The 129,829-nt window shown below is 42.6% G+C and overlaps 1 protein-coding gene across 2 annotated transcripts; it reads left to right on the forward strand.

Moving 5' to 3' along the window:
* The first annotated feature begins 377 nt into the window (after positions 1-377).
* UBR2 (ubiquitin protein ligase E3 component n-recognin 2) lies at positions 378-111,863 on the forward strand. 2 transcript variants are annotated; one of them, XM_061625343.1, is made up of 47 exons: positions 378-637; positions 7,660-7,919; positions 10,634-10,712; positions 20,304-20,417; positions 21,070-21,200; positions 22,187-22,325; positions 24,035-24,097; positions 25,280-25,400; positions 26,192-26,299; positions 27,173-27,261; positions 28,172-28,270; positions 30,102-30,265; positions 38,963-39,062; positions 39,364-39,492; positions 41,268-41,451; positions 44,398-44,459; positions 52,074-52,184; positions 58,026-58,091; positions 59,016-59,138; positions 62,296-62,359; positions 66,741-66,865; positions 67,505-67,557; positions 68,549-68,651; positions 68,989-69,037; positions 70,426-70,580; positions 70,677-70,779; positions 72,279-72,388; positions 72,483-72,563; positions 74,008-74,189; positions 75,173-75,372; positions 76,269-76,362; positions 78,034-78,195; positions 90,519-90,613; positions 90,847-90,925; positions 92,091-92,239; positions 92,344-92,399; positions 92,789-92,885; positions 95,545-95,612; positions 96,279-96,414; positions 97,007-97,094; positions 98,715-98,845; positions 99,456-99,564; positions 100,322-100,378; positions 102,088-102,165; positions 103,170-103,340; positions 103,549-103,650; positions 109,322-111,863. In XM_061625343.1, the coding sequence occupies exons 1-47, from the start codon at positions 560-562 to the stop codon at positions 109,461-109,463; spliced, it is 5,259 nt and encodes a 1,752-aa protein (XP_061481327.1). In that variant the 5' UTR covers positions 378-559; the 3' UTR covers positions 109,464-111,863. The 2 variants fall into 2 exon arrangements, with proteins under 2 accessions (XP_061481327.1, XP_061481326.1); XM_061625342.1 differs by lacking the exon at positions 28,172-28,270 and adding an exon at positions 28,339-28,437.
* Positions 111,864-129,829: the final 17,966 nt, after the last annotated feature.

Genomic DNA, 129,829 nt, shown 5'->3' on the forward strand with positions numbered 1-129,829 from the left:
AAGGCTCTCATTCTAAACTCAGCAGCAAATGGAGTGGTGGTGGCTGTGACTAATACGAAGGGACCCTGTACTTCTGAATTTGCCACTACATTACTCGGGAAGGCTGTTTCAAATTATACTCCTGTGACTGAATGAATGATACTTAGGTTGAGGCACTAAGCCTTTGAAGCAGCTCTGTGGTAAGCGCTGGGTTGGCTAAGCCAATGTTGGCGTCCGTAATTACAAGCCAGCTGGGCATCTGGACTGCTTTGCACACTAATGCAGGAGAGTTCAAAGCAGGGTACACGTCACCTCGCCGAAGGGCTCAGAATCCTTCGCCTCCGCGGAAGAACTACAACTCCCAGCGTGCCTCGCGGAATCCTAAAATGGAGTCCCTTCCGCCGGGGAGGGGAAGGCAGAACGACGGCCATTACCCAGGCCTGGGCCGTCCGAGTAAAGGCGGGGTTGTGGGTGAGGGCAGCTGAACGGAAGCGGGTTTTGGTGGAGGCAGGCCGGCTCGGCCCGGTTCCGGGTGTCACTTAGTTGGCAACCGAGAAGGGGGGGGGGCTGAGGAGAGAAGATGGCGTCCGACTTGGAGACTGAGGTCCAGGCTATTGACAGGAGCTTGTTGGAATGTTCCGCTGAGGAGACTGCCCTGGTGAGTGAGGCCCGCCGCTCTCTTACAAGAGGCTCTGGTGGTGGGAAGAGAGAGAGAGAGAAGACGGAGGATAAAGGCGGGCGGGGTGTCAGAGTGGGGTTAAAGCGAAGTGGGGAGGTGTACTAGGCCTGGTGGTAGGGGCTGTGTCAGGCTTTTACGTTAGGGCAGATAAAGGAAGGAGGTGGAGAGAAAGAGCTGGGGGGGTTGCTGGGGGTTAGAAGGGGTGAGCGACCCGGAGTTGCAAGTGAGTTTTCTTTTTTTGGGGGGGGGAGAAGTGTTGCGACGCACGCCACAGTGACGAGGGAGAGAAACAGATGGGAGCGGGGAATGAGTAGACAAGAGGGCTATATTTCAAGCGAATGGGCTTTGTAATAAAGGGCGATAAGGGATACGGGTCTTTCTGCCATATGAAAGAGAGAGCTCAGGAGACAAAGCTTGCTGAGTAAAAGTGTAGGCGTAGTTTAGGGACAAGATAGACAGTGTTTGGTATAGTGGAAGGCAGTTAGGGTCTTCGCTGCTTGGCTCGGGAGAAGCTGAAAGCAAAGAGTTACCTACACAAATAAATGTATAAAGTAGGCTGTTGCCCACAAGAAATTACACCCCCGTAAATGAATTGAGTATCGACAGCACTGTGTTTTGTCTTGCGCTTGTGCTGCGGCAGACTAAAGCAGACGTTCTTCTAGGTTAGGGAATGGGTCGAGAAAACTGAAGTAGATCTGACAGGTTGTCGCATTACAAATGGTAAGGAGGGCAAGACCCTTTTGATGTAACACATTTGCAGTAGTATCGATTGCATACTGTACCCAACAAAGCAATTCGTTTCTGGTACCGACTGGCTAACCAGTGAAGACTTCATTTGAAGGAGCGCAAGTTAACTGTATTATCCAAAGTGATGTGAAGTGCGCTCCTTTTCACTACTTTTTCTGCTCCCAAGTCTATAGGGAATGGATTCCCAAAATAAATTTTGTGATTTATTTCTTTGACTTACATTTGCTTCAATTTATAAACTGTCCAATCAGCAGAGTTTCTGGTAACAAACATAAATGACCTATTGTGGTGTGCATTAAAATATTAAATATTCACTGGTTTCACACTCTTCCTGTTTCTAATGTTAAAGTCATCTTGGGAAATGTCAGGTGTTCTGCCATCTAAATCTCTTCCGTGCAGGCATCTAGGCCTTTAAGTCAACACTGCTGCCAGTGTAATGGCAGATTGCTTATGTCCCTTTTGGGAATCTTCTTTCTATTTATTTCTTAAACAGAATGCTTATCTTTTTATAGCTCTGAAACTTGTCATCTGACCCATCTTTTAACTCATCTAAGCAGCTCTAGGAAGCTGGTCTGGATTAGATCTTTTTGTCATTTAGCTGTTTGCCTAGGGTTGAAAAACAATTCCTTCCAGTCAAATAGGTTGCCAGATCCACCACTCAAAAGACTCCTGTAACACATGAGCAGTCTGGTAACATTTTGCAGTCCTTTGCAAGGCTGGAGTGTATAGTTTGATGGAGTGTCACAATGTGACTTTGTTGAGATTTATGTAGTGTTATGTGTTGATATCAGATTGTGTTTTTTAAAATATAAGATAAATTAGATGTCATAAGCATGATGACTGTTCGATCTGAAATGTTCTTACAGTCTCTTCCTTTTAGTACAGAGTATGACCAGAATTCTTGAGCTGAGCAGAATAGTGCCCTGGGTACCTGCTAATCTGTATATTGATATATTGATTCTAGTGCATGCAGATTTGTTTCTCTGTTTTCTTCCCCGCTCCCAACCATTTGGAGTGTTGACACATAGAGAAGACGAGGAAAAATGGGGGGAAATCTAGAGGTTTTTTTTCCATTTTTGAAAAAAAAAAAGGCTTCAGGGGAACAAAAACCCCTCCACAAAAAAACTTTTTTTTCCATGCCTTCACACATCTATTGACACCTAGCAATTTGAAATATTGTATAGCTCTCATAGTAATTCACTAGCATGTTAAAGAAAACTTTTAAACATGTAATAAATAGGTATGTAAAATTCAGTCTCACTTGTGAAATACAACACTATCCTTTTTCACCTATGTAGAGTTGAACTCCTACTACGTAGAATAGGGAAATTGTTGTATTTCTATCTATTTATTTATTTTTGCTGTGAACAAAAAATGTGTTCTTTTTATCTTGCACTCTTTCAGGCAGCACTCTGAACAAATAAAATTGTACAGTCAAAGGCAAGCTTGTAATTGAGACATTTGTATATAGTCACCAAAGAGGCCTAATATTAATTTAACTTTTCTAATTTTATCACATATATTTTCTTACTGAATTTTTAAAATCAAATGTTTCATACCTGTTTTAAAGCATATCCTATATGATTGGCTTATTATGATGAAATGTTCAGGGAGTATACTGTGCATTCAATTGAAACCTAGAAAGATTATTATTACAACATGGATTTAATTTTTCTTTGAGATTATACATCATTTGTACTCAAAAATACCAGTTTTTAGCTTTTTGTGAAACTAGGATCTTTCAATATGTAAGCATGGTTGCTCCAATCTAATATATGACTTTGGTAAGTCTTAACATTAACATATCATAGATGAACATCATTATTGACTGCACCAGAGGTTTTCATGCATTGCTGAAATAAGGCTTACTATAAGTAACAAAATTTAAAAGAGGTTTGACTAAAATATGTTCCTTTAGACACACAGAGAATCTCACAATAACTTAACAAGATAGAAAACAAACAGATAAAATCAATGAAAAAACAGAACAGTTTAAATGATGTACTATACAACATTCCTAAAATGCTTATCCAGCGACACAATAAAAAGGACAAGTCCTATCCCACCCAGCTAAAAGATGAGCAGCACAGAAGAAGGCAGCTTAACTAACAAAGACACAATAAATAAAAATGTTTTAGCCTGGCACCTAAAATTTGGTGTCAGGCATGTTTCCCTGCGGAGAACATTCTACAAATGAGGGGCCACCACTGAAAAAGGTACATCTTTGTGTGGTCATCCTCTGCACCTGCCTCGGGTAAAGCACACACAGAAGGGCCTCTGCTGAAAACCGCAGGATCCATCTGGTTTATTTGAAGAGATGTGGTCCTGGGGGTCTTGGGTTTCTGAGCCACATAAAGCTTTCAGAACCAGCACTTTGAATGTAGTCCAGACACTAATCGGTAGCCATTGCAGTCAGGGCATGTGTTCATATCATAAATTGAATTATATGGTGAGTTTTTTAACTAGTGCACTATGAAGCTTGCTAATTCCTTCTCATGTGGGTCAGGTACAAATTACCTTGCCAGTCAGAGGGCAAGGAGATGACGACAACTGTGCCCTGGTTTTCTATGCTGTGCCGTGTTATTACACAAAGCAGTCTTATCTGCTCCCTGCAGCCATTTCTAACCTGCAGATAGACATGGGATTTTTTTCTTGCCTTAATCTGAGAATTCTATCCTGCTGGCCTGGTTAACAATGTGAGTCTTTTCTTTACATGTTCAGGACAATGCAAGGATAGTGCAATAATGGCTAGAGTGAGGATAGGAGAAAGGAAAAAGTTTGTGTAAATCCAACAGCTGTTAGGTGACTAACACTGAATTATTTGGAAGGCTGTACTGTGGTACAGCAGTATTTTTTATTATTACTACTATTATTATTGCCTATATAATGTTTAAAATTTCCACTGCAACATCCCAAGCTGTTAGGTTAAATTTTGGAAATTACATAGTTGTCTGCGTATAATGTTTGGTAGTTTCAGAGAAGGATCAAAATAATAGGAATTGGCCACCATCTTTGTGTTCTGGGCTTGTGAAGTTCCATGTGAGTCTGGGTGGTTACTGTTTTTTTAAAAAAATGCTAGGCTAGCTGGAGCTTGTCTTGGTTCATCAGGGGAATTTTATGCTCTCTTTGTTATGGTTCTGTGATTGGGTTTACCAATTTCTTTTATTCCCTTAGCTCAAAAAATACCTGAGCATATCTGGAGCAGACTTCAGAAAACATTTTCATACCATTCTATCTTCTGGTATGAATTCTTATTGCATTAGTTTGTTAGGGAGTACTCTTCTTGAACCTCTTTCCCCATTTCTAGTTGAACACAGTTGTACAGTGCCATTTAACCTTTTTATTTTCTTGTTGTGCAGGCACACCATAAATGTCAAACATGCCAAGGGGGGTTATTTGGAGCCAAGCATATTGAAGTTGATTCGCTTTGTGTTCCTGGCATACTTTGAATATCCACTTACTTATTCTTTATTTTTAAATGACTGTAGTTTTAAGTGATTTGTCAGGCTTTGAAGCCTTGCCTTCAGATGAACGTTTTTTTACAAAAATGTTTCAAAGACCTCCACCCTATTTCCCCCTCATAATAAATGTAACATTGTCAGCAGAATTCCACTGAAGAAAACTTTAAAAGTAGTAAAACTTCATTGACTTTTTGTGGCTGTTGCCAAAATGCAAGTTTATTCAGGACAGCACTCTTTATACCCAGAATGAGGTGGTTTACAAAGGATTATGGGCTTATTTGTGTGTTCTAGTAGCTGCACCTTCATTTGAAAGTGTACTGAAACTCTGTGAATTTTGGAGGTAGCATTCACATTTAAAAGATTCATGTAACTAGTGCATACCCAGTTTAGCTTTGGACTTGCATTTCTTGAGCAGCATCTCAATAGGGACGTTGCCACATGATAAACTACTTTGAAAGTTATGGTGTGCAGCAGCTTGAGGAAAGCAGAGATGCTGTTAAAAAAAGTAAAATATCATTGGTTATACTTGAGTCCTCTCTGGATTGTAAACATTAAAATCAACGGAATTTTGTATTTCATAGAATCATAGAATAGTAAAGTTGAAAGGGGCCTAAAAGGCCATCAAGTCCAACCTTCTGCTCAATGCAGGAATCCTGCTTAAAGCATACCCGACAGGTGGCTATCCAGCTGCCTCTTGCATGTCTCCAGTGTAGGAGAACCCACCACCTCCCTAGGTAATTTGTTCTATTGTCTTGGCACTTTAACAGTTAGGAGGTTTTTCCTGCTGTTCAGTTGAAATCTGGTTTCCAGTAACTTGAGCCCATTATTATGTATCCTGCACTCTGGGATGACCGAGAAGAGATCCTGGCCCTCCTCTGTGTGACAACCTTTCAAGTACTTGAATAATGCTATCATATCTCCCCATAGTCTTCTCTTCTGAAGGCTAGACATAACAGTTCTTTCACTCTCCTTAGGGTTTTGTTTCCTGATCATCCTTGTTGCCCTCCTCTGAACCTGTTCCAATTTGTCTAGATACCTGCATGTTACCTAGAACTGCCAAATAGTACTTCATGCAGTTTGGAAACTGTACTTCTGTTAATACAGTCTAAAATAGCATTTGCCTTTTTTACAGGCACATCACATTGTTGGCTCATATTCAGCTTGTGATCAACAATAATTCCAAGATCCTTCTCGCATGTAGTATTGCTGAGCCAAGCATTCCCCATTTTATAACTGTGCATTTGGTTCCTTTTTTTCTAGGTGTAGAACTTTGCACTTTTTCTTAAATTTCATTCTGTTTTCAGCCCAATGCTCCAACCTATTCATATCACTTTGAATTTTGTTTTTCTGTTCTCTCTGGTATTAGCTGCCTCTCCCAATTTTGTATCATCTGCAGATTTGATAAGCATTCCCTGCACCTCCTCATCCAAGTCATTAATAAAAATGAAGAAGAGCACTGGGCCCAGGGCTGAGCCCTGCACTCCCCCCAGTTTGAGAAGGAACCATTGATAAGCACTCTTTGAGTGTGATTCTCTAGACAACTGTGGATCCACCTGATAGTTGTTCCATTCAGCTCACATTTAGGTAGCTTGCTAATCAGAATATCATGAGGCACTTTGTCAAAAGCTTTGCTGAAGTCAAGATGTATTATGTCCGTAGCATTCTCATAATCTACCAAGGATGTTACCCAATCAAAAAATGAGATGAGATTAATTTGGCACGATTTGTTCTTGACAGATCTATGTTGGCTTTTAGTAATCACTGTTTTCAAGTACTTACAGATTGACAGCTTTATATTCTGTTCCAGAATTTTCCCAGGGATTGATGTCAGACTAACTGGTCTGTAGTTCCCAGGTTCTTCCTTGTTGCCCTTTTTGAAAATAGGGGCACTGTTAGCCCTTCTCCAGTCATCCGGCAATTCACCCATCCTCCATGATTTTGTAAAGATGATAGTGGTTCTGAGAGTTCTTCAGCCAGTTCCTTCATTATTCTAGGATGCTGTTAATCAGGCCCTGGAGATTTGAACTCATTCAAAGTAATTAGATATTCCTTGACCATTTGTATATTAATCTCAAGCTGCAGTTTTGCCTTTTCAACTTGTACTTCGCTTTTGCCAGGAGGATCGTAGACCCTCTTTTGGGAGAAGACTGACCCAAAGTAGGAACTGAGCACTTCTGCCTTTTCTTTGTCATTTGTTATTTTGGTATCCTTATTGAGTAGCTGATCCACCATTTCTTTTTTCTTGTCTTTTTCTTATGGATGTACCTGAAGAAACATCCCTCATTAACCTCACTTCATTTTCGGCTTTAGCCTTTCTGATGCCATCATACAATTCTGTGCTGCCTGTCTGTACTTTTCCTTTGTGACCTGGCCTTCCTTCCACTTCCTATATGTGTCCTTTTTTTTGTATTCAGGTCATCTGTAAGCTTTTTGTAGTTACAGAAATGTTATACTTCATAGGAAAACACACCCATCACTGCAATGCAGGGGTTCCCAAATTGTGATCTCCAGACCTTGGTGGTCTGTGAGCTTCATTCCGGTGGTCCATGGCGTGCCCGTAAAAATGCAATTTGAAAATCATACAGCATCTAGCAGAGTGCATTACAGTTGCTACAACAGGGAGAAAAGTCACTAAGTGGTCCACCAAGGAAGGCCCTAAGCAATTTCCAAGTGGTCTTTGGGGAGGAAAAGCTTGGGAACCACTTATGTGGTATATTCTTAAAGAAAGTTGTTGGATAGCTATAAAATATTTTTTTATTTTGAACTAATGTGTATGAACTTTTTTTCTTAAAGAAATGGCTGCAAACGTCTGATCTTCCTAAAGAAATATACAAGCACCTTGCCTATTATGTACCCAAAATTTACTGCAGGGGTCCTAATCCAGCCCCACAAAGAGAAGATATGCTTACACAACATGTTTTGTTGGGCCCAATGGAATGGTATCTGTGTGGTGAAGACCCTGCATTTGGTTTTCAGAAACTTGAGCAATCAAACAAACCTTCACATCTTTGTGGCCGGGTTTTTAAAGTTGGAGAGCCTACGTACTCTTGCAGGTAACTGTGCTAGTCATTTCTTTCAAATTGTCAAGTTTTTTAACATCAGAATGATTGGAGCTCTATTTTATTTATTTATTTCAAACATTGTTACAGAACCCTTCCATTAAAAATTCCAGGCAGATTCCAACATATAACAATGAAAACAATCCATTAAAATACAATAAAAGCAGTAATGGTCACAACAGCTGAACAATTCTTAATGACATTGGTATCAATGACCAGCAAAGGCCTCAGTGAATTCAGAGTTGGTGTCTGCCATATTTCAGGGGGAGATGATTCCGCAAGGTCTGTGCCACAACAGACAAGGCCCTCCTCCTGGTTGCTGCCAGATGGACTGGTACAACCAGGAGGATCCGATCATGAGATCTCAACAACTGGGTGGGTAACCAGATCCTAAGTTGTTTAGGGCTTTAACTGTCTGCAGCAAAACCTTAAACTTGGTCTGGTGGCAGATTGACAGTCAGTGCTGCTCCTTGAGTAATGGTGTCACATGTTCACTGTAGGCTGCTCCAGTTCACAACCAAAGCACTGGATTTTTCACAAGATGCAGCTTCCAGACCAGTCTTAAGGTTAGCACCACATAGAGCACATTGCAGTAATACAATCTTGAGGTTATTGATGCATGGCTTTCCATGGCCAGGCTATCCCTGCCCAGGAATGGTCATAGGTGTGCTAGTGGAAGCTGAAAGGAGACAGTTACATGCTCTAGCAGGGTTGATTTGATTTAAATTGCTTCTGTGAAGGACTCAGTTTTAATTATTTAAATCACAGTTGAAATGTCTAGTGAGGAAGAATCGATTTAATCACATTTTTTAGTAGAAGTGCATTATTGTTTAATATAATCTTAATACATATTAAAGATGTAGATTTCATTAGTAGGTACACACTAAGCAATTATTCTGAATTGTTTCATCAAAAAATGAAATAATTAATCTGGTCATTTTAGTATTAAAGCAGAATTGAAGCAGAGCTTGTGAAGTCATTCAGGAGTTGAACCAGCTCCAACTGTTGAGTTAATTGTGATTTTTTTTTTGTCACAATGTGCCAGAATCTCCGCCACCAAACAGGCTTTTAAATTGTACTGCTAAGATGGTTTATTCTCTCATCAGTTTTCTTCAACAAACACCAACATTAGCAAAACATGCACATGGATTTTTGAATGGTTAACTATTTCAGTTTTTAGATAAATGCAAAGTTCTTTAAAAAATAACTTTTAAGCAATTTCAACCAAGTCAACATGAGAAACTTAAAATATTTGGTGGTATAGTAAACTCAGTCTTCTTCACCTTTGTCTTCCTTTTTCATTGTCTGGAAAAGAAATACAAGCTTTCCTGCTTTTTCAGTTCCTAAATTATTTCTCAGTTTTTATTAATTAGTTCAAAGGAAGAAAAAAATTCTCTCTACACCTGTAGAAGAGGCTACTGCTGTTAAGAGCTGGATTACCACTTATGTGTTCTCCAGATCTACTCCATCTCCCCAAATTCTTTATTAATTGACCTTCTCTATCTTTACGCTTAGAGAGAGGCAAAGCCTTTAGAGAGAGGGGGGGCATGGACTTCACCTGCAGACTGAACAAGTTATCTCCTATCTCCATAAACTGCTGTTAACATATTCATAGAACATAATTAAACGTATAATTAGTATTCATGATGATATCTTTGACCTAGGCTTTTTTACTAATTGTTTTAAGAAAATTTTGAAATCCGATTTAAATTTAAAAATCCAATTTAAATTTTAAAAAATATTTTTTAATTTTTTAAAATATAATTGGTTTTTATCAACCCTGTGCTCCAGACGGTTGGGGGACCCTTCAGGACAGCTTGGAAGATGGTGTGCTGCAACTGGAAGGGGAATTGGCAAAAATGGTCTCCCTTCCTTTACTGTTAGTGGTGGTGTCTGCTAGATCAAAGATGCTTTGCGAACAGAAAGACTCCTTCAATTTACTGAAGAGCACAGTTTGCTACTATTCTTATATTTCATCTCAAGTTCCAAAGAAAAGCAAAAACCAAGCCTGTTTGGATTATTTGTGCCTGTCCTTTTGTACTTTTTACTTTAATCCATTGCTTTCAAATGGGAAATGGTTTTGAGTGGGTTTTTCTCATAGTGTTCTCAGAGTTTCAGATGTCCTGAATGTTTGGAACTACAGCAACTCATTCTCAGAATGAAGTGTCAGGATTACAGGAATTGGGGATATCGGGTGTATGGATGTATATATGTATATCTTCTAACACTCTCTCTCTCTCACACACACACACACTCACACACACACTCACACACAAATATGTAGACTTGCATCCCATCATGTATATAGAATTTGCATATTTAGTAACTTGTAAACTCCCCAGAAAAATATAATGATCACAATTTTCAGTTTTACTCTAGTCCTACTATTTGCCATTTTAAAATGGTAATCAGACAGGCAGCCGCACCTTCAAAAGCTTGACTTTCTATTTACCAGCTATGGAATGGGGGTCTAAGAGGTTTGCTGTCTATAGCTATCAAATTCCATGTGTATAAAAGGTTCTGGATTGTGTCCATTATACAGTACAGTCTTTTTCTCAAGTGATTTACCATGTAATCCTATACAGACCTTCTCAGAAGTGTCCTATTAAATTAAGTGGGACTTCTTAGGTCAATAGGGTTGCACCCTATACTATGTGTGCATTTTTCTCTCTTATAACATGTTTTTCTATTCTTTTTTCCCCCATCAGAGATTGTGCAGTTGATCCAACATGCGTGTTATGCATGGAATGTTTTCTAGGAAGTGTTCACAGAGAGCATCGATACAGGGTTAGTAAGACTATATATGACTTTAGTAATGTCTTGTATATTATTCAGTATCAAATTTGTGACTTGGTCAAATCAAATGGATGTAGTGGGGAAAATGTAGAATTTACCCTCTTTAATTTTCTGTGAAAGAAATTTTGTTACAAAGAGGAAGGAAGAACGACCAGTTTAACAAAAGGGAATTCTTTAGACCAGGGGCTCCTAAACTGTGGTCCATGGACCACGACTGGTCCAAGAGCTTCATTCAGATGGTCTGTGATATGTCTGCATTCAATATTCATATTGATTTTTAATTGTAATTTATTGCTTTTATTTCTTATATATTGTATGTTATTGTATTATAACCTGAATTCTATGGAATGTAAATTGCAATACAGTGCAATATAAGAAACCAAAGAAGAAATAAAATAAAACTAGAAATCACAACATCTTGCACAGTGTACTACTATTGCTGCAACAGGCAGAAAAATAATTAAGTGGTCCACCAAACCATCAGCAATTTTCAAGTGGTCTGTGGGGACAAAACAGTTTGGGAACCACTGCCTTAGACTGAAATAAATTGTGGCATGAGTTTTTCCTTAGGTAGTCCGACATCACGTGGGATATAGCACCATCTAGCATCCGAAGGCAAGAATGGATCGAAGTCAAGACCTGGGGCATCGAGCCCCTCCCACTCCAGTTCATTCTTGCCTTCCTTCGTTCGAGGCTTTTGGATCTGCTAGCTAGCTAAGTTGGAGTGTGTGGGATTGTACTTCTTGTTTCCTCTCTCCCTCACCCTCTCTTTATATATCTGGGACGTTATTTTTTGGGGGGGAATTTTATTTTTAACTCATTTTTGCCTCCCCCTTTTAATCCCTTTGTTGGGGAATCAGTTGGCTGCCGTTTTCCCTTTTGGCTCCCGTCTCTCTGAGACGAGCCTTCCCTGAGAGCCACGGCTGCGGCTCTCTCTCTTCAGCCCGTTTTTTCCCTGTTTTTTCTCCATCGGTCTCCCTTCCACAGGCGACGACCGATTTTGTTGGGCTCACCTCTCCCTTTGGACGAGCCTTTCTGAGAGCCGCGACTGCGGCTCTCTCTTCAGCCCTTGCGTTGCCTTGCCACCACTTTCACGCGGCGGCCGTCTTTTTAATTGTTTTTTGCCTTGCAGGGAGCCGCGGCTGCGGCTCCTCTTAACAACTGCTTTCGGCGGCTGCTGCCTTTTTAATTGTTTTTTGCCTTGCCGGAAGCCGCGGCTGCGGCTCCTTTATCAACTGCTGTTCGGTGGCTGCTGCCTTTTTTATTATTTTTTGTCTCGCAGGGAGCTGCAGCTGCAGCTCCTTTAACAACCGTTTTTTCGGCAGGGGCTGCTATTGGGCTGTGGCGAAAGGCGGCTGCTTCCCTTAGCAAGTAGCGGTTGGAGCTCGCTTTCTCGGCTCCTCTGCTGGCATTTCTCTGCCTTGAGGCTCTTCAGGTGGCCGTGGGAGGACCCCCCCCCGACTCTTTTTTACCAGTTTGCAGCCTTTACTGTAAAGCACGTCACTTGCTGCGCTTGGAGCTCTCTCTTGCTCCTCCTTCCCTATCTGTCTGCCTGACTCCTGCCGCAGCCATTATAGGCCTTCTGGAGCACTAGAACCCTTGCCTACCCGCCATTGTGCCTTCTTCCTGGCTGCCATTTTGATTGAAATTCCCGCCCTTTTTCGCGGGCACCATTTTGATCTGCCCATTTTTCCCGCCCTTTCTGTTCTCCTTCACTTGTTTGTACAGTTATTTAGTCAGGCTATCCAAGTGCCTGTAGGACTTATTTTTACAAGAAGTGCCTCTGCACAGCAACTGCATATTCGGACTGCACCTTGAAATTATCTGCGCCGCAGCTGCATATTGGAACTGTACGCCACACCGCACCCCCCCACCTCTGTGCATGTGTTGGTGATAGTACTCCGCCACACCGCACCCCCCACCTCTGTGCATGTGTTGGTATTTAGAGAGAGAGAGAGAGAGAGAGAGAGAGAGAGAGCATTGCTGGGCGCTCAGAATGGCGGATCAACACTCAGATACACATTCAGCAGCGGCTGAGAGACCCTGCAAGTCCTCGCATCATAAGTCTGCAAATCAAGAACTGCCCAGGCTGCACTCCAAGGCCGTGGCTAAAACTAAACACCTGTCTCGCCTCAGTGCCACCAAAAACACACGTTACATTTCTGTGCCACATTCTCAAGCTGCTAACCAAGAGCACTTGACAGCACTCTTTCACTCTCCAGCTGGGTCATCTGAGGCTGACTTCGAGGGTTTTCCTGACCAGCCTGGGGTCTGCCACTCACAATCCAGCCTGCCACTCCAGACCAGTGAGCCCACTGTTGCTGTTCCTCCACAAACACAACCGCCTGCTGGTCCGCTATCAGGGCAACTACCTGCCTCTGCAGTTGTCTCCTGAATTCCTGATGCAGTTGAAAGATATCCTAAGCCTCTTCTCAGATCAGTCGAGAGTCCAGACAGCTCCATTGACTCAGCACAGCGAACAGCACCCTTCCTGTGCCCCAGCCCCATGTGGCTGTTCTGATGTGGTACCGCTCCCCTCACCCAACCCATTTGACGTTGCTAGAGGCAGGATTGAAGATGGCATCCCTGGGTTGGAGGACCCAGATTATTCTCTTCAAGCCAAAGGGGATGAGTGGAGTGACGAGGCAGACTTTGAGGAGGACACCTCATATCGCCTATTTGATGCGGCCGACTTTCTTCCGCTATCTCGCAGAGCTTTGGGCACATTGGGCCTTCAAACTACACAGCCCGAATCTACCACTCCCCCCATGAAAGGGGCTAAAGTCCTTAAGTCTCCAAAATCATTGGATCATTACCTTCCTGTGCCAGACCCCATTGGCAAACTGGCCAAGGAAGAGCTGGATCATCCTCTGCAGGCATGCCGCTTTTCCATTATGGCCAAAAGGCTCTATGCACTGGACCCGGACTTTATGAATCGCTTGCTTGTTCCAGACATCGACGAGCCAGTCTCCAGTTTGGTTTCACGCTCGCTCCTTCCAAAGCAAGGGGAATCACAACTAAAGGATCCCTTTGAACACTGCATGGACTACGCCTTGCGTAAAAACCACGAGGCTACTGCCTTTACTATTCAGGCGTCTGCTTCAGCTTCCATATTTTCAAGAGCGGCTATGATGTGGCTAGACAAACTCTTGGATGATCCTGAACCAGACCCTGTCAAGCTCCGCAAGGGCCTGGTAAAATTACACAAGACAGCGACCTTCGTAGCCGACGCCACACTGGATGCCACCCAGCTGGGAGCACGAGCTCTAGCCTCACAGGTGGTGGATCGGCGTACCCTTTGGCTCAGGCACTGGGATGCTGATTCTACGGCCAAGGGCAACTTGTCTAGAGCACCCTTTTCTGGGTCTTTACTCTTCGGAGACGAAGCCCTCAAGGCGGTCTTGGTAGACCCTAAAGACAGCCGAAGGCCAGTATTGGCCACTTCTAAGAGAGAGGATCGTAGGGCTTTCAGACGTTTTACCCCATATCACTCCTTTCAGCCCTTTCGAGGAGCGCGGCCTGCAGGGCGAGGCTGCGACTTTCGATCTTCTGGTTTCTGCTCCTCCAGGGGATCCTGGAACAGGCAACGTTTCCAAGCCAGAGCACAGAACAGGGGAAGTCAAGGGGCCTCAACTTCAACTTATGGCAGGGGAGCTCATCAGCGAAGACAGTACTGACGCTTTCCCTGTGGGGGGCAGATTGCTAATGTTTGCAAGTCACTGGTTATGTCTGACACAGGTCGCTTGGGTCAGAGATCTATTCCTCCATGGTTACGAACTGGAATTTTGGTTGACCCCTCCAGACAGATTCATTCCATCCACTCTACCCAGAGTTTGAACAGGTGCCGGATCATGCGGGAAGCCATAACCCATCTTCTCGACATAGCTGCAATAGAACCTGTACCACCGGAGGAGAGAGCACAAGGGGTTTACTTTCTCCTATTTGCAGTTCCCAAGTGAGATCAGTCATGGAGGGCAGTTCTAGATCTCAAATTTGTCAACCGTTTCGTGAAATACCGACGGTTCAAGATGGAGTCCCTGGTGTCAATTGTAGAGGCGCTACACGAAGGGGATTTTCTGGCTTCCATAGATCTCAAAGAAGCTTACCTTCATGTGCCCATCTGTCCAACCCACAGACGTTTCCTGCGATTTGCCTTCGGCCCCCATCACTTCCAATATCGAGCAACGCCTTTCGGTCTCTTGTCGGCCCCGCGAGTATTCACCAAAGTGCTGCTAACCCTGGTGGCTTATCTCCGCCTCCAGGGAGTCCACATTTATCCTTACTTGGACGATCTGTTGATTCGAGCGAGTTCCAGAGATTTGGCCCTCTTTCATGTTCACTCTGCTCTTATGACTCTATGCAACCATGGTTGGCTGGTCAACTATGACAAAAGTCAACTACTACCAACTCAGAGATTACAACATTTGGGTGCAATTCTAGACACCACGCAGGCCATGATCTTTTTGTCACCAGATCGTATTACGGCCATCACAGAGATGGCTCTACACCTCGCATGTCGTTCGAGAGTGGACTTAATGCTTCTGGCAAGGGCTCTGGGAATGTTTGTCTCGACCATTCACATCGTGCCATGGGCTCGGCACCACACTCGACCCTTACAGTGGGCCCTACTCCCTTTCCAACAGGACATTGCCACGTCCAACCACCGTACGGTCCACCTGCACCCATCTCTGCGGACCTCTTTCCATTGGTGGGCTACGGCCAAAAATCTTAGACTGGGAACCCCTTTCCGAGAACCAGACAGGACCATACTCACCACAGATGCCAGTCTGTCCGGATGGGGGGCCCATTGCAATTCCCAGTATGTTCAGGGAGTGTGGTCCAACACGGAAGCAAGTCACAATATCAACTGGCTGGAACTAAGAGCGGTCCATCTGGCTCTTCGGCATTTTCAACCCTTGTTCCTTCTGGACCACGTATTGATTCGCATGGACAATACTTGTGTGAAATCACATCTGAACAGACAAGGGGGCACCAGGTCACGGTGCCTCCAGGCGGAAGCGTCTCAACTCTTCCAATGGGCCGAAATACATCTACTTTCACTGAGAGCAGAACATCTCCGAGGTGTTTTAAACGTTGCGGCCGACTGGCTCAGCAGACAACAGGTGATCCCGGGAGAATGGAAGCTACACCCCATGGTGTTCAGCCTTCTCCAACGACGGTTTGGCAGCCTCTCGGTGGATCTGTTTGCATCCAGTCACAATTACCAGCTACCTCGCTACTTCTCCAGGTATCTGGGCAACGACGCAGAATCGACGGATGCACTGTTGACTCAGTGGCCAGCAGGCCTCCTATATGCTTTCCCCCCGATACCACTATTGGGCAGGACCATCAGGAAGCTGCGACACGAAAGGGCCCATCTGATCCTGATAGCACCGTACTGGCCTCGTCAGCCGTGGTTCTCCGACCTGCTCTCCCTTTCAGTGACGGAGTCTTGGAGGTTGCCACTCAGACCAGCTTCTATCTCAGGGCCCGATTTGGCATCCGGATCCCGAATGGCTCAATCTGACAGCGTGGCATTTGAACGCAGACATTTGATTCATTGGGGACTGTCTAAGGAAGTTGTGGACACAATTCTCGCGTCTCGAAAGCAGTCGACCTCTCGGGTCTACCAGAGCACCTGGTCTACCTTCGCTAGTTGGTGTGACTCTCAAAACGTTCTACCATCTCAGGCCAAGGTTCAACATCTACTGCAATTTTTACATAGAGGCCTGAAGATGGGACTAAAACCTAACACCTTACGCCGCCACCATTTCATCTATTCTCTCCGTCGCGTCTCCTAATATTCCTATGGGTTCACACCCACTGGTCAAACGTTTTTTGAAGGGGGCCGACCTACTGTCGCCAGCAGTTTGTCATCGCTTTCCTTTGTGGAGTTTATCGAAGGTCCTGCAAGCCCTGCAGCGCCCTCCTTTTGAGCCCCTTTGATCTGTGCCTTTACGTCTTTTGACCTTCAAAGTCCTGTTCCTCGTGGCGATCACCTTGGCAAGAAGAATCTCAGAGTTGGGGGCGCTGTCCTCGGCCCGCCATCTCTGTATTTTCCATAAGGACTCAGTGGTACTGCGTCTAGATCCTTCCTTCCATCCCAAGGTCATTTTGGCGTTCCACTGTAACCAAGACATTGTTTTGCCTTCGTTCTGTCCGGATCCTGTTCATCCGCTCGAGAAGGCCTGGCACTCGCTAGATGTCCGGAGGGCCCTCAAGACCTACCTGTCTCGCACCCAGGACATACGGTGAACGGATTCCTTATTTGTATCCTTTCACCCGCGTACTCTGGGGCAAAAGGTGTCTAGCTCTACGTTATCTTGTTGGTTGCGTGCCTGTATTGCATTGGCCTATGAGTCCCTTCAGCTGCCAGTGTCTCGTAACATAACGGCACATTCCACTAGGTCAGCTGCCACTACGGCTGCCTTCGCAACCAATGCTCCTCTAGCAGAGATTTGCAGAGCGGCTGTATGGTCTACCCCAAATTCTTTCATAAGACATTATAAGATAGACAGTTACGCTTCTGCTGATGCCTCATTCGGGAGGCGTGTTTTACAACAGGTTATCTCTGCTAAGTAGCCAAGAGGTGGTCCCTCCCTATTAGGGGCTGCTTTGGTACATCCCACGTGATGTCAGACTACCTAAGGAAAATGTACCATTGGTATCACCTGAAGGGTGATTTTCTTAGGTAGTCCGATATCACGGCCCTGCCTTTTTGGAGGATTGGGTTTTTTTTGCTACCTTACCACTTATTATTCTTCAGTGTTATAATATTTAAACTTTTTTACCAAGTCAAGACCAATTTGGACCTGTTTAATATGCTTGCGATCTTTGGGTTATGTTTTGGGACACTGTTTCCTTGCTGTGAGGCCCGTTGGCCTTTTCTGTCTTTTCAGATATGTCTCTCACTTCGGTCTCGTCACGAATGAACTGGAGTGGGAGGGGCTCGATGCCCCAGGTCTTGACTTCGATCCATTCTTGCCTTCGGATGCTAGATGGCGCTATATCCCACGTGATGTCTAAGAAACAAGATATCTAAGAAAATCACCCTTCAGGTGATACCAATGGTACATTTCATAGGTTAGGAGTCTACTTGTCAGATGCCATTTTTTCCAAGCAAGAATCGCTGATGAAACTACATTGGGGTTTGCTTGTTTTTTTATCAGGGGTCATGATTAAAGTGATTTTTTGCATATAAGCACCTTCATTTAGGGGTTGGAATAATTTATTTTCTCCTTCAATAGCATTGTAACAAATGATCTAATATCACAAGCAAACACCACTTTGCTCTTAATACTGACTGAAAAAATACAAAATTGGGCAAGATAGAAAGCCTATTTACATGCATTGTCGGAGCTTAGTAACACTTCCATAATCCCAAAGCGGTTTAATTTTTTTAAAAAAACTGAGTGAGGGTCTCTGTTTAAAGCAGGGGTGGTACACAAGAAATCTTCATTTAATTATAAAACACTGCCCAGCTTACAGCTGTTTGGATCCAGCCTACGCATGAGCACAATTCTGATCTTAGGAACCTCCTGCAGGCCAGGACTGTGGAGTTGGTACGCCAAACCTTCGACTCCGATTCCTCTATTTTTCTACTGTCCGACTCCGACTCCAACTCCTCTATTTTTCTACAGTCCAACTCCAACTCCACCCAAAATTGCTTCTTGTCAATCAAAATTTATTTGGAAGTTGGAGTCGGTACATTTCTACCGACTCCGACTCCTCCCAAAATTGCTCCCTACTCTGACTCCACCCAAAATTGCTCCCGACTCAGACTCCACAGCCCTGCTGCAGGCAGTAGAGGGGTGAGGCGATTTTCACTTATTCCTCTTGCAGCGTCCTGAGAAGCTGCTCTGGAAAATTGGGGGACCTTCTAGAACAGTGTGGGAAGGCTGCAGGGAGAAGTGGGGATTGGTGAAAACTGTTTTCTGTCTCCACTGAGAGACTTCTCTAAGCCTTCTGTTTGCAGAAGGACATGTCTACTTCCAACCCTTTGATTTTTAAGGTTGGAACCTTATACACACTTATCTGGGAGTAAATTCCATTGACCTTAGTGGCACTCACATTTGAGTAGACTTGCATAGGATTGCACTGCCGGACTCTCATCCTATGCCCATTTGGGAGTAAACTTAATTGCAGTCCTATTCATTCCTGGGAGTAAACTCTACTGAACTCAGTGTCACTTGCTTCTGAGTGAACATGCATAGGTCCATCTTGTAAAACACACTGAGCATTTATTTAACAAAAGCTCTTCAGACAGATGAAATCCAACTTTTAGCTTTTGATTAATGCAAGCAATGTTAGTAAGACATTTTACCATTTAAACTGCTAGTCTGATGTAGGAATCCCTTCAAGGAAAAGGAGAGAAGTAACCAGCTTCTTCTTAATTCTTTTCTGCACTCTCTCATTTCTGTTTATTTTAGGTATTTAGTCCTTGCAATTCAGGGTAGCAGTTTGAAATGTTAAAATCTGAGTGATTGCAAAAAAAGTTGCAGACTGAAAGTGAGGATAAAGCTCTATCCTCCATTCCCCAAGCCTTGTTTTTAAGCTGGAATTCCTATTTGCTCTGATTGATTAGCATGGATAAGTGATTATAACAGCTGTTAACTGAAGAAATTCCTACACAGGGCCCAATTGCTTCTGCTTCCTGTATTCTTGTACGTTTTGCATTTTAGCCAATGTCACAAAAACAGTAAAAATTTAGAAGCTTCTCTGAGCCTGTTCCTTATCGTATTATCACTTCATTCACTTGCCAGAGCAGGGAGAGACTGTCTCTGTAATTTCTCTGGCGAGTGCATTTTTGAATCCTGTAATTTGGCAGAGCTGATAATTGAATGCCAGTCAGTCAGCATTTTCCATAAACTAGCCTAAAATTGGAACTGCTATAAGTGAGCCATGAAATAAACAAGTGATTCTTGTTATTGTATTCTGTACAATAAATTCCTTTGATGTGTGATTCCTATATCATGACTTCTTAGTTGTCTATGTGACTTCATATTTCGTGCAATTGTAGATCCCATCTCCTCCTGTAGGTATTGCATCCCAAGTTGAGGCTTGAGCTGGAGCAGCATCTGTGGAATTCTTGTTCTAAAAAAAGCAAGGTGGGCAGAAGGGGAGAACAGTGCCCTACCTAGCTCTAAAAGCAAGGAGAATTCTGCTTGATATACCTCCTAACAATGATTTACCCTTTAGTTGGAAGGGGCCAATAATGACTTTCCCTTCACTCTGCCCTTTCATAATTCTTCCTTATCACCGCTGCTTTGGCATTGGGAACAGCCAGTTGTCAGAGCTATTACAGGAAGATGGGACCTTCTCCTGCTGACAGCATGTGCTGTAAGCACATTCCTGTAGTCTCTGCTTCACTGATTATAGGAATTGTTACACAAAACTTTCACAATAGCCATTTAACTAACATTCCACTTCACAAGAATTGAAACACACTGTGAATCTCTGAACTGTTTCTCATGTCTTTTTTACCATGTCCCAAATTACATTTAGGTAGAAAGTTTACCAGTGCAGGTTTTCATTTAACAAACATACTTTCCTGTTCTTATGCTTTTTAAAATAATGCTTTAGATGACAACATCTGGTGGGGGAGGTTTCTGTGACTGCGGTGATACCGAAGCTTGGAGAGAAGGTCCTTACTGCCAAAAGCATGAACATAACATTTCAGAAACAGAAGAGGAAGAGGTAATGATACAGTCTTTCAAAATTATTCTGTGTTGCTGCTGAGATAACTCTGGATTGCGGGAAAGGGGTGGCGAGTAAGATTTGACAGCACACTATGTGGCCTTACTGTGGGCCTGTCCATGCTGCCACATAACATATTTGTTTCACAGGCAGAACCTGCAGCCAAAACAATAGAGACCACATCAACTTTGTTATTTCAGTAAAATGTAAATGTACTGCCTTCAAGTCGATTCCGACTTATGGCAACCCTATGAATAGGGTTTTCATGGTAAGTGGTATTCAGATGGGGTTTACCATTACCTTCCTCTGAGGATGAGAGGCAGTGACTGGCCCAAGGTCATCCAGTGAGCTTCATGGCTGGGTGGGCATTTGAACCCTGGTCTCCCAGGTCATAGTCCAAACCTTAACCACTACGCCATAAGGTGTGCTTTATTGTGTTTTGTCTATTTAAGTCTGTTGTTCATGAGCTTTATTAGAGGGACAATGAATAAACCCTTAAAATAACTCTTGTTAAGTCTTGGTAACAGCAAGATCCCTAGCAGTGTATAAGAATTTTTGTATAAGTAACTGTGATGTGTTAGCTTCTTCTGCAGTAGGGAAAAAAGTTACAAAATATTATCTCAATGTAACACTTTCCTCTGTTTCATTTTAGGATCCTCTTGTGCATTTGTCAGAAGATATGATAGCAAAAGTTTATAATATTTTTGCAATCATGTTTCAATATGCGGTAGATATATTAACATGGGAAAAAGAAAATTATTTGCCACCAGGTTTAGAGACAGTGTAAGTAAAATAGTTGTTTTGAGTTCTCAAGACTGGTACAGTTGTTTATGGAAAAATGTTAGCTGCATCTTAATTTGTATATGACATTGTGTGCAGTCCAAAAAGAGCTGGTAATGCCTTATTCCCATTGAAATCAATGCATCATACATTTAATTGTATGCTTGCCACCCATCAGTTTCAATAGGGCTTTGGTACAATTAGTTTCCTCTGGGTTGCACTAAATGGATATATTAGGTTGCAGTCTTAAATGTGCTTACTGGAAAGTAAATCCCATTGAACTCAATCAGACATAGCTTTGACTAAACATGCTTAGAATTGCTGTTTTTGATGTTGAAAGGGAAATGGTTCTAAATCAGAGTTTTAAAAACCCTTTTGTAAGGAATGTTATGAATTATAATTGACTTTTTATTGAAAGGCCTATTCTCTCTCCCCCCTCCTCCTTTATTTACCCAGCAAATGAGCTGTTTTTGTATAATTAGTGCTGCTTTGGAAATAGTATCAGATGCAATTTGGCATTGCAGTAGTAGGCTAAATACATTAAAAATAGTGATAGGATCCAGCATGTTATGTATGTTAACATATTATAATAACTTGGATCCAGAAATGATAAAACAGAACTCCACTTGTGCAATGGGACTTTCCTTGCTCCTCCCTCCCACTACAGCCCCCTCTGCTTCCCCCAAAGCTGCTCCTGAGGGTTGACAGACCCTCTGGAATGGTCCCCAGGGGGTCAGGAGGATGGGGAAATCCGAAGAATTTAGTGGAGCTGCCATGTGTAGGCCCAAGTACTTTTTCAACTGTACAAAGCATCTTTGGATTGAAGCCAAGGGACAATTCAGTAAAACTTCATCACAAGAGTCCTCAATTTTTTATTGCCTGATTTAGTATGTTTGCTTGTGGAGATTCCAATAAATAGTAGTAATGTCATGCCAAAAATGATGCCTTCATTGGTTTACATTATGTTATTTGTAATACTGTCTTTACAGTGAGAAGAGTGATACTTACTACTGCATGCTTTTTAATGATGAAGTTCACACATATGAACAGGTTATTTACACTCTTCAAAAAGCTGTCAGCTGTACACAAAAGGAGGCCATTGGCTTCGCAACAACTGTAGACAGAGATGTAAGTAACCACTTTAGACTAATGTTTAAAATAGTGGGGAAATGAATAAGCTTGGTAAGTTTAAGTGGATTTAGCCCTTCTGTAGTTCCTTCCTTCCTTCTTGGCTGATCAAAAACTGTTTAGAGGAATAGAAGAGACTAGGCAGTTTCCAAAGTAACACCGGAGCATAGTTCATTGCTTGATTATTCTTGCTGTAATTACCAAGCACATATTTGTTAACATGCTGGTTTGCTCCACCACCCCCGCTTTGCAAATCGTTCTGTGAAAGTTGAAACACTTTCTTACTAGATCCCTTACCAGCCTGAGATTCTTTGGCGGTCCTTTAGCAAGCCATCATCACAGTTTTTCTCTGGGAAAGCAATTCTTAAAATTTAAGCACATCTCCCCAAGAAACTTGTTTCAGCTAGTCCTTGCTAATGGACTATAGCAGCAAAGCCTTAAAAAAAAAAAAAAGATTGCCCCTCCTCTCAATCTTTAAAGCACTGAATATTTGGAAAGCAATACGATAACTCTGAGGATGAACATTTGTTATTGAGAACATGTGGCTGCTGCTGCAGTTGAGGTGGGGGGATGGGAAAGCACCAGCACATGAAACAAAAAGAAGAGCAGATCTCAAAAGGTGTACATGAATCTGTTAGTTTATTGATCACCGATGTGTTTTGAATCAATAAATTCTTCCTTGGGGATTACCCAGTCATTTTCTCCAGATTAACTACTGAAACCATCTACAAACTAATAAATTAATCAGACAGCATAAGATGGCTTAATCAGATTCTTTAAGGGGGAAAAAACACCCTGGGGTTGTCCCCAATTATGTTTCCACACTCAGAGAAGGTGCTTGGCTCCAGTAAAAATAACTCCCTCCCTCTTCTGTTCATGGAATCCTCTGCTAGACTGTAATTTGGAAAACGGAAATGGACTGCCTTCAAGTCGATTCCGACTTATGGCGACCCTATGAATAGTGTTTTCATGGTAAGCGCTATTCAGAGGGGGTTTACCATTGCCTCCCTCTGAGGCTGAGAGGCAGTGACTGGCCCAAGGTCACAGTGAGCTTCATGGCTGTGTGGGGATTTGAACCCTGGTCTCCCAGGTCGTAGTCCAACACCTTAACCACTACACCATACTGGCTCTAGACTGTAATTTAGGATTACATAATTTAAGATACTTTTTTTTTAAAGTCTCAGCTCAAAACAAAATGGGCCTAAGTCTAATTCAGGGTGGGAAATGGGATTGGTCCGTCCGTACCTTTATCTCCTTATCTCAGCCTTATCCATATGGAGCAATATAATATAATATGGCATATGTCTCATGTCTCTTAGGAGATTGGAGATCTCTCAAAAGTGTTCGCTTTTTCACAGGTGAACTTTGCTACATTAATAATATATGCAATTTATGTGATAAACATATGTGTAGCCTACATATCTGATGTAACCATAAAATTCCACTGTTTAGCTGAAATGGATTTGTCAAATCTTAATTTAGGTTACATATTTAACACACATTTAGTTGTAATTAATTAATTCTGTAATATGTGCTGTTAGCAGAAGTCAATGTTATACAGTTAATTTAGAGTAGCAAAACAATTCAGGGGTTGGCAGTCATAAGTGACTAAGCCATTTTTTGCTATTCAGTGTGCAATCAAACCATAGTATTTAATGTTTTAGTTACATCTTTAATTAGCTAGTAATAGCCATACAACTGTTCAACAGGGACGCAGGTCAGTTCGATATGGAGATTTTCAGTACTGTGATCAAGCCAAATCAGTGATAGTGGTAAGTGATATTGCTTCATTTCATTGAATGATATAAATTATTACTTCATCATTATCATTTCACTGTTCTAGCATATCCGTGCATTCACATTTTAAAACTGAGTATGACATTTTAAGGATGCTAAGGAAATCTTTAATATTTTTGGGTAGGATAGCATGCCTGTAAGTCACTTGCTGGATGCTTCTTTCATTCTTCAAAAACTAACAAGTGGTACATTCCGCTTTAAAACTGTGGTAATTAGATTATTACAGTGTGTTGTACATGTGGCTACCTTTTGAAAACTGGAAACCGAAGTTTTTTCAAAGTATAGCTGCTAGGCAGCTAACTGGGAACCTGATGTTGGGATCACAACTCATCAGTGCTTAAAGAGCTGAATTGGCTCCCAGTCCGTTCCTGGGCAAAGTTCAAGGTGCTAGTGTTCTACCTTCAAAGCCATATGCTTTTTAGGAGTAAAGATGCATAGGACTGGAATGAAAAGTGTGTAGCTTTGGCTCAAGGGTTCCCTAAGATTCTGGGAGGACTTGTAAATAATCTCCAGGTCCAACATAGAAGCAAAATGCAGCACATACGTCTCCTGCTGGATCAAAAATTATGAGTACACAAGGGAGCTGCTGTATCTATCTCTGCAAATCATCACTGAACTACATCCACAGTGTCCAAAACTGGACTGGAAGCTACAATGGTGGTGAATAGATACATAGCACTTTTGGCTTTGGCTGTCAGCCACTTGCATAATGGGACTGAAGACTGAATCTCCCATTGTTGGAAGAGAAGCCTTGAATTTATGACATCTCAGATAAGTGATGTGCTCTCCATCTGCAGTTGCAGATAGTTGTGTGCAGAAGCACTCTGGTAATCCTTTTTTGTAGTCATGTCTATCAGAGCCAAAAAGATAAAGAGAAGTTGAACTAACATATCATGATGGACTAATTTCAGTTGTTCCTAAAACTGTTTGCCTTCAGTGTTCCAAACAGAATTCAAGCTTTACAATTGTTGCATGAAAATGTGTAAGCATAGAATGCCAGATTATTGGGAAAGCTTATACAAACCATGAAAATCCAGTTGCCTGGAATTGTTTTACGTTGTAACTGTACAAATGTGACATGAAAAGTGCTGTGTTTTTGGCAAAACCTTTTAATGGCTTCTCTTTCCCCTCCCCTTCTTCCTTCTCCTTTTCTTAAGAGAAGTACCAGTCGCCAGACTAAGCCACTGAAGGTTCAAGTTATGCATTCAGCTATCGTTGCCCATCAGAGCTTTGGTTTGAAGCTTCTAACTTGGCTGGGTAATATTATTGGATATTCAGGTACTGAATTTAAAACACTTGTGATGTAGTTCAAAGAGAAAAGTCAGATGATAGAAAGCAAGAAAATACCCCTTTCTGGGGACAGAATGGTAGGTTGACATGTGCAACAACATTTCACTTGTTCCACAATTATATTCAATACGATCATAGTTTTGGCACTTAGTTATAGTGTAAACATTACAAAAATATATTTAGGCTCATTATTGGTCCTGTTTAGTTAAAGCAAGAGAACCAAGCAATTTCTGATGTGGAAAATCCATGAATGACTCCCTCAAAGGACTTTACGTTCCTAAAAGCAGCCACAAGGGTACCTGATTGGAGATAGGGGGAGGGGGGGAATGAAGGATGGTATTCAATGCTAGTCTTACTTAGAGTACACCCATTGAAGTTAATAGACATGACTAACTTAGGTTCACTCATTTCAGTGAGTCTACTCGGAGTAAGACTTAGTTGGATACAACCCTAAATCTTCCTTCCATGCCAATCCCTCACTGCAAATCATCCCTGTCCCTGAGTGTTTTCAGGCCCTACTTGTCTACCCTCTAAACACAATTCTCCGCTAATAACCTCACATCACTTAAGTTATTACTGTGTTAAGAGTCGACCTATTATGCAAGATCCAACACTGTTTTCTATAGTCAATACAAAATTAAGAGAAATGCCTTCTATTTTAGGATTCTGCACATTGGTAATGTGTTTTAAGTACAGTATACTCTGGTACACAAATTGAGGAGTAAGGCAAAATTGGTTACTCCTTTTGGTTGTTTGTATTACTGTTTATTTTTAATTAGATGGCCTTCGAAGAATATTGTGTCAAGTTGGCTTACAGGAAGGACCAGAAGGAGAAAATTCTTCTCTTGTGGATAAACTGATGTTGTCTGATTCTAAACTCTGGAAAGGTGGGTTATTCCTTCTTGTTTGAAGAAAAACTACTTGGGGCACAGCTGGGAACTCATAAGGTGCCATGTAACTAGAGCAGCCTGGATGAATCACAGAGCAACAAGCAGCTGGGAAAGGTGGGTGGGAGTGGTGGGACATAGACTTCATATGCTCAGATACAGAATTCCCAAATGTTAGTCTCCTGTTTTACTGCGGTCTTGGAGGAAGGCCCCTGAGTAGGGAAGTGCTGCTCAAGATCTCGTAAAAAGCAAGACTAGGAGTGGTGTGGCATCTAATGGTGTCCAGTGCAACTCTGGCCAAAGTAGCTGAATCTCCACTTTTCTGGAGCAACAGAGCTGTTGACTGGGTGCTTCTTAATGCAATGCCACATCTTGTGCACACTTTCCATGGTCTACTATGCAATGTTTCCCTCTTTTGGACACCTTTCTGCATGGCTGGTGTAAGGTGCTGTTGTGTACCATGGACATATTGCTGTTTTGGTAAAACAAGTCTAAGGGTGCAGTCCTAAAAACACTTAATTGGGAGTATGCCCCACTGAAGATATCAGGATTTACTTCTGAATGCAAATGCATAGGATTGAACTGTAAAGTCCACTTCAGCTCATGCAACAAGTTGCACAGTTCCTTGGATTGTGGCCTATGCAAACTAGGTTTGCCTATAGTTGCATAGGTATGTGGAGCCCTTTCTTCATGTTGGCACCCAACACTGCTTAAGGGTTTCAGGAACTCTCACTGATGCCACCTCTACTGTTGTTCTTATAGCACTTCTCAGAACTTGATGCATGCTCTAGTTATTCAGATGTTGTTTTTGTGATAGACAGCCATCGTATATTAGTCCACATTAATATGTATGTTTTTTTTAAAAAACAATAGGAGCTAGAAGTGTGTATCATCAGTTATTCATGAGCAGCCTACTGATGGATTTGAAGTACAAGAAACTTTTTGCTATCCGGTTTGCAAGAGTGAGTAACTTTCAATATCTAATGAAAAATACTTTAAAATGCAAACTCTGACTTTTCAGTTGGAATATGTAGATTGTTACACTTACGCTTTTAGAAGTTCTGGGGTGCACATGGTATTCCTGCATGTGAAAGGGCTCGCTGGTGACTTGATATTGGGGCAAATCTGCATGTACAGTGGAGGTGTGTGTGTATGAAGCTGGCCCTGACCTTAAAATAAATGTAGAAGCTTGCTTCCTTAGGAGCTGTTTGTGCATACTGGAACATACCAAAGCTTTGGTTAGGAGCCTTAATGTGGAAATTTATGTTCCTATGTGATTTGGATGGCATATGTTACCACTTCTGTTGAATGTGCCGACAATCCAAATGAAAAAGCAGTTAATCAACATTAAACCAGAGTTTTCTGGTTCAGAAGTAGTGGTGAACTCTGTCTTAACTGGCAGGTGACAAGGGGAGTGCAGGGGAGGTAGTAGCCCTCTTTCCCAGCTTCATAAACCATGGTTTATGAAGTCTGGAATGATTATCTGAAAAGCGCCATTGTGTTGTGGAGTGAAAGCTGGTGTCATTTTTCCAATAACAGAGTAGTCAACTATGTAATCTGAAAAGTAAAAAATGCTTCTTATATATTGTACTGCTTTCTGAAGATGACCTCTAAATATTGATCTAGCCCAATGATGTTTCCTTATAACAACTGATACTTGTACTTCTAATTAACTTCCTCTTGCTTGACACAAGTAACTGTTGCTGTAACTGCGCTTATTCTTAGCCTGGTAAATTGTGATCTGCAAGTTTACTTTGCGCTGTTTCTATATGAATGCAGCTTTAGTACAAAATTTTCCCATTGCAAACATTAAATTTAGACAGAACATCCAGTCAGTGCAGATTAGAGGTGAATTTCCCCCTTGTTGTTTAGAATTATCGGCAGTTGCAGAGAGATTTTATGGAGGATGATCACGAGCGGCCAGTGTCGGTGACTGCTCTCTCTGTTCAACTCTTCACTGTGCCTACTCTGGTGAGTAGTGGTGTTTTTTTATACTGATAGTTGGCACCCTTTGCCTTTTTTTGCCTCCTTCTTAATAGAATTATGAGCGATTGCAGAATGATTATGTGAAAGATGACCACGACAGAGAGTACTCAGTTGCTGACCTCTCGGTACAGATATTCACAGTGCCTTCACTTGTAAGTACTTAAATGTTGAATGAAACCCTCTCTTTGCTCCAACTCCCACTCAGATCTAACATAGATCATTTGTTATTGTTCTATTTACATGGAGTCTCCAGCAATGTGCAGCTTCAGATACAGATTTCTGTCCCCAAGGAGATTACAATCCAAAATAGGCAGTGGGAGGAAACAACAAAGCGAAGGGATTCCCTAGTATCCATTCTACTATATTATTAGGTCATTAGAATCTCTTCTGTTTCATCTGTAGCTAAGTATAATAGTTTCATTGATGAATTTTTGTCCCCAGACAATCCATGCTCTAAGGAATGGCTTGGTGAAATGAGGGACAAGCCATTACATTGATGATTTAGAATCCTTTTAATTTACACAAATATTTTCAGCTGAGAACTTCACTGACAAACATTGCTACAAGAGCTTCTCATCTGAGAAATGTGCCAAGCAGCCAGAAATATTAACATAATTAAAATTATTGAATATATAATATTTCTCAGCAGGAGCTTAGTCTTGATAGGAAGCTTTGGAGGCAATTAGCAAATAGCAGGGCAGCTGATCTTACACTCTTGAGTCAAATGATAATGTCCTTTTTGCACTTCAGCTGTGTATCTCAGTCTAGTGGCACTGGTGCACATATGGGGAGGCTGAACTGAATGAGACAGCCTGAGTTGTACAAAGCTCTGTATGTACCTATAGGACTCCATTGCTATGCTTAGTAGGGTTACAGGCTCAGAGAAATAACAACTATAGGTGTAGCTATTTAAACAGTAGCAGTTGGTGGGATGGCACAGGCAACGCTCACCTGCCTTCCCAATGCCAAGCATCACTGCTGGTTCCTGGGAGGGCAAGGGGCAGGGAGCTCAGTGTGGTGTGGGCACAGTAGCAGGAGTGTCAGATTAGTGCTGCCGCTGCGCCTGTACCAGACTGAGCTCCCTGCACCATGCCTCTCTCCCTCAGGAACTAACAGCGATGCTCACCGTTGAGAAGGCAGTTGATCAGTGCCACCATGCCTGCACTGACCACTACTGTATTTAAGGTGCCTGCTTGTGCATTTCCAATGAAGATCATGAAGTGCTGAAAATACTATGAAGAAAATATATTCCTTAATGAAAAAAGTACTTAATTATTGGCTGTTAACTTATTCAAATGTGTTAGACTGAATAAATGCAGGTAATGTTTTCACAAAGCTTAAAGCTAACAGTTTCTCTTCCCTTAGTTATGCAAACTAAATTTTTTTCTTGGAAAAGATCCGAAATATATCTCAGATGAGATATAAATAGGTTGCTATACTGTCTGTATTGGATACCCTTTTACAGATATGATTAAAATAGATGATAAAAACCTGATTATAGAGATTTAGCTGGAAAATCATGCCAGTTAGTACTTTCATGACTCTCTTGTTTTCATATGACCAATAGACACAGTCCTGTCAGCTGTTAAAAGTACCATTCTTAGATATAGACATGAATTTGTAACCCTTTATCTTATCCTTCCTCCAAGGTCAGAGGATTCCCAGGTGATCTTCCATTTAGGAAATGGCTATCATCCCCAGACCAATTTTGCTGCAGAATGGTCCATAAAATAATTTGTCCGTTGCTTGATTTTCTTATTTCTGTTGACGGCAGACACTGATTGAAACAAACTTTTAAAAATCTATTTTGACCTAGGCTCGAATGTTAATCATAGAAGAGAACCTTTTGACTACTATTATCTCAACATTTATGGACCACTTGCGACATCGAGATATACAGGGCAGGTTTCAATTCGAACGGTATACTGCGCTACAAGCTTTCAAATTCAGACGAGTCCAAAGCCTGATTCTGGATTTAAAGTGAGTGTTTTATGCCTAATCAGACAAAATATTTTTCCACAGGTAGCCTGCCATCAGATTCTGCCATCTAGCGTCCGAAGCCAAGAATGCACTAGAGTTAAAACCTGGGGCTCGAGCCCCTCCCACTCCAGTCTTCATTCTTGCCTCCGTCCGAGGCAGATCTGAATTTAGACAGAGCGTAGCTAAGTCTTATTTCCATTCTGTTACTCTTCTTATCTTTTTACCTCTTGATTTCTTCGGGGCTCTTCCCTGAGGCTTCACCAGCAGCGGCTGCTGCTTTTACATTTAGCGGGGACTCCGCGGCTGCGATCCTCCCCCCCCTTTTTTCTTTGCCGTTTGTTACTCAGCTTTCAGAACTTCCTCCAGCAGCGGCTGCTGCTCTTTCCCATTTAGCGGGCGCTCCGCGGCTGCGGTCCCCCCCTCCCCCTTTTTGCTGTTTATTACTCAGCCTTCTCAGCCTCCTCCAGCAGCGGCTGCTGCTCTCTCGTGTTTGCGGGGGCTCCGCGGCTGTTAAGCTCCAACAGCAGCGGTTGCTGTTTTTTCGTTTAGCGGGGGCTCCGGCGGCTGCGGTCTCCCCCCTCCTTATTTCAGTCTATATTTTAGCCTCTACATAGGGAAGCTTGCGGCTGCGGCTCCCTCGTAGACACCCCGCCCGTTCTGAAGCCTCTTGTAGCGCTCCCGTTTTTCCCGCCAACCCCGATATCGCGGCCGCCATTGTTATTTATTTCTGTCCTTAGGGAAGCTTGCGGCTGCGGCTCACTCGGCGGCCGCCATTGCAATTTCTTCTATTTTTTTACAGAAGCCCCTCAGCCCTGCTGTTCATTCAACCCGGCTTGGGCTCAATTACGCTTACTGATATCGCCCCTCTCGCCTGTTTTTTAGCAGTGTGTTCTCCTGTTAACAAACATATACTCACCTATTCAGTATTCCCCTCAGACACAGCAAGTAGCCCTGTTGTGGGACTTGTGTAGTCTCCGGTTATCAAATTTATATTCACTTAATCAGTATTCCCTTCAGATACATCAGGTAGCCCTGTTATACCACACCTTCCTCTTCGTGTGTGTGTATATTTGTAGGTGCACCTCCAGTAGCCCTGTTATACCACACTTGCCCCATTGTGTGTGCATATATTCGTAGGTACACCTCCAGTAGCTCTGTTATACCACACCTTCCCCAGTGTGTGTGTGTGTATATTTGTAGGTGGACATCCAGTAGCCCTGTTATACCACACCTTTCCCATTGTGTGTGTGTGTATATTTGTAGGTGCACATCCAGTAGCCCTGTTATACCACACCTTCCCCATTGTGTGTGTGTATATTTGTAGGTGCACATCCAATTGACTAGTCTGTGCACCTTGGTGGTACCGCACCTTCCCCATTGAGTGCGTGTATCTAACCTTGGCCACACTGCGATTTTTAAATAAAGCTTATCTCTCTGGCAGTGTCACTAGCGGTCTCGCACCTTCCCCATTGTGTGCGTGTACTTAGCTCAAGGCCAAGTTGGCAGTGTAACTAGCGGTCTCGCACCTTCCCCATTGTGTGCGTGTACTTAGCTTGGCACCAACCTTACCCGAGTTGTTACCTTTCTCGTACTGGGCGTACTCACTCCTGTCATACTGTTTCTAGTCTGTCCTATACTATTTTTACCTTGCCTCTGTTACCGCTCCTTCCCTATTGTGGGCGTCATTCAGAGATTGTCATGGCGGATTTGAACCCTGAGGTGACAATATCCCCTGAAGCAGGCCGTCCATCCCCACGCCAGCCAGCTAAACATAAACACGCCAAGGCAAAAGCAAAGACTAAACACCTGTCTGGTCACGGAGCGCCCAAGAGAGCACACTACGTATCATCACTCCCAGAGAAACCTCGCCATGCAGCCGTTCCTGCACTTTTCCAGTCTCCTTCTGAGTCTTCAGAGGAAGAGTTTGAAGGATTCCCCTGTCAAGCTCCTCAAACTCCGCATGGGCAGCCTCAAATTCCTCTTCAGGAACAGGCACTACCTTCTTCCACTCCCCCAGGGATACAGTTGACCCCTGACTTCCTGCAACAACTACGAGAGCTGCTGGGGTGCCTATCCCATCCCCAGCCTACTCTACATTTGTCTTCTCAGCCCGGAACCTCACGACAGCCCAGCTCTGCGAGACAACCCGGTGACAATACTGATGCTCCACTACCCTCTCCTAACCCATATGAGGTGGTCAGGGGTAGATTGGACGTAGAACAATCTCAGTCTGATGACTACATGAACGTTTTTCAGACTGACCTGGATGAATGGAGTGGGGAATCTGACCAGGAGGAAGAGATCTCCTATCGCCTGTTTGACCTGGCGGATTTCTCTCATCTGTCACGTAGAGTCTTGGACACTCTTGGCATTCAACCAGAACTTATTCAACCGGTTGTCCCTCCTGTCAAGGGTGCCAGAGTTCTCAAGTCCCCCAGATCAGTGCAGCACTTCATTCCCGTGCCAGACCCCATTAAAAAACTGACCAGAGAAGAATGGGCCCGTCCCCTTCGTCCACGTCATTCCTCCTCCTTAGCCAACAAGCTCTATACCCTGGACCTGGAATCCATGTCCTTTCTGAACGTCCCGGGGGTGGACCAACCTATTTCCAATCTTGTATCCCGTTCTCTCCTTCCAAAGGAAGGCGAATCACTGTTCAAGGACCCCTATGAGAGGAGGCTTGACTTTGTCTTCCGTAAGATCCATGAGGCCTCCGCTCATTCCATCCGGGCCTCTTCTACTGCCTCTATCTTCTCACGGGCTTCCATGATGTGGTTAGAGGATATCCTTGACGAACCCAACCCGGATCCCGCCAAACTAAGGAAAGGTATCCTCAAGATACACAAGGCTGCTGCCTTTGTGGCCGACGCCACGTTAGACACTTCCCATCACGGTGCACGCGCCCTTGCAGCCGAAATTGTAGCTCGTCGTACTCTATGGCTCCAACATTGGGACGCCGACTCGACTGCCAGAACCAACTTATCCTTAGCTCCATACTCGGGAAATATGCTCTTCGGTGAGGACGCTCTCAAAGCAGTCCTTGTCGACCCCAAGGACAATCGTAAACCTGCACTAGCTACGGCCAAAAGAGACGACCACAGACCCGGACGACGGTTTACCCCTTACCGTTCCTTCCAACCCTTTCGGAGAGGACAACCCGGTGGACGAGGACGGGACACCAGGCCTACAAATTTCCGTCCCTTCAAGGCACCCTGGTCCAGACAACGATCACAATACAGGGGCCAATACCAGAGCAGGCAGGCATATGGCAGAGGAAACCGTCAACGCAGGCAGTTCTGACTCCATCCCCATTGGAGGCAGACTCTCCTTCTTCTCCAGCATCTGGCTAAACTTGACAAACATCTCCTGGGTCAGACTTCTCTTCACCCAGGGCTACAATATAGAATTTTGGCGGACACCACCGGACAAATTTTGCATCTCCCCCGTCTCCAGGGCACACAAAAAGATCATGCAGGACGCACTACGACATCTACTAGAGATAGCCGCTATAGAGCCTGTTCCCCCATCCGAATGGCTACAACGCGTGTACTCCGTCCTCTTTACGGTTCCCAAGCGAGACTCCTCATGGAGGGCGGTCTTAGACCTCAAGGGCTTCAACTGCTTCGTCAAATACCGCCACTTCAAGATGGAATCTCTGGTGTCTATTGTAGAGGCTCTACAACAAGGGGACTTTATCGCATCCATCGACCTGAAGGACGCTTACTTACACATCCCAATTTGCCCGGGTCACAGACGGTTCCTGAGATTTGCACTAGGCCACCTCCATTTTCAATACCGGGCCCTTCCATTCGGCCTCTCCTCAGCCCTCCGAGTCTTCACCAAAGTGATGGCCACCATGCTAGCGTATCTCCGCCTCCAGGGGGTCCATATTTATGCTTATCTCGACGACCTCCTCCTCCGAGCAGGCTCCCGGGACTTGGCCAACAGGCAGATCCAGTTCACCCTAGAGGCACTACACTCTCACGGCTGGCTGATCAATGCGGAAAAGAGTCATCTACAACCAACTCAGCGCCTCCAGCACTTAGGGGCAATACTGGACACATCCCTAGCCATGTCCTTTCTGTCCCCAGACCGTATTGCTTCCATCACAGCCATGGCAAACTTACTTCTACATTGCCCCACAGCAGATGTCATGTTTCTGGCCCAGTTTCTCGGGGCAATGATCTCCACCATCCACATCGTTCCGTGGGCCCGACATCATTCCAGACCTTTACAATGGGCTCTCCTACCCTTTCAAGCAGACATCTCCAAGTCCAACCATCGCGTAATTCCTCTGGGCCAATCTCTGACGCAATCATTCTGCTGGTGGGTATCCACAACTTCCCTTACCAAGGGGACACCGTTCCGGGACCCAACCAGAGTCCTAATCACCACGGATGCCAGTCTGTCCAGCTGGGGAGCCCATTGCAACTCCACCTTTGTCCAAGGCGTGTGGTCAACCCAGGAACTAAGTTACAACATCAACTGGCTGGAGCTCAGGGCTGCTCATCTTGCTCTAAGACACTTCCAGCCACTATTCGTTCTACAACACGTCCTAATTCACACGGACAATGTTTGCGTGAAATCTCACATCAACAGACAAGGAGGCACAAGGTCCAGGGCTCTACAGGAGGAAGCGACACGACTCTTCGACTGGGCCGAGTCCCACCTCCTGTCATTACGAGCAGAACACCTCAGCGGCACGCTAAATGTTACGGCCGACTGGCTCAGCAGGCAAACGATCCATCTGGGAGAATGGAAACTTCATCCAGCTGTGTTCACCCTCCTTCAGCGGCGGTTCGGCCCCCTCTCACTGGATCTCTTCACCTCCAGCCAAAACTGACAACTGCCTCGTTACTTCTCAAGGTACCTAGAGACAACGGTGGAAGCAGTGGATGCGCTGACGACACCATGGCCACACGGGCTCCTTTATGCCTTCCCGCCTATATCACTCCTAGGCAGGACATTGACAAAACTCCGACTCGAACGGACACGGATTTTACTCATAGCACCCTACTGGCCTCGCAGACCCTGGTTTTCGGACCTCCTCTCGATGTCAATGGCGGCTCCCTGGACTCTTCCAATCAGGCCGGATCTTCTCTCCCAAGGACCAGTTTGGCATCCGGACCCGAACTGGCTGAGACTGACAGCCTGGCTTTTGAGCGGACACAGTTGATCTCTGCTGGTCTGTCTCAAGGGGTCATAAACACTATTTTAGCATCTCGGCGTCCGTCAACTACTCGAATCTATCAGAGTACTTGGCGTACTTTTTCCAGCTGGTGCACTTCTTTTTTTTTTTTACAATAATTTTTATTCAAATTTTCATAAAACATAGAAAACAAAATCATAAAACATTCAAAGACAAAAAACAAAACAAAACAAAAATGATTAAACAAAAAAAATAAAATGTTGACTTTCCATTTGTCACATATCAAATCAGTTATAGGTCTACAATATATAACAATCCTGTCTCTTAAATCATATTATAAAATCACTTTCCTCCAGTAGTTATCTTAATTAATCATCAAATCTCATAAACATTACTTTATTCTTTCCACAAAAAGTCAAAGAGAGGTTTCAATTCTTTAAGAAATATATCTATCAATTTTTCTCCAAATAAACATGTCAATTAATCCATCTCGTTAATAATTATAATAATCTTATTGTCATAACCATAGTCCAAATAAACATTTCGATTAATCCATCTCATCAGAATCTGTTAGGTCCAATAATTTCAATAGCCATTATTCCATTATCCCTATTAGTTCCATCTTCCATCTTCAATAGTCCTGTTAAGTCCAGTAATTTCAGTGTCCAATCTTCCATTATCAGTATTCCATAATAATCTTGCTGTTGTAGCCATAGTCATATAATAAGAGTCTGATGGGAATTTCCTCTATCCCAAATATTTTCTTGCCATCCATTCTGAATAAGTTGCTGAAATACTGTTGTAAAGTCATATCTGTGTTCTTCTTTTTTACAAAATGCACTGGCTCATCTCTTGAGAGTTTTTCCATTGTCACATGGCTGCAGTTAATTCCATAGATTTTCTCTATATCAAACTCCATCACATCATTCCAGTCCAGAAGATTATCCAAGCCATTGATAACTTTATCTCTAATATCTTCATTAATTTCTTCAGAGATAACGTTAAATTCCAAACAGTAGATTTTATTTCTAAAATCCATAAACTCCAGATCTTTTTCCAATTCCACATTTGTTCCAATCTCCAGGGCTTGTATCTTCCCTTTATTTTTTCTTTTCTCATCTCTGATCTCATTCTCCTCTCTCACAGGATCCCCTATTTCTTTAAGCTCCTGCGTCATTTTGCTCAGTTCAATTTTCAGCTCCTTACTACCCTGTCGCAGGGTTTGTTTCGTTATCTCAATCTCATCCATTATTTTCTGAAACATAGTTACTTCCAGATTCTCAGCCACTTTCTTGATTGCCATTTTTAAAACCACGAAAACAAAGCAAAACAAAAATAAAGAAGAACCACTTCTTATTTCAGCAACAATTGGGTTAATATTCCAGGCTTGATGACATCACAGTATAAACAGAGCAACCTGCCTTATCTCTCTATGTTCAAGAATGCAAAACAAATTTAGTTCCCAGCATCAAAACAGTTAGTGGCGTCGTGAAGAAGCAGATTCGTCAAAATAAAATAGACCAAAAAGAGAATAGTCCCAGACAATATAATATTCCTCGGAATAGAAATCAGGAATAGAAATCCCTCTTCTGTTTATTATCTTTAGAATGCACTTCCAGGACAGCTTTTTGCGACAGAAACAGAGATAAGCTGTTAATTTCGTGAATAACAGAGAAGAGTTATAGCTCACCCAGAAGTTGTCCAAAGCTGATCAATCTGACAAATCTCCTTTTGCTGCAACAATTTAAACCAAGTAAAAAAAAATAATAGAAAGAAGGGTGCTTGCCTGTTAGTCCGTTCTCTCTTTAAAGAAAAGATAAACGTATCGCTTAAACAGATAGAGCTTGTTCGGAAGTCCGTCCGGCATTGTTGGCTGGACCTTATCTCATAAATTAATGAAATCCAGTCCTCCCAACAAAAGCAGGCTTTTGAGGTTGATCTCTACGTTTCTCCCTGCCCGGGAGAAATTTCATCAGTCAAAAAAAAATGTTCTGACTGATTTATATCTGAATAAGCTTCTTTTGAGGCAGGAGCCCGTCCCAAAAGCAGGCACAAGCGAAGTCACCCTTCCCGGAAGTCCCAGCTGGTGCACTTCTAAAGGTTTTTCAGCACCCCAAGCCACTGTACAGCACGTTCTACAGTTCCTACACAGAGGCATGACATTGGGACTCAGACCAAACACCCTGCGTAGACAGGCATCCACCATCTCCTCAATTCTGTCTGTTTCTTCATCGGCAGCACCCCTAGGCACTCACCCGCTCATCAAACGCTTCTTAAGAGGAGCTCCCCACCTCTCTCCAGCGGTACGTCACCACTTTCCATCCTGGAACCTCTCCAAGGTTTTGCAGGCATTACAGCGACCTCCATTTGAGCCTCTTGCCTCAGTGCCTCTAAGACTGTTGTCTTTTAAAGTCCTTTTCCTCGTGGCTATCACTTCAGCGAGGTGGATTTCGGAGTTACAGGCCCTGTCATCGGCCCGTCATCTCTGCGTATTCCATAAGGACTCTGTAGTCCTGAGGCTGGATCCATCGTTCTGTCCTAAGGTCAACTCAGTGTTCCACAGTAGCCAGGACATTGTACTTCCATCCTTTTGTCCAAAGCTGGTCCATCCCCTCGAAAAGGCCTGGCATTCGCTGGATGTTAGGAGAGCGCTCAAAGTTTACCTCTCTCGCACCCAGGATATTAGACAGACAGACGCATTATTTGTATCCTTTCATCCGAGATCTTTGGGAAAAAAGGTGTCCAAATCCACTTTGTCCTGTTGGCTTTGAGCCTGTATTTCTATTACATATCAGTCACTTAATTTGCCAGTGCCGTCTAACATCACGGCCCATTCGACCAGGTCTGCTGCCACTACGGCGGCTTTCCTAACTAATGCTCCTCTTACAGACATATGCAGAGTGGCGGTATGGGCTACCCCTAACTCCTTTGTGAAGCATTATAAGATTGATCGCTATGCTTCAGCTGACGCCTCTTTCGGGAGACGTGTCCTGCAACACGTTATTTCTGATTTGTAACTTCCTAGGAATCCCTCCCTATTAGGGGGCTACGTTGGTACATCCCAATCTGATGGCAGGCTACCTGTGGAAAATGGTCCCTTGGACCCACCTGAAGGGTGATTTTCACAGGTACGCCTGCCATCACGTCCCTCCCTTGTGGGGGATTTCTGGGGAAATTGGTTCAGTATTTCGTATATAGTTCAATCTATGTGCTTCGTGCTCTGTCTGATTTTCTTTCGTTAAAACCTGTTCTTATGTTGCAAGTTCTATGATATTTGCTATGTATATTTTCTTTGCTGCTGGGGCTTTTGCCCTTTGGTTACTTTCAGATTACCACTTCGGACTCGTCATCATGAAGACTGGAGTGGGAGGGGCTCGAGCCCCAGGTTTTAACTCTAGTGCATTCTTGCCTTCGGACACTAGATGGCACTACTAACCAATCTGATGGCAGGCGTACCTGTGAAAAATCACCCTTCAGGTGGGTCCAAGGGACCATTCTATATGGATACCCAAAAATCGGCTTACAAATTTATTTCTGCTGTACTGCAGGTATGTGTTGATAAGCAAGCCAGTTGATTGGTCAGATGATTTGAGGCAAAGATTTCTGGATGGCTTCGATGGCTTCTTGGAGTTACTGAAGTGTATGCAGGTACTTTTCTTTAGGTACTATGTAATGGAATTAGCAAATCAGATGGTGTAGGTAACTCTTCAGATTATTGTTTAAATATTGCTAGACATTGGAAATCTGTGTTTAGGTCTGTCTGTTCCAGGGAAAAGGAAAAGTCAGGACATTGGGTGGGTAGAGTTGCCCCAATTTCAATAGAGCTAAATATTTCTACAATTCTCTCTATAGGTAATCACTAGGCAAGATTTGCTGAGTTTCAGCGCTGATCCTACCTATACTTTTATGGTTCTGTTCTAAATGATTTGACTTTTATCCATTTCTGAAGGGTATGGATCCAATAACCCGCCAAGTAGGGCAGCACATTGAAATGGAACCAGAGTGGGAAGCAGCATTCACGTTGCAGATGAAACTAACACATGTCATCTCAATGATGCAAGATTGGTGCGCTTTAGATGTAAGTTGTATCTCATTCAAATGAAGTCAAATTATTGAAATAACTACATTTTCTTAAGATTTTTGCATATGCTGTGTATCAATAAAACTGAACTGTTTAAAAATCTGAGATCTCAAATGTCATGCATGTTTTTTTCAAGCAAGAACTATTGGAATAGATTAGATTTTAGACTTAGTGTTACAAACAGACCTGAGGTTTGGACTAGAACAGTATATTTCAAGGTTTAGAAGGAAGGAGTATATATACATGAGAAGAATTATCTCTTGCCATATTGGTTTAACCACCTAAAAAAATGATTCAGTCTAAAAAGGAGAATTAATAATAATATACCCATAATTTTGTAACTCTCCTGTAAATAACAAGTGGTCAAATATTTTGAATTAAATATGTATATGACTTGGCCAATTGGCCCCAATCCAGCTGTCTTCTTTTTTTTAAAGTGGGCTCCTGCTGGGAGGAAGGACCGGGATATAAATCAAATAATAAATAAATAAAACTATTTGAGAATGAAAGCTCACCTAGTTAAATCATACCAGTCGGTTATCCATTTTGCTGGACAAATATCTAAGAAGGTTTTAACTAGGTGAAGGTTAATCAACAACCTTATTTATGGCCCACAATTGTATTGTATTGTATTTTTTTAAAGGTGCACTGATTATCGATGTAAAGACAGAAGCTGAAGAAAGATTTAATTAATCTATTTTATTGAGGACTTTTTTTCTTGTTCTTCAGCCCATATGCTCTTAGTGTGACTAATAATAGTTTCAAAACTGAATAACTAAACAATAATGACAGAAATAAACAGGCCAGCTAAAGTATTTCAGTGCCAAGTTAGTCTTAAAGAGCATAAAAATCAATATGGCCTGGGCCCAATAAAGAAGTTTTCACCTGGCTGTGAAAAGACATTGGAGAATTCCAAAGTTAAAATCTTTTTAGTGGTGGTGCCCTATTTTGGTCATCACCTTTCTTACGTCCTAGAGTTGGGGAGATCTGAAGTAGGGCTTCTGAGGAGGATTTTTATATCCAGGCAGGTTTCTGTGGAAGAAGGCAGTCTTTCAATTGCCCCAGTTCTGTTTAGAAAACTTCTTGACTGATTAGTATGGAAAGGCAAATGGGTTAAAGACCTCTTTCGCTCATGGAAGAGCTGTTTCAGCCTTGGGGGAAGAGCATTGCATAAAAGTGAAATATAGAGATGTTTTTCTGTTTGCCACTGAGCGTTGGCACATTTGCTAGCTATTTTTAAAGATACAGATTCTATATTTTTTAACAGTTCATAGTTTAAATCTTTACACACGGCCAGTGTGTATGCAGTTCCTTATTACAAAATAAGTTCTGATAGCTAAATCATAGTTGCTCATTGGTGCACCTTCCTCTTTGTGCTTGGGAATGGAGAATTAAAATGCAGCCAGAATTGTACATAACTTCTACAAGCATTTCCCAATGGGAAATTGTTTGCATAGGACTTTTTATAGAATGGGGAGCTACATGCATCACATGTTTGAACATATAGTTCTACAATCCCTATGCTTACACAGTTCCAGATACCTTTTTGTACGAAGTCTTCCATTAGTGTTTGTGCATTAGTTCACATAATAATGCTGAGTTAACTCATTCAACACATACTTTTTTTGGATCCAACCCAATAAGCTGGGACCAGGTTTTATCATTGTGCTTTCTTAATGTATCTATTTTTATCATAAATAATGCTGTAACTTTATGCTGATGAGGTGCATTTTCTGAAATTGTAAATTCGTTCAATCTTTTTTTTTTTGTAGGAAAAAGTGCTCATTGAAGCATATAAGAAATGTTTGACTACACTGATGCAATGCCACAGTGGTTTTACTGATGGAGAGCAACCTATTGATCTCAACATGTGTGGGCATTCAGTTGAGACTATCAGATATTGTGTTTCTCAAGAAAAAGTGAGCATTCATCTACCTGTTTCCCGTTTACTTGCAGGTAAGAACCAAATGGTTGGTTTTGTGATGTTTTTAAAAACCAGTTTATGCAAGCACAAGCCCTCAAATATTAGATATTTTCCTGAAGTTTTCTTTATTTTCTGACTGTTGCCATCATGGTTTCTCTATTGTCAAATGAGCTGTAGTCCCCTGCATCATTTTTAATACACGCTACACAGATTGTTACATCAGCCTATTATAGCCTACATAAAACTGCTTCAGGATTGTATACATCGCCCTATTCCAATATCAGTATTTGCACAAGGTTACTTTTAATTTGGTGCATATTTTCTTTGAAAACAAACCAGATCTTGGCAAATATGTTTACTCTTATTATGCTGATGGTTGGTTAATTAATTAACTGGATTTGTATACTGCTCAATCATCTAAGCGTCTAAGCAGTTTGTACAAAATATCAAATATACATTAAAATATCAATAAAAAATAAAAAAACAATAAAAATGGACCTAAAATTTCAAAGATACAAATAAAATAATCCATTTAATTACCTGTTAAAGTACATGGCAAATTTACATATCTGGATAGGCTTACCTAAACAAAGGCTTTTAGCAAGTGTCAAAAACCATACAGCAAAAGGGCCTACCTAATATCAATTGTCAGGAAGTTCCAGAGTGTGGTGCTGTGACATTGATGGATCGATTCCCTAAACATGCGGAATGAACAATAGGTGGCACATGTAAAACTGCCGGTTCCCTAGATTGAACCAGTCGAGTGGTATATGAGGTAAGGTGTTCCTTCAAGTAAGCTAGTCCCAAGTTGTTAAGGGCATTATATACTAATAGTAACACTTTCAATTTGGCCCAGTAACAATCGGTAGCCAGTACAGATCCCTGAGGAGGGATGTAATGTGCCAACAGGGTCTCGCTCATGTCAGCAATTGTGTTACAGCGTTTTGCACCAACTGCAGTTTCCAGATCAAGCACAGAAAAACATCACATAGAGTGCATTGTAGTAATATAATATTGAAGTCATCAGTGCCCATAATACAGTGGTCAGGCTATCCCAGTCCAGAAATGGCCACAGCAGTTATACCGTTCAAATCTGGGGAAAAACATTCCTAGTCACCAAGGCCACTTGGGCCTTCAGTGACAAAGCTGGATCCAGAAGCAGCCCCCGATTATGTAGCTACTCCTTCAGGGACTCCATCCTGGGCAGGCCATTGCATAGTTTTTTCCAACATCCTGAGCATAGTGCCTCGTCTTGCTCAGATTCAGGCTCAGCTTATTTTCCCTTATCCAGCCTACCACTGCATCCAGGATCCAGTTAAAGGCCTGCACTGCCTCTCTTTATTCAGATGTTATGAAAAATTAGAGCTAAGTGCCATCAGCATACTAATAGCACTTTCCCCAAAATGTCCTAATGACCACTACCAGTAGCTTCATATAGATAAAATAGTGCACTGCGACATCCCCATCTTCCAGCATTCTCCCAATGCTTCTTCCTAGACTCAGTCTTATAGCTAAGACAGTGCCCCCATCCCACAGAGCTGGTCCATGAGGATACCTTGGTAAATGGTATTGAAAGCCACATCTTGTCAACTTCATTAGGCTGTATAAACTGAAATGGATTCCATAACACAGACAGTGGTATTGAGTGCTTTGATTGGAACTGCAACAACTACAGAGTCAAGGCCACTCTGCAGTCAATCAACTTTATCCTCAAAATATGTAGCCACTTGGTCATTTATTCTTGAATGCTCCAGGGTTCTTTCTTCCCCAGTGGGGAGTCAGCAACCTCTTGACCACCTGAAAGAGCTTCACCAGCTGGCTTCTAGAGGATGCCATGCAGGATGCTAAATACACATTCATTGTCTGCACTTCCACATGGTGGGCACAACTATGTGCAGTAACCATTGCTTGGTCAGCTTCAGAGCAAGACTTGCACTCTAGTTTTCATCCAGCTTGCTTCATAGCCCATAGTTCCCCAGAATATCAGGGAGGCATTTAGGCTCCGTAATGCTAGATAGGATACTTGGGAGCGATTGGTTCAACCAACCATCTCATCTCACTATTCCACAGTGAGACCAAGTCTTTGACAGGATCATCAGTTTTCTCTGCTGGAAAACCCCAGAGCATTTGGGAGCCCATCAGGTTCTGTGAGTCTTCAAGGGCAGGCCATCTGAACAGGGCACCTCCCTTGGAAGGAAGAACTGCCACTACCAATCCAAACTTTACTAAATAATGGACTGACTATGATAGGGGAGTGCATTACACCCTTGTACATTGAGCATTGAACTTTAGCTTAGGTATAAACAAGGATGTGAAATTGAGTCTTAAGACCATATACAACAAACCAGTTATGTGTTACCCCCTGACAGCCTTTGGCAGACTCGTGTTTTGTATTCACAGGCAAGCTGTAAAAATGTGACTTATTAAGACCAGTCAGGCTGCATATATGGCTAGTATGTTGCATATGATCCCATGGGTTGAGACATTGATGGGCCTAGAAATAAAATATTTTATACAGTAGCTAAACACAAGCTTTTAAATGCTCAAGTAAGTGCTTGGATGAAATTTAAAAACCAGGTTGTCTTCTATTCAGGCTGGTGATACCTGCTTGCTCTGAGAACAAATGAAGAGTTCATAGTAATTAGTTGAATTCAGTTCCCTTTGTCCAGAGATACAATACCTTTTGGCTGCTTATAAGAATGCTGTAACATATTTAGTAAAGCATATCTATGTTTATGTATGTGTTTAATATGATTTGGTCTTATAGAAACTTTTTATATCTGTTCTGTCTTGAGTCTGATCAGTTATTGCAGTTTCCAAATCTCAAGTCTTTATGTGGAAACATTTCCTAATAATTTCAAGGGTTTTTTTCTTTGACAACCTCCATAGGTCCCAGAGTGATAGAAATGCACAAACTCCATTATTGCAATAAACTAAAATAAAATCTTCATTTGTTGTTGCTGTTTTTGCCAATATAGGTTTGCATGTGCTTCTGAGCAAAAGTGAAGTGGCATACAAATTTCCAGAACAGCTGCCAATGGTGAGTAATATTCAAGTAAATGTGTGTCTACGGTTCGGACTTTTAAAAAAGAAATAATTTTGCAAAAAAAGTGTTTTGCTTGTAATGATAAAGAAATATAGTAATTTTTAAGAAAAGTTACTTTAGCTATTGGTTAAATACTCAGTTTCAGAACCACAACTGCCAGAATGCCTTTGGAGTAGAAGCATTTGGTCCCAGTTGGTGGGGGATTATGTGGAGAACAGAATTGGTATTTGGGGGGCTGGGCTGATCTACAGTTTAGGAGTGAGTAAGGCCTGATACTGTTAACCATTGTTTGTTGCCTTAAGTCTAGTAAAGCACTGACATATACAATGAATGTATGGTGCTGACCTTTGCCTCTGGAGCACTGTATAGGGTAGTATCAGTGAGATCTGCTTGCTACTTTGCAACCGGAGAGCTGGAAGAGATAAGGAGACTTCCTTGACTCTGACTGTGTTTGCACATAACGCTAAACCAGGGGGAGCCAACATGGGGCCCTCCAGATGTTGCTGAACTACTACTCCCATCAGCTGATCATTGGCCAAGCTGGCTGGAGGTGATGGGAGTTGTAGTCCAACAACATGTGGAGAGCCACTGGTTCCCCACTCATCTGTTAAATCTTGGTTTAGTGATATATGAGCTGGAATTAGCTTAAGCAATATTTGGGCTCTGACACTCCCCTTCTTTCCACATGGCTGGGAGGATTCTGCAGCATTTTGTTTTCCACAGGAGGACTGCCATCAAGCAGGTAACATAGCTCCACCTATCGTCCAAAGGCAAGAATGTTTTGAAGTCAAGACTAGGGGCATCAGGCCCCTCCCACTCTCCAGTTCATTCTTGCCTTTCGTCCGTGCAAGTTGGAGTATAAGATAGTGTAGATAAGTTTTGTGTATCTGTGTGACAGGGTATAGAGATTTGTGTGTGTATTCCTGGTCGTTTCCTTCCCTCTGTTATTTAATTTAGTGTGTGTGGGACTGATTGTTCTTTTTCTGTCTTTGTTTTTTATTGTCCTGGGGAATTTCTTTGGGGGGTTGCTCTTCGCCCTTGTTTCCTCAGTCCCTGCCTGAATGGCGACTTACTGGGAGACCACGGCTGTGGCTCTCCCTTCCTGAGGTGGCGGACGCAGCCTTAATCCAGGAGCTTGCGGCTGCAGCTTCCTGCTCTGCGCCTCCGCTGTCTCGTGTATTTTATAGATTGCCGCCTACTTTCGCGGTGGCTCCCTTGGTCTTTCCTCCCCAGGAGCCTGCGGCTGCGGCTCTTTTTGCCTTTCTAGTGGCCCTTTATTTAGTTGGGCTGCTCCGTCTCCCTCCCTCCCCGGCTCGTTCCGTGGCATTTTAAATCTCGCTGCGACTGACCTCAGGAGCCTGCGGCTGCGGCTCCTTCCCGTTTTGCAGCTTTCTTTGCCGATTGCCCCCCCCCCCGCTAGCTGCGACTATCTCAACGACTGTAGGGATTTCGCAGGCCGTTCTGCCTCCTTGGCAGTGATTTTCACAGCTGGCCCTTAAAGCTGCGATTGCGTCCTTCAGCCCTATGGCTGTAGAGCTTATTTTGATGCCGCTCCGCTGCAGCAGTGTTTTTGGTCAGCCCTGTTTCAGCTCACTAGTGTTCTTCAGTGACCGCCATTGCTTCTTCCTCGTCCCTACGCTTTTCTGATTGGCTTATTTTCCTGCTCTTTTAGCGGGCGCCATTTTATTCGTTCCCCCTTTTCCCGCCCTTTCTGTTTAACCTTACAACAGTAAAGGATTCTTTTCAAGGCCTTTTTTGTCAGTTTCTGTGTGTGTGCTGCAGAGTACAATAATAGAGGATTCTTTTCAAGGCCTTTTTTGTCAGTTTCTGTGTGTGTGCTGCAGAGTAGAACACAGGTCTCTCAACTCAAACTGCTGACTGAAGCTGACTACTGAAGCTGTTTGGTACTGTACATTCTGCCCCATCCGTGGCCGTGTACCAAGCCTGTTTGGAACTGTACATTCTGCCCCATCCGTGGCCGTGTACCAAGCCTGTTTGGAACTGTACATTCTGCCCCATCCGTGGCCGTGTACCAAGGCTGTTCGAAATTATACATTCTGCCCCATCCTTGGCCGTGTACTAAGGCTGTTTGGAACTGTATATTCTCCCCCATCCGCGGGCGTATACTTAGCCATCTGAGCCAGTGCATTCTGCCCCATCCGTGGCTGTGTACTGAGCCTGTTGGGTCTGTACATTCTGCCCCATCCGTGGCCGTGTACTGAACCCCTTCGAAAATATATGATGGCGGAACAGCCAGTGACAGCTCAGGCAACCAAGCCTAAACAATCTAAGGCAACCAAGCACACCAAAGCAGTTGCCAAAACCAAGCATATATCCAGCCACAGCACAACCAAGCGGGCACGCTACGTCTCTGTCCCAGTTTCTGAGGAGGCGGGCCAAGAACCATTAACAAATCTCTTTAATTCTCCAGCCGCATCCTCCGAGGAGGACTTTGCAGGGTTTCCTGACCAGCCAGCACCCAGCTATCCTCCTCCCATATTACCACCTAGGGCTCATTCATCTTCTCAGCCTGCTGAACCGCCCATATCTTTGCCTCTACAAGTGCAACCATCTCCCACACCGGGGCTGCAGCTATCTCAGGAGTTCATATTGCAACTACAAGACATGCTGTCGTTCTTCTCTCAAATGCAGTCACAGTCACAGGTCACTGCCATGCCTCAGCAGAGTGTTTGCAGACAACCCGATGATATGAGCCACTATGCACGCAATGAGGCAGATCCATCATGCTCTCCAAACCCTTTTGACATTGCCAGGGGCAGGTTTGTTGATGACGTTTCTTGTGGGGAGGATCCATCATTTGCTATGCAAGCCGAAGGAGACGAGTGGAGTGATCAGTCGGAACAAGAGGAGGATACATCTTATCTCCTGTTTGATGCCTCCGATTATCAGCCCCTTGCTCGCAGAGTATTGAACACCCTTGGTCTCCAATCTACACAACCTGCAGCTACCACTCCCGCTATTAAAGGGGCCAGGGTCCTGAAATCCCCCACACCAGCAGAGCACTACCTTCCTGTGCCAGATCCTATTGCCAAACTGGCCAAGGACGAATGGTCTCACCCATTAAAAACACGCCGTTTTAACGCCCTTGCGGACAGGCTTTACTCTTTGGCTCCGGATTTTACAAGTAGACTGGCTGTCCCCGGCATAGATGAGCCGATTTCCAGTCTAGTCTCTAGGTCCCTTTTGCCGAAGGAAGGGGACTCACATTTAAAGGACGCCACTGAGCGGAGGCTGGACTTTGCCTTACGCAAAAACCATGAGGCCACCGCTTTCTCCATGCGAGCCTTGGCATCAGCCTCCATCTTTTCCAGGGCAGCGATGATGTGGTTGGATGACCTCTTAGATGATCCTAATCCCGATCCTATCTCTCTGAGGAGGTCACTGGTGAAATTACACAAGACGGCGGCGTTTGTGGCTGATGCCACCTTGGATGCAAATCAGCTGGGAGCAAGAGCTATGGCAGCTCAGTTAGTCGCTCGGCGGACCCTCTGGCTTCGTCACTGGCAAGCGGACTCTACAGCCAGGGTTAACTTATCAAGGGCACCTTATTCAGGCTCATTACTCTTGGTGAGGAAGCCCTAAAGGCTGTGCTTGTTGACTCCAAGGATGCTCGGAAGCCTGTCTTGGCCACTGTCAGGAACGTTGATCGCAGGCCCTTCAGACGTTTCACCTCATACTGCACGACCCAGCCCTTTTGAGGAGTGCGGCCTGGGGGACGAGGCCACGATTTCTGAACCAATGATTTCCGTTCCTCCAGGGGAGCCTGAAACAGACGTTTCCCAGGCAGAGGTCAGTACCAGGGACGCAGAGGTACCTCAACGTCCTCATATCGGGGAGGGTCTCGCCAGCACAGACAGTACTGACGCGATACCGGTTGGGGGCAGACTGCTTCTGTTTGGAGACCATTGGCTGCGTCTGACTCAGGTCGCCTGGATCAGAGATCTTTTTTGTTATGACTATACACTAGAGTTTTGGGCAACTCCTCCAGACAGATTTCATCCCTCTCCTTGTCCCAAGGCACCATCCAGGCACTGCATCATGCAGACAGCCATACATCACCTCTTGGACACAGTGGCAATAGAGCCAGTCCCTACAACAGAGAGGTCGGGTGTACTCCCTCCTATTTACTGTGCCCAAACGAGATCTTTTCATGGAGGGCTGTGTTGGACCTCAAGTTCATCAACCGTTTCGTAAAGTATCGCAGATTCAAAATGGAATCCCTCCACTCCATTACAGAAAGCCTTCATGAAGGAGACTTCCTGGCTTCTATCAACCTAAAGGAAGCGTATCTCCATGTGCCGATTTGCATAGCCCACAGAAAATTCCTTCGGTTTGCCTTCGGCCCCCAGCATTTTCAATATTGAGCGATGCCGTTCGGTCTCTTGTCTGCCCCGAGAGTATTTACCAAGGTGCTACTCATCCTAGTGGCTTACCTCCGGCTTCAAGGGGTGCATATCTACCCCTACTTGGATGATCTTTTAATACGGGCGAGTTCCAGGGAGCTGGGTCATCGCCATCTAAAGCTCACGCTCCATGTCTTGCAGACCTACGGCTGGCTAGTCAATTTCGACAAAAGCCATCTCCAACCAACCCAACGCCTACAACATCTAGGGGTGATGTTAGATACCCTGCAGGCAACGGTGTTCCTGTCTCCAGACCGCATAACCGCTATCATAGACATCGCACTGTCTCTTATGCACCATGCAACCGCAGACGTCATGCTTCTAGCAAGGGCTCTCGGCATGTTGGTGTCCACCATCCATATTGTGCCATGGGCTCGAGCTCATACTCGCCAACTTCAGTGGGCTTTGTTACCATTTCAGCAGGACATTGCCAGGTCCAATCATCGAACAATCCCCTTGAACCCCGCACTGCGTCTTTCATTCCGCTGGTGGACGAGGGTCCAACATCTCACCCAGGGTGCTCCAGAGAACCCCGCAGGACTGTTATCACCACAGATGCCAGTCTCCTCGGCTAGGGAGCCCACTGCAACTCCCAGTTCGTTCAGGGGGTTTGGACCGAAGCAGAGCAGACTCAGAGCATCAATTGGCTGGAACTAAAGGCTGTCCACTTAGCTCTGCTCCATTTTCAGTCTCTGTTCCCCTTGGACCATGTTCTCATTCGAACGGACAACACGTGTGCGAAATCTCATTTAAACAGACAAGGGGGAACTAGGTCCCATTCTCTGCAGAACCTAGCTTACCTCATATTTGACTGGGCAGAACAACATCTACAATCCTTGAAAGCAGAACACCTCAGAGGAATTTGGAATGTGACAGCAGACTGGCTCAGCAGACAACAGGTTTTTCCGGGAGAATGGAAACTTCTTCCGACCATTTTCCATCTTCTCCAGCGTCGGTTCGGCATCTTCTCAGTCGATCTGTTTGCCTCCAGTCACAATTGCCAGCTTCCCAGGTACTTCTCACGATACCTGGACACAACAGCAGAAGCGGTGGATGCTCTGTCGCTACCGTGGCCGGATGGCCTATTGTACGCCTTCCCTCCAGTACCACTGTTAGCCAGAACCTTGAGGAAGGCACGATGCGAGAGGGCCAAGCTGGTTCTGATAGCACCATTTTGGCCCCGTTGACTGTGGTTCTCGAATCTCCTTGCCATGTCAGTGACGGACCCTTGGACGCTCCCAGTCAGGCCAGACCTCTTATTCCAGGGCCCAATATGGCATCAGGACCCCAATTGGCTCAACCTAACAGCGTGGCTTTTGAACGGGGACATTTGAGGTCTGGCCTCTCTGACGCTGTTATTGACATTATATTGGCCTCGAGACGACCATCTACCACTCGTATATATCAACATACTTGGATGGCATTCTCCAGGTGGTGTCAGTCCCAGAACTTCGATCCTTCCCAGGCCAGAATACAACAGGTGCTGCAGTTCCTTCATAGGGGCGTCATGATGGGGCTTAGACCCAACACCTTACGTCGACATGCATCCACTCTGTCGTCCATTCTCTCAGTGTCCTCCTCTGGTGCTACTGTTGCCTCGCATCCGTTCATCAAACGTTTTCTGAGGGGAACCGCTCTACGCTCACCGGCTGTATTCCACCGCTTTCCCTCATGGAGTTTGTCGAAGGTTCTGCAGGCTTTACAACGCCCTCCGTTCAAACCCCTTAGGACTGTGCCTTTACGTCTATTGTCATTCAAGGTCCTGTTCCTGATCGCGATCACCTCTGCGAGACGAGTTTCGGAACTGGGTGCATTGTCTTCTGCCCGCCATCTCTGTGTTTTTCACAAGGACTCTGTTGTGCTGAAGACTGATCCTTCCTTCCGTCCCAGGGTCAATTCAGTTTTCCATTGCAACCAGGACATTGTTCTTCCTTTCTTTTGTCCGAATCCTACCCATCCTCTAGAGAAGGCTTGGCATTCGTTGGATGTTCGGAGGGCTCTCAAGACCTACCTGTCTCGGACCCAGGATATACGACAAACTGAGTCTTTGTTTGTATCCTTTCATCCACGTTCTATGGGGCATAAAGTAGCTAATTCCACCTTATCCCGCTAGTTGCGCGCATGTATTACCTTAGCCTATGAGTCCCTTAACCTTCCAATTCCACCTAGCATTACCGCTCATTCCACCAGGTCAGCGGCCACTACGGCTGCTTTTGCTACCAACGCTCCTGTTGCTGATGTTTGCAGAGCTGCTGTTTGGTCTACTCCACATTCATTTATAAGGCATTACAAAATAGATCGTTATGCCTCTGCCGATGCCTCTTTTGGCAGACGAGTTTTGTAACAGGTTCTTAATGATTATTAGGATGTGGGTGGTCCCTCCCTGTTATGGGCTGCTTTGGTACATCCCGCTTGATGGCAGTCCTCCTGTGGAAAATGGACCATTGGTCTCACCTGAAGGGTGATTTTCATAGGAGGACTGCCATCACGACCCTCCCAGTTGGAGGATACCTAGATATTTTTCTGGGGGTTTTATATATTCCTGTTACGCTATTATATTTAGATTTACTAGTGAAGTCAAGACTGCTATTACTGTTATATCGCTATGCTAGAGTCATATTATTATGAATATTGCTATTGTGTTATGTTCTTGCTGGTAGGCCCGTTGGCCTTTTTTCCTGCATTTTTAGATATCTCTCTTTGGACTCACTGCAAATGAACTGGAGAGTGGGAGGGGCCTGATGCCCCTAGTCTTGACTTCAAAATATTCTTGCCTTTGGACGATAGGTGGAGCTATGTTACCCGCTTGATGGCAGTCCTCCTATGAAAATCATCCTTCAGGTGAGACCAATGGTCCATTTTCCCCTAATCTTGGCTTCTTGTGAATGCCCCTGAGATTGTGGTTTATAACAAACTTTGAATTTGGCTTGTTTTGAAACTGACTAGAATTTCTAATAATCCAGTCTCTGATTAAAATAAAATGACAAGCCAAGATTTGGGGGAAATGAAATGCTGCAAAAGTTGTCCTTCTGGCCACTAGTTTCATGCAAGCTAGTACGAAACATTTTCAATTATTTTCAAAAGATGGCATGGGATTCCTTCACATCCTTAAATATTTTTAAGGCCCTCACAAAACATACTGAATGTCTAAGGTTTTTCTGTGTGTTATGTTCAATTAATGCAGAGTGAACTTAGTCCACCTATGCTGATAGAACATCCCTTACGATGTCTAGTTCTGTGTGGCCAAGTACATGCTGGCATGTGGAGGAGAAATGGATTCTCACTTGTGAACCAAGTAAGTTTTAAGTGTAAAGATTTACTTTCCCCTTTTCTGAATGTTTATTGTTCCACCCTGTATGTCAGTGAACAAGAGAGGCAAAGTTATATGTTGCTGTAAATGGGCCAGCAAGATCTGTTGAAGGATGGTATGAAAGTATTTTATAGATATAGAACATTTTTTAAAAAATCTAAAGTATTTTTTTTTTTAAATTGACTAAGCTGCTGGTGACATCCTAAGTCCATAACGTACTGATAAATGAGTTGGTAATACAGCAAGTTATGTTATCATTCTCAGACTAGCTCTGAAGAAAAAATAGTATTATGCATTCTTGTCAACATAGTTTAGCAGATAAGAACATAAAAACATAAGAAGAGCCTGCTGTATCAGGCCAGTAGCCCATCTAGTCCAGCATCCTGTTCTCACAGTGGCCAGCCAGGTGCCTGGGGGAAGCCCGCAAGCAGGACCTGAGTGCAAGAACACTCTCCCCTTCTGAGGCTTCTGGCAACTGGTTTTCAGAAACATACTGCCTCTGACTAGGGTGGCAGAGCACAGCCATCACGGCTAGTAGCCATTGATGTAGCTGCTCCACGAGCTAGAGGGAGCCCCAGCTGACGAAGCGTCAAGGCCCCAGCTGACAAAGCGTCAAGGCGAGTTAAGCAGCAGAGCGAAAAGAGGGTAAGTAGCTCCCATTTATTCCGTTATTTAATTGAAGTAAAACGGCTCAGAGCAATAACTAATAAGGGCAGCCCAAGGTCACCCTGAGCTAGGAGCCAAATCCTGAAAGAACCTATATCTTAGGAGACAGATCCTAGGAGAAGGAAGCCCATAGAAAGCTAGTTTTCAACACCACCCTAGCAGGAAAGCTTCAGGGGACACTGTAAACAAGGCTAAATTCCAGTCGGAGAGAAGGGGGAAAGGAAACTCCACCGATACATACAGGGAGAGAGTCAGCTCAGTCCTTGCTAAAAAGGGCAGCTTCAGCCTTCCTGAAACACAACCACAAGCTCTGTTTCCCTAGGTTAAAGAAAGGTCAGGCTGTTCTAGGTGGGAAAACAACAAACACAAAAGACTTGCCTGGAAGGCGCAGCCCCTTGCTGAGATTAAAAGCAGCCAAAAGCTTAAACAGCCCCGCCCCTCGCTCAGGAAGGAAGCCTGAGAGAATACTAAAGAGTTAAGCCCCAGCTGATAGCCATCAGCCTCAAGTAACACATCATTGGCTGGCAGCAGTAGCTGGGAGGAACCAGCCACACATATAAAGTCAGAGCACCCTAGCGAGGGAGCCTGCTCCACGAGCTAGAGGGAGCCCCAGCTGACAAAGCGTCAAGGCGAGTTAAGCAGCAGAGCGAGTTTGGCAGCAGGGCGAGGAGGCCAGGGCCCCCCACTCTGCCCGTCTGTTCCCTGACCTCAACTAAACCGCAGTCTCCAACCCATTGACGTAATAAACCTTAAACAAAACTATGCAGGTAAGAAGCCAGCAGGCGTGTGGGGGCTTTCCAGTGTTTTGCACCGCCTGCAGCATGTACGACTATCTGCCTGTTGGACAGAAGTCGTGGGTATGCTCTCGGTGCAATGAGCTCCTGGCTCTCCGGGAACGACTTCATTTCCTTGAGGCCAAGGTGGCGGACCTGGAAAAGCTGAGAGAGGCAGAGAGGTGTGTGGAGGAGGCCTTCAGGGACGTTATAGCTGTGTCCCACTCCAACAATGATAGCTCTCCTGCTATCGTGGACAACGATGGTCTCAGGGAAGGAGAGCATCCAGCTGAGGAAGAGGGAAACGATCCCTTAGAAGGGACCCATTCCTTGGGGGATGAACAGCTATCCTCTCGTGCCGAGGATATATCTCCAGGGGGTGGAGGGATCCTTGTAGTGGGTGATTCGATCATTAGGAACATAGACAGTGGGGTGTGTGATGGGCGTGTAGACGGCAAGGTGTTTTGCCTGCCTGGTGCGAAGGTTGCGGATATCCCCCGTCGTTTAGATAGTTTGGTAGACAGTGCTGGGAAGGAGTCAGTGGTCGTGGTGCACGTTAGCACCAACAACATGGGGAAATGCAGCCGTGAGGTCCTGGAAGCAAAATTTAGGTTGCTAGGTAGGATGCTGAAAGCCAGGACCTCCAAGGTGGCTTTCTCTGAAATGCTACCGGTTCCACGCGCAGGACCAGCCAGACAGGCCCAGCTTCGCAGTCTCAATGCGTGGATGAGACGATGGTGTCGGGTGGAAGGGTTTGGATTTGTTAGGCACTGGGGAACATTTTGGGACAAGCCGGGCCTGTACAAAAGGGACGGGCTCCACTTGAACCAGAATGGAACCAGACTGCTGGCACTTAAAATTAAAAAGGTGGCAGAGCAGCTTTTAAACTGACTGAGGGGGGAAACCCGACAGGAGCTGAGAAAGGTCCTGTTCGGAATAAACCTCCCCCCTGGGATAAAAACCAAAGAAATGATGAAATTTTAAAAGGGGTAGGCCTAGAAGTAGGCATTGTGAGAGCAGGGGCACAGGATATAAATTCAGAAGAGCAAAATTACCACAGGCCTAACCACAAGTGCCAAAGACACTTGAAGAGAGACACTGCTTACAAGTGCCTGTACGCTAATGCTAGGAGCCTGCGAACCAAGATGGGAGAACTGGAGTGCTTGGTCTTAGAGGAGAGCATTGATATAGTGAGCATAACCGAGACCTGGTGGAATGGAGAAAACCAGTGGGATACGGTTATCCCTGGATATAAACTATATCGGAAGGACAGGGAAGGACGTATTGGTGGCAGAGTCGCTCTATACGTGAAAGAAGGCATTGAATCCAGCAAGCTCGAAACCCCAAAAGAGGCAGACTCCTCCACAGAATCGTTGTGGGTGGTGATACCATGCCCCAGGAGGGACTTAATACTGGGAACGATCTATCGTCCCCCTGATCAAAATGCTCAGGGAGACCTTGAGATGAGATATGAAATTGAGGAAGCATCCAAACTAGGAAATGTGGTAGTAATGGGTGACTTCAACTACCCGGACATAGACTGGCTGCATATGTGTTCCAGTCATGACAAAGAAGCAAAGTTTCTAGATATTCTAAATGACTATTCCCTAGACCAGTTGGTCATGGAACCGACCAGAGGGACGGCAACCCTGGACTTAATCCTCAGTGGGGACCGGGACCTGGTGCGAGATGTAAGTGTTGTTGAACCGATTGGGAGCAGTGACCACAGTGCTATTAAATTAAACATACATGTAACTGGCCAATTGCCAAGAAAATCCAACACGGTCACATTTGACTTCAAAAGAGGAAACTTCACAAAAATGAGGGGATTGGTAAAAAGAAAGCTGAAAAACAAAGTCCAGAGGGTCACATCACTCGAAAATGCTTGGAAGTTGTTTAAAAACACTATATTAGAAGCTCAACTGGAGTGCATACCGCAGATCAGAAAAGGTACCGCCAGGGCCAAGAAGATGCCAGCATGGTTAACGAGCAAAGTCAAGGAAGCTCTTAGACGCAAAAAGTCTTCCTTCAAAAAATGGAAGTCTTGTCCAAATGAAGAAAATAAAAAAGAACACAAACTCTGGCAAAAGAAATGCAAGAAGACAATAAGGGATGCTAAAAAAGAATTTGAGGAGCACATTGCTAAGAACATAAAAACCAACAACAAAAAATTCTATAAATACATTCAAAGCAGGAGACCATCTACGGAGACAATTGGACCCTTGGATGATAAGGGAGTCAAAGGTGTACTAAAGAACGATAAGGAGATTGCAGAGAAGCTAAATGAATTCTTTGCATCTGTCTTCACAGTGGAAGATATAGGGCAGATCCCTGAACCTGAACTAACATTTGCAGGAAGGGATTCTGAGGAACTGAGGCAAATAGTGGTAACGAGAGAGGAAGTTCTAAGCTTAATGGATAATATGAAAACTGACAAATCACCGGGCCCGGATGGCATCCACCCGAGAGTTCTCAAAGAACTCAAAGGTGAAATTGCTGATCTGCTAACTAAAATATGTAACTTGTCCCTCGGGTCCTCCTCCGTGCCTGAGGACTGGAAAGTGGCAAATGTAACGCCAATCTTCAAAAAGGGATCCAGAGGGGATCCCGGAAATTACAGGCCAGTTAGCTTAACTTCTGTCCCTGGAGAACTGGTAGAAAGTATGATTAAAGCTAGATTAACTAAGCACATAGAAGAACAAGCCTTGCTGAAGCAGAGCCAGCATGGCTTCTGCAAGGGAAAGTCCTGTCTCAGTAACCTATTAGAATTCTTTGAGAGTGTCAACAAGCATATAGATAGAGGTGATCCAGTGGACATAGTGTACTTAGACTTTCAAAAAGCGTTTGACAAGGTACCTCACCAAAGGCTTCTGAGGAAGCTTAGCAGTCATGGAATAAGAGGAGAGGTCCTCTTGTGGATAAGAAATTGGTTAAGAAGCAGAAAGCTCATGGGGTCTGAACTGGCGGTGACCGACCAGGAGAGAGACCTCGGGGTTGTAGCGGACAGCACGATGAAAATGTCGACCCAGTGTGCGGCAGCTGTGAAAAAGGCAAATTCCATGCTAGCGATAATTAGGAAAGGTATTGAAAATAAAACAGCCGATATCATAATGCCGTTGTATAAATCTATGGTGCGACCGCATTTGGAATACTGTGTACAGTTCTGGTCGCCTCATCTCAAAAAGGATATTATAGAGTTGGAAAAGGTTCAGAAGAGGGCAACCAGAATGATCAAGGGGATGGAGCGACTCCCTTACGAGGAAAGGTTGCAGCATTTGGGGCTTTTTAGTTTAGAGAAAAGGCGGGTCAGAGGAGACATGATAGAAGTGTATAAAATTATGCATGGCATTGAGAAAGTGGATAGAGAAAAGTTCTTCTCCCTCTCTCATAATACTAGAACTCGTGGACATTCAAAGAAGCTGAATGTTGGAAGATTCAGGACAGACAAAAGGAAGTACTTCTTTACTCAGCGCATAGTTAAACTATTGAATTTGCTCCCACAAGATGCAGTAATGGCCACCAGCTTGGATGGCTTTAAAAGAAGATTAGACAAATTCATGGAGGACAGGGCTATCAATGGCTACTAGCCATGATGGCTGTGCTCTGCCACCCTAGTCAGAGGCAGCATGCTTCTGAAAACCAGTTGCCGGAAGCCTCAGGAGGGGAGAGTGTTCTTGCACTCAGGTCCTGCTTGCGGGCTTCCCCCAGGCACCTGGTTGGCCACTGTGAGAACAGGATGCTGGACTAGATGGGCCACTGGCCTGATCCAGCAGGCTCTTCTTATGTTCTTATGTTCTTATGATATTCCTGTCCTCCATGAATTTGTCTAATCTTTTAAAGCCATCCAAGCTGGTGGCCATTACTGTGTCTTGGAGCAAATTCCATAGTTTAAGAATGCACCATTGTAACAATGCTATTGACTCGTTTGCATGTAACACCAAACCATGGTTTTGGTCTACATGATATGATGAGTCTGAGTGAAGTCTCTGGCTTGTGCACACCTCCTGGGAGGCTGGGAGAAGGACTTCTGCAGTGCTTGCTTTTAGTTTTCATGAATTGTGGCTTGCTATTACGTACAATCCAGAGATCATGGCTCAAAACAAGCCAGCTTCAAACAATGGATTATGAAAGTGGCTTGTTTTAAGTAATAAGAGTTTGCTTTAAACCATGGTCTCTGGTTTGTATGACAAGATTTGTGAAAAGTGAAAGTAAATGTAGCAGAAGTCCTAATAAATAGAGAATAGAGAAGGGGCAAGGGGAAGCATGAAAGCCTCAGGCTTTGCTCAGGCTCATTCTAGCTATAATATCCTTCTGTTATGATAAAGCTTCGGTACCTTATATTGCATATGAATTACGAATTTAACAATGAAAAACTTCTTCCTTCTAGATATACCACTATCATAATGTGAAATGCAGAAGAGAGATGTTTGACAAAGATATAGTAATGCTTCAGGTAACTTTGTTTAATGGTATTTATGGATATTTATATGTCTATGGTCTTTTCTATTAGCTCAGTATGGTTGTTTAAAGGGCCCTTTATACCCTAAGAAATGTGACTGCTTTCTTTAAAAAGGCAGTTTCTTAGACTACTTCATGTTTTCTCATATGTCTTGAGATGTTTAAAAAGTATTTTATTGTTTAGGTTCTGTTTTAAATGTCTGAAGGTTCCCCAATACGGTGATGTTCTGTGTGTATATGTGTATTCTCTCATTCAGTTGCAAACCCAGGATGCTGACACTGAAGCATAATTCTCTCTCTCTCTCTCTCTCTCTCTCTCTCTCTCTCTCTCTCTCTCTCTCTCTCTCTCTCTCTCTCTCTCACTCACTCACTCTCTCACTCTCTCACACACACTCTCTCTCTCACTCACACACACACTCACTCTCTCTCCCTCTCACTCTCTCACACACACACTCACAGGCACACACACACCCCGTATGTAAGAGGTGTGTGGGTTTTCTATAACTTGCCCTCTTGCATACATCCGCATCTAAAATCTTCGTGCACACTTTGGAAAAGACTCTTATTATATCCTTGGCTAAGGTAGCTGCCATGTTCGGGTTATGAACATGTAGTATATGAACAAATTCTAAACAGAACCAGTAATTTCAAAGATTTGAAAAGAAATATTTCAGTTTGCTGCTTAACTTAAAATGCACAAAATTAAATGTGTTGTTCTTTTAAGTCCTTTATTGCTTCCTAGGCAATTCTAAAGAGGATTTGTGCTTTTAAATTAAAACAAACTTCATACGTTGCATGGTTTATCACAGTATAGTATTCGTGTTTCCAAAACAAGCTTAAAAAGCTTATTTTTAAAACACATAATAAATGTCCTATCTTCAACTTGTCAGTATAATAAATATATTTAAAATGTCTTTAGACAGGTGCATCCATGATGGATCCAAATCACTTCCTGATGATAATGCTGAGTCGCTTTGAACTTTATCAGATATTTAGTACTCCAGATTTTGGCAAAAGATTCAGTTCTGAAAATTCCAATAAGGTATGTTATAGGCTGTTGAAAGTTACATACAATGCTTTTTTAAAATGTAGCAAAGGGATTACAAGGTACAGTATATTAGACTTAGTCTACAATAAGAAATCCATAAAATATTTGTAAAAGTAGTCATAGAATAATAGAATAGTAGAGTTGAAAGGGGCCTATAAGACCATTGAGTCCAACTCCCTGCTCAATGCAGGAATCCAACTTAAAGCACACCCAACAGGTGGCTGTCCAGTTGCGTCTTGAATGTCTCCAGTGTTGGAGAGCCCATCACTTCCCTAGGTAATTGGTTCCATTGTCATACTGCTGTAATAGGAAATTTTTCCTGGTTGTTACTAGTTTCACCTTGTTTCATGGATGCACAGGGATGAAAGTTCCACATGTTCTTTCTAGTTTTATATCTAAACAAAGTCTTATGTGCCAAACCTCATCCTCAGCTAAGTGAGTCCTGTTATCAACAGCACACGACTGGCTGGGTAAATCTAGAAAAAGAAATCCTACCCAAGTTACTCGTTGGGGTTGAGGATGTATCAAGGAATATAATAGAGTTCCACAGCAGAAAATAATTTTTTTTGTTGATGTTATGTGCCTTCGAGTCGATTATGACTTATGGCGACCCTATGAATCGGTGACCTCCAATAGCATCTGTCGTTAACCACCCTGTTCAGATCTTGTAAGTTCAGGTCTGTGGCTTCCTTTATGGAATCAATCCATCGTTTTTTTGGCCTTCCTCTTTTTTCTACTCCCTTCTGTTTCTCCCAGCATTATTGTCTTTTCTAGTGAATCATGTCTTCTCATGATGTGTCCAAAGTAGGATAACCTCAGTTTCATCGTTTTAGCTTCTAGTGATAGCTCTGGTTTAATTTATTTTAACGCCCAATTATTTGTCTTTTTTGAAGTCCATGGTATGCGCAAAACTCTCCTCCAACACCACATTTCAAATGTGTTGATTTTTCTCTTATCCATTTTTTTCACGGTCCAACTTTCACATCCATCCATAGAGATCGGGAATACCATGGTCTGAATGATCCTCACTTTAGTGTTCAGTGATATATCTCTGCATTTGAAGATCTTTTCTTGTTCTGTCATAGCTACCCTCCCCAGTCCTAGCCTCCTTCTAATTTCTTGACTATTGTCTCCATTTTGGTTAATGACTGTGCCAAGGTATTGATAGTCCTTAACAAGTTCAATGTCGTTGTTGTCAACTTTACAGTTACATAAATCTTGTGTCATTACTTTAGTCTTCTTGACGTTCAGCTGTAGTCCTGCTTTTGTGCTTTCCTCTTTAACTTTCATCAGCATTCGCTTCAAATCATTACTAGTTTCTGCTAGTACTATGGTATCGTCTGCATATCTTAAATTAATGATATTTCTCGCTTCAATTTTCATACCTCCTTCATCCTGGTCCAGTCCCGCTTTCCGTATGAAAAGTTCAGTGTATAGATTAAACAAGTAGGGTGATAAAATACACCCCTGCTTCGCACCCTTTCTGATGGGGAACCAATCGGTTTCTCCATATTCTGTCCTTACAGCAGCCTCTTGTCCAGAGTATAGGTTGCGCATCAGGACAATCAGATGCTGTGGCACCCCCATTTCTTTTAAAGCATCCCATAGTTTTTTATGATCTGCACAGTCAAAGACTTTGCTGTAGTCTATAAAGCACAGGGTGATTTCCTTCTGAAATTCCTTGGTCCATTCCATTATCCAACATATCTTTGCGATATGATCTCTGGTGCCTCTTCCCTTTCTGAATCCAGCTTGGACATCTGACATTTCTCGCTCCACATATGTTGAGAGCCTTTGTTGTAGAATCTTGAGCATTACTTTACTTGCATGGGATATTAAGGCAATAGTTCGATAATTGCTGCATTCCCTGGGATCCCCTTTCTTTGGAATTGGGATGTATATGGAACGCTTCCACTCTGTGGGCCATTGTTTAGTTTTCCATATTTCTTGACAGATTTATGTCAAAATTTGGACAGATTCAGTCTCAGTAGCTTGTAGCAACTCTATTGGTATGCCATCTGTTCCTGGTGATTTGTTTCTTCCAAGTATTTTAAGAGCAGCTTTCACCTCACATTCTAAAATTTCTGGTTCTTCATCTTACAGTTCCTCCGTGAACGAATCTGTCATCCTTGCATCTTTTTTATAGAGTTCTTCAGTCCTTTTATTTTATCTCAGTCAGTCAGTGTGTTCCCCTGTTGATTATTAAACATCCCTACTCTTGGTTTAAATTTCCCTTTAATTTCTCTGATCTTTTGGACTAGGGCTCTTGTTCTACCCTTTTTGTTGTCCTCTTCTATTTCTATACAATAACCATTGTAATAGTTTTCTTTGTCCCTATGTACTAGTCACTGTATTGTTACATTTAGGGTTCTAACCGTGTTTCTGATTTCCTGTTAAATCTCATTGATATCACTGGCTCAGACCTTGTGTTATAGCTCCTAATTGCTTTTGCTACATTACTTCTCACTATTAAAGCAACCCAGTTTCTTCTTAATTTATCATTTCCTGCATAAAATGTTTTATAGTTGCCTGACTGAAAATGTCCCATTCCCATCCATTTTAATTCAGTCACACCAAGTATTGTAATGTTGATGCATTCCATTTCTTGCTTGACAATTTCTAACTTTCCTTGGTTCATGCTTCTCACATTCCTTGTTCCTGCTGTGTACATCGTACAACTCCGGACTCTCCTTTCGCATCTGTGCACATCAGCCTTTGGGCTTCCATTTGGCTTTGACCCAGCTACATCATCAGTCACAGCACTATTCGTACTTGTCCATTGTTCTTCCCCAGTAGCTCGCTGAGTTCCATCTGACCTGGGGGCCTCATCTTCCAGCACTATCTTGTGTTCACTAAACTGTGGCTTGTTCTCCAAAACCACAAGTTGTCCCATAGACAAGCCAACCAGCCGGGACTTTGACCTCATAGCTCTGCAGCTTGGCGAGTACCTGGGATGATAGAACAAACCATGGTTAAGCAAGGTTGTTGGATTCAGACATTCTTGTCAAATCATAGTTAAAGGTAGGTATGGTATGTAAACCAGCAACAAACCATGGTTAGTCTACTGGACTCGGTTTGGATATTCAAACAAACCATGGCTTAGTGTTCTGTGTAAAGCATACCATTGAATATATTTTCCCTTTTCTTTCAGGATGTGGTTCAACAAAATAGTACGCTCATTGAAGAAATGTTGTACCTAATTATAATTATTGTTGGTAAGTTTGTATTTTATTTCAGTTAATGTACTATGGATTGGATGGGTTTGTAAACAAGGGATGTGCACCAACCGCAATATATGGTTCAGACCCTGATTCAGCACTTGATAAATTGGCACATCTTGATCTGAGACACTTTGTAGGTGCCCAGTTCAGCTCAGAGTCCACCTGAATCAGCTTTATTCCCTGCTGTTCATTATTAGGAAATTCATAAGAACATAAGAACATAAGAAGAGCCTGCTGGATCAGGCCAGTGGCCCATCTAGTCCAGCATCCTGTTCTCACAGTGGCCAACCAGGTGCCTGGGGGAAGCCCGCAAGCAGGACCTGAGTGCAAGAACACTCTCCCCTCCTGAGGCTTCCGGCAACTGGTTTTCAGAAGCATGCTGCCTCTGACTAGGGTGGCAGAGCACAGCCATCATGGCTAGTAGCCATTGATAGCCCTGTCCTCCATGAATTTGTCTAATCTTCTTTTAAAGCCATCCAAGCTGGTGGCCATTACTGCATCTTGTGGGAGCAAATTCCATAGTTTAACTATGCGCTGAGTAAAGAAGTACTTCCTTTTGTCTGTCCTGAATCTTCCAACATTCAGCTTCTTTGAATGTCCACGAGTTCTAGTATTATGAGAGAGGGAGAAGAACTTTTCTCTATCCACTTTCTCAATGCCATGCATAATTTTATACACTTCTATCATGTCTCCTCTGACCCGCCTTTTCTCTAAACTAAAAAGCCCCAAATGCTGCAACCTTTCCTCGTAAGGGAGTCGCTCCATCCCCTTGATCATTCTGGTTGCCCTCTTCTGAACCTTTTCCAACTCTATAATATCCTTTTTGAGATGAGGCGACCAGAACTGTACACAGTATTCCAAATGCGGTCGCACCATAGATTTATACAACGGCATTATGATATCGGCTGTTTTATTTTCAATACCTTTCCTAATTATCGCTAGCATGGAATTTGCCTTTTTCACAGCTGCCGCACACAGGGTCGACATTTTCATCGTGCTGTCCACCACAACCCCGAGGTCTCTCTCCTGGTCGGTCACCGCCAGTTCAGACCCCATGAGCGTATATGTGAAATTCAGATTTTTTGCTCCAATATGCATAATTTTACACTTGTTTATATTGAATTGCATTTGCCATTTTTCTGCCCATTCACTCAGTTTGGAGAGGTCTTTTTGGAGCTCTTCGCAATCCCTTTTTGTTTTAACAACCCTGAACAATTTAGTGTCATCAGCAAACTTGGCCACTTTACTGCTCACTCCTAATTCTAGGTCATTAATGAACAAGTTGAAAAGTACAGGTCCCAATACCGATCCTTGAGGGACTCCACTTTCTACAGCCCTCCATTGGGAGAACTGTCCGTTTATTCCTACTCTCTGCTTTCTGCTTCTTAACCAATTCCTTATCCACAAGAGGACCTCTCCTCTTATTCCATGACTGCTAAGCTTCCTCAGAAGCCTTTGGTGAGGTACCTTGTCAAACGCTTTTTGAAAGTCTAAGTACACTATGTCCACTGGATCACCTCTATCTATATGCTTGTTGACACTCTCAAAGAATTCTAATAGGTTACTGAGACAGGACTTTCCCTTGCAGAAGCCATGCTGGCTCTGCTTCAGCAAGGCTTGTTCTTCTGTGTGCTTAGTTAATCTAGCTTTAATCATACTTTCTACCAGTTTTCCAGGGACAGAAGTTAAGCTAACTGGCCTGTAATTTCCGGGATCCCCTCTGGATCCCTTTTTGAAGATTGGCGTTACATTTGCCACTTTCCAGTCCTCAGGCACGGAGGAGGACCCGAGGGACAAGTTACATATTTTAGTTAGCAGATCAGCAATTTCACCTTTGAGTTCTTTGAGAACTCTCGGGTGGATGCCATCCGGGCCCGGTGATTTGTCAGTTTTTATATTATCCATTAAGCTTAGAACTTCCTCTCTCGTTACCACTATTTGTCTTAGTTCCTCAGAATCCCTTCCTGCAAATGTTAGTTCAAGTTCAGGGATCTGCCCTATATCTTCCACTGTGAAGACAGATGCAAAGAATTCATTTAGCTTCTCTGCAATCTCCTTATCGTTCTTTAGTACGCCTTTGACTCCCTTATCATCCAAGGGTCCAATTGTCTCCCTAGATGGTCTCCTGCTTTGAATGTATTTATAGAATTTTTTGTTGTTGGTTTTTATGTTCTTAGCAATGTGCTCCTCAAATTCTTTTTTAGCATCCCTTATTGTCTTCTTGCATTTCTTTTGCCAGAGTTTGTGTTCTTTTTTATTTTCTTCATTTGGACAAGACTTCCATTTTCTGAAGGAAGACTTTTTGCGTCTAAGAGCTTCCTTGACTTTGCTCGTTAACCATGCTGGCATCTTCTTGGCCCTGGCGGTACCTTTTCTGATCTGCGGTATGCACTCCAGTTGAGCTTCTAATATAGTGTTTTTAAACAACTTCCAAGCATTTTCGAGTGATGTGACCCTCTGGACTTTGTTTTTCAGCTTTCTTTTTACCAATCCCCTCATTTTTGTAAAGTTTCCTCTTTTGAAGTCAGATGTGACCGTGTTGGATTTTCTTGGCAATTGGCCAGTTACATGTATGTTTAATTTAATAGCACTGTGGTCACTGCTCCCAATCGGTTCAACAACACTTACATCTCGCACCAGGTCCCGGTCCCCACTGAGGATTAAGTCCAGGGTTGCCGTCCCTCTGGTCGGTTCCATGACCAACTGATCTAGGGAATAGTCATTTAGAATATCTAGAAACTTTGCTTCTTTGTCATGACTGGAACACATATGCAGCCAGTCTATGTCCGGGTAGTTGAAGTCACCCATTACTACCACATTTCCTAGTTTGGATGCTTCCTCAATTTCATATCTCATCTCAAGGTCTCCCTGAGCATTTTGATCAGGGGGACGATAGATCGTTCCCAGTATTAAGTCCCTCCTGGGGCACGGTATCACCACCCACAACGATTCTGTGGAGGAGTCTGCCTCTTTTGGGGTTTCGAGCTTGCTGGATTCAATGCCTTCTTTCACGTATAGAGCGACTCCGCCACCAATACGTCCTTCCCTGTCCTTCCGATATAGTTTATATCCAGGGATAACTGTATCCCACTGGTTTTCTCCATTCCACCAGGTCTCGGTTATGCTCACTATATCAATGCTCTTCTCTAAGACCAAGCACTCCAGTTCTCCCATCTTGGTTTGCAGGCTCCTAGCATTAGCGTACAGGCACTTGTAAGCAGTGTCTCTCTTCAAGTGTCTTTGGCACTTGTGGTTAGGCCTGTGGTAATTTTGCTCTTCTGAATTTATATCCTGTGCCCCTGCTCTCACAATGCCTACTTCTAGGCCTACCCCTTTTAAAATTTCATCATTTCTTTGGTTTTTATCCAAAATTTTATTCAAAATGCTTTTTTTCTTTTTGACAGAAATAGATTAAAATTTACAGGCATCCTAGGCACTCCAGAGTAGATGTAGCCCGTCAGATTACAGACAAAAAGGTCCAAGAGCTTTTATGTCGGGTATTATTATTGTAGTAGTAGTAGTAAAGGAAATGCCTTAACTGTTTTTCGGTAGAAATTTGCAGGCAAGTCACCCATTTACAGAGCATGAATTGCCAAACTTCAGAAGAATATAGATGAAGTAGTATTCCTGCAAGGGCAGCCATTACAGTCTTAGACTGGGTAAAAAAAAGGAGTAACAATAGTTTATAGAGTTTTAGTTACTCTGAAAATTGAAGACACGAGGAAAGTGCCTCTAGGAAAAATAGGTTTAAGGACTTTTGTGCTAGGCACCTTTTAAAAAGTTGATTTCGGATGGGAAGAGACAAGAGTGATTTGCTTTCTGGATAAATAATTCCTTCTGATGACAAGCTTGACCTGTCAGTCATAATAGAGCTCTTCCTCAGTCTTGTCCCCCTCTCTGATGTTTGCTGTCTCTTCTTTGGGGATGTACTGTCTCTCAGTGATAGCACATCTGCCTTGCATGCAGAATGTTCCATGTTTATTCCCAGGTGGTCCCAGGTGGGGCTGGGAAAGATTATTGCCTGAAACTCTGGAGAGCCACTGCCAGTCAGAGTAGGCAACACTGAGCTAGATAGACCAATGGTTTAAGACAGCTTCCTGTGTTTCTGTATTCTCTCATTAGCCCACTCTGTCGTTATGGTAAACTTAGCGACATTGCTTTCAGTTTCAGCAGATGCTTGTCTGCATCATTTTTTTTTAATGTTTGGATTGCCAAGGCATGCCAAAGCACACTTCTTTTGCTTTCTTTTCTTCTATATGTAATGTGTGTAGTGGCTTAATGTGTCTTTATCCAGGCAGGCCATAATGCATAATACATGAATAATTAATAAAAGGAATTGATCACATTTCCCTGTAATTATGGATTTATTTTGCAGGAGAGAGATTTATCCCCGGTGTTGGTCAAGTCACTGCTACAGATGAAATCAAGAGAGAGATTATCCATCAATTGAGCATCAGGCCCATGGCTCACAGTGAATTAGTAAAAGCATTGCCTGAAGATGTGAGAATTACTAAAAAATACATTTAATACAGCCTGTATATGTGTATAGCAGAACTTTTGGGATTGTGGTTAACCCCTTGAAGACAGGAAGAGAGATTCAATTTTGATGGCAGGAATAGAGAGCACTGTTCTTATAGGACATAATATTTTGCACTGGTGTTAGACTTTCCTACTGTTATACTCCCTAGAAATCTGTCAGTATATTGTATTTTCTTAACTTCAAGGCATTTTGTTGTTGATGAGTCCAGACATAGCGGGAATGCTTACAGCAGCATGAGGGATGAGATTTGGGGGATGGGTGGTGTACTCAAGCATAGAGAGAGCCAGTAGTCAAATTATTTTGCATTGCCATGTAATAACAGGATAAATTTTATAGGGGTGTGCTATGGCTGCTGTGGAAGTTTAAATTACAGGAAAGTGGGCAACCACAGCAGGAATTATGGTGCCCCATCATCATCATTTGTCCAAGTTCAGATAGAGAGTGTGATCCTGAGAAATCACCAAGGTACCCTTTCAGACTGATAAATCATGATGATGATGTAGATACATCGGTGTTTTAGGAAAATATTTGGGAAATAGTGGCTAGTCATATGCTTATCTAGTGATGTGTTATTTTCTGTTCCTTTTTAAATTATGCAGGAGAATAAAGAGACTGGAATGGAAAGTGTGATCGAAGCAGTTGCCTGTTTCAAGTAATGTCCTTCCTGCAATCACCTTTTTAAATGTGTGAAATAATGACAAAGTGTAGCCTGCTAATTGCTGTTCATGTTGCTTTTTACTTGCCCTTTAGCATGAGGTCCCAAGGCAGGTTACAACAGTTTAAAAATACAATATTAAGAACAGTTGCAACAGATTACTTAAGACTATTCTTAACTGCATACTTAAACTTGCAAATATTGCTTAAGGCTATAATTAACTGCATTCTTAAACAGTATATGCTACCTATTATCTTTTGACAGCATACGTAGTCAAACGGACAACTCTGGCATATATGTAGGAATTTATAATTGACTATATTAGTCATTTTATCTGAAAGAATACAAAGCAAAAACTCCTGCCTTTTTTGTTGTTTATCAATCTAATCTAATCTAATCTAATCTATCTATACATACAAACATATGAAGGAAAGGGGAGATCCAACATAGTGTTACAGGGTATCTGCTCCCACCACAGGGCTTCTCCTTCTACTGGCAGGTTGGGGGACCCTTGAACATACTTTGAGGGTACATAGGGGCTGGAAGAGGAAGAAGAAAACCCTGAAGTCCCATTGCAGAAGCGGATTTCAATTATGAAAGTAGGTTGGCATCATTGAATGTTGCCTGAAAATATTACATGGGGGGAAAATCCAAAGGAATGGCCATGTTGTAGCAAAAATTAGAGTCTTGTAGCACCTTAAATGCTAACAAATGAATTACGGTTTTAAGGTTTTGTGGATTAAAATCCATGTGACTGGGTACAATATTCCTCAAAAGCTTTGTTAGACTGTTAAGATGCTACAAGACTGTTCACTGTTACTATGGCTTCTTCTAGCACACTATTTAAAAGGGTAAGATAGTGCCTGAACAGACTAGTGTGGCTTGTCCTGAGTTTTCAAAAGAGTAGCTATTTCACTTCATGGAATTTCTTTAGAAGCAATGTTCAGTTATTAATGAGTGAATTCTGAGTGTTTTGTTTGTGTTTTAGGAAACCAGGACTAACAGGCAGAGGATTATATGAGCTGAAACCAGAATGTGCTAAATATTTCAACTTATATTTTTATCATTTTTCAAGGGCAGAGCAATCTAAGGTAACTATGAAAGATAATGAGGCTGAATATTTCTGTTATCAGGATCTTGAAAATGATAAAACTGCTTGCATTGACTCTCGCTGTCTGGCGTGTATTGCAAGAACTAGTAACATTTTAAAACACAGATGTAAACTGAGGCCTGGTGCAAATTTAAACAAAACTGCTAAGAAATCAGTCTTTAATAATAATGAAACCTGAGACAAAGCTGCAGGATTGTTGTAGCACTCATATATATTTATATGTATAATAGAACAGGAGAATAAATGACCGTGTCTATTAATTATGCAGAAACATATTTAGCATTTAGTAAATAAAACTATTTCTTCTTCTTTATAAGGCAGAGGAAGCCCAAAGGAAACTAAGACGACAAAACCGAGAAGATACAGGTAGCTGTCTTGCTGGTGAACATGGGTAGCCCAATTGCCCCCACTTCTTAAAATGTGTTTTCAAAAATCAAGTTGGCCCTGAGCTAGATTCAAGGTAATAGAAATTTGCAAGCTACAGCTGCTTTTTTCTATTATTCTGAAACAAAAGGACTGCAGTCTGAAGGGGGGTGTTTATATGTTCCTAAGACAACTACATTGTTGTAAACCGCCCAGAGAGCTTCGGCTATGGGGTGTTATACAAATGTAATAATTAAATAAATAAACTACATGTGAAATTGGGGCTTTCTTAATGATTCGCACTACTGTAATTGTACATCTGACGTGTCAAGCTGTTTCCCAAACTCAGTAGCAGCTTGTCTTGTATATGCTGTTGGAGCTGCAGCAACAAACCCTCAGAGCAGGTTCAAGTTCAGTGCTGTCCAAGTTATACTCAAGAAGCCCACCAGCTGCTCTGCCACCTTTCTGTTTCTTGCAGTCCCAGGCAGATATGCACAATTACTGGGCTACCATGCATTGCTTGTGATGTTTGACTTGGAGGGTCACAATTTGTGTGTTTCTGCTTCGGATGAATAGAAAATGTTTTTTTGAATCATAGCCTAATATCTATATGTGGTTATTAAAATATTTCTTAGAACATAACTTTATAGGTGCTTTTACAAATACATCAGTATTCTTGCAAAAAATGTTTTGTTCCTGCTTGTAATGGACTATAGAAAAATGAAGCATATGGAAAGGCTGATATTTGAGATTTGCAGAAACAAAGGTTGTGTATAGTATGGCTGCTTCCTTATGCTTAGATCCTTTGCTGTTCTAGTGGTGTTTTGATGGTTGAAACCTCTTGAATTTCTCATCTTTGTTTCACCAACCCTTTTAGAAACAGAGGTGACATGGGAACTTCTCTTATGATCTGTGTCCCTCCCACATGATTTCATTCATCAGAAATTGCTAGTACAGCATACGATCTAGCAACAGAACTTCTTTGATCCTATAAGAGCAGGATATAGGCCGAAGTCTTTCCTGAAAGCAAACCCCACTATTTATTTATTTAAAATATTTCTATCCCGCCCTTCTATCCTACAATAGGGCACTCAGGGCGGCTACAATAATATCGCACACATATATAATAAAATACACAATAAAAACACAAAACATTACAGTAAATTAAAATGCATAAAGTACTATTAAAATACATAAAATGCATTATGCACATACATACATAAAATGCTTCATGGGACTTCTGAGTAGGTGTGTTTGAAAGAATGAAATCTTATTGATGTGTGTTGATCATACTGAAAGGACCCAGGGCATATTTTTAAATATTCCATATATATTCCAAAGGTCGCTTCAGCAAGTCTGTACAGTATGTCATTAATTCATTTCTCTTTCAGCACTCCCACCTCCTGTTCTGCCTCCATTCTGCCCTCTGTTTGAAAGCCTGATCAATATTCTGCAGTGTGACATCATGTTGTGTATTATGAGGACAATCCTGCAATGGGCAGTAGAGCATAATGGCCATGCCTGGTCAGAGTCTATGCTTCAAAGGGTACATTTAAGCCTTGAATTCCAGCAATTTGTTGGCAAATTTGTATAGAATGCTTTTAAAAAAATCTGTACTCTAAGCATGGTCATTTTTGTTTAGGTTCTGCACTTAATTGGAATGGCACTCCAAGAAGAAAAGCAGCACATTGTGAATGCTGATGAAGATAACGTAGTAACATTTACCTTCAGTCAGAAGATCTCAAGTATGTTGATACTTCTGCACACATTGCAAACTTTAATTTTTCTTTTAACATAGTAAGATAAATTCTCCCAATTCCTCAGTTTACACCTCTAAAAGAATTGGGTCTGAAATACTATTGGTTAAATGTGATACTGGCATGAGCTTTAATACTACAGTCCTTTAATAAAACAGTCCTTTAATAAAATGAATAAGAATCTTAAACTTAGTCTTCCCTAGAACTACAGCAAACTAGAATAATATAGTTTTCCATGTTCTGCTACCAAAGTATTGACTGCGTTTTCATGTTACAATAAACCAGACCTTCTGGCTTATCATGGTTTACTGTAAACAAGCAATGTGCTGGTGTGTGCTGCCTGATTGCTTCTGCTTCAATTCTTCCCTGACGCAAGTAGAATAAACATATTCTCATATGGCTTCTCATCTCATCCAAACTAAGAACTGTGGCTTGTTCCCCTCTAATAAGCCATGATCACTAGCCAACCTTGAATCATGGTTTGTTGTTGGCTTGCTGATCAAAACTTTTTAGGGAGCAACAAACCATTTTGCCCTTGGACTCAACGTTTTATTTATCCTGCTCACTTGGGAAAAGAAACAAAGTAGGAGTGATCAGCCAGCATGCACCAACATGCTGCTCATTCATAGTAAACCACAATATTATGCCCAGGTGCAAAATCAGCACTTAAGTCTTGTGTCTTTACATTTATTAGCATTCCTGAATTCCCCTTCTGCCAGTTAGGCAACAAGGGCAGACCTCAAACATTTTAAACTTAAAACACAACATTAAAATGATACATAATATTATACAAATAGTATGTTTTACACAGGGAGCCATGGGCAATCTGCTCCCTGATTTATGTGCCTGGGACAAATGATGTGCCATATTTGTCACAAGTATATATAAAATAGGTTTTATGTCCTTGGTAAACACCAACAGTGCATGAAGCAGTCCTCAGACACAAAAACAAAGGGTTGGTGTCCTGCAATGTTTGACCATTAGTAGAATGGCCTTCTGCTTACACAATGGGACTTTCCTTTGCTCTGTTGTGACCTCAAAACCTGCTCTGGAGAGGCAGAGGAGCAGATTTTAGGGGTGAGAGGAGGAGGGGATGTCTCGTTTTGTTAGTGATGTCTGTTCACGTAACACTGGATTCTGCACAAAGAGAAATACATTTGCCTCTACAAAACATTTGAAGTGGTCTTTTGTTCCTGTGCTCTAATAGTTATTAAAACTAATGATATATTTTGCAATTCAGGAGAAAACCTGAATGAAGGAGAAGTGCTAACTAGTTGGAATTGTACAAACTTATGCTTGTTTCAGTGCTTTTAAAGAATTGCACTACATTCCTAAGATAGGATTTAGAAATAAAAAGTCTCCTGAAAATAAATACACTTACACTTCACAAGGTTTTGCAATGCTGAATTTAAGCTAACGAACTGGATTCAATCAAATGTACCAGATGTGTATAGAAATTCGTTTCCTTTTATCCTTGTTTGCAACAGGGCCTGGTGAGACACCCCGCAATTCCCCAAGTATATTAGCTATGCTAGAAACTTTGCAAAATGCACCCCATCTAGAAGTGCACAAGGACATGATCAGATGGGTACTAAAGGTAAATTATGCTCTATTCTTTCTACATAGTGATTGATGACAGGGAACATTTTACCATATTTAAATGACAAATAATATACATTTTTTTGTTCCAGACTTTTAATGCTGTTAAGAAGCTCGGAGAGAAGTCTTCTGCAAGTCCTGTATCGGAGACTGAGGGAAATATTATTGAAGAGGTAAAAATAATAAAATTGAAATGCTAACGATTTGGTGCTAGACAGCATAGACCACAAATATCAAAGGTGCCTCAGTTGATAGATTTTAAATGTAATGTGACAGAGTAGCCCAGCCTTCTCCAACCTGGTGCCCTCCATATGTTTTAAACTATGTGTGCATGCTGGCATGGGCTGATGAGAGTTGTATTCCAAAAGATTTGGAGGGCACCAGGTTGGGGAAGGCTGCATTAGCCAATACAGCATTTCTCTTTACGTTAATACACATTGTGCTATGTGTTCGGTATGTGTGACAAGAGTTCTTTGTTTCAAAATGTCTAATCTCCAACTTGAGAAGAGGAGTAGTGTTAGTCAAAGTAGGCAACAAAGTATGAAAGTAATGATGTCTAACAGAAATCTTGTTGTTAACTGGAAAATCATATTCTCTGGGTTTTGCTTACTACAGAAGATTCTGCTTAGTTTAATAATGTGCTTTGTATGTTCACGTATGTATAGATTTCTGGCTAAAAGACCTAATTAGGCCCACAGACCCTAGGTTCCTATTTGTTTATATTTGATGTCAGGTGTGGGGCAAGTACAGAGCTCCCATTTATTCCTTTGCAAGTGAAGCTCTGTCAGTGCCCATTAGCTGATCGGCACTGTCAGAGCCCCACTGTGATCGTCTGCACTGGGGAGTTACTTGTAGGGAACTTCCTAGTGTAGCTGAAGGGGCTGAGGGAAGCTTCCTCTAGTACTTTCAATCTAAACAGCTTCTTCTAGGGGGAAAATGCTCAATTTAAAAATTGAGATTTTTTTTCTTCTGTAGAGGAAGCAGTTTGAATCCAAAGTGCTGTGCTTTGAATGCAAATCACTTCCCGTGCAGCATATTCTTACTTAGCTGTGAAGCTCATTGGGGTGACCCTAGATCAATCACTATCTTTGTCCTAACCTACTTTGTAGGGTTATTTTTTACTATAAAAACAACCATGTATGCTGCCTTGAACTCATTGGAGGAAAGGCAGGATATAAATTAATAATTGTTCTTACCCATGTCAGTAGAAGCCAATGATGTAGTGTAGAGGTAGCAAGTTTGTCTCAGTGTTACACGAAGAAGGTGTTCAGCTGCCATTTTTGGTGACAGCCCCATATCAAGTGACATGTCTAGATCCTATTAGGATATTCAGGTGAATCAATATTAGGTGGCCTTTCCTTTTTAAGGTTGGTAGTGTTTTTTAATTAGGCAGTACTTGGGGTAAACGGTTAAATGGGACTGCAGTCATTGTGAAAGCATGCTGTCTTTGGAGTGACATGACTCTTGAAAGAAGCAAGGTGACAGATAAACTGTGTAAGAGTGCTTGTTCACTTTGTCTTTTTTTGATGTAATACATGTGTAAGTTGTGTAATCCGTATGTAAATAAAGACAATTATTATTTTATTAATTATTTACATTAACAAAATGCCTTTGTAGAGCTCACGAGATAAAGAAAAGGCTGAGAGAAAGCGAAAAGCTGAGATTGCCAGACTGCGAAGAGAGAAGATCATGGCACAGATGTCTGAGATGCAGCGACACTTCATTGATGAGAACAAAGAACTCTTCCAGCAAACTTTAGACGAACTTGAAACTTCTACCTCCAGAGTGCATGAAAATAGGTAAAATGAAAAGTGCCGAAGTCTCTCTGCCTTGAACAGAATCTTTACTTTGACACCACCAAAATTAAACTAGAAGAGCAGCAATAACTAATAGTTTTTATCTATCAAGAGACTGCCAAAGAGAGCAGAACAGTAATGGCAGTGTCACTGATAGCTTATTTTTATATTTTTCTTTTATACATTAGACTTTATACCCTTTCTGGGTTACTTAAAAAAAATCAGTTTAGTCACACATTGAATGCAATGAAGGAAATCTGTACTGGAGAGATGGAAATGGTAGAAAGGGAGAGATTCCTATAATGCATTTATGTTATGGGAGTCTATCACTTTCATTTCCCCCCAAAAAATAAGTTCTCAATTACAATCAAGACTTCAACTATAATAAAAAAACAATGTTTTTTTTAATAGGTGACTGGAACATGCTGTATTAGGATAACTAGGATAGGGCAGAATTTGCTGTTTGGAAGAGTAGCAGCGATACTCTTCCTAGAAGCTGACTACCTTCATTGGTTTTCCTGGAGAATTATGGGTTCTACACAAGAAGTCATACTGAAATGTCCATAGTATTTTAAATTTGCTCAAGATCAGTTAATTTCTACTCATCCTATCCCATGAGCTCAGTATTCAAAGAAGAGTTGCTAATCAAATAAAAAGTTGCATTAAAACTCAGTAGCTTTATACAACAGCTAATAAGCTCAGAGAAATTAATCTCTTTAAACATCCACAGTGACTTTTAACAAAAATAATATTGGATGTCCTTGAATTTTGGATGGCTTTGAATCTTGGCACAACTGAACACTTTCTAGAGTGTTGATTTTAACTGTGACGTTATTGAGAGCTTTTTAGAATTTTATTGAAGTGGACCAGCTGCATATTAGCCCAATGAAAATGTTTGAGTTGACAGCTGTATAAGATAAACTAAACTATTGCCTTAGTTTGGAAAGCATTTCAGTGAAATACTTACTAATATCATTTGATCCTAGTCCTTCAGTTTCAGATACCAAGCTTACAGCCTTGGGTCCTGAGCAGACTAAAGTGACTGCGCAAAGGCAAGTGGTTACCTGTATTTTATGCCAAGAAGAACAGGAGGTTAAAGTGGATAACAGAGCCATGGTCCTGGCAGCATTTGTTCAGAGATCAACAGTCTTGTCTAAAAATAGAAATAAAGTGATTCCTGATCCTGGTAAGTAGAGACAATACTGTGATATTATATATTCATCTTTGTTGTGTGCAATTTCAGTTGGCTGCCTAGATTTTAAAACTCTGTCCTGAAATAATAACAAGGATGATTCTGTTCACATATAATCGGACCCTTGGGATAGTATTCAACTATCCTTGTGCTACAGAACTTCAACTACTGCATGGCAATTTCTCTCATCTCCTTCCCACAATGCATGCCTTGCACCATCCCCAAATCTGCTTCAGAGACGTGGGAGAACCCCCAGAACAGATTTAGGGGGCACACAGGGAAGAGGAGGGGGGACCATTCCATTACACAAGTAAAAATTCTTGCACTGATGGAAAGTTTGTCTTAGCGCTGCATTGAATACAACCCCTTAGAAGTATTTTTTAATAGAAGTATTTATATACTGCCCTCTTGCAAAAACATCAGGGTGGTGTACAATAACATAAAAACAATACCAAACAATCATTACAATTGACTGGCTACTCAGAAAACATTTTAAACACCTGCATAAGTGTATTAGTACAAAAGTGCCTTCTAGAGATGCCTGGAAGTCAAAAGCGAGGATACCTACTGAACCTCCAGAATAGTGTTCCACAGCATGGGACCAGTGACACTAAATGCCTGACTTCTGGTTGAGGACAGTCATGCCTCTGTAACACAAGTAACAAATTATCCTCTTGCTAGCTTAGTGCGTTGGCCTTGCATTACCAGGATTTTCATAGTAGCTGAAGCTAGTGTATGTGCACCTAGCCATGGGCTACCTGAGAAATCATTGTTTAATAATTCTTTGATTTGGCTAAAACATTAATTCCTTTTTAAAACTAATTTCACAATTAATGTGAATAAAATTTGCAGTTTTCCTTTTAATATTTTCAAAATGTCTTTGTACACAGAAAAACATGATCCATTGTTCATGCATCCAGACCTATCATGTGGGACACACACTGGTAGTTGTGGACATATTATGCATGCTCACTGCTGGCAAAGGTAACTTTCTTTTAAACATTAAGAAATATCAACTATGTTGTGTCTAGGCAGTTTCTACAGCCAGGTACAATTTCTGAGGCAGTCATGTTCAGCCACATATGTAATTTATTGTGTTCTTGCTAGAGAAGTCAGTTCCCTTTTTGCTTATCTTTCAGAGTCCTTGGCTGCATGGTACATGTATGATAATTGTTTCGCTCCCCATGGTGCGTATCACTAAGGAAATTAGGGTTGCTTTGGGCATCAAACTGCCTGTCTGTTAATGGGGCAGAGGAGGAATTTTGAGAAAGCGATTGTATTTTCTAGCAAAACTTTCTCAGGGATGAAGGTTAGGAGCTTGACTATAGAAAAAAGAACTAGGTGAGGGAAAGAAAAAACATGAACATTTCCTTTCACCAAAGTTAGAGAAATAAAGGAAATAATAAATGTACCTTGTCTAAGTTAATCCTTCTGAGTAAGACTGCACCAGTTCAATTTGTTTTAGGTTAATAATCAGTAAGGTTGCAGGACATTTCTTTAGATGTAATGCTTTTCTCTTGAGCATTCTTTCTCTTTTTCTTCAAGGCATTAATGCACACAAAAAAGTATAAACTAACTAGAATTTATTATTGAAACTTCTTCCATAAACAAATTTAAATTTTCGGTTATGGTGGTGGTTTTTAGTAAAATTCTTTTATTTGCTCTAGGATTTTATTTTTATCTAGCCCAGCATCCTGTTCTCACCGTGGCCAACCAGATGCCTATGGGAAGCCCTCCAGCAGGACCTGAGTGCAAGAGCACTCTCCCCTCCTGCGGTTTCCAGCAACTGTAGCCAGAAGCATACTACTTCTGTCCATGGAAGCAGAGCTTAGCCATCATGGCTGGTAGCCACTGACAGCCTTATCCCCCATGTATATGTCTAACCCTCTTTTAAAACCATCCAAATTGATGGACAACACTGCCTCCCGTGGGAGCAGATTACATAATTTAACTATGTGTTGCATGAAGAAGTATTTTCTTTTGTCTGTTTTGAAACTTCCAGCATATATGCACTCCCCAAGTATACATGCACTCCCCAAGTATACATGCACTCCCCAAGTATACATGCACTCCCCAAGTATACATGCACTCCCCAAGTATACATGCACTCCCCAAGTATACATGCACTAGTGTGCACTAGGATGAGGTTACGCATGTCCAGTTGTTTTCAGTCTTGGTCATATAACATCTTTTTTAAAGACATACCCAAAGGGGAAGATTTCATCACAGGGAATTCCCATTTTAAGATACATACATCCTTCCTACTGATAAACCTATGCTGCATTGAACTCACCTATAATTAATAGGTTCTGTATGCAGCACAGGAACATAGGAAGCTGCCTTTTACTGAGTCGGACCATTGATCTGTCTAGCTCAGCCTACATTGACTGGCAACAGCTCTCCAGGGTTTCAGGCAAGTAGTCATTCCCAGTCCTACCTGCAGATGCCGGGCATTGAACTTGGGACCTTGTACATGCAAGGCAGATGCTCTGCCACTGAGCGACAGCCCTTTTCTGATACTGGAAACCCTTTAATAAGTATATGATATGCTGGAGAATGTGTATGTTGTATTAATGAAGACAGCAAGGTAGCATTCAGTGGCATCTTATTCAGTTAGTTTTGGAAACTTTAATTAACTTAAATTGCTTTCTAAAGGTATTTTGATGCTGTGCAAGCAAAAGAGCAAAGACGACAACAAAGATTACGTGTGCATACAAGTTACGATGTAGAAAATGGTGAATTCCTTTGTCCTCTTTGTGAATGTTTAAGCAACACAGTCATTCCACTGCTACGTCCTCCAAGGACTTTATTTAACAGGTCAGTTACTCTCTGTAGGCATCTTTGTTGGTTTTCTAAAAATACTACTTTCCTGAGGGTTGGGAGATTCTCCAGAACAGATTTTCTGGGTGCACTGAGAACTGTAGAAAAGGGGGATAATAGGCAAAAATGACCTCCATTAGGATGCCTTATGTTAGATCAAAAGGTCTAATGGACAATTGGATACGAGAGTATTAGATAGACACTGGGATTTTTCTCAACACTGGGTATTCTGAATCTAACATCATAACCTGAAACAAGTTGTTCAGAAGATTATAAAAGATTTTTGTGTATATGAAATATCATTCAGAGTGTCTTAACAGTTTTCCCCAGGTAGTATGCCATCATGTGGGTTATCCCACCATCTAGTCTCCGAAGGCAAGAATGTACCAAAGTCAAGACCTGGGGCATCCGTGCCCCTCCCACTCTAGTTCATTATTGCCTTTGTCCGAGGCAGTGCTATCTACATTTCAGTGAGAATTTTTGTGGTGATACGTGTGTGTGTGGAGAGTCTTTTTGTGGTTGGGGGACTGGGTGGACTTCAGTTTTTCCCCTTTCTACCTTTGCTTTTTTTCCTCCCTCGATCACCTCTTTTCTAATCCTTATTTAAGGGTTTTAGTTGCCTTTTCCCTCTTCAGTTCCATTCCCTTTCCACTCTTCAGTGAAGGTGCTGGCAAGAGGGTTGTATTTTCCCCCTTCCTTGGTTTTTTTCCCTTAGGAGTTTAGGGGGTAGGGTATTTTGCTTCCCCCTTTTTGATCATCAAGGCTTGCAGAGGTGGCTCCGGTGGTTGAAGGGATGGCAGCGTCTGATATTGCAGCCGCCGGGAGCTCACAGAGGCAGCTTTTCTTGCCAACACCGTGCGTTGTATGAGCTGCGGGCGGCAGCGCTTCTTTTAGCGGACGTTGGGACGTCGCAGAGGCAACTCCCCTTACCCTTCCTTGTCTTTGGGCTTGCAGCTGCGGCCCAAAGGATCATACCAGAGCTCGCGGCTGTGGCTCTGGTCAACTGTGTGTGAGGAGGTTCTGCCCTTGCTCTCCTGCCTCAGGGCTCGCATCTGCTGTCCAAGGGACCTTACCGGAGCTTGTGGCTGTGGCCCTGGTCAACTGGTGGTGGGGAGACTGTTAACACAATGTATTCAGAGCCTGCAGTGCAGGGGTGGCTCTTGGGCATTCTTACCCATTTTAAGGTGGCTCTCGTTCTTTTTGCACCTAGGTTTTTAGGCGACCTGTCGTGCCCACGCTGGCTCGGACTTGGTGGCGCTATTGCCACTGTTGGCCATTTTGTTGGGGGTTTTCTCCCACCTTTGGCACGACCACCATTTTATCTGCCTTTTCATTTTCCTGCCCTTTTTACTTTGGCTTTTAAAGCCGCTTTCCCTCCCCCCTCATATTGCAGTAGTTAGCCCTTTTTACAGGAGTAGTTAGCCCTTTTACTGGGGGTATATAGGGCTATAGAATCCCATTGTTGTTGTTGTTGTTGTTGTTAATAATAGCAGGCAGAGAGGATACCAAGTTTACAAGTGCCCAAGAACAGTACTGCACCCTCCTTCTGTGTGCATGTGCCTGGACTTTGACTTCTAGAAGGCAGAGAGTCTACCAGATTTACAAGGCAGAGAGGATATACAAGTGCACAGAAGCAGTACCGTGTACCTGGGCTTTGACTTCAACTTCCTTGCTAGTAGTGAGCTTAGGGCTGTACCGCTCCCCTCGTCTGTGGGCATGTGCTGGTGCCCTGTTCATACCTCACCCCTCTTCTAGTGCATGTGTTGACGACAGATACCACACCCCCCACTCTTGTGCATGTATAATATGGCAGATCAGCCACAAGACACAGCCCAAGCTCCAGGGGCAACTCAGCAGTGCAAGGCCTCGTCACACCACAAGTCTACAAAGCACAAGGAACCCAGACTCCATTCCAAGGCTGTAGCTAAAACCAAGCACTTGTCTAGCCACAGGGCTGCCAGGAGAGTACAATACGTGTCAGTTCTGGCCTCAGAAGAAGCTGGTCAAGAGAGGTTAACAGCCCTCTTTCATGCTTCTACTGGGTCATCAGAGGAGGAGTTTGAAGGGTTTCCTAACCAACCACCTTTGGCTTCTCTGTCTCAATCTATGTCAGTGGCTAGAGCCCATGCATCTCGTCAGTCAGATGAGACTCTTGCATCTCTGCCTCAACAAGTGCAATCACTGCTGCCTGCCTCAAGAAGTGCAGCCAGTGCCCTTGGATCCTCAGATGGCTAATTTTGCCCCTCTGCTGGGGTTGCAGTTGACTCCGGAATTTACCTACTTCCGTTCTTTCAGGGGAACCTGGTCCAAACAGCGATTCCAGGACAGAGTTCAGCAACGGGAAGACAGGGCCCTTCCTCCTCTTCATATGAAAGAGGAGCTTGCCAGCACAGGCAAAACTGATGCCATCCCTGTCGGAGGCAGACTGCTCCATTTTGCAAGGCACTGGCTAGGTTTAACAGGGGCCATGTGGGTTAGAGATCTTTTTTCTCACGATTATGAAATAGTTTTGGTTAACACCCCATGACAGAATACTTCCTTCTCCCATTACCCAATCGCAAGAAAGGCAGAAGATCATGCAGGAGGCCATAGGACATCTACTCAACATAGCTGCAATAGAACCAGTACCTCCAGCAGAGCGCTCCGTGTGTGTGTGTGTGCTACGTTTTGTTTGCAGTTCCCAAGAGAGATCGGTCGTGAGGGCAGTCTTAGACCCCAAGTATGTCAACCATTTTGTGACATATCGATGGTTCAAAATGGAGTCGCTTGCATTGATTATAGAAGCTCTGCAGCAGGGGGACTTTCTGGCTTCCATCGGCCTAAAGGAGGCATACCTCCACGTCCCAATCTGTCCTGCCCACAGATGGTTCCTGAGGTTTGTGTTTGGCCAGCATCATTTTCAATACCGGGCCATGCCGTTCGGACTCTCGTCGGCCCCAAGAATATTCACCAAGGTGATGTTCACCCTGGTGGCTCACCTCTGCCTCCAGGGGGTCCATATTTACCCCTACCTGGACGATCTGCTGCTCCGGGTGAACTCCAGGGACCAGGCCTGCCTTCAGGTTCACCGCACTCTTGAAGTGCTGAGGACCCACAGTTGGCTGGTCAACATTGACAAGAGCCAACTAGATCCGACTCAATGTCTGCAGCATCTGGGAGCAATATTGGATACGGCACAGGCCATGGTCTTCCTCTCACCAGAGCGCATTGTAGCCATCAGACATATGGCACTATGCCTGACGCATCGCTCGAGGGCAGATGTGATGTTTCTATTAAAGGCTCTGGGGATGTTCGTATCCACCATTCAGCATCATACTCAGCCACTCCAGTAGACCTTATTGCCATTTCAGTTGGACATTGTCAACTCCAACCATCGGGAAATTCGCCTGGATCCCTCACTGCATTCTTCCTTCTGATGGTGGGCAACAATTCAGAATCTCAGCAAGGGAACTCCGTTCCAAGAACTGGACAGGACTGTCATAACCACGGATGCCAGCCTAACCGGCTGGGGGACCCACTGCAATTCCCATTTTGTCCAAGGTGTCTGGTCCAGGTTGGAGGAGAGCCAGAGCATCAACAGGCTGGAGCTAAGAGCTGTCCATCTGGCTCTTCAACACTTTCAACCAGTGTTCCTTTTGGAACATGTATTGATCTGGACAGACAACACCTGTGTAAAATCGCATTTGAACAGGCAAGGGGGAACCAAGTCACAAACTCTCCAGGCGGAAGCGACCCAGATCTTCGACTGGGCCGAAAGGCATCTGATGTCGTTGAGGGCAGAACACCTCAGCAGAGCTCTGAATGCGACGGCCGACTGGCTCAGCAGACAACAGGTTATTCTGGGAGAGTGGAAACTTCACCCAGCTGTGTTTGACCTTCTTAAGTGTTGGTTCGGCAACCTGTCGGTGGATCTCTTCACATCAAGTCACAACTGCTAGCTGCCCCGGTACTTCTCGAGGTATCTGGAAATGACCACAGAATCTATGGATGTGCTGCTGACATCTTGGCCAAACGGTCTTCTGTATGCCTTTCCTCTGATCCCTCTCCTGGGCAGAACGCTGAGAAAACTTCGACGCAAAAGAGCTCAGCTGGTCCTGCTAGCTCCATACTGTCCTTGCCGTCCGAGGTTCTCGGACCTGCTCTCACTATCAATAGCAGACCCTTGGAGGCTTCCAAACAGGCCAGACCTTCTGTCACAGAGACCGATCTGGCACCCGGATCCCAACTGGCTGAGTCTGACAGCTTGGCATTTGAACGGAGACAGCTGATTCGCACAGGCCTATCACAGGAGGTTGTTGATACAATTCTGGCGTCTAGAAGGCCGTCAACGAATCGCATCTACCAGAGTACTGGGTCTACCTTTTGCCAAGTGGTGTGCGCCCTGCAACTTGCAACCCTCTCAAGCCACTGTACAGCAAGTGTTGCAGTTTCTGAAGGTCTGAAGATGGGTCTAAAAGCTAACACCTTGCATCGTCAGGCGTCCACTCTATCATCAATTCTGTCCGTCAGTTGTTCTGGTGTTCCCACGGGCTTGCACCCACTCATCAAACGTTTTTTAAAGGGAGCCGCTTTCCTTTCTCTGGCTGTGTGTCACCATTTTCCTTCCTGGAGTTTACCAAAGGTCCTGCAAGCCCTGCAGTGCCCTCCTTTCGAGCCTCTTAGGTCAGTGCCATTGCGATTGTTGTCGTTCAAGGTCTTGTTCTTGATGGTGGTCACCTTGGCGAGAAGAGTTTCAGAGTTGGCCCGCCATCTCTGCATTTTCCATAAGGACTCAGTTGTGTTGCGTCCAGATCCGTCTTTTCATCCACTGGAGAAGGCCTGGCACTCTTTAGATTTGGTCCTCAAGGCTTACCTTTCTCAAACCCAGGACATAAGACTGTTTGTATCCTTTCACCCACGGACACTGGGGGAAAAGGTTTCTAAATCCACCTTGTCTTCTTGGTTGTGCGGCTGCATTGCACTGGCTTACGAGTTGCTTAAGCTTCCAGTGCCTAGTAAGATCACGGTGCACTCAACTAGGTCAGCAGCCACTAGGTAGGCACCATTTGCAACCAACGCACCTCTTGCAGATATTCTTTTTCAAGCATTACAAGATAGACTGCTATGCCTCTGCCGGTGCTTCTTTTGGGAGGCGTGTTCTACAACAGGTTCTTTCTCGTGTAAGCAGTGGGTGGTCCCTCCCTGTTGGAGCTGCTTTGATACATCTTATGTGATAGCATGCTACCTGGGGAAAATGGACCATCGGTCTCACCGTAAGGGTGGTTTTCCCAGGTATCATGCCATCACGGCCCTCCCTGTTGAAGAATGCTTGGGTGTTTTGTATCACCTTTCAATTATTTCTGTTAAACTTGTACAGTAGGGCCCCGCTTCTCAGTGCTCCACTTCTCGGCCCTTCGCTAATGCAGCGGTTTTCAATTATATCCATGTTCGGCGCTTGTTCTGCTTTTTCGGTGTTTTTGCAGCATGATGCCTGATGCCCTTCTCGGACTCAGCTGCTGAGGGCATCGTTAGAACTTGGAAAAGTTACTTTTTAAACTACAGTTGGGCTGCTGGGAGTTATAGTTCAAAAAAGTAACATTTCCAAGCTCTGATGATGAGTCCAAGAAGGGCGTCGGGTGCCATTTTATTGTCGGTGATTCAGTCTGATTCAGCATTTGTGTGCTCTGCGTCTCTGTATTCTGGCAATTTTCCAAACTTTCAAAGGTTGAGGTTATTATATTATACAATACAATATTTATATATACTGTATATAAATATATATAAAATATACAATAATTTATAATATATACATTTATTTATAATATATAAATATTATATATATATATATATATATATATATATAATATATATATATATATATATATATATAATATCATATACAGTAATACTGTATAATATATAATATATATATAATATACATAGATATGTATTATATATATAACATATATAAAAATATATTTTTGTGTTAATTAAAATGGCATCTCTGTAGTACTAGTGATAAAAAGGAGTCATAAGCCTCTTACTTCATTTTATTTATTTATTATTTGATTTATATCCCGCCCTTCCTCTCAGCAGGAGCCCAAGGCGGCAAACAGAAGTGCTAAAAACACTTTAAAACATCATAAAAACAGACCTTAAAATACATTAAAACAGAACATTAAAAACATAAAAAAACCTTTAAAAACATCTTTTGAAAAAGGGTTTAAAACATTATTTAAAAAAACACATATTAACAAGCAATTCTGACACAGACACAGACTGGGATAGCTCTCAACTTAAAAGGTTTGTTGAAAAAGAAAAGTCTTCAAAAGGTGCCGAAAGGATAGCAGAGATGGTGCCTGCCTAATATTCAAGGGGAGGGAATTCCACAGGGTAGGTGCCACCCCACTAAAGGTCCGTTTCCTATATTGTGCATAACAAACCTCCTGATAAGATGGTATCTACAGGAGGCCCTCACCTGCAGAGCGCAGTGATCGACTGGGTATATAAGGGGTAAGGTGGTCTTTCAGGTATCCTGGTCCCGAGCTGTATAGGGTTTTGGACACCAAAACTAGAACCTTGAACTTGGCCCAGTAGCAAATGCAGTGCAATTCTTTCAGCAGTGGAGTGACATGTTGGCGATACCCTGCCCCAGTGAGCAGTCTCACCACTGCATTTTGCACCAGATGCAGCTTCCGAACCTACCTCAAGGGCAGCCCCACATAGAGCACATTATAGTAATCCATCCTGGAGGTTACCAGTGCATGGACAACAGTGGTCAGGCTATCCCTGTCCAGAAACAGCCGCAGTTGTCTTACCAGCCGAAGCCAGTGAAAGGCACTCCTAGCCACTGAGCTTACCTGGGCCTCTGGTGACAAAGATGGATCCAGGAGCACCCCCAGACTACAGACGTGCTCTTTCAGAGGAAGTACGACCCCATCCAAAGCAGGAACTGACCAATTATCCGAACTTGGGAACCACCAACCCACAGCGCCTCCATCTTGCTAGGATTCGGACTCATTTTATTGGCCTTCATCCAGCCCACCACCGAGTCCAGGCAGCGGTCCAGAGCTTGCACGGCCTCTCCTGATTCAGATGTTACAGAGAAATAGAGCTGGGTATCATCAGCATACTGCTGACACCTCACCCCAATGCTCTGATGACCGCTCCCAAGGGCTTCATATAAATGTTAAACAGCATGCAGGCCAAGATGGTACCCTGTGGCACCCCACAGCACAACTGCCAGGGGGCCGAAAGACACTCACCCAATGCTATTCTCTGAGAGCGACCCTGGAGATAAGATCAGAACCACTGTAAAACAGTGCCTCCAATACCCATCTCACCAAGTTGGCCCAGAAGCATACCATGGTCAATGATATCAAAAGCTGCTGAGAGATCAAGTAAGAATAACAGGGTCGCACTCCCCCTGTCCTTCTCCAGATAAACGTCATCCATCAGGGCAACTAAGGCTGATTCTGAATCCAGACTGGGATGGGTCAAGATAATCTGTTTCATCCAAAAGTACTTGCAAGTGCTGCACCACAACCCTCTCAATCACCTTCCCAAAAAAAGGGTTTATTTGCAACCAGTCGGTAGTTATCACAAACCAATGGGTCCAGGATGGGCTTTTTCAGGAGCGGTCTGATCACTGCCTCCTTCAAGGTGCCCGGAACCTCTCCCTTCCACAGTGATGCATTGATCACACTCTGGATCCACCCGGTCAGACCCCCTCAACAAGGTTTAATAAGCCAAGAAGGGCAAGGGTCGAGAGGACACGTTGCTGGCCGCATCATCGCAAGCACCTTGTCCACATCATCAGGCCGCATCAATGGAAACCATTCCCAAGAAGTTGCAGCAGATGTTGCACTGTACACTTCATTGGGAACTACAGTAAATGTGGATGGGGCATCAAGACTGCTACGGAGGCTAGCAACTTTACCCTCAAAGTGCTTTGCGAACAATTGACATTGGGCCTCCGAAGGGTCTAAAACTCCATTTCCTGGTGTTGATGTCAGCAGATCCCTGACAATATAGAAAAGCTCTACTGGACTTCTAGTTGAGGATACGATGGAGGCAGAGAAGTGGGCCTTGTTTGCCGCCCTCACTGCCACGCAGTATGCACAAGTATGATGTTTTACTCGTGCCTGATCAGCCTCACAGCACGCCTTTCGCCGCTTGTGCTCTAGTCATCATCCAACCTGTTTCATTGCCCTTAGCTCACTGGTGTACCATGGTGCAAGCCGGGCTCCACAATGCCAGAGAGGGTGCTCTGGGGCAACCATGTCAAGAGCTCGACACGCTTCGCTGTTCCACAGTGTGACAGGGGCTTCAACAGGGTCACCTGCTCTATCTACTGGGAACTCTCCCAGGGCATTCAGGAATCCTGTAGATTCCATTAGGCTCCGGGGATGGACCATCTTAATCTGTCCACCACCCTTGCAGGGAAGGATCGGAGCCACAAGTCTAAACTTTACCAGGAAGTGATCTGACCATGACAATGGGGTGACATCCACCCCCCTATCTCCAGACCACCCCTTCCTCCATCTGGAGCAAAAACCAAGTTGAGGGTGTGCCTTGCCCTATGTGTTGGGCCCAGTAACACCTGGAGACAGCCCCATGGTCCTCATGGAGGCTATGAAGTCCCGAGCCGGAACACTAGAGGCAGCCTCAGTATGGACATTGAAATCACTCAGCACTATCGTTCTGGCCTCCTCCAACACCACAGCCAAGATGGCCTCCGCCAGCTCGGTCAGAGAAGCTGCCGGGCAGCAGGGTGGATGGTACACCAGCAGCAACCTTAGTTTACTGTCTCCTCAGCCTGACACAAGGTGCAGGCCCTCACAGCCAGCCCCAAGACAGAGTGGTTTCCTGGTGACAGAGATGGAAGTTCTGTAGACCACAGCAACTCCTCCCCCCCATCCCTGCAGCCTGTGCTGGTGTTGCACCGAGTATCCAGGTGGACAAAGTTGGGTCAAATCAACTCCTCCAAGCTCACCCACCCAGGTCTCGGTAATGCACACCAAATTGGCACCTTCATCCACAATCAAATCATGAATGAGAGTGGTCTTATTGTGTACCGATCTTACTTTAAGTGCCAAGTTAGAAGTGATTCAGCTAAGTGAGCAATGCATGTCTATGGCTGAGATAGGCCATAAGCTAGGTTTGGCTTGCCAAACAGTACAATTGTGAACATTAAGGAGAAAGTGTTGAAGGAAATTAAAAGTGCTACACCAGTGAACATTAAAGTTATAAGAAAACGTGATAGCCTTATTGCTGACATGGAAAAACTTGTACTGGTGAGGATTGAAGATCAAGCCAGTCACAACTTGCCTTTAAGCTGAGCTATCATCCAGGGCAAGGCCCTAAGTCTCTTCAATGCTATGAAGGCTAAGACAGGCGAGGAAGCTGCTGAGGATAAATTCAAAGCTAGAAGCTGGTTTAATAGGTTTAAGGAAAGAAGCCATCTCCACAACATCGAAGTGCAGGGTGAAGCAGCTAGTGCTGATGCAGTAGCTGCAGAAAGTTATCCACGTGAGCTTTGTAAGATCATCGAAGATGGTGGATATACTAAGCAGCAGATTTTCAACATGGACGAAATGGGCCTATATTGGAAGAAGACGCTGTCTAGGACTTTTATGGCTAAAGAGAAGTCAATGCCTGGCTTCAAAGCAGTAAAAGACAAGCTAACTCTCTTGTTAGGGGCTAATGCAGCTGGTGATTGCAAGTTAAAACCTATGATGATTTATCACTCAGACAATCCTAGGGCCCTAAAGAACTATGCAAAAGCTAGTCTCCCTGTTTATTATTCAAAAGCTTGGATGACTGGCAATCTTTTCTCAAATTGGTTCACGGACTATTTTAAGCCTACAGTTGAGGCTTACTGCAAGGAAAAGAACATTCCTTTTAAGATTTTACTTCTTGCAGACAATGCCCCTGGCCATCCTAGAGCTCTAATTGGTTTGTACAAGGAGATAAATGTTATTTTTCTACCTGCAAATACAACTTCATTGCTGCAGCCTATGAACCAAGGTGTAATTGCAGCGTTTAAATCCTATTACCTAAGAAGAACTTTTGCTAAGGCTATAAATGCCTTAGGCAGCGGTATAGTAGTGGGGCAGAGAAAATAAATTAAAAGCATTTTGGAAAGGCTTCACGATTTTGGATGGTATAAAAACTATTAGAGATGCATGGCAGGAAGTTAAAGAAACAACATTGAAAAGTGTTTGGAAGAAGCTAATTCCCACACTTAGGGACGATTGTGAAGGCTTTGAGAACCCAGTGGAGGTGGTCACTACAAATGTTGTGGAAATGGCAAGGGAATTAGAATTGGAAGTCGAGCTCATGACAAGACCCTGACAGACACAGATCTTCTTCTTATTGAAGAGCAAAGAAGGATGTTTCGTGAAGAGTCCCATTCTGATGATAGTCCTGCTGTGCCTAGAGAAATGACAACCAAGGAATTGGAAGAAGCTATCAACTGTATAGAAACAGGGATGGCAGCTTTTGAGAGGATTGATCCAAATTTCAAAAGAAGTTCTAAAGTGAATGCAACCCTTCTAAATGGTATTGCATGCTATAAAGAAATTCTAAGGGAAAGGAGACAGGATGTTATGAAGCATAGTTCATTGCTTTCCTACTTTAAGAAAGTACCATTGCAACCTTCGACAGCAACAGCTAGCCTTGAACAATCTTCAACGTCAACAGCAAGAGCTTCATCCAAGTCTCCACCATCAAAACTAATAAGATTTGTTGATGAGTCAGATGATGCAGGCTTGGATGACTTGGAGTCAGATGATGAAAATGTGCCAGCTCCAGGGGCAAAATGTGCCAGCTCCAGGGGCCACACAGAAGGCTCGCCACGCAGCAGAGATCCAGTAGGCCCTGCAGCCCTAAAGGCTGAAAGGGCGGATGACGGCAAGCACCTGTATAACACCTGCATCAGCCGCAAACCACTCCTCAGCACTGTGGAGACCTGGCAAAGATAGAAGCGCTGCAGCAAACACTCAAGATTTTAAGGTAAGCAATGTGTGTGCACTGAGTGAGCGGAGGGGGCGGCGGCGAGTGAGTGAGGGAGAGGGCAAGCAAACAAGCAGGGTAGAGGGCGAGTGAGGGAGGGCCGGCAAATGGGCGGGCAGCTCCCTGCCTGTGATCCGTGGCAGAAAGCCCCCTGCCTGCGATCCACGACAGAAAGCCCCCTCGATCCACAGCAGAAAGCCCCCTGCCTGCGATCCACGGCAGAGAGCCTGCCACCATAATGAGGGCGAGGGAGCAAGCAGGCAGGGGGGAGGGCAAGCGAGGGAGCTAGTGGAGGGCAAGCAAGTGGGTGCGAGCCGGCTGGTGAGCGGGCAGGCAGCTCCCTGCCTGTGATCTGTGACAGGGAGCCTGCCACCATAATGAGGGCAAGCGAGCGAGCAGGGGAGCGGTGGGAGGAGGTGATGCTATGTCCCACTTTGGAGCGCTTTTCAGCAGGGGTCTGATCCCTAACCAGCCGTATGAGTGGGGCCCTACTGTACTACATAGAGTGTGTGACAGAGTCAAGACCTTTTTGAGTAGGAGGGGCATGGATGCCCCAGGTCTTGCCTTCGAACGCTAGATGGCGCTATAACCCAAGTGATGTCATGATACCTGGGAAAGCCACCCTTCAGGTGAGACCAATGGTCTGTTCTAGGCAGCCATCCTGGGAATCTTACTTTCCTTTGACAACTATAGTAACAAGGGAGTTGGAGACAAATACAGAAATGCATGTGTATAAACATATATGTATTTTGTGGATTATAGTTTATTTATTTATTTGTTGCATTTGTGTACTGCCCCATAGCCGAAGCTCTCTGGGCGGTTTACAACAATTACAAACTTCAAAAACAAATACACAAATTTAAAAACACATTTTAAAAAGCAATTAAAAATATAATGAATATATACAAAGGTATAAAGACAAAATGTAAACAGCAAGGCCAAAGGGTGTATAGTCTGTGATTTTTCTATGAAAAGTTCACTTTATACAAGATTTAATAGTCACAGCCTGCAATTTTGCATTTCATTTCCATTCAACTCAGACCTTTACATATTCTCTGTGTGTATGTACACATACATACATACATGACAACTAAGAATTGCAGTCCATGAAGCAGGATTCTCTACTCTGTGAAAGCTTATGTCATTATAACATTTGCTAGTCTTTAAGGTGTCACAAGACTCTTTGTTGGTTTCCCTGCAACAGACTAATATGGCTCCTCCTCCCCAAATTGTCAATTATTTCAAGAATTCATTTTTAATCAAGATGGTTTGTGGGTCCGTTGTATCCCTGATGTTAAAAGATGACTTACGTTCATTCTTGACAGGTTAGATTTAAGTCAACAAAATCTTGCTCAGTGGATAAGAACAATATCTCAGCAAATCAAAGCGTTGTGTATGCTTCGAGATCAAGAAAGTGCTAGTAAGTGTGAAATCTGTTTAAATTATCTCACTTCTGAGGAAAATGTGGTAAAATAGTTTTGTTGTTCAGATTCAGAGTTCTTTTTTTTCTTTTGGGTTTTTAAATTGAGACCACTTCGATGGTCTCTTTTTATGGGCACGGTTACTTTCTTCTAGTGTTTGCATACTGCAGACATCATGAGTAGTAATATTAATTTGCCAGTAAAATAGTATATTGTTTGGTTTACTTTTCAGGTAACCCCTCTTGTAGCAACTCAGATAAAATGGATGAACTACATCTACCTGAGGGGTTTAGACCAGAGTTCCAACCAAAGTATGTATCTGTTCATAATTAACTTAAAATTGTAATTTTAGCAATTTAAATACATGAAAATTTTAGGACATTGATTTAATTGAAGGCTGGTAGCTTGTTCCACATTATTAAGCCCGGGCTATGTAAGAACCCTCTTACGAGCTTCAAGACAAAATATACACATGTGGTCATTTTAAAATTATGAAATGTGTGTGATATTCATAAGGTTTACAGAGATTAAGTGGATATGCTGTGAGTCTCTTGGCTTGTAGTTTATTTTGAGATGAGCAACTGTGTCAAAATAACCCAGACATTGAGTGATTTCCAGTATACTCATTTAAATCATTGGATGGTATTCAGTGCTAGTCCTACTCAGAGTAGACCCAGAGTAACAGACATTATGAACTTAGGTTCATTAATTTCATTGCATCTACTCTGAGTAGGACTTAGTTGGGTACAATCCAATGGACTTAAGTCTGTTGACTTTCAGTGGGTATATTCTGAGTATAACAGATATAGCAGATATCAAGTGTTGGGTGTGTGCAGAGGGAGACTGTTCAGAATTCTCATACTTTAATCAGTATTTCAGTTTATTACAACTGCATAAGCCAGAAGGCTATGGCAGAAAAGTTCAGGTAGTGAAGAGCGATTGAAACACGCAGGAATTTTTTGCCTATGTAAAAAAAGGTTTTTAAGTAGTTAGAAACCTAGGTTTGACAACTGAGGTGTTGGCCATATAAACAAGCTGTCATTAAGTATTTTTAGATAATAAGATTCTACTTTATTTAAATGAATAAAATTACCATCTAACAAAATCACCACTGATTAGCAAAAACAGCACAGCCAAAATTAATTCAGATTGTAATGTTACAGTAATTGTCCTGGTCCCTTTAGGTACAGCAGTGTCAACAAATCACTGGAATACTTACTGTTTTGTTCACTTTTGCAGCATTTATTCACAAAAGTGAATATGGTGAACAAGAGGTGTTCTGAAAATAAAACCTTCGTAAACTATCATCTCCAAATAAATAAGGATGTCAGATAATCTAAAGGGTACATTACGTCAAACTATGATCTAGAGCATGCTTCACTTTTTAGACTAGGAAATCATTCTAGCAATGTTTAGCTTCTAACAATCATGCTTTAAAACCTGTTTGTAATAGCGTCTGTTCCTCACTTATCTAAGGAATCCATATTCTGAAAGCATTAAAGAAATGCTGAAAACATTTGGCACCGCAATGTATAAAGTGGGCCTGAAGGTTCACCCCAATGAAGAAGATCCACGTGTACCTATAATGTGCTGGGGCAGTTGTGCATATACAGTACAAACAATAGGTAACAAATTTATTGTTCATTAAAAGGTTGGTGCTCATGGGAGTGAGATCAGTATAGATGCTCTGGTAATCTCACATAACTGTTAATATTTTTGCCTTCCACAGAACGAATTTTAGCAGATGAAGAAAAGCCATTATTTGGACATTTATCTTGTAGACAGGTAAGATGTCACAACCAGCTTAGTCCAAAGCACTGAGGGATAGGTGCACATAGTGAAATGATAATTATAACTCTTATTTTGGGTTTCCTATGATGTTAGAATATAACCATCTCTTATTAAAAGATTGCTATATAAACAGCAAATAGTGATAATGAACATTATGATAGTGAACATTGTCGCCCTGGGCTCCTACTGCGAAGAAGGGTGGGATATAAATCTAATAAATAAATAAATATTTCCTAATTGCTCATATATGGCCCCTCACGCTATGTTTCAACAAAGGAAAGAATTTTCCAAAGGGCTTAGTTCTCATTAAGCACATGAATGAGGTTTGTTTTTTTGTTCTTTGGTCCATTTCCGCTTTTGACTGTATTTATGTTCTGTTTTAGGATGACTGCCTTACTTCATTAACTAGGTTTGCAGCTGCACACTGGACGGTTTCTTCACTTTCAACAGTACAGGGTCACTTTTGTATGCTTTTATCATGTAAGTTCAAGATCCCTGTTACTATTCTCAATTACAAAATTATGGGAGAACAACCATATTTGCAGAAAATCTTGTGCATTCTTAAGTAACTTTTTGGATACCCACACAGACTTCCCGCAATCAGCATTGCTTTCCCAAGGACACTTGTATACACCACTTGCAAGAGCTATCCCACCCACTTCAGTGGAACTTACGAGGCTCTGGCAGTAGTGTGCACCTGGCACTCTGGGTTAGTGCTTTGGTTGTGAACAAATTCTTGAAGTTAGGGTGAAGTGTACCCTAGGCAATGTTTGAGCATGTTTGTTGTTGTTGTTATGTGCCTTCAAGTCGATCACGACTTACGGCAACCCTGTGAATCAGCGACCTCCAATAGTATGAACTACCCTGTTCAGATCTTGTAAATTCAGGTCTGTGGCTTCCTTCATGGAGTCAGTCTCTTGTTTGGCTTTCTTCTTTTTCTACTCCCTTCTGTTTTTCCCAGAATTATTTGTTTTCTAGTGAATCATGTCTTTTCATTATGTGTCCAAAGTATGATAACCACAGTTTCATCATGTTAATCTTCTACTGATAGTTCTGATTTAATTTATTCTAACACCCAATCATTTGTCTTTTTCGCAGTCCATGGTGTTTGCAAAGCTCTCCTCCAACACCACATTTCAAATGAGTTGATTTTTCTCTTATCCGCTTTTTTCACTGTCCAACTTTCACATCCATACATAGAGATTGGGAATACCGTGGTCTGAATGATCCTGACTTTAGTGTTCAGTGATACATCTTTGCATTTGAGGACCTTTTCTAGTTCTCTCATAGCTGCCCTTGCCAGTCCTAGCCTATTTCTGATTTCTTGACTATTGTCTCCATTTTGGTTAATGACTGTACCAAGATATTGATAATCCTTGACAAGTTCAATGTCCATGTTGTCAACTTTAAAGTCACATAAATCTTCTGTTGTCATTACTTTAGTCTTTTTGACGTTCAGCTGTAGTCCTGCTTTTGTGCTTTCCTCTTTAACTTTCATCAGCATTCGTTTCAAATCATTACTGGTTTCTGCTAAGACTATGGTATCATCTGCATATCTTAAATTATTGATATTTCTCCCTCCAATTTTCACATCTTCATCTTGGAGTCCCGCTTTCTTTATGATATGTTCTGAGTATAGATTAAACAAATAGGGTGGCAACCAATTGGTTTCTCCATATTCTGTCCTTACAGTAGCCTCTTGTGCAGAGTATAGGTTGTGCATCAGAACAATCTGATGCTGTGGCACCCCCATTTCTTTGAAAGCATTCCATAGTTTTTCATGATCTACACAATCAAAGGTTTTGCTGTAATATATAAAGCACAGAGTGATTTCCTTCTGAAATTCCCTGAACATGTAGCAACTGCTTAATAACTACCGTTACATTAAAACAACTTTTCAGCATCTGCAACACAGTAATGGGAGACCTGGTTCTTAAATGCAAAATTGGACAAAGGTTTTTTATTACACCACGTTTTATCTTCTAACAATAACAAAAAATAGTGAAGTATAGGAATTCACCCTACTTGTCTCATAAAACCTCCACTGTGCTGCTTGAACCTCTAAAACCTGGAGGTTAAAAGTGAGTGCTGGCTGTTTGAAAGCCCTTTTATAAATAGCCCTGTGCTGCTCCTTGAACCTTTTGGTTTTCAGAGGATTAAAAAGAGCAGCATTTACCAAAGGACTTGCAAGCAGCCCACACTGCAATTTGAAGTTCCGACAATCAGGGCTTCAAAGCAGAGCATCACCTGATGGTATAGTGATGTCAGGTAATTGACAGGTGTATGGCCCTGCCCACCTGTCAAATTTGTCCCAGCAGGGCTAGGGAGACAAGTATCTGGTCTACTGGTGAGAAGAGGTTCCTCACCCATGCTAGGGTTCTGCTAGGGTTACCTGGGAATGATTGTTGATTGGAATCGCAATAAGACTTCTCCGTAACCTAACAATTGCAACTCCCCAGAACTCTGGAAAGCCATGGAGGGCATACGATGCTGACCTAATCTACATGAGGTCCATTGGTCCATCTAGCCCAGTACTGTGACTGACAGGTTTCAGGCAGAGGTCTTTCCTAGCCCTGCTAGCTGACAGCCTTCCAACTGCAGGTGCTAAGGATTTTACTGATGCAAAGCATTATGCTCTGTAGCTGAGCTATGATCCCTTACAACATTATCTTCATAGTTACGGCCCAACCTTCACCAAAGGATAATACTGGAAACTTGAGTAACATATTCCTAGCCATGAGGTGTATGTTCTGCCCGCATAATTGGAGACAGTATGCTTCTGAATACCAGTTATTAGAAACCGCAAGAGGGGAGAGTGCTCTTGTGCTCAGGTCCTGCTTGCAAGCTTTCCATATGATTCTGGTTGGCCACTGTGAGAATAGGATGTTGGACTAGATGTGCCATTGGCCTGATCCAGCAGACTCCTTTTATGTTATCCATTGATTTCACTGGGTCTGTTCTGAATATTATTTAGTTGGATATCACCCACTGAATATAATTTAAAGTGTGTTAATGCTACTCTGAGGCTCCAGTGCCAACAACTATCTAATGTGTTACTGAACAGTCCACAGTTTCAGAAATTAAATGTAGAATATGAATATTTTGTCATGAGTAACCATTTTGTATTTTAAATATCCAGCGCTGGTGCCTAATGAAAAAAGTGGGAATCTCGCATGCATTCTTGATATCGACATGTTTCATTTATTGGTAAGTAAGCCTTTATACATTCTAAAGGTAAAGGTGTCCCCACACTTGTAGTGCGAGTCATTTCCGACTCTTAGGGTGTCATCTTGCGACGTTTACTAGGCAGACTGTATATATGGGGTGGGATTGCCAGTTCCTTCCCCGGCCTTTCTTTACCCCCCAGCATATGCCAGGTACTCATTTTACCGACCATGGATGGATGGAAGGCTGAGTGGACCTCGATCCCTTTTACCGGAGATTCAATTTCCTCCTTCCGTTGGAATCGAACTCCGGACGTGAGCAGAGCTTTTGGCTGCGTTACCACCGCTTACCACTCTGCGCCACGGTGGATCTTACTGTAATACTGTATGGCATTTGTCATTTAGAAAGAAGGTGTGACATGCTGGAAATATGTCTAGGAAGTGGTTTTTATTATATGTAGCACAAAACAAATCTTGAAGGTTGCAGGTCAGTGTGTAGCAACAGGGAGTAAATACCAAATGTGTGACAGATTTTTCCTTTTGTTTAAAGAAGTAACAGGTCAGTAGTTATATTCAAAGTCACCCCTATTTGTTGCTTTATGTAAGGTTGCTAGGAAAAGTTGTTCTGTAGGATTCAACGAAGTGGATGTAAATGGGGGATCACAAAAATGATCTTTCTGACTCTTACATATTTTCCCCTTATTGACAGGTATGCTTGGTGCTTTCTTTCCCCGCAGTACACAGTCAGGATTTTTCAGGAGTTAGTCATGGTACTGGAGATATTCATATCTTCCACCTTGTTACTATGGCACATATCGTACAAATAATGCTTACCTCGTCCACAGGTAATGTGTTCAATCAAAGTTATGTTGATTTGTGAGAGAAGGGAAACTAAGGAAGGGAAGTAAAATAATTATGGATATAATGGGAAATAATGCAAATTTTACATCATATAGATGTGTTTTTAAAGGAATCTTTTATTGAAAGTTTTTTTTAAACAAAGTTGATTATAGCAATCAAAGGAAATGCTATATGAATTGCTGAATTTTGTGTCCTTTCCTCAGGTGTACTGTAATATGTAGAGAAAACACATGCATGGGATATGGCTTCTACAAATCATTTCTAGATTTGAGAATTAAAACACCAGCGAATTTTAAATTACACAGCAGCATTTCACATTCTGTTTTCAAAGTGCTTCTATACCTGAACGTAGTTTTAGATCAAGTATAAAGTAAAAGTTGTTGGGAGTGGCGCTTTCTTTTATTTGGGAAACATAATGGTCAATGTGCCGTTTAAACGCTACTTTAAGAAAAATGAAAGGCATAATTCAACCTGTTCCCTAGTTGTGTTATTGGTGCATGCAGCACAGAAACATAAAACATAGAAAGCTGCCCTATTCTGAGTCTAGATTTAGATTTCTTTGTTTGCTTTTTTCAGAAGAAAATGGCATGGACCAAGAAAACCCTGCTGGTGAAGAAGAATCAGTCCTTGCTTTGCATAAATGTCTTGGCCAGTATGCAGGAAGGTAAAATGCCCAGTCTTTCCTTCCATCATTCTCCTTCACTTGTCGTCTCCAAGCTGAGTATATGTGGTAGCTGATTTCTTGCTCTCCAGAGGTGGGACCACATGTAGAAGGCTGTCCTCTGACCATTTTAAAGTCTCTCACAAGTAGGCAATTCAAGTAGGTACAGGAATACCCCACATTAACGTACGCAATGGGTCCAGAGCGAGTACGTAAACCAAAAATGTACTCAAAGTGAAGCACTACCTTTTTTCACTTATTGATGCATATACTGCACTGCAATCGTCATATACGGGCATAACTGATGTAAATAACACATTTATAACTAAAATAAACACAGTAGGTCTTATTTTAAGAAAATGTTTGTAGTTGGAAACTGATCGGGCTGTGGCATCATGCCGTTAAGTGTCCATTCTTGTGAAGCGAGCGTACGTAAACAGGAATGGTGCTACTGTAAATATGTCCGTACTCGTGAGTGTCCGTAAAGTGAAGTTCTGTATAGCGGGGTATTCCTGTATTCTAGTTTAGGACTTTAAAGGTCAAAGCAAGCCCTTTGAATTGTGCTTGAAAACTGACTAAAAGCCAGTGTAAATTAAGTGCAGGACATATGTGATTTCTGCAGCCAGACTTGGCGAATAACCTGGCAGCCATATTCTGGACCAAGCAAGGTTTCCAAACACCTTCAAAAGACATGCTCATGCAAAGTACATCAGTCATCCAATCTGGAAGATACCAAGGCACATGGCCAAGTCCCTTTATAGGATAGGGCACAGTTGGTGAACCAGACACTCTAGCAAAAGGCACTGCTGGCCACAAATTTTGTCTGAGAACCAAGCAGTAGAATTGGGTCCAGCAGAATGGTCAAACTGCAGACCTTTCTGAATTGCTTGGCCTCACCAGACAAGGGAATGATGACATTTTAGACTTACGGCTATTTAATACTATATAGCTAATATTTTAATATTAAAAGCAGTGTACATTTTTCATGTAGTTTCTATCCAGCTTTCTACTTGTGTTTTGACCTCTGATATTTCACAAAATGTATTCTGAATTGTAGTTATGCAAAAGAGTTTTGCTATTCCATAAAAGAGAATTCTTTGTCATCCTGAAATACTGTCTGTTGTTGTGGATAAAGGGATGATTCAGCATGTTTGTCCATCTTGGTTACTGTAGAGTTCTTAAAGAGGTAGGGTTTGCCCTGGGACTAAGGACAGATGAGAAATTAGTGCTTTGACTTTGAATCTACCTTAAGGAACAATACATTCAAAAGACTTTGGATGGAAACCAATTAGTGCCCTTGCGCTGATGGAAGAAGGAGTTTTTATCTGTTGGATACTTTCACAAATGGAAGAGAAAGCCATTTTTGCTGATTTCACCATAGCACCTGTACCCCACAGCGCCCCTGAAAATTAGCTCCAAAGTGTTAGGGGATCTTCCAGAACAGGCTCTCCTCTTCCATTAGAAGAGGCATCCACTGAATAAATAGTTCTATGAGCACAAGGGCACCGATTGGATTACGTCTTTTATTTCCCTTCCCAGGAACCTGATTAAGTGAGATACAGAAGAAATTAAATGTTTGTTGCATTTTTGTGTAACTTTTAAAATTGATTTTTTTATTTTTAGTACCTTGAAAGAAATTTCTTCTGGATGGCATCTATGGAGAAGTATAAAAGCTGGGATCATGCCTTTTCTGAGGTGCTCTGCTATGTTCTTCCACTATTTAAATGGTGTTCCAGTACCACCAGAGTTGCAAGGTATTTAATCAGACACATTTAAACAGCCTTGTGAATAATTTGTGGTGTAGTTTTAAATATTAAAGAAAGATTCTAACTTTATATATTCTGTGTTATAGCTTACTTGGCTGGTAAATTAAAGTGAGCTGTCAGGTTTTTTTTAAAAAAGTGCAATAGTGGCTAATTAAATTCCAGATTGCTTATAGACAGCTTAAAATATGCATTAAATTTGGGGCAAATGCAAAACGAGAATCCTGCAGAATTTAGCATACAGATGTAAAGAGCTAAAATTAAATATTGTGGCCCAAATCCAGAGAAAGTTAATTGTGCTTGTCCCATTGAAATCAATAGGACAAGCTAGTTATGATTACTTTTATGTCCCATCAATTTCAATGAGGCTTTAGTTTGACAAGCTATTTTTGGATATGGACATACTAGTTTTTCTTGTTCATCACTAAATTTCACTGATTCACTCAATCTCATTGGAAAATTTTTTCTTAATACTATAAGAGCATTTTATGACAATGAATTGCATACAATTTACTAGACTGTTTTGAATCATTTAAAGTATTACATTAGAGAGCAATCCTAACCCCCACATCATGTTTGGCCTTTTTTCCCCCCTTTGCAGTCAGCGGGGCAAACCAGTTTGAACACTTGTGTAGCTATCTCTCTTTGCCAAACAACCTCATTTGCCTTTTTCAAGAGAACAGCAAAATTATAAATATGCTAATAGAAAGGTAGGAACAATATTTATTATTTCAATTTAAATAAGTATACAGTGGAAAAAATATAAATCTTGCAGAGTGTGTATGAGATGACAAATAAAACAGCATTTGTATGCATTTGGAAACAGTCTGATGGTTAAGCATTATAAACCACTGGGCCAGTGGTTTATTTAGAATAGTGCAGTCACCTGTTGCACCCCTGCAGTGTACACTTGGTGCTGTTCCTTTACAGGCAGATCTGAGGATTTTGTGCCACATAGTAGTAAAGATTGGTACTTCCACCATTAATAGTCTCCTGATGTTGGAAGCAACTAGATGGAGAGGGTGACTTATGGTTCCTCAGTGCAACATCCTAGAGTATTTTCTTCCATGTGGAGATAGCTATTGTCCTAATGGTGGCACGCAGCTATTATAAGATTTGATGGTGGAGTTGAAATAGACATCTCATAGGAAAGTAAGTTGTTTCCCTACCCTGAGCCACTCACTGTGGGGGTGATCTTTCGCTGGCCCTTGACACCCAGGAGACACAAGCGGGGATTTAAACTCACAGACTCTGGACTCCAAGCCAGGCTCTCCTCCCCACTGTGCTATACCAGTGAGGCAAGCCATTTTTGAGAAATGTCTTAACATGAAGAATATTTAAATTACAGTGGGCTGGATCCAAAGGCCCTTCTGCAAATGGGAACTCTAGATCTAAGCCACTGAATCATACACTCCTTAGTTGGTTGCTACTGGAATGAAACACTAACTATTTTTCTTTCTATTAAAGCTGGTGTAATAATGATGAACTGAAAAGATACCTGCAGGGTCAGAGACAAGCCATAAGGTAAGTAAGAGAATATTTCTCAACTGGTGAAGTTTGTAGTAAATATTCTGGGAACATCAGATGCTGTAGCATCTGGCAATCCCAATGCACCTTGTCTGGGATCGCCAACCCTTTTTTGACCAGTGGGCACATTTTGAATTTTGAGAGTGCTGTGGGTGCCAGTCTCAAAGTGTTGTGGAATGTGGCACAACAGAGAAGGGCTGGTTTGGGAGCATGACACGACACAGCTTGGCTGCCAGGGGGCATGGCATAACACAAAATTAGAGAGTTCCATCATTGCCACTTCCTTTCACCAGCCCATCCCAGGATAACTGCATTTTTACCATGGGAAGTCATCTATGTCCTGCTGGTCCTAATTGTGGAGATAGAGTTTTAAAGGCACAAGAAGCCTTGTTTCCCCCTATGCTAACCCTAAACCAAAGCCTAGACTGCCATCCTGTACCCACTTACCTGAGGATAAGTCCCATTAAACGCAGATATTTAATTTCTGAATTAGATGTACCATTGTACTGTAAGCTATCTATACACTGGATTTTCAGTGACTCTGGTCTATAGCTCCTACATAGCAGGAGACATGCCTAAGCCTCTTTGCAAAGTTTTTCATTTGCCATTTGGGGAGGGGAATTTTTAACATCCACCTGCATTTATTGTGTAGTAGCATTCTCAGAAAATAACTTCTAGGAAGTACCTGGTCTCAGAGAAACGCACCACAGCAAAGATGCATCCTGGTTGCTAGGGGGAAAAGAAGGGCAAAATATTGAGTTTGCAAAGACTACTAGAAAATAACACAGAAGAAGAAAAAGTGCACTAAAGAGGAGGGACAGCAGAAGTTCTTTAAGGCCTCAGGGATTCTCTGGCATCCAAACAACTTAACACTTATCAATCACAGTTCTGACTTCACTCATTGGCTAAAAACCACCCAAAGAGCTTCGGCTATGGGGCGGTATACAAATACAATCAATCAATCAATAAAAACAAACAAACACTGACAGGCAAGAGCAGTCAAGCTGGCTTATTTCACAGAAATCACTTAGACGTATACCTGCACATTTTACTTTGTAACTTTCTTTCTAGGAGGGTTAGAAGTTTTGTTTTTAAAAAAATGAAAACTCAAGAGTCTAGGAGTGACAATGAAAGCTTTCATCATTGCCATGTCCTTCCAACCTAATCCTTCAGGGAGAGTGCAACTCCATCCCAAACAGATCTCCTTCCCATTTTCCCGATGTGGGAACCAGCAAACCCATGGCACCTCCTTCTTGTCAGGATTCAATTTTAGTTTATTGACAGTCCATTGCTGCATCCAAGCAGTGATCCAGCACCTGTACAGTCTCTACTGATTCACCTGATTCTCCCTGAAGATTGCTTCGTATAGATATTTAAAAGCATGGGAAACAAGACGGAGCCCCAAGGGACACCACAACATAATTGTCATAAGGCTGAACTTCTGTCCCTTACTGCCAGTCTGCTTCTACCTACAGGTAGAAGCAGAACCACCATGTTAACATGCCCCCAACCTGCAGTGCCACTCCAGGAGGATATCATGGCCAATGGTGCCAAAGGCTGTTGAATGATCAAGGATACTATTAATGTTACATTATAGCTAACAGTGAATGCAAACTTACTGCAATAGGTCAAGCTGTTTATGTACCAAGACCAACTTTATATGCAAGTTTGAAATGCTTTTATGTCTATTATTTGTTTCACTTTAGCTATCCACGAGAATCTAACAAATTAATAGACCTTCCTGATGATTACAGTTGCCTCATCAATCAAGCTTCTAACTTTTCGTAAGTCTTATGCAATTCTTTATGACAATCTTGGCTTTCAGTGGAATAATTCTGAAACTGCACAAACCACCATAACGTAACTGCTTGTCTACTTAACCTGATTTTTTAAAAATAGAATTTTAGTTGTATATTATGCCCTGTGTTTATGTTGTTGATATTTTAAAAAAAAATCGGAAAGAGGGCTACAGGTCACTGGTAGGGTATAACCTTGGCAGTCCTTGGCACCTTCAGTTGAAAGGGTCTTGGGCAGGAGGACTGGGCCAGGGCCTAAGACTCTGATGAGCTACTGCCATTTGAAGTAGAAGATGCTGGGCTAGATGTACCAGTGGTCTGGCTCAGTATAAGGAAGCTTGCTGTGTTTGACCTTGTGGAATCTTTTTTTAAAACTTTCATAAATGCTTAGTTCAGCTCCTCACCTTCTGTGTCCTTAAACTAACCTCTGTTGGTTTTTTGAATTTTTAAGAAATATAGGCTTGGATCCAAATATGGATCCATGGGCAGAAAGGCATTTCTCCATTTTTGGTGTGAGGGAGGCATCAGATAGTGGGTGGTCTCCCCCTGTTGCCCAGGAAAAGCAGATTTCATTTGACCTAGCTGTTTACCACTAGCTCTATTGCTGCTTGACTCCTCCCCAGTTTCCTCCTTGTTCTCCATTAGCAGAATACCATTTCCACTCACAAAAAGTGTCTTCTTGTCCCCCACCCCATTTCTACAAATTCTCCCTTCCTGCTGCATCCCTTTGTGCCATAATCCATGCTGTTCCAGAGGATCTCCCATCCCCAAGGAGCTGTTTTTAATGGAGGGAGGGATCACAGCAGGCCGCAGTTAGGAGGGGCAGGGAAGCCCATTGCACAAGTAGTGTTCCACTCACTCTTATTTGGATCCAGGCCATACACTAACTGGAGTATATGTATGATAGTCACCATGAAACTTATACAAGTAGATAATAGAATATATATTAAATATTTCAGTATATATTTACCAATGTTCTGTTTCTTACAAAGGTGTCCAAAGTCAGGTGGTGATAAAAGTAGAGCACCAACATTATGCCTTGTATGTGGGACCATGTTGTGTTCTCAAAGCTACTGTTGTCAAACAGAGTTAGAAGGAGAAGACGTAGGAGCCTGTACTGCACATACATTTATCTGTGGCTCTGGAGTGGGAATTTTTCTCAGGTAAGGGCGAGTCTAAATTAACGGATTCCTTTTTAATGGCCTTCACTCTGCACTCATCTCCCACCCATTGACTAGACAGAGGCTGTGGTGCCATGAAAATGTCTTTGTCCTTTGTTGTACTCCAGCCTCTAAACACTGATGGAGCTATTAATTTAAAGGACATGCAGAGTTTCACTGTCCAGGATGTTGTCGTGTGTGTTCTTTTCAGAGTCCGAGAGTGTCAAGTGCTATTCCTAGCTGGAAAAACAAAGGGCTGCTTCTATGCTCCTCCCTATCTTGATGACTACGGAGAAACTGATCAGGGACTCAGGTAGCTTTCCTTATTTTGTGTTTTATTTGTTTGCAAAAATTTCTATACCACCAGTATTAAGAAAAAATATAACGGCAGTGAACTGTATGAAATCAACAATAACATTGCATTCATTAAAAAAACTCATCCTAATTCTGTGACAGAGAAGCAGTTCACAAACACTGACTTCCATGAAGTCATTTTAATTGTTAGTAGTTGGTAAGGATGGCTATTGTTGTCATGACTTCAATGTGCCTGGCATATATAGAAATATAATTCATAGAGTTGAATCTAAGAGCACTGTTGGGAAGTCAATGCAAGTTAGAAGAAGCTGGGTTAAACATCCAGTCAGTGAATCCTCTTTTGGTGCGGTAGGATAGTCATGCAAACTTGAAGTTTGAGGCGCACTAATCAGTGTGCAAATGAAATTGTTACAATTGTGTGGGAGCTTCATAGACACCCTAGGCTGGTTAAACTGTACAGCACGGGTAGCCGCATGATGCCCTCCAAATGCTGTTGGATTACAATTTCCATGTCCGTTGGCCATGCTGGCTGAGGCTGATGGGAGCTGGAGTCCAACGATATCTGGAGGATACAACATTGGTTACCCCTGCTTACACAGTTTTCATTTTTATTGAATGTGCCAGAAACATGGGTTACAACAGTTTAAAATACATCCTTAAAACAATTTACAATCACAAACATCACAAAAATAGGGTGGCTCCTAAAAATATACAGCTTAGGTGTCAAAGGCTAGGGTAAAGAGGGTGTGTCTTCAGGATTTGCTGAAAACTATAGTGAAGTTGCCAGATGCACTGTGGTTCCAGCTTCATGGAAATCTTAAACTGGGCAGGTCTTTTTGGTGTTTGCCCCCAAATATCTGAGGTTTTGGGGATAACAAAGTTGGGAGAGGCGCAGCCTTCACCTGAGATGAAGTGCCCGTTGCGTATGGGCAGCTTATTGGCACCAGGGGAGAAAGCAACTATCTCTGCCTGCTGAATCTACTTAGCTCATGGCAGATTTGAAATTCTATATGCCACATCTCAAGGATTATCTGAGTCAGGCATGGACAGACTTAAGGCTTGTGGGATCTACTATGTTCTTTAATAGAAGCCCAAGATCCAACATCCAGAGCCAGGTGCAAAAGATGTACACTTAAAATAAATTCCTGGGCCCGAATTCTTTAGTTCTGAGTATCAGAACCAAACTGAACTCCCAGTCCTTCCACACAAAAATCCACTCCTAGTTACACTCCCACCTCCAGCTTGATTTCAGCAGAATAATTTAGGGCAGGGGAGTCATTTTGTGGTAGCTGTTGTTAAACAATTGGGAGTAAGAAATCCTTCCCAACCTAATTTTAATTGCCTGGATATCTGCCAGTAGACCTTCCTGTTGTCCACTCCTGAACTAAGTGATCTTTACAAACAGTCTCATAAGGTTGGCCAGTACTTCAGAAGGTCATGGGCATGTAAGGCAGTGGCTGGTTGCCCAAGGCCACAATTGATATCAATGAAGTGATGTTTAATGGATGTGGAGAAGGTGAGGAATGCCTGGCTTAGGGGCTTCCATTTTTGACCTCTTAGCTGTATCATTTCCCAGCATGTGTACCTCCAACACAGTCATCTGTGTTGCAATTTTCTCAGTCGCTTATTGATTTAAATATCTGAAGGAGCACCTCCTCCCATATCTACCTGCCCAGTCATTAAGATCTATAGGGGAGGCTCTACTCATGCTTCTACCACCATGTGAAGTATGGTGTACAATAAATAAATAAAATAAATAAATTTAATTTCTGTGTCGCCTATCTGGCCAGAGGCCACTCTAGGCGACGTACAAAACAGTTAAAACACAATAAGATAAAATACAATAATACAATATAAAAACAATATAAGAACAATACAGCAGCAATATTAAAACAGGGTAGGAGGCATTTCAGTCTTAGCAATTAACCCTCCCCAGAGATCCCAAAGGCCTGTTGAAAGAGCCAGGTCTTTAAGGCTTTACGGAATGCATTTAGGGAAGAGGCGTGCCGAAGATCTTGTGGGAGGGAGTTCCAGAGGGTGGGGGCTGCCACTGAGAATGCCCTCTCTCTTGTACCTGCCAATCTAGCTGTTTTTGTCGGCGGGATTGAGAGAAGGCCTTGTGTGGCTGATCTTGTTGGGCGGCATAATTGGTGGCGTTGAAGGCGCTCCGTAAGATAAACTGGGCCGGAACCGTATAGGGCTTTAAAGGTTAATACCAACACCTTGAATTGGGCCCGGAAAACAACTGGAAGCCAGTGTAGATCGAACAACACTGGTGTGATGTGATCCCGGCGGCGACTATTCGTAAGTAGTCAAGCCGCTGCATTTTGTATAAGTTGTAATTTCCGGACCGTTTTCAAGGGTAACCCCACGTAGAGCGCATTACAGTAGTCCAAACGAGAGGTGACCAGGGCGTGTACTACCAGGGCGAGCTGATAAGCAGGAAGGTAGGGTTGCAGCCTTCGTATGAGGTGTAGTTGATACCAGGCTGCCTGGCTCACTGCCGAAATCTGAGCCTCCGTGGACAGCCTGGAGTCAAGTACAACCCCAAGGCTGCGGACCTGGTCCTTCAGGGGTAAACTCACCCCATTGAACCTCAGGTCAACATCTCCCAACCTTCTTTTGTCCCCCACAAGCAGCACCTCGGTCTTATCGGGGTTCAGCTTCAGCTTGTTCCTTCCCATCCATCCACTCACGGATTCCAGGCACTTGGACAAGGTCTCCACAGCCAACTCTGGTGAAGATTTAAACGAAAGATAGAGCTGAGTGTCATCTGCATATTGGTGACACTGCAGCCCAAATCTCCTAATGATAGTCCCCAGCGGCTTCATATAAATGTTAAATAGCATGGGAGAGAGGATAGAACCCTGTGGCACACCACAATTGAGAGGCCAAGGGTCTGAAACCTCCTCCCCCAATGCTACTTGTTGGTACCTATCGGAGAGAAAGGAACGGAACCACTATAATACAATGCCTCCAATTCCCAATCCCTCCAGGCGATGTAAAAGGATACTGTGGTCGACAGTATCAAAAGCCGCTGAGAGATCGAGGAGGACAAGAAAGGTGAATTCTCCCCTATCTAATGCCCTCCTCAGATCATCTACCAGAGCGACCAAGGCTGTTTCAGTTCCGTGACCAGTCCTGAAACCCGATTGGTATGGATCCAAGTAATCCGTTTCATCCAAGTGTGTTGACAACTGGTTGGCCACCACTCGCTCAATGACCTTGCCCAAAAATGGTAGGTTCGAAATTGGGCGGAAGTTATTGAAAACTTGGGGATCCAAGGAGGGCTTCTTCAGGATGGGCTTTACAATTGCCTCCTTGAAGGCTGATGGCATCACACCCTCTTTCAAGGATGCGTTTACCACCGCCTTGATCCCCTCGCCCAATTTCTCTCTGCAGCTCATAAGGAGCCACGAAGGGCAAGGATCAGTTAGGCAAGTGGTAGGCTTCACAGATGAAAGCACCTTGTCCACATCCTCAGAAGGGAGAAGCTGAAACCGATCCCAACTTACCGGCATGCAACTGGTCAACTCTGATTCATCCACTGTATCCACGGCGCACGGGATCGAGCTCTGTAAGTGTTCGATTTTGTCAGCGAAGTGCTTTGCTAATATATCACAGGAGGCCTTTGACTGTGCCAAGGGTTCCTGAGCAGCTGGACCGACCAGGCTTCGGACCACCTGGAACAGCCTCCTGGGACAGCACTCCGCAGACGCAATAGAGGCAGTAAAGAAAGCCTTCTTTCCTGCCTTTATTGCCACTTGTTAGGCAGCTACTGCTGCTCTAACCTGTGTCCGGACATCTTCGGAGCGGGATTTCCACCACCGGCGCTCTAGTCGTCTCACCTCCTGTCTCAAACTACGCAGCCGCGGTGTATACCATGGTGCTAGTTGAGTTCTATTCAGGGGGAGAGGACGTTTCGGAGCCACCCGGTCTAATGCCCTGGTGATCCCATCATTCCACTCCTTCATCAGGGTTTCGACCGGGCGACCTTCAGCAGGTTCCAATTCCCCTAGCGCAGTCAGGAATCCATCTGGATCCATCAGGCGCTTGGGGCGGACCATTCTAATAGGTCCTTCACCCCTGCGGAGGGGGCATGGCATCGAGAAGTCCATGTTTACCAGGTAGTGATCTGACCATGACACCGGGGTGGAATGAACCACTCCCAACTTCAGACCACTTCTCTCCCAGGACAAACACAAGGTCGAGAGCATGACCGGCTACATGGGTGGGCCCAGTATTACTAAGGTGCAGTTCCCAGGAAGCCATGGTTTCCAGGAAATCCCGAGGGGCTCCAGTGAGAGTGGCCTCGGCATGCACGTTAAAGTCACCCAGCACTAACAATTCTGGGGACAATGTCCGTACAGCCGAGACCACCTCCAGCACCTCGACCAGGGAGTTTGCTGTGCAGCGGGGTGGGCGGTACACCAGCAGGGTCCCTAAACTGCCCTTCGGGCCCCACCTCCAGTACATACAATCAACAAATTGAGTCCTATGGAGAGGAGATCTGGCAAAAACCAAGGACTCTCGGTAGATGACTGCCACGCCCCCTCCCCGCCTTCCTACCCTCGGCTGCTGTGCATAACGGAAACCTGGTGGACACATGACCTCAAAAATGGGAGCAGAGGCTTCGTCCAACCAAGTCTCCGTAATGCATGCCAGGTCTGCCCGCCCATCCAAGATCATATCATGAATGAGTGAGGTTTTCTGAGCCACAGACCTGGCATTACATAACAGCAGTCAAAGGTCGGTAGGAACCTTGCGTCCCCCAGTTTTCGTCTGGTTCTGAGCAGACCTGGAACATGGGATGGATATAATGCATCTATCCCGTGTTCCCCTATTCCGGCATGGTCTGCCAATAGCACCCTTCCAGTGCCTGCCGCCCAAACTTCCTATAACTTGGTCCCCCACTTCCCTCCCTGGCTTGCACATGCCTCTATCCCTATCTGCCAGTCAACAGGTCACCCACCCTAACAAATTTTTGTCCGGAGACCCGCCTCCGTACCCAGTAACAGCTGTAATTAATTAAAATAAATTAATTTAAATTAAACTAAATCAATATAATTCACTTCACATTCACACATTCATACACACTTCACATGCAGAGCAGGAGCCCAAGAAGGAGAGAGCAGAGTTGTTGGCCAAGCAGCAGCAGCAGCACAAGCAGGCAGATGGCTCTCCCTCCCTGGACGGTGATGGTCCTCTTCCCCTTGCAGGCACTGGATCTGGCATGTGAGAGGGTGGTCGCCCTGTCTATGGAACAACTTCCCCTCTGATGTGCATCTCATACTGATATTATTTGCTTTCCGTCGACAGGTGAAGACATGCATCTTTACCCAGGCCTTTGGGAGGGAGCAAGGTTTACTGAAGTTTACTGTTATGTGGTGCTTACTCTGATAGTTTTTACTCACCTGCTTCCATAAGTGCTGTTGCTGATTGTTTTAATTATCAATTTTAATATGTTTATATGAATTGGATTTTAGACATTCTGCTTTGTTTTATTTGTTAATTTGCTAACATATGTACTCCTGAGAACATCTGGTGAAGGACAGATTATAAATATTGCAAACATATAAAATAAATATTTTGCATGTAAGACAATTTAAGCATTTGGACCTTTGACTATTTCATCTTCTTAAATGCTCTTTTATGTACTTTTCTCCTAGACGTGGGAATCCGTTACATCTGTGTAGAGAGCGATTTAAAAAGATTCAAAAACTCTGGCAACAGCACAGCATTACGGAAGAAATAGGGCATGCACAAGAAGCAAATCAAACTTTAGTAGGCATTGACTGGCAGCATTTATAGCTAACTATTTCTGAAGATTGGAACCTTCCTGATCATTCTTTTATAATACAGCGAAATTTGTCAAGCAGAAGGAGGATTAGAAGACAAAGGACTGAAGTAATAAAGAGAAGAATTTAGTTATTTTATTAACTTTTCCATGTTTGTATATTTCCTGGTTTCCATAACCATGTAAACTTTTCTGTTTAGCAGGTTTGAGCAATAGTATTATTTGCTTCCTACTGTGCTTCCTTCATACACAACCTGTTGATTTCTGTAACTTGGGCTAGTGAATTTACGTTTCTGGTACTAAAGTGGACATCTTCTGAAATCTTTTTTGATACCTTAGAGGAGGAAAAACTGCTGAAATGGCAACTAGACAGAGCACAATGTAGAAGTGGTATGTTTGCCCTTTTGTAGTAAATCTGAGCCATTTTGCATTTTAGTAAAACTGTTCTGTACTTGGAATGACATAGGGGTGCACAATGTAGCAATGGATTTATATATGAGTGCATAAGAACACTCATTGTATCTAAAATGAATTTGTAATCTGAAGCTTTGCAGGGCCCTTTTGCCTTTGTATTTCTTCTTATAAGAAAGAGAACACTTTAATAAGGAAAATTAACTTAAATATCTTTTTTGAAATCTTGCACTCTTTGGAATTATTGTATGGATTGTGATATTGACATAATGGGCAAAAACAAAACTGTTTTCCCCAGGTAGCATGCCATCACTTGGGTTATAGCTCCACCTTTGAAGGCAAGAATGCAAAGGAGTCAAGACCGTAGCTGCCCCTTCCAGTCCCACTCCAGTTCATTCTTGCCTTCATCCGAGGCTGTTCCCTTGTGTACTCTTTACTCCTTACTGTAGTGAGTGTGGGTCTGTGTGTTTAGTGAGTTTTGGTCAGTACGTTTAGGATTGTGTGTAGAGAGCTTGATGTGGGGAGTGTGAGAGAGTGTTTGTTTTTGTTTGTTTTGTGAGGGGAATTTTTTATTTGTCATCTTCCATGTTGAAAAGGTTGACATTCTGCTTTGTTGAGTTGAGATATTGAGATAGTAACATCACTCATTGGAGAAGTCATGTGAACAATAATTTGATGACAAATTCAGAGGGAGAGAATAAGTGGTTTGGTTTGGTTTTACTTTTGGTGATTTCAAACATTCAAAGTTCAGGATCCATCTCCCTTTATACAGTTCTTATGCTAAAAATATAGAAAGCAAAGTAAAAGCCATGGACAGTCCCCTTAACAAAACATTTGTGAGTTGCAAAATTTTGTGGCCATTAGTTTCCTTCATTTCTATTGTCTACATAGATTTGTACATGGCTGGCATTCTGTAAAGAAATTTGTCTATAGTATATTTTATAAGTATATTGAAAACACAGATTTTGCACATGGGTGCCTGAAGGCAGTGAATTTTCTAAATATAAAAATCTTCTCCAAGAAAACAATATAAAATATTTTAGAGAGGTTTCATTCTATCTCTTCCAAATTTCATTTTTAAATGACAAATTACTATAATCTATAATCTTAGCTAGTTCTGATTTCATCTTCAGTGCAGAAAAGCCATCCCTTGAACATCCAGTGTGCTTGCAATTAGTGCAAGTTTGGATTTTTTTTAGTGATCTGACACATCAGGTAGTGTTCACAGCAGCTTTCTATAGGCCAGAATAATTACAGTTAATACATAAAACACAAAAAGCTATACCAGCTTGGATTCCTCTTCTTAAGGAAAGGAATTTTTGACAGGACATACTTGTCAATCTGATCAGAGTCTTCCTACACGTGTGCTTTAGTAGTTCTTAAGTCTCTCCTCCTTTGCTGAGTGTTGTGTAACTAGCAAGAAAATATTCAGTCTTCATTTTCCCTTTGATTAGGTTGTGGATAAATCTTTGCTGTGCATGTTACACTTAATGTAATGTTGTTTCTTTGGGATTTTAAAAACTTCTTTTAAGAGGCATATAGAAACAGGGCATTTAAATTCTGGGTTTTTTTCCTCTCATGGGTGCATAGATAATTCAAAAATGGCAAATAGGATCTGCTGCCATTTAACTGATAGGTTTCTATATAAAGTAAATATTGAGAGAATAAGGTATTTTCCTCTCAGGTACTATAATAGTCCGAGATGGAAGTCAAATGGGTTGGTGGAATTAGGACTATAAGACATAGGAAAGTGTATAATTTATCCTGGTTTTCTGTAGGATTGCTCATTCTTCAACAACCCATTTTCTCTTCTCTGATTTTTTCTTTTTGCATGTATTTATGTTCATTGTAGAAATGTTTATATAACGAGATTTCAGTATCAGGGAATTAATACCTGTAATGAATTGGCTAAAACTTTCATATCTGTGGACAACTTGTAAAAATTGAAATGTATCATATGTATAAAAAGTATAAGAATAAATGCTTTAGGTGTTGACATTCAATTGATATGTAAACCTGCTTGCTTTTTTCTTTTTAACAGAAAGTTCTGCTGAACATTTGAGTTACTAGCTTTTAGTACTACAATAGGGCCCTGCTTTACGGCGCTTCGCTAATGTGGCGGTCTCAGTTAGACACAATTAGACTAAAGCCCCACTCATACGGCGCTTGTTCTGCTTTTATGGCGGTTTTTGGGCGTCAAGCACCATTCTATTCAATGAGTTCCGCTTTTCAGTGTTTTTCACTTTTCAGCGGGGGTCCGGAACATAACCCGCCATATGAGTGGGGCCCTACTGTAGAGTTATAGCCTGGACCTGCAACATCTCTAGTTTTTCCAAGGCAGCATGCCATCAGGAGGGTATTAGCACCACCTAGTGTCCAAAGACAGGAATGCATAGGAGTCAAGATTTCTGATGCTCCTGGTGTGATTCCAGTCCATTCCTGCCTTTGTCCTAAGTTGGATCCTTCTGCCTTAGCTCTCCTGTGAGTTTGTTCCTGTAGTGTACTTTGTCTGTATTTTGTGAGCCTTTTTTCTCCCCCTTTTTCCTTTTGATCCATTGATAGCAAAAAAAAAATCCTAGTTCTGGCTGGCAGCCTTCCAGCTACTGGGGCTTTCCTACTACTCCCCCTCCTCAGTCTTGGGGCTGTGGCCTTTTCCTCCCTTGCCGCCAGGCTTCTCCCCCACCCACCACCCAATCACGGTCTACAGCCACAGATTGCCCTTTATGCCGCCGTGGCTGGCGGGGGTGGATCGTCCCATCAGCTGCTGCCCCCACCGCAGCTGCCTCCTTCCCGCACACTTCAGAGCTTGCGGCTGCGGCTTCAGTCACAGCCTCACGGTCTCCTTTGCTGACCATTTGGTCTCCTCTGCTTCAGGCCTTCCTGCACTTTTCTGCCCCCTTTTTGTACAGGCTCCTTCTACTTCCTTGTGCTCTTGCCTTCTGCCTGCTTTGCTTGTTCCTTCTCACTCTCGTTGCCTCAAAAAAAAATTCTTATTTTGTTCTTGGCTGCCCTGTTCTGTACTTTGGCTCCAGCTTCTGTGCCTTCTTCCTTTCTGTCTTTCCTCTTCAGACAAGGCAGAAGTATTTTTTTTTTAATTAAGCACTGTTTTCCCATGCTTTCGGCTGCATTTTGCTGTTGGCTGTGTTTAGAGAACTTACCATTCCCCTTTACTGTGTGTGGTTATTTTTGCTCTTGGCTACATTTAGAGATCAGACTGTTCCCCTCTACTGTGTGCGGTTATTTTTAGCCTAATCCACCGCACCCCTCTATCTGTGTTTGTATTGATTAATCGGAAATCTATCCATATAACACCTGGTACCGCTCTCCTCTACTGTGTGCGTGTAACCATGATTGGACCATCCCATGCTGGTTTTATGGATATCACTACTGAGGCACACCACAGTGATATGCAGCAGTAGCCATCTCAGTAGGCATCAGTTCCATCTACCTCATGGCCTGCGTTAAAGAATTCCATCGGAAGGAATGTTGACTTGCAATTTGGGCTTTACCTCACCCCTCTACCATGTGTGTGTGCCCTGGTTACCATCTTCGTGTGCACAGTTCTTCCTGTGTGTGATACCTTGGCCACCTCAGGCCCTAAGGGAAGCAAGGCAGCCAAACTTGGGCCTCCTAAGTATTCCTCCTCAGAAATTGCACCAGAGCAGCAATGTTTGATGTGGACACTGCTTGTGGTTGAGAGAAATTTGTAACACTTTATCAGTCTCCACTGTACTTCAGGTCCTAGTCTGTCCAGTGACTATGGAAATGGTTTAGCTTTCCCCTCAGAATCCTTGGGCAGAGATATGGCATAGACCTCTGCTGAGGAGTTTTCCTGCCATTTTTCTGGTACCTCTGTTTCCACTTGGTCCAGTGACTGTGGAAAGTGTTTGGCTTTTCCACTCAGAACCCTCGGGCAGAGATATGACATAGTCCTCTGCTGAAGAGTATTCCCGCCTTTTTTATTGGAGGCACTATAACAGCAGGTTCAATACTTCTAAGAGACCTGATTCCTTTTCTCCCAAGGCCTGAACAGCAGCAGGCCATTTCCAGGGGCAACAATAAAATAATGCAGTGGCTCCTCTAGGGGCCCTCCATGTAGAGAAGGCATATGAATTGCCTCATGAGCTTCACCTCAAAGCTCCTGTTCTCCCAAGGCCTGAACAACGGCCTGTTTCCAGAGGCAACAGTAATCTAGTGGCTCTTCTAGGGGGCCTTATTGTAGTGAAGGGATATGAATTGTCTCATGAGCTTCAGCTCAAAGCTCCAGTTTGCTCCTCTGAACAGTTGCAGCCCTTCATAACTGAAAATTTTTGGATTTATCCTGTGACTTCCTTACAGAGGAGGATCTGACTGTCGTGCTGGTGGGAAAACATAACTAAGCAAGATAAGTAAATTAAGCTGAGTATAGTTTCGTCAATTACATGATGTTTTCTGATCTATCTATTGCTAGAGCATTAATGCAAAGCTCCAGTTTGCTCCTGTGAACAGTTGCAACCTTTCATAACTATCTGAGTAAATATTTGGACTTATCCAGTGACTTCCTTCGAAGCTCTAAAGGCCCTCTTATTATCCTGCTGGGTAAACATAACATAAGAAGATAATGCAAATTAAGCTGAGTGTATCTTTTTAAAATTACATTCAGTTTTCTGCTCTATTTCTATGGCATCAATGTGGTTCTCCAAAAAGGTGATGGCTGCTTGGTTAAGTCTTGCCCTTCACAAGCAGGTGCCTGGGCAACTTAACAACAGTTTAAAATTCCATTTAGCCTTTGCAAGGCTTACTTCACTGTTTCAGTCTGTGCAACTAGACTCAAGGTTACACATATTGGCATATATGGCTGAGGTGCAGTTCTGCTGGAAGGTGGTTATTGTTCAGTCAACTCCTGACCTTCACCTGCAGGTCCCTGGGTGACTTCAACAGTTTAAAATTGTTATCAAAACAATTTAGCCTTTGGTACGGCTTACTTCTCTGTTCAGTTTGTGTAACTTGACTCAAGGTTACACACATCAGCATATTTGTACTGAGGTGACATTCTGCTTCCCTACCTGCAATTAAGCATTTCAGTGGTTTTAAAAGCTTTCAATGTAAGCGTATTCTTTTTGTTTTGACAGGTAGTCCTCTAGACTGGTTACTGCCCAGGTACCTAGAGACTCTCCCTGGGTATTTATTTCCTGTGACTGACTCTCCAGCAGCCCCATAAGTTCAGGGGAAGCTCAGAGGCAGGACATGTGTGCAGCAGCATGCTCCCGCGATTTCTGATGGCTAGGGTTTCAAAGCATTTTGCCCCCGTTTACGCGATCAGAAGATGAAGGCAGTGGCAAACTACCTCTGAATACCGCTTACCATGAAAACCCTATTCATAGGGTCGCCATAAGTCGGAATCGACCTGAAGGCAGTCCATTTCCATTTTCATGCAGTCAGAGCACTTTCATCGTGTCTGGTGATCGCTGTTGGCCTTGTCTTCCATGTATTTGCCTTATCCTCTTGGACCCAGCCAAGCTGCTGGCTCCCTCCCTGCTTAACTACAGGGTAGCCTTAAGACAATAGTAAGACTAACTGAGCTGTAGACTGTCTCCCAGTGTTAACTACAGAGTAGACTTAATTATTATTTTTTTATTTATTTATTAGTCGCCCATCTGGCTGGTTGTCCAGCCACTCTGGGCGACGTACAAGATAAAACAATACATTAAAACATTAAAATTTAAAACCATAACAGTAAAAAAACCTAACCCACCCCAAAAGCCTGCCTGAAGAGCCAGGTCTTCAAGGCCCGGCGGAAGCTTATCATAGAAGGGGCATGGCGGAGACCTTGGGAGAGAGTTCCACAGGGTGGGGGCCACTATTGAAAAAGCCCTCTCTCTAGTCCTCACCAGTCTAGCTGTTTTAACCGGTGGGATCGAGAGAAGGTCTTCTGAGGCTGATCTTGTTGAGCGGCATCCCTGACGATGCTGGAGGCGCTCCTTCAGATAGACTGGGCTAAAACCGTATAGGGTTTTAAAGGTCAAAACCAACACCTTGAATTGGGCCCGGTAAACAACCGGTAGCCAGTGCAACTCCTTCAGCACTGGAGTGATGTGATCTTGCCGGCGGCTGCCTTTAATCAGACGAGCCGCCGCATTCTGTACCAGTTGCAGCTTCCGGACCGTTTTCAAGGGTAACCCCACGTAGAGCGCATTACAGTAGTCTAGGCAAGAGGTGACCAGGGCATGTACTACCGGTGGGAGCAGATGGTTGGGAAGGTAGGGGCGCAGCCTGCGTATCAGATGGAGTTGATACAGCGCTGCCCAGCTCACAGCCGAGACTTGAGCCTCCATGGTCAGCTGGGAGTCAAGAATGACCCCCAGGCTGCGGACCTGGTTTTCAGGGGCAATTGTACCCCATTAAGCACCAGGTCCACATCCCCCAGCCTTCCCTTGTCTCCCACAAACAGTACCTTGGTTTTGTCAGGGTTCAGCTTCAGCTTATTCCTTCCCATCCAGCCACTCACCGACTCCAGGCACTTGGACAGGGTTTCTACAGCCAACCTCGGTGAAGATTTAAATGAGAGATAGAGCTGTGTGTCATCCGCATACTGATGACATTGCAGCCCAAATCTCCTGATGATTGCCCCCAGCGGCTTTATATAGATGTTGAACAGCATCGGGGAGAGGATGGAACCCTGTGGCACCCCACAAGTGACAGGCCAAGGATCCGAAACCTCATCCTCCAATGCCACTCTTTGGTACGTACCAGAGAGGAAGGAATGGAACCACTGCAATACAGTGCCCGCCATGCCTAACCTCTTCAGGCGGTCCAGGAGGATAACGTGGTCAATGGTATCGAAAGCCGCTGAGAGATCAAGGAGGACAAGGAAGGTGCATTCGCCCCTATCCCACGCCCTCCTCATATCATCTACCAAGGCGACCAAGGCTGTTTCAGTCCCATGTCCAGGCCTGAAGCCCGATTGAAATGGATCGACTTAAGTCAATGATTTATTTATTTATTGTATTTATATACCGCCCCATAGCTGAAGCTCTCTGGGTGGTTTATAATAATTAAAGGCTATCAAGCAACTCACTAGACTTGTGGATTCAATGGAGGTGTAATCTTCTGCCAGAAGCTCCATAAGGAATTCCGTTTGGTTTCCGAGAGCAATCGTCTCTGAGTTGTTTCTTTCATTTTGGAATTCATCAAGTTCAGCTTTCAAAGTTTTCTGCAACTCACTTCTTTTAATTTCAATCCTACTATAGGCAATGCATTCTAGCTTCAAGCTGTTTAAATATACAGCTGGTTTTCTCTTAAAATAGGAATTTGAAATTTACCAGGTGACTTTTGATATTGTGCTAGTCGGGCATCCTAGCCCAGTTGGCCATGTTTGTTGGAAACAATAAGTTGGAGTTTATTCCACCATGGAATAAACTGTTGGAATAAATGTTTTTGGAATAAACATGCTGTTTCAAGGGCCTCTTTTGCATTCTAGTCCAGCTTGATTGAACATCTCAGAGGCCAATGAACCTTCCACACCTTCCAGACCTTAGGAAAGCCCCTACTGCCATCTTGGTTGATGGCAGGCATGTGTGCACAGCTTGCACGTCATTCACAGGGAAGGAGAGGTAGGTGGAGTGTGCATGCAAGCTTATTGGAGCCCGTGCTGACCAGTGGCGTCGCTAGGGGGGTGCGAACCACACCAGGTGACACCATCAGAGGGGGGTGACTCAGCTTTAATTTTTTAAAAAAATAAGTTTCTAGGTGGTCCGGTTCTCGAGATATACATTAAAACGTCAGCCACCCCCCAGTGGCGTCACTAGGGGTGTGTGGAGGGTGCGGACCACACCAGGTGACACCATCAGATGGGGGTGATTCTCAGCTTTAATTTAAAAAAAAAATAAGTTTCTAGGTGGTCCGGTTCTCGAGATATACATAAAAACGTCAGCCGCCCCCGTTAAATCTTTTTTTAAACTACTGTATAGCACTTCATAGCTTTAACCCCGCCAATTCAGGATTGCAGCCAATCAGTGAAGTGTTTGGTTGACCTGTGGCAGTGTCTAGTAAACCTCATTGCAAGGCCAGAAAATGGTGGTTTCCCCCCGTTTATCTGAAAATCTCATAAATTGGGTAAGTATATATATTTCAGTTTTTCCCCCTCTTGTGTGTAGGAGTCAGATCCTGGGCAGTGTTTTCAAAACCTTCCCAATACTTGCTTTTGTGGGGGTAAAAGCATTGCTAATCCCATATCTCCAGAGTAAATCCCATTGAATTCAATAGGATTTACTTTTGAGTAGACACGGTTATGAATGTGCTGAAAATCAATGGGACTTTGGAGTGAATGTAAAAAAGAATTGTGTTTGTGTTGTCTTTCTGTCCCCCCCTCCTCCAGTCCTATTTTAAAGCAAGTAGGCAGGGCTTACTTAGGTATTACAGTTTTTATTCTGTAGGAAATGAATACTGATTTTTTTTAAAACTAATACTGATTTTTCTGCAATGACCAACTGGTTTGACAATAAACTATTATATGGGCTGTATGTATTTATACATCTGCAGTGTGTGTGTATAGTCTTTCCAACACCCCTGTGAGGTAGGGTTGGAAACCAAGGCAGCTCAGAACAAGAAATAAAGCCATTTAAAATCCAATAACCATAAAGCAAGAATAAACAGTTGGAAAACAGCCTAAAGAGGCATGATTCTGAATTTTGGGTTGGGTGAATGAAGTTTATTTATTTATTATTTGATTTATATCCCGCCCTTCCTCCCAGTAGGAGCCCAGGGCGGCAAACAAAAGCACTAAAAGCACTTTAAAACATCATAAAAAACAGACTTTAAAATATATTAAAACATCTTTGAAAATATTTTTAAAAGCTTTAAAAAAACATTTTTAAAAAAACAAAGAAAAGGCTTAAAACATATTAAAAAGCAATTCCAACACAGACTCAGACTTGGATAAGGTCTCAACTTAAAAGAACAAGTTGAAAGAACAAGTTCCTTATCACTTGAGGTTGTAGTTCTCTGCACACTTCCCAGTTTGAGTAAGCCCCATTGAATACATTGGGACTTGCTTCTGAGTAAACAAACATCAGATTGCACTATAAATATATTTACAGATTGTGTAATTCATAAACATATTTGAGAGTCATGTTTATATAAATATTTCTTCATACTGTGTCCCAATAAGTATTTGATTTCACACTATGGTTGTAGATGATTTTTTCCTCTACATTTTAAGTGTGCCCTTCTTCCTGGGGGTGGTCATGGTTCTCCGTTGTTTTCATCCTGAGGGGAGGATAGGCTGAGAGATGGTAGCACATTTAAGGTCTCTTCACCTCCCCCCTTTTTTTATTTGTATTTATTTTATATTTCTCCAATATCTTCCCCTGGCTGTTTTTATGTATTTTAAATATTTTTAGATTAAATAAATAGGAAATCATAATTGCAAACCTCCCTAAAAGCAATTTACCTATCCTTATGTTTTGGCAAAGTGATGGTGTGAAGGCATGCTGGTAGAACAAGAGACCATGTTTGAGGCATGTTATAAGGTGTTTGAGGACTTTGTCGCACATTACTTTTTGAGACCTGTAGATTCATGTTGGAAAGAACACGTGCACGTATTGAATGGTGGCTTGGGTGCTGTTTTTTCAGTCTACGCTGCATGCGTGGGGAAGGTGATACATCATCTGGCAGCTAGCTTCATAACGTGAGAATGAAAAACGTTTGGATCACCTTCACTTGTTTACTTTTCTGCCTATTGAGACCACTTCATATATTACTTTTTCATAAACAGAAATTTAATCTTTGTATAGGAAAAAGTATTTTGTAAAATGTGAAGGACAGTGGCTGCCCAGTCAGTATAACCACTGTACAAGATCTACTCAGCCACTGTAATTACCTTTTTGTTTTGAGTGCCCTTTTGTCTGGGTCTTGGTTCAGGTGTGTATCCAACTTTGATGTGCTTATGGAAGGGGTGTGCAAGTAGTGCCCCCCAAAGTGTGGAGGCTTGGACGAACATTGTGTTATGGAAAACCAAAGTCTGTGTGAAAGTACATATTTGGGAATGCCATCAGTGTAATCCTAAACACATTTAATAAATAATATCGAACTTGCACGTCACAAAATATATGACGGTCATGTCCATAAGCACCAGGAGGATAGTCGCCCAGGGGATCTTAGTCCCTCTGCTTTTTGGGAGCAGGGTCCCTATGTCTCCAAGCATCCTACAGTCAGCATGAAAAGGGAGTGTGTTAGTCACTGAGAAGAGTCTTCTAATAGGCTTCCTTGCCTTTCCTGCTGATTGGAGCCAATCAGAGTGAAAGGAGGTGAGTCAGCCACTGAGAAGACTCTTCTCAGTTGCTAACACTCTCCACTTACATGCTGATTGGCTCCTAGAGATGTTTGTTGTGAGAGAATACATTAACAAAGATCTCATTCTTAATCCAGGAGCAAAAAAGGGTGTATGTGGCTGCAACTATCATGAAGGGACTCTGCACTTCTGAATTTTCTACTAAACAACTGATAAATACCTAGGTAACTTTGTGTATGGGGACTTATTATTAAGAATCACTTTCCATAATTGTAGGGACGTATGTCCACACGCATGCATCCCAGGCACCTAAATGAGGGGTGAGAGCAGCATAGGGACATAAGCAGATGTCTTATACCAGGGGTTCCCAAACTTTTCTTCTACATAGACCACTTGAAAATTGCTGAGGGTCTGAAAGTATCTGAAAATTTACTATGGGCATATGCAAGATAATTAACTCCCATTAGTGATAAGAGAAAGAATTTGGGCTGTTCGTATGATATTGTAATTTAAAGCTGTAATTTTAATTTTGCTAGTTGTTTATGTCACTACTATTGCCATTACATTCAATGATATATGGGAATTACGATTTACGAGTAACATTAGTACAAAAAACATTACTAAGGATTCTGTATGGTCTGGTACAGGAGGAGGTCCATGGGGGTGACACCATGAGTTACCTCACCGGGTGACACCAACCCTAGTGACGCCACTGGTGCTGACTGGGGGTGTGTGTGCCTGGGAGCTCCCTTTCTGCGATCCACAGCAGAGTTGGGAGCTGATGCTGCCACAGATTGCAGAACGGGAGCACTGTCCTCTCACCTTAAGGAGGGTCCTTCAGGGGCCCTCAGCCAGGGCCGGACCTGGCCACCCACTGGCCCTGGCCCTGGCCCTGGCCCTGGCCCTGACTTGGTGTAGCAACTTTCACAATATGGGAGAGATTGGAAGTACTGAAATAATGCATCTAATCTCCTTAGGTCAGGATAATATAAGCATGCTTAAAAATTTGATGAGTTGCTTCATACATGTATATTTATACCTTGAGTGCAGTGCCAAACAGTGACTTATATATATATATCAACTACCAATCACAGATGAAATGACAGATAGGATTGCTGTATTGATGTATGTTATCTCAAAGACAAAGATTTTCAGTAGAGATGATTCACACATTTAGTTGCAAGTTACCAAGTGATATTTGTGCATGTATGAACTGGCCCACTGGATTGGATCCAGACTAAGTCAATTGTATTCAGATCCCATTAGAGTCAATGTGAAAAAAATTGTCATGACTTAGTTCCCAGTTCCATGACTTAGTTTCCTGTTCAATGGGACAAGTGCACCTGAGTTTGTCTGGATTCAACCCATTGTATTTCTTTTTAAGTAGGTCTCCCTTGTCATACACCATTATTTTTATCCTCTGGAAAATGCAAACTCTTCTTGCAAATGTAAGAACAAAAAATAACAGTATAGTAAAAACTGGAAATATAACCTTGTATTCCTGTTTGGGCTTGGAAATAGATCTCTGTATTTCCTAGCCTGTTGCCTTGCTGGAAACAAACTTATCCAGGCATTTATCTCTCAGTGGGGAGCTGACTGTTGTTCTATTTCTCTGCCTTATCACTTAATTAATTAACCTCTTAATGCTCCTGTTTTTAAAGAGCACTTTAAAATCTCATACGATCTTCTGAATTTATTTAGTTAAGGGCAGTGTCAGTTTTACATGAGAAAAGTTAGCAATCAATTTAATTAATTTGTTTGCATTTTCTGAAATGCCTTTTTAAATCAAACAATTCAACTTCATCACTGTAAACTCTGCCTGTTACCAGTTATCCTTAGCTTGGGGAGTCTAAAGCCAGCTCCTGCTTCTGCTAAGCAGTACAACATGTGCACAGAAGCAGTCATTGCCCAGGTTACAGGAATGCATGATGGTTAATCTTATAAATGGTATTAAGGCTACTTAGAAATGATTAGCTCTGACAAAGCTGGGTGTATACTCTCCCTACCCATAGAATGTTTCACTAGTATTCTGTGTCTTGGAGGAATGGGGGGATTTTTATAGTGACACACTAGTTACATTTCTAAACCTGAACAGAAATGATGGCTTGTTGCCTTTATAGAGCTTCCTTGTGAATTCAGTGGTGTATATTTAGCATTTTTAGGACACAAAGCATGAGTCATGTCTGTTAATTTCATATGGCTACTTTGAGTGTCACTAGCGCTGGGTGCAACCCAGAGCAACCAGGTTGAAGGCTGTTGGATTTAAGCCTTTATTATGATTATTACTGAAAGTATAGTTTACATATTATCATCAGCCTCATGTGACATCATTTAGCAGGTTCCGCTCTCCTTTTATAAACATAGCTGCTCGGATGGCTATAAGGATTCAAGGAGACATGATTAAGAGATCCAATTGCCTCAGGGTGTTTGAGAGGCAACAGTTTTGCAAATCACAATACTGGCCAACTGGCTGATTGTGATATTAGGTGCCAGATTCAAAATAAAAAATGCTGTGGCTGGCCTGGAGCATTTGTTTTAACCAGCCCAAAGGTTGTCATGTAGCAGTGCTCATGCAAGCACCGGAGGGGGGGGATCTATAGCCACAATCATAGGATAAATGACACTGCGGTATTTCCTTTTCCACAGATGGCTCCACATCACCACAATGTGCTCCTGAGGTACATGCGTAGGAACCATATGTCAAACTGACCCTCTTGGGAATGTGTGTAATCATGATAGCTAAGTGGAAACTCCATATTCAGTGGTAGTGTGCTTCTGAGTACCATATTGTGGGAAGAAACAACATGCTTTGTTTCCAAAGCCATCCAGCTGGTTACTATACTAGATAAGATGGATTTTAATCTCAGTTTTTCAGTTTTAAGAGGCACTAACTTATGGTGACACTGTTAGGCCAGTTTATCTAGACAACATTGGGACTTATGCAAGTTTATACATCCATTTGTGCATCAAGTGGTGAATACTAATAAGCGGCTTTGGTCACTTCAGTGTTACATTTTGAGGTGTATACTGTCCTGAAGGAGGTGGTGCACTCTCCAAAACTGGAGGCCTTCAAGAGGCAGCTGGACGGCCACCTGTCAGGTATGCTTTAATTTGGATTTCTGCATTGAGCAGGGGGTTGAACTCGATGGCTTTATAGGCCCTTTCCAACTCGTATGATTCTATGACCCTATTCTTGTGACTGTAATTTGTTTTAACTGTTTTTAACACTGAATTTTAAATTGTTGTAGCTCATCCTGAGACCTGCTGGTAAAAGACAGTTAATAAATTTAATTATTATGATGCTTTAAGGCAAGGGTGGGAAACTTGAGGCTTTCCAGATGTTGTTGGACTCCCAAATCATATCAGCCCCAATCAGCATAGCGAATTGCCAGGAATGATGAGAGTTGCAGTCTACCAACATCTAGAAGGCCACAGGTTCCCCACCACTGTTTTAAGGGAACACCTATAAAAGGCCCATTTTTGTGCTCTCGGGGGAGGACAGAAAAAGCCCAGGTAAGGGAACTTCAAATCAGTTGCTGCTTGAGAAAACTAGTTTTATTTTGTTGTTTCTGTGTTGAGAATTTTAAATTGCAACAACCCCCTCCTGGAATGCCATGGCAGAAAGGTGTCAATGCAGGTAATACTTGTTTGTAGACATATGTCTTATATTCACTTCTTATATTCACTTACAACATGAACAGTCATCAAGGAATTTGGGGCCAGGTGACATCAACATGAGGATGACACCCAGCTCCCTCTTCGTTCCATCAGTGTCAGGAAAAGAAATCAAAGTCTTGAAATAGTGTCTGGAGGCAGTAATGGGCTGGATGTGGCCTAGTAAATTAATGCTGAATCCAGATAAAATCAAGATGGGTGGATGGTTCCCAGGTCCAGGAGTTCACGGGGAGTTCAACCCTGCCCAGAAGGAGCAGGTGTGCAGTTTCAGGGTACTTCCAGAACCATCTTTGTCATTGGAGGCCTCAGTGGCTAGGATCAGCGATGCCTGGCTTCAGCTAGTGCACCATCTGTGACCTTTCTTGCATAAGGATAGCCTGACCATGGTTTTCCATGCTGTGTTAATCTGCACTTTGGGCTAATGCAATGTGCTCTACATGGGACTTCCCTTGAAGATATTCAGAAGGTGCAAAAAGTACAAAACATGGCAGCCCAAGTGTTTATGGGAGCATCAGGCTACCCGCATTTTAAAACAGCTACATCAGTTGCCAGTTTGTCTTCCATGCCTGCTTCATGTTGACATTTAAATTTCCAAATGCCCAAATCAGGCCCCAAATACCTGAGATGACAATTTGTCCAATACCAACCTGTCCAGTAAGATCAAGTAATGAAGCTTTCTTGGTGGTCCTGACAAGAGACAAGATCAACAGTGTAACAGCCTGTAGGAGGGTTCTTTGCACTGGCAGCTCCAAAACATTGGACAATCATTGAGCTACGTTCGCCTCAGCACTATACTTCTTTAGAAGGAAAATGAAGCTGTACCTCTTTTGCCAGCCTTTTGACAGTGAAGAGATATAATCTGATTGAGGTTAGTTTTATTGTATGCCCTCCACGAAGTTATTTTGTTATTTTAGTTTATGTTGTGTTTAATTTGTATTGACATCTTAATTGATTTTTTAATATATTGATGTGTTTTAATGTGCTGTACACTGCCCTGTGACCATGATGAAGGGTGGTACAGAAATACCTAAATTAACAAACATATCCCATCTTCCATCCATCAGGAAACGCCTGGTGGTATTGCAGGACTCCCATGCAGACGACTAAACTCAGACCTGTTCAGTTATTATTTACCTTCAGCAGGTTTATCGCATGGTGAGCCTTCAGACCAGCCTTCTCCAACCTGGTGCCCTCTAGCTGATGATGGACAGCTCCCATCATCTCTGAGCATTGGCAATGCTGGTTGCAGCTAATGGGAGTTGTAGTCCAAAACATCTGGAGAGTACAAAATTGGGGAAGACTATTCCAGACCATAAGCATTTGCCAGTCCTCCACCAGCTGCAGTTCTGTCAAATGTAGACACTAGTGATGTTTTGTCACTACACAAGATGTGAAATGGTTCTTAGAGAGACTTAAGCTGAAAACAAAGTGGGGCAAATGTTTCCTTTCTAGGCAGTTGAACAGTCACAAATCCTTATAGCCAAAAAAACCCTTACATACAATTTACAAGCAAACAAAAATCTGCACAATATGTCCAAAATTCAAAATAAAAGAAAAACTCTGTATTAAACATAGTATATTTCAACAAATACCCTTAATATATATGTGTGTATTTAATATCTACATTCACATTTGCAAAAATAGCACCTACAAATATATTTTAAATGGCATTCACAATATCACAGAATCTCTCGTTTGATACAGATATTACAAATTGATATGAAGTAGTAATGTCAAAAGACCCTCATGTATCTTAAAAACAGTGCATTTTCTGGTTGCTTTATGAACAACCAATTTCCCTTTTTTTCTCAGTGGGTGACCGTCACCACTAGGTTGTGTTCCTGCCAAAGGGGTGTGGCAGCCAAGTCAGATGGGAATCAGTTCCTATTTTTTGCATGTCTTGGCCCATAGGAATCAGCTCAACCCATTGGTAGAGACTACCCACCTTCAGAGAAAGGAGGGGGGGAAAGTCTGTGTCTCCTGTGTCCTTACACAAACCTGGTTCTACAGCCTCTGTGCCTCTAATATAATGAGGTAACTCTTGAGATCAGTTGTGAAATGTGGTTATTTTGAAAGTGAACCCAAAAATGCTGATATGGCAATAAAGAATATGTTGAATAAGAAACAAACCACAAATAACAGGGCCACATTCCCCCTCTATATGAAATTATGGTTTCAGTAAAACACTTCTAGCGCCACAAGTAGCTTAGGTGCAATACAATAAACTCTGAAACTTGTCATATGTCATACATAGAGCATAGTAGAGTAAAGAACATTCTGAAATTTTCACAATTAAACTCTTTCCTATCTGCTTGTCCTTTGAAAAAGTCTTGTGTCAACAAAGCTGGTCCCCTTATAGACCAAATTTATACAACAGATTTTTGATGCTTTAGTTACTGTATTTATTAATCTGCAATTGTTTTGTCACTTCCTGGTTCTGCCACTCATATTTCACCCTTTCTAAAATTAGTCTTCAAAAGCTGGACAGTTGTGGAAACATTGAAGTGCAGAATTCTTTAAGGAACCAAAGAGGTTCATAGTAAAGTTCTAAACATTTGTTGGCAGATATTAATAAAGGATTTGGAAACTGGGAAGGTGATGCGTTTACCTAAGTTCTTCATTTGGAAAAGAGTAAAAACTGTATAGCCAACCTTGCTGATGATGCATCTGTGTGTGACAATGGCATATGTGCTAAAACACACACAACCCAATGTGTATAGATTTTTCTAAATGGAATCCTGAAATCTAAGCAGTCATCAAATTCTGACACTTCATCATCACCAAGATCTGTTTTTTCTTTCTGTACCTGCTTCTAGAACCTATGTCTGTGCTCCAGTCATGACTTACGGAGTCTTCCATAACGTACTCTTTGTTGGAATTCCCCTAGTTATATTTCCTATCTGATTTCTTTGCATTGCTGCTCTTTTCACTTTGATCTTTACATCTCTACACTGGCTTCCTATCTCATTTCATAATAGCTTCAGTATCATAGTCTTTATTTCAAAGATCTCAGTTTATGTAGCTTGTGGTCAAACCTCCATATCTATAATAGAATTAGGCAGTCTGCTCTTATGGCCGCTTGCACTCTCAACAAATGGGCTTGTCTCTTTGTCAGTCTCCTCTGGCTCCTATCTGCATGTATTAGGTGATGATGCCGTAGCTCAGTGGTACAGTCCATGCATGTGGAAGATCCCCATTGCAGCCCTCACAATCTCCAGTTAAAAGGAACTCAGATAGCAAAGCTGGCTGCCACCAGTGAAAGTGGACAGCACCAGCCTAGATAGGCTAATGGTTTAACTCAGCATAAGGCAGCTTCATATCTTCATATCCAATCTATGCCTAGAGAATTCTCATTCTTCTGCAAGTCCCTCCTCAATTTCTCTTCTTCAAGAACAACCTTCCTTGAACAACTCAATCCCACTATTTTATTACCATAAATCCACACGTACATACACTACTCATAATCTCTTGTCAATCCCTCATTCCCTTTCTTTTGTTTCCTGCTGAAGATGGTCAAGTCTTTTGGACAAGATACCAGGTCAACCATGTGGTTCACAGCATCTAGAAATCTACTGGAGCAAGCTAACTTTAATTGTAGGCTTTTGTTTTCTGTTGTAAAAGGCTTAGCTGGAAAATACATGCATTTAGGAATAAATATATAAATAAGCAAATAGAAATATAAACTTCATATAGAACAAAGATAAAAATCTCTTTACACAGTTCTTTCCCATGCATTGTTCCAGCTTCTAAAATTAAGAAGGTATTTGCTATATGATCACCTCTTTAATAATAACATACCATCATGCTGGATACACTTTTGGATTCAAAATGCATTTAGCCAATGATGTCTTCTATAAGTTGCAGAAAATCCAATTGCATTGAATTAATGTGTGGGTTTTTCTTTATTTTAGTTTGTGCTTATCAAAATCTAGCAAAAAGGTCCGTGCCCAAATGCTGATTGGTGGCAACTTTTTTCCTTTGGCAACCAAAATGTTACAAATTGGTTGCCATGATTACTTCACAGGAGACTGCAGAGTTTTCATATCAAATTTATTGTAACTAGTGTATAAGTTAAATAATGTGAGCCTAAAACTCTACAGTAGTTGAAATATAGAAATACCTACCGTACGTATTTATGATATATTGGTATAACAGCTCCTGAGCAGCCACTGGCAGCTTAGGCTACAGCTTATCTGGTGTTCAAACCAATGTAATCCAGTTTTGATACGTACACACAGAATTTCAGTTCAGTTTTACTCTATTTTTGTACATCATGTGAACAAGGTAGAAGGGTAGTCCTTCAATAACAACTTTAAACAACACCTGCTTTTTTCAAATAAGAGCCTATTATGAATTGTGTTCTCTTCTGAATACTTTTCCATTACTTTCACATCTGAAGATTCTTTTGCTCTATCAAGAATATACACAATGGCCTTTGAATATATAGTAAACTTAAGTACAAAAATAATTAATTTTAAACTTCCCCATTTGGTTATTTTTATTATATATATACAGCATTTGTATGTTAGCAGCTGATGAAGGCGGAAGGTGAAACATTTTGTTAATACAATAAATACCTCTGTTTTGTTAATCACAATTATGTTCATATATATATACATATATAATCAACCATTTATTCACACTGAATTTTTTATGAAATATGATTTCTATGATTATAGAAATATAACGACCCTAAAAAGCTGGAGTATCTGCTTTAAAGCTTCACATTGTTGTTGTTATGTGCCTCCATGTCGACTATGACTTATGACGACCCTATGAATCAGCGACCTCCAAGAGCATCTGTCATGAACCACCCTATTCAGATCTTGTAAGGTCAGGTAACACCCAATTATTGTCTTTTTCGCAGTCCATGGTATCCGCAAAGCTCTCCTCCAACACCACATTTCAAATGAGTTGATTTTTCTCTTACCCGCTTTATTCACTGTCCAACTTTCACATCCATACATTAAGATCGGGAATACCATGGTCTGAATGATCCTGACTTTAGTGTTCAGTGATATATCTTTGCATTTCAGGACGTTTTCTAGTTCTCTCACAACTGCCCTCCCCAGTCCTAGCCTTCTTCTGATTTCTTGACAATTGTCTCCATTTCGGTTAATGGCTGTGCCAAGGTATTGATAATCCTTGACAAGTTCAATGTCCTCATTGTCAACTGTAAAGTTACATAAATCTTCTGTAGTCCTGCTTTTGTGCTTTCCTCTTTAATTTTCATCAACATTCGTTTCAAATCATTATTGGTTTCTGCTAGTAGTATGGTATTGTCTGCATATCTTAAATTATTGATATTTCTCCCTCCATATTTCACACCTCCTTCCTCTTGGTCCAATCCTGCTTATAGATCCTGCGTATAGATTAAATAAATAGGGTGATAAAATACACCCTTTCCGATGGGGAACCAATCGGTTTCTCCATATTCTGTCCTTACAGTAGCCTCTTATCCAGAGTATAGGTTGTGCATCAGAATAATCTAATTCTCTGGCACCCCCATTGCTTTGAAAGCATTCCATAGTTTTTCATGATCTACACAATCAAAGGTCTTGCTGTAATCTATAAAGCACAGGGTGATTTTCTTCTGAAATTCCTTGCTCCTTTCCTTTACTGGTCATGGACTGAAATAAATTTATTCTTGCTCCTTTCCATTATCCAACTTTGCAATATGATCTCTGGTGCCTCTTCCCTTTCTAAATCCAGCTTGGATGTCTGGCATTTCTCGGTCTATATATGGTAAGAGCCTTTGTTGTAGAATCTTGAGCATTACTTTACTTGCATGGGATATTAAGGCAATAGTTTGATAATTACTGTATTCCCTGGGATCCCCTTTCTTTGGAATTGGGATGTATATGCAGCGCTTCCAGTCTGTGGGCCATTGTTTAGTTTTCCATATTACTTGACAGATTTTTGTCAAAATTTGGACAGATTCAGTCTCAGCAGCTTGTAGCAACTCTATTGGTATCCCATCTGTTCCTGGTGATTTGTTTCTTCCAAGTATTTTAAGAGCAGCTT

The sequence above is a fragment of the Rhineura floridana genome, chromosome 4 (assembly GCF_030035675.1).
Source record: "Rhineura floridana isolate rRhiFlo1 chromosome 4, rRhiFlo1.hap2, whole genome shotgun sequence".
Lineage (NCBI taxonomy): Eukaryota > Metazoa > Chordata > Lepidosauria > Squamata > Rhineuridae > Rhineura > Rhineura floridana.

What these genes read in the sequence shown, in the direction of transcription:
- UBR2 (XM_061625343.1), top strand. Translation starts at nt 560, where the DNA reads ATGGCGTCCGACTTGGAGACTGAGGTCCAGGCTATTGACAGGAGCTTG. An exon ending in TTGCTATCCGGTTTGCAAGA is followed by an intron (nt 27,262 to 28,171) that starts GTGAGTAACTTT and finishes CTTGTTGTTTAG; the next exon opens with AATTATCGGCAGTTGCAGAG. An exon ending in GACATTTATCTTGTAGACAG is followed by an intron (nt 92,400 to 92,788) that starts GTAAGATGTCAC and finishes GTTCTGTTTTAG; the next exon opens with GATGACTGCCTTACTTCATT.